Genomic DNA, 144,179 nt, shown 5'->3' on the forward strand with positions numbered 1-144,179 from the left:
AGCGGCGGACGTAGCTACATGCAAAGGTACGTACGTGCGTTGTCGGCGGTCGGCGGCGTCGGTAGCTTCAACAAACCGCTAGACAAAAAAAAAAAAAAACAAAAAAAAACGAATGCCGAACTCACATGGATAAATAACTTGAGCAAACTATTCAGAATCGGGCGGTAACTTGCGCCACCTATCGAGATTTCTAGCAGCGTGTTTTAAAAAAAAAGACGAGTCTGTTAACACCGCGAACGACCACGACTACACAGGAACCCTACATACATCGCAGGCGACACAGCTACACAGCACCGACATGTACACAAACACAACAACCGACACTACGCCCGACACTTCCTACTCGGTATCCATTTCTCCCCGCGGCGCATATAAGCTTGACATGTGCGGGTGGGCTCTTTGGTCGCTGACCATTACAGATTTATAGCAGAATACACAAAACACGGCGCAATGGACAGCCGTGTGTTAGAACTGTTTGCATTTAAAAAGTACGGAGGCAAAATCTATAATGTTCGTCCGTTGCAATAAATAACGATATCTTAACACTAAATCTTAAACCGGTGATGAAAAAGTTCAAATTTTTTGTTATTTTCTTGCTTGACCAGTGTTATGAGCAGTCCGACTATAGTCGGTTACAAGTCAAGAAGGTAGGAGAAGCTCCTCCCACAAGCGTGATGCGCCCGTTTCAAATCTCTCCGCAGTCGAAAGAAGAGTTCACTGGAAACGCTCCTTGTTCCGCTTCAATGGATTCCAACTTGTCTCCGATCCCACTTTTTAAGAAAGCGACCTTTGTATTCATTGGAGAAGGAACCGAGCCCCTAAAAGCAGCCTTTGTATCCATCGGAGGGGGAAGCTAATCCCCGAAAGCCGTATTTGTTTCCATCGGAGGGGGGAAACTCTTATCTCCCTCTCGTGGCTTCCACAATGCTAAGTCGAAGTCGAAAGATAAAGCAAATATGTACAAAAGGCAAGACTTTTCTCGCGCGTTGGCCGCGACGTCACGGAAACGATGGGACGCTATTGGATACGGAGGTGGCGGAGGGATATATGATTCCCTTTGAGGTGCATTTGCCGCTACCTTCTTAACCTGTAACCGACTATAGCTTGAATCAGATAGGAAAACAAATTATTGGGATTTTGTCATTACGTATACAATAATAAATGGAAATGATCCTTGCGCAAAGCATTTTTTATATATTTTTGTGAAGGACATCCGGACATCCGCCCAACACTTCACTTCCGCTAGTTGCAGCAGTTGCAGTACGGGAGCAGACGCCTTCACTTTTGGGGCGTTTTGATGCAGTTTGTTGTCGTATGTCGTGTCGGTGTCGAGAAGAGCGGTGGGGCTTGGGAGTTTGTGACCGGTGTTATTCGTGAACACTGGTGTGGGGCGCTGATGCGTCTTTTTTTCACACTGCCACCACCATGAACTTTGAAGATACACGGGCCCGTAGCAGTGCATTATGCTGAATCGCGAGCTCCTTCTCTGTTGACGTCGCTTTCCTGGTACCACTCGTGGATACTGCAAGCGTTTAAACAGTGTGCACCGTCTCGCCTACATCCCCGGTGACGTACTCGACATGTTGAAACTTATTGTTTCCGTCATTTTAGAGTACGCAAGGCAGTTATCTCGTTGGTCTGGTTTCGGTTATAAAAGCAAGGCAAAACGCTCGTAGTTCCCGCCCTCAGTACACGTTGGACATCTTCCACACTTTGACACCGGATAACTGAATGAACGAGGATTCACATTCACTTCCGAGGTTACTCTCGCCGCTTCCTCACCGCTGAGCAGCAGGATGAGCTGGCGACGGATGAAAGGCTTGAGCATCAACAGCCCAAGCGCACTCGGTGCCGATGCGGGCGACGCGGGTTTCTGTCAACCGGGAGGCCAGCACAAACCGTGACCATTCCAGCTCTTCGTCATGACACGGTGTTGCAGAGAGCAGGGTAAAATACAGCTACACGGATCACCGAAGCAAACGACTGCTATCTTAAATCTTGGCTTGTGATTGCGCCTTTGTAGTAGATCATCTTATTCGTTTTGCTGGAGAGACGCAAACGACGGGCATAACAAAATCGCTTGCATATTCCGCATATCTCACAAAAGCATTTACCCTGTCACCTTGCGAAAAGCGCGAAACACGGAGTCCGCACCGTCCTAAGCTTCCCGTTTTTTACCTGCTTTAGAACAGTTTGTACCTGCTAGTAGATATGCCTACTGAAACTGAAACAGGGCAGTGCCAGAGAGAAAGAGACAAAGTTGAGAAAGTTTGCTCGCTCTCCAATTTCTCAACTCTCAAGTGATTGTACCATAATAAATGCACCAACGCTTCTTCCAAAATAAAGAAAGAGCACTACGTTCACAACATAAAAAATGGTCTCAGTACATGCATCTGTGGGCAGGTAGGAAACCTTGCCCTAATTTATTCACGCCGCATGATTGGCGCAACAAACTCGTTGCAGGACCGAATCATCTACTCGAGCGGTGTGCGTCGCTATGCAAACGCAGTCCAACACGAAGCATAAAAAACGGCAGATTTAAGACAAGAATCCGGAGTCCATTATTCAATTAAAACGACGTAATTTTGTTGAAAACGCCCGCTGCTTCTTACTCACGGTATGTGTCGGGATATGTTCACAGTTTGAAACGGAACGAAGGAAGATTTACTTTTAAAACCGCTCGCTGCGTCCTCCCGGACCAGCTGGACCGGACCAGCTGACGACGACGGGACTGTACCCGTTGAACCTCCACCCCGCAACAAACAATTTGCGCTCCGTGTTAAAAGCGTGGTTCAAACAGACCCGGAATACAAAGCACCGCACCACACACGACGAATGTTTCAGCTCTTTTTCGCATCGCAGGGTTGCACCAAACAGAACGAGATCGCCGAAGTCAACGCCGCGCTGTCGTGAACCTTGGCTTGTGGTTGCGAACTCGTGGACCCTGTGACTCCCTTCGCTTTCAAAGCACACACGACGATTACGAATGCTACTTTCCGTCTTCCAGGAACATCACAGGGGCACTTCTCCGGTCACGCCTTCACTATGTGCTCGCAAACTCCGAAGCTCTATGCGAAGCTTCTCGCGTCCCGTCTAACCAAAACAGTAGCGGCGCCATGCGTACTTGCCAGATTTTCTCCGGTCAAACAAAGACAACTAAAGCCAACCGGCGTTTGCTTCCAGCGTACATCGGCGTTGCGCTTGCGCCGTGGCCAGATCGCTTGCAGTTGAAGGTCGAAGCAAAAACGAAACCAACTGCAATGTCACGTGTTCACATCGAGGACACGGTTTTTATATCCATTTTAACTGTTTGGAACGAATAATTAGACCCATAACTTATATGTGGTGTCTAAGAAACTGTTATCAGGACCCCTAAACTAAATACAAACATGGGCGACATGAGGGAAGCCGCATTGCCATCGATCAGAAGATGGCGGCGACCACGGTAAGCGCGGGTTTCGCCAACGTCCTGCGACATGGCGCAATTGCTTTTGGTGCATATCTGTCTCCGAGACATGTTTCTTTCCGCGGATTTGTCTCGACGGTCCTTTCTAAGTGTGTCCCCAAGCATTCCGGTGCTCCGATAGCCGGCAATGCCGCAGTCGTCGCCGGGGGCGATGCGTGTTATCGAGGTCGGCTACACGGTTATGCGTGTATGACCGAACCAAAACACGTTTTTTACAACCTCGCATGATTTCTGAACGAATTATCCGTTACTCATCGTGTAAATTTATGGTAATTTGTGTAAATAGCGTGTTTTTCACCCCAAATATTCGCCAAATACACGGGACTTGCTAACAGTGTACGTCGTCGGGAACGTCGCGAGGGACGTCGAGTTATTTTTTATTTGTTACCCCAAGCATGTGGGAGCCGGCACCGCCGCGTTGTTTTGTTTTGTTTTCGAGAGTTGGTAGGTTAATTTTTATTTTTCTTAAACCTACCTCAGCCTTAAGGAAGGGGGAGTGTGGGAACCACGGTGTTCCCCGCATCCCTATCTAGGCCTAGCTCAGGCAGGCCGTAGGACGTCGCCACGTGGGGGCGCGTCCCGGATGCGAGGGCGAAGCCGTATTCCCTGGTGGGCGGCTTTCTCTCGTCCTTCTCGGGTGATTTGCCTAAGGCACACCCCTCGGGATCATGACTTGGACGCCTCCGCCCCTCCGGGGAGCTACCTACATCCGACCCACCCGGGGCGCGTCCATTCCCGCAGGCTATATAAGACGGCCCTAATCCAACGGGCGGGACTCTCGCTGGGGGAGGCTCTGCTCGACAGAGCCTTCATATCCTTGTCTGATCCTCCCCCTCCGTGATACTGTCAAAAGAGACAGCGCCGTCATATCCACCATTGTTGGCCTTCGGGCAAGCGTGTTGGCATTGCAGTCAATAAACACGTCTTTATCCGGACCCAAGGAACCTTCTGTGTTTTTAAGTGGCACCCCCAAAGAAGGGGATTCCCACAAGATTGATAACAAGCATTTATGGGAGCAAATAAACAAATAAAGTACTAAAAAGTTGAGGTCATAACGGGACCCAAACTGCGTTCTGTCCTTCAAACGGAACTATAGGAGTCCTCACCCGAGAAAAATAAAAATAAAACAATAATAACATATTTTATGTATTGTCTCTGTGTTCCAGCTTGTCCAGCTCGGATAGTTACCCTGCGTCGACAACACAGTCAGACCTACAACATGTCGGTTAACTATCCCCATTCCAGATCATCGGCATCCCTCCCCCTATGCCCCCCCCCCCCCCCCCCCCTCTCCTTCCCATGCGACAATGGCGTCAGTTCCGTCTCGCCGCAACCCCGGGCGGTGTAATGAACGCGCAACAACAGCCGGGAGGGATACGGCATGCCGTGCTGGAATCGGACGTACTCGTCTATAAAAGCGCTGCTCCGCCAACACCACGAGAAACATCCCCCACCCCCGAGGATCCGGACGGCGCGCGAACGGTGTCAAGGGGGTCAGAGCCAGCTGTCGTGGTTTTTGGCAGTGTCAGCGTTACAAGCAACGACGTAGCGCGTTTGATTTTCAGTTGCGTCCTCACGTACTCATTATAACCAGGAGTAACAAGCAAATAGAGTAATTTCGTACTATATTACGGAATTGTCTATGAAATTACGTTACTCGTTCATGCTTATTAAAATTAGTCACGCTTTCGGTCCCTTTAAAGTTTCAACGCGCTATCGGGACCTCGCTTAATTCTACAAATTCCATAACCGAAGGATACGAATATTGTGAAGTCGCACTGTAAGCATTTAAGTGCCCTCAAGGTTCGCTACCCCGGCTCATGGCTGCCGAATTCCGAAATCCAAAGTAACGTAAAAACAAAATCCGTTAGTTCTTGAAAGTGACGGTAACGATATGTTGTGACGTTTGCAGGACGGTAACGAATCTCAGTAAGGCGTTAATTTTTGGTGAGCTAATCAGTAACGAACGGTTCTTTGGGCGTCGTAGCCAGCAGTCGTTTAGGCGCTGGCCGTTTCGCCGAAACAGCGGAACAGCGGCGGCGATCCCGACCGCGTCGACCGCCGCCTGCCTCGCTCTCGCCGTCGGCACAGTCACTCGGCGGAGCTCAGCTGCGGCGGAAGGGAGGACGCCGCTCGTCCGCCGCCGAAGGATACCCACCCTCTCGTTCGGCGGCCCCCGCACCGACGGCACCGACGTGCGGACGACCGGGTTCTCCGCACGCCTCCTGCGGGAACACGGCATCGGGCCGCAGTGAGCGTCCGAACATGAGTTCACTCTCTCTATCCGCGCTTGCCGCTTCGAATTCCACCTAACCCGGCGCGGGAGGGGGCGCTTTGTAGCCTGCCGAAGGAGGCGCCTTAGTGACATTTTATCCATTTTCGGCCGTTTGCAAACTTTTCCGACAAGAGAGAAACGAAGGAGCGTACTGCTTTCAGACAACGTAGTGAATTTGGCGCCTCCCCTGCTCGGTCTCGTGTAGTCTCTCCTTGTGTAAGTTCTTATAATGTCTGCGTGTATAGTTTGATGCATTATTCACTGTGTGTAGATTTCGTAATTGTAGTTCATATCTGGTACATCTAATATATTTCTTTAGTTTGCAGTAGGCGCTCCCAGACAACAGGAACGAATTCTTCACTTCATGAAATAAACATTGAAATACAGAATGTTCGAGGTGGAACGACAAATTTGGCGGCAGTCAAGAACGGCTCCGGCTCTTCCCTTCTTTTCTGAACTTTTTCGAGAAGTCAATTTTGGAGGAATGCTCATGACTCTGGTCTCACCGTACGTCATTTTCCCGGACAGTTATTGAAAGAAGTAACTATGTATCGCTCACTCGTTGCCTGCCGATATAGTAAAGATACCACATCACTGTCATATGTCACGTTTTTTGTTTTTTTTTTAATTTTTATTAACAGTTATTTGCATGGATTATCAAACACTCGGGATATCATACTTGGACGACTCGTGTATAGAAAATATGTCGTTAATATCGTAAAAAAAAAAAAAAAAAACCACGTGAGTTGTTTGTAATTTTCCTCATTTCAGCTTCACTCAGTACCAAACGCACAAATGTCAACCTAGCTAAAGGACGAGCCCGGTAATTGGTTCGACTTGATGCTCGTTAATCCTTTTAATAATGAGGCCATCCACTGCGATACGATATTCATTGTAATCGCTGGTCCTTGTCTATAGACTGAGTTATACGTTGCGTACGCAGCCCAGACGTTCCTTACCGGAGTTCGACTTAGTAGACGCAGAAACCAGCAACTCCTCGCCTACCGGCTGCACCGACGTAACACACGGCCAGAACACGCCGCCCTTGTTCGCCGGGCACGGCGGATCCGCCCTTGAAAAGGGGTTTGCTCGCCCCTGTCCCCGAGCCCGCCCTAAGTGAAGTACGGATCCACCCTCGAGTGTGTTTGTTTTGCTGACCCCCGGATACGCTAAGCCGGAGAGGAAGAACCGCTGGTAACGACGTTGCTCTTCGGCGTCTCTTTACAGCTTGGACCGGCGGCGTGCTTCCCCGCTTGCACCTCGCTGCTGCTCGGTCCTGCTACTTTCGACTTTCGCTTTCTCTTTTTTTATCGCTGGGGGCAAAATTGGTTTTAAGGTTCCTTGCTTTCACGTTTCCGCGACTTACGTTGTTGGTGCTGGGTTCTTGCAGATTACACGAGCGACACCCGATGTATTCGAAGTCGAAACATAATTCATTTGATCGTATTCTATGAAGGGGAAAGAAATGTTTCCACCCTAACAAAAACCGAAACAAAGGCAGGATGCAATGTTTTTGTTTTTGTTTTATAAGTCTCTTTTGTTTCGCATGTCGCACGATAAGCATTAGTTAGTAGAACTCTCGTTTCCCTTCTCAGTCAAAGGTCACTCTCAAAATGCAGCTACCCTAGTGTAGAAAAGTAGGCAGCCCTAGGGTGACCACCTTCCTGCTAGCGAAATGCGGGACACGCGGGGCAAGGGGTGGGGGGAGGAGGAGTAGGGGGGGGAGGAAGTTTGTTAACACGCACACCACGAACCGAGGCTCTGGAAAAACAGATTTAATACCCAGTGCTGTTTATACACCTGCAAACTGTATATCACCAATTAAGTTCAAACAATTTTCACTCCCAGTGTTATATTTTTAGTGCTAAATTTGCTATTACATGTGTCGAAGTTGAAAGCATGAAAATCGACTGCAGCAGAAATCGATGCATCAGTTGCAAATAAGAAACAGCAAATCTTTTTCGGGTGATTATTTCCTGTCAACGCTTACTTTTATCAACATGGTCCTACACAAATTTTGAACATTATGTTCTTTTCGACCTTTGTGACTTGCAGGCTTTTTGCCTTGTGTGGCTATCTTCACTAAAAATAAATTCCACAACAACCCCTTCGCATTGACACAGCGATATGAAAATAATTACAGTATTTTATATTTAAACTTTTGGCGAGCAATTTTCTCTTACAATATTTTGCCACCAAGGGGAGAGGCACAACGGCGGATGCGCGTCGGTTCTCTTGCAAGAGCGACGGTCCCTTCCCGCAATGCTTGTATAAAAGATAGCGTACCATTGCGATTAACACGATTACCAGCAACCTCCGCGCTTCCCCGTGCCCCGCTGTTCGGCAGCCCCATGAGTTGCAGAGTGAATTTTATGACAGTGTGAAATGCGGGACATTTTGAAGATTCGGGAATTTCTCGCGGGACACGGGACACGAGCCCTCAATGCGGGACAGTCCCGCGAGTCGCGGGACGGGTGGTCACCCTAGGCAGCCCATCTTCGGGCACTTAACGAAGAGGAAGAAATAGTAAAACCGGACCAAATTAATATTACTAGAGACTATCTGAATGTAGAAGTTTTATCGCGGGGTACATTGTTGTCGGAAGAAAACATTCTTCTTCTTTTTCTCTCCATTTAATTTGACGTTCTCCTCAAAAATTATTGAACTGTCTAGTGTTCCCAACATCTCGCTTTCGGTAATTAAATAAATTAAAAAAAAAGCCGAGTGCATATGGCTGATCTTGTAAGTAAAAAAAGTGCGCGGATGAAAGCAAAATGCAACTGGAATTCGATTTTTTTTTTTTTTTCTTAATGGTGCCGCGGTATGCTCTTGATTCGCGGAGTCGGTCGACAGCCAATGAATGTCAAGGGCAACTGCTCGGCGCCGCTTAGCTATGCTTCCGATAAGCTCCGTGTTCCCTGTGTCGTGCTTTATTGATTACAACCGTTTCTGATGAGAGCCACTCCAGATACACAGGGCCGAGAAACGGGCGAGTACAGGTTTTTTTTTTTTTTTTTTTTAGGTTTTAGAGCGGAAATGTTGTCCTTTAGATATTTTTCAGAAACTCTAGAAGTACCCGACAAATCCCTTCAGCAGAAGGGCCAGGCGAGAAATCGCCTCCCTCACAGAGAGAACGACAGACCATCTGTGGAGACTCACTTTGTGGCATCTCCGTAAGAACAGACCAAGGGAAGAACAGGCGTTGAATAACCCCGTATGCACAATAGGAGACATCCATATACCAAACGCAGTACAGCAAGTTCTCAGTCTGGGCCCTAAGTTTCCGGTGGAACCTAAGAAGACGGCACCGGAGTTACTTTCCCTTGTGAGGGAAGTCTCGAGACGAGCTCCGGAGACCGAAATGGATCGCTGCACCTCTGAAGGTGTAGACATGCTTATGCGGTACAAACCACCATCTACTCCTCTGCCCATCAAGAGAGTAGGAAGGTACCTGAAAGAGAATTCATTATATCTTCTGCCCGCTGACAAAGAAGGAGGTTTTGTCCTCATGCATACGGACACGTTTGGAGAAAAAGCATTACCAGCAGTCGAATCCGTTTTCAGCAAGCACTCTGAGATCTCCCTGAAAAAAGTTAAAAGGGAAGCAAAACAATTTTGTCACTTGAACGATTTAAAACAACTCTGCTCCTACATCAATCGCAGTAAAAATCTGAGTCTAGAATTATTTTTCAGCGCCAGAACTCAGAAAGCGGATTGCCTCCTCCGTGTTATCGTTTCTGAAAGGGTAACATGGCAAAAGTCTGTTGCCTTATTTCTGCGAACACGGCTAAACTTACTTAACATTGATGATCCATACCTGATCCGCAGCTCCTATGAAGTTTTCAACTTTTTAGAAGAGCATTGCGACCAAGACCTAAAGGTGTTCTCCATCGACATTAAGGATCTGTACTATTCCTTGCCCCACGACCGCCTCCTAAGGTACTTAGAGGACAGCATAGACACCTTCGGTGCTATTGCCTTTCAAAATGCGTCGGGCTTATCCCAAAGCAAGTTTTTGACCTGGATTAACATCTGCCTCAAGTCGACCCTTGCTACCGGGGATTGCCAACCATACCTACAGAAGAGAGGTGTCTGCATCGGGTCCTGCATTGCCTCTGTCCTTAGCGATCTTTATCTAGCGCACAACAACAGGAAGCTTAAATAATCATTAGACACCTCCGAAGTTATAAAGGTGTTCCGGTACGTCGACGATTATTTAATTGTTCAGGCTTCCGACGATCGCAACTTCACCAGCATGGTTGCTGACGTACTCGACAGTTTTAAATTGTGCATGAGTCCTTCGGAAATCACCCATAAACTTCCAAACGAGCGCTCTTTAAGATTCCTGGATCTCCGACTTTTCATGTTACTTTACCATTTATGCTAGTCGCATCAGCCCAGGGAAAAAAATCCGCTCTTACCATTCAACTCGGCCCATTCAAAACTTGTTGAAAGAAGCATCGTGCGGTTATGCCTCAAAAACTCACTCATAAAATCCTGCTCGCATTCCATTCCAACGAGCTTTGACGGGCAAGTCTCAAGATTAAAGCGCGCAGGATACCCAAACTCGTTATTGACATCAGTGGCCGAAAAGCTCATCAACGAAATCAGGCAAGACCTATGCACTCAACAAAAGCATAGAGACAAAACAAAAACTCACTCATGAAATCCTGCTCGCGTTCCATTCCAACGAGCTTTGACGGGCAAGTCTCAAGACTAAAGCGCGCAGGGTACCCAAACTCGTTATTGACATCAGTGGCCGAAAAGCTCATCAACGAAATCAGGCAAGACCTATGCACTCAACAAAAGCAAAGAGACAAAAAACAAAAACTCACTCATGAAATCCTGCTCGCATTCCATTCCAACGAGCTTTGACGGGCAAGTCTCAAGACTAAAGCGCGCAGGATACCCAAACTCGTTATTGAGATCAGTGGCCGAAAAGCTCATCAACGAAATCAGGCAAGACCTATGCACTCAACAAAAGCAAAGAGACAAAACAAAAACTCACTCATGAAATCCTGCTCGCATTCCTTTCCAACGAGCTTTGACGGGCAAGCCTCAAGACTAAAGCGCGCAGGATACCCAAACTCGTTATTGACATCAGTGGCCAAAAAGCTCATCAACGAAATCAGGCAAGACCTATGCACTCAACAAAAGCAAAGAGACAAAACAAAAACTCACTCATAAAATCCTGCTCGCATTCCATTCCAACGAGCTTTGACGGGCAAGTCTCAAGACTAAAGCGCGCAGGATACCCAAACTCGTTATTGACATCAGTGGCCGAAAAGCTCATCAACGAAATCAGGCAAGACCTATGCACTCAACAAAAGCAAAGAGACAAAACGAAAACTCACTCATGAAATCCTGCTCGCATTTCATTCCAACGAGCTTTGACGGGCAAGTCTCAAGACTAAAGCGCGCAGGATACCCAAACTCGTTATTGACATTAGTGGCCGAAAAGCTCAACAACGAAATCAGGCAAGACCTATGCACTCAACAAAAGCAAAGAGACAAAACAAAGAAGCCCATCATTGTGCCATATATTCATAATTTTTCTCAGGGACTGAAGAAAATAGCTCACCGAGTAAAATTGGAAGTCATCTTCTCAGCTCCTAACAAACTTCACAGCTTATGCAAGAAGGCAAATACTCCACGATTTACAACTGTTGGCTGCAAACAGAAGCACAAGAACACCTTTGTCCCTTGTACAGAGCATGTGGTGTACTCCTTTCCCCTCTCTTGCGGAAAACTCTACATAGGTCAGACCGGAAGGTGTCTTAACGATCGCCTTCGTGAGCATAACAACACATTCACCAACAAAAGCTCCGGTCATCTAGGCATTTACTGTCGAGACTGTGGCTGCTCAGTGCTGCTGAGTAACTGCGGCGTGCTTGGCAAGCACCACAACCAGCTCACAAGAGAAATTATCGAGGCAGAGAACATTGCGAAACATAACGGCAGATGTGTTAGTACTCCGTCTTTAACCTTGTCACAAAAAGAATTAGACTACCTAGCCTTAAATTAATTTCAATTTAGTTCACTATTTAGCATAATATCGAAAGAAAAGAAAAAAGACCAGTTATTCTCCCTGGCCCTTGCGTATAGTACAAATAGAAGAAGAAGAGAAAGTGTAAATATACAGAGAGTTGTCAGTCAGCGCTGAGTAAAGGCCTGTTCACACATGCAGCGGAGCGCTACAAGCATAGCGCTGACCTCGCGCTAAGCACGTGCCGACGGGAGCGTTCACCAGCTTTGTATCGCACCGTCAAAACTGTTGCTCAGGCCAGACGATAAGTACCTGACGGCACGTGAGCAGTGCTACGTCAGCGCTTCGCTGCATGTGAGAACCGGCCTTAAGTGTCTCTTTCTTTTGTGTGTATGTTGGCTTGAGTGACTGTTTTCCGGATGCGCTGTTCCCCCTGTACATCACGAGCAACCAACTCGCCCCAACCTCTGTGCTAACGTTTTTCTTCTATTTCACCGACGGTTTTTTATAGTCAAGCTTTTCCAACAAAACCCAAAAATAACAATAAAAAAAAAAGAACTTTGTAAAGGAATTTTTGGGAAACGTTGAACTGAGAGCCAATGCTTCGCTGATTCGCTGAGAGATTTAGGTTTTTTGAGCTTTTGAGTATAGTTCCGAATAGCTCCGCTGAAATTATTCTGCCGTCAAAAGTTACCTCTAGGAATATTTTTCGGCAGTGTGCAGACAGGACAGCTTGTAATAACAAACGAGCCGCGTTTTCTGTTTATCATTCTAACAAAAGAAGTAAACATACCAGTAGTCACCATCCCTGCTGGTTTTCTGCGAGGTGTTCCTCTGTACATTTAGCTTAGTGGGCAAAAGTTGATGTAATCGAGCAAAATAGAATTCAAAAACTATTTCCGGTGATGTGTCTGCGTTAATTGTGCAATAGGATAGAGGCCAAATACGAGGTAATTATGGTGAACAAACATTAAAGCAACAATTAATACAACTTTTAAAAATGCATCGACAAATTACCGACATAGCAACTAAATCAAAATCTGCAGATATATTTAAAAAAAGAATAAGGGATTATATTTTCGAGCATATATAAAATATTGTGTAGAAATGCTGCTAGACATTTCATTGCGTTAGAAATATACAAATTTCTTGTAGTAATTGTGTTATGTTCTGGTGTTTCATTTGTATATATACTGTGTGTTCCTTGTAGGCGCTGCGCCGCTCTTAAACTTGGATGGTGTACGGGACCTGGGTCAGGTGTTTTAATACGCCTTTTGTCCCTGCCACCCCGAAATGAAATGACAAATAAATAAAAAAAAAAAAAAACTGTGTTCAGCAAGGTTTGTATGAAAATTGTAGCCAGCTGTCTTGTTCATGCCTGAGAAAAGTTTTGTACCTTTAATGCTTATTAACACTCTGCACGCGGAGTCACCAAAGTCCGCCAAATTTTGCAAGCCACACATCATCCGCCAAGCATAGCGGTTTTCACGTGATTGGAGAAAGTGTAACGTACGTTGCGTTATTTCGCTACATCAGGGAGTTGTAGTAGATCGTTTTTCTCCTCCGCTACGGTATCCCCGAAGGAAACGCCGCAGCTCCGCAGGCGCGCCGCCAGCCTTCTCTGCATAGTTCAAGGTCTCGGGGCGGATTACGGAGCGCTATCCGGGTGCTTAGCGGGCTGCGGGAACGGTCTACTACAATTCCCTATTATCCGGGTGCAGACCGAAGGGGGGGGGGGGGGGGGAGCCCCAAAAACGTATTCGAAATAATAATACGTAAATACAAAACATGAGTTTAACGCGCTGCCAAGGCTGACTCCTGAAATTATATTACGATGTACATTATCCGACATTATGATCTGAAACGCCCGATCTCGACGTTCGCTACGCCTACCGTTCCCCCGACAAGCATCCGCTATCGCTGAAACTATCAAAAAGTTCAAAGACCTAATTGCTTCGTCTTCCAAATCCATTTTAAACAAACGTTTTTTTGTTTTTTTTTGTTTTTTTACAAACTGGCAGGGAAATTGAAGGAACATTGAGGGTTGTTTCAGATCATATCGTTCGCGGTAGGACGCATGCTTTCCGGGTTAAAGTTCAAATCACCGCTCATATTTCAGAATTACCAAAAACTCGCGGGTACGGAGTCATCAGACACAACACATTTTTCTAAACTCGGAAAGAAGAGTTTGTATTGTAGGAATTTTCTTTTAGGGGCGTGGAGGGGCAGGGGAGGGGGAGCAAAAGAGTGTGCGACCAAGTCTCGTAATAATAGCAGCAGCAAGAAACTGTGCAAAGGTCAATGTGAAGTTGAGCGATGGCGGCGAAGCCCCCGTTCTTTCGGCACCCCACCGCTTGCCCTCTCTCCCGGCGCTTCGGTGCTCGAAATAACAAATGGAGGGTGGGGACGTGTATAAAAGGAAGCGGTGACGAAGCACGGGGGCTCTTCGGGGTGTCGGGACTGTCAGGGAACACTTTTAAAGCTCTGCTCGGGATATCAATTAGTCTTCACGGCCGCAGGAAGGAGGAGAGCTCGCGTGCCTAGGGTTAGGTGCACGGCTGGAGAATTTCAACAAGTGTCCGTGGAACCTAAAGTGCCTTGCGAAGACTGGGATGATGCTTAGAAATAAAGTGTTTGATTGGGGACCAGTACAGGCTGTTTATTAGTGCATATTAGTGTTCGATTTGAGTTAAGCTATGATTTGTTATGCTTAACCTATTTCACTGAACGCCAAGCAAATTATGCATCGCAAAAAAAAAAAAAAAAAAAAAAAAGACCAGTATTGAAGATTATGTTTCGCCACCGCCAAGGTTGCGTGGTAAGGAGGTGCATAGCGCTTGGGAGAATGAAGTGGTTGAAAAGATTTGGAAAGCCATATTTTTAATCGGTAGAGACAGTGCCAGTTTTAATCTTAGTTTCGAGGGGAATTACGGATATCTTTAAACAAATTAGTTAAGAAAAAAACATTATGACAGGGTACACGTTTTTTTACCACGTTTCAAAAAAAAAAATCATCACCGGTTTTAAAACTTTTTTCTTGCTAAATTTAGCGGGGAAATTGACGTCACGTGACTTCAACATCATTTCAGTTTTTCCGCAAAATTTAGCGCGAAAAATGACGTCACATGTCTTCGTTCACGTCACCTATGAACAAATTGAGTTTCTTCTCTGGATTTAGCGGGAAAATCTAACAAGAGTAAGAAAGGAGGATGAAAGAAGGAGGAAAGGAGGAGGAGGGGCATATCCTCCCCTTTGTACCCTCCCCTCCCGTCCTCCTCCTCAAGAGCTGCTCTTACATTTCGCATTACTGAAATTTGTAAACGTCTTTCATTTTTTATTTACCGTTCGTTTGTCATTGGGTGCATTCTATGTGCATTTTTATTGTATGTAAATCCACGAACATTCAAGCATGATTTATACAAGACTGAACGGCAGAAAAGAAAAAAAAAACTAGCTCTTCTGTTAAATCACAGCGCTGAGCTTGATTTCTACCTTTAACTCTGTTCGGCAGCTACGTAATGTTCTGTTACAAACAAGGCAGAACTCAAATGCGAAAGAAAAAGTAAATAAAGCTTTTAAAATATATAAAAAGGTCGGACTGTTTTGGTTCCAATAGAGCAGGAAGTACATTACTAAAATGTGGTTTACTAAACCATGCATTACGTTCAGACTTGGACGTTCTTCAACTACTCTACTCGAACTACTGTAGTTTAACTACTTTTCCGAGTAACTTGGTAACTTTCAATTACAACTTTTTGGGGTGTATTTAGTAGTTTAATTTAAGTACGTGTTTCAGGTAACTTCCACTCAAATTACTAACTAATTTCGAAATCTAGTGCTAATTTTGCTCATCCCAAAACTTTGAGCTCAAGCGCAGATTACGGCTCTGCGCTTGAGCGATTAGAAAACGTCTATTTGAGATAATGAGGGACGAGAGAGGTATGTCCGTTGTAAAATCGTCTCGGAATGGCGGGTCGGTTGGTGGCGTCTCAATGGCGCACGTCCCTCGTTGGACAGCATCGGACTGCTTCGGAATAACAAGCAGGGACGTCTGGCTCGGTAGACCGGTCTTGAGTGTCCCTTTTCTTCCGGTGTGAACGAACCCCGCGCGGACCAGCGCGGAGCGAAGTCGTCTCGTCCTTTTTATTCGTCATCGATCCGAGTCGTCTGACGCCCCGGGGAAGACCTGGCAGGTGTTGCACATTCACGCGTACGACCAACACCGCCTAGAAGACAAGGCCTGCGCATGACGTCATCGTTAGTGGATCTCCGACCTGGCCCACTGTGGCAAGCAAGTCGAAGCTCGGCGAGAGACGCCGCAACGCGCCAGGCGCGTTCTTCATTGCCGCTTTGCCGCGTGCTAGCGTCGCCTTCGTTATGAGACAGCGGAGAGTTTCAGACTCACCTATGCGCAGTGCGCATAGGTGAGTCTAAAACTCGCATACACGCAGTGCGCATATTTAAGTCGGTTAATGATAAATTTCTAGTAAAAGCGCACCCTTTGAATCCGGCTTTGCGGTTACGCTTGGGGGGAAAGGCGCAGGCCCTGTCTTCCAAGTGGTGTTGGTACCGCACCACTTTTTGTTTGGTTGTTTGTGTCACTATTGGCATTGCAGAGTTTATTGCGGTCACTTGCAAGTCTAAAATCAACTAAGCACCAATGAGCTCTGTTTATGCTGACATTTGAATAACTTGAGTCGCATCTGTCAGAAACGACAGAAGCGACGGAAGTTGTAATGCTAGTGAATAATGCTAGCCACTGTTCACTTTATCTTAATATATAAACAAAAAAGTAACGTGTTTCTCCTAATATTCAGTGAAGGGATTTAATTAGGCCATTTAGTCATTATTTGGATGTCTAATCCGTTCTATTAATTTTTGAAATGCCAACGTCCTTTAGTTTATAACGAGCTTCTTTGGCAGGGCAGCTTCCCAACACTGCAAGATGATCGATCACTTCCTTGTAAGCCAGGCGACTCACACCGCCTTGTTGCCTTCGCGGTCGCAGATCTTATTACATTCCTTTTTTGTAGCTAAGCTCACTGTGATGTGTAGGCTGCAAGCCGTCTGACACAGAGCAGATATTCTTGCATTCTTCGACTGATGTCACTCGCTGCGAGCTGTGCGTACAATGTGTGCTCAGATCGAGGGGCTTATTGCTGACAGTTCATTGGTTCGACCAGCTCAGTTATAAACTAATAAACTAATATGAGTCGTTAAGGGACTAAATATTAATTTCGTTACAATAAAATAGCCCCAACTGCAACAGTAAGATAACAAGATTTTTGGAGGAATTTGTACGTTCCCTCACTTCTATATCTAAAAAAAAATAAAGTGACGATATATACAGGAGGTGATTTATCTAAAAATAATCATGTTGCAAAACTGAATGCTTTGTCAGATATCGCAGCACGCATCGACGTCATTAGATTGCATAACCTTCACTTAGCGAGTAGAACTCGGTCATATATAGAACCATTTGTAAAACGAGTGTAAATACGTGTACTTCGTAACTACGTGTACTTTGTAGCTAATTTCATAACAGGTCAAGTAACTGCAATGGTATGGTATTTACTTTCTAAAAGTAACTTTTCCAGGTCTGCAGGCCCGCACATAGCCTCCGCTTCAATGTCAGGTGTAAGGACGAGGGCACTCGGCATGCATATCAGGGCGTCTCACCGACGTGACGCGCTTCTCGAGGATCTCACGCACTCTCCCGGTCAGGCCGCCACGCATTTCAAAGAGGGGTCCCTAAAGCCGAGGCTTCTTGCTTTGTCAAGAACTCGTTACCGAGATGACGCACAATTCGGTCTCAATTGCGGTGACTCGCGATAAAGAAAATAACAAATGTGCTTGGCTACCGTAGGGCCGCATGCACGATCTCAAGTTCCTGACGTGAGGCCACTGCGGTGTCGCTGCGGTCGGCACTGCGCATGCGCAGACGCTTTTTCTTGGGCAAGGCTGGTTTCTGCGGAGGCGCAGTGTCCCCACCTGGTGTGGGCAAGCTCCGTCTTGTTTGCTGACAGTTTCGAGGAAGGAAGAAGAGGGTGCGACATAGCGGCTCAAGCCAGCCAGACGAGAAAACTCTGAGTGAAGCCAGAAGTAAAAGTGAGAATGCACCACCAGGGGTGACCAAAAAAGCACATAAATGCTGTTGGCGCCACATCAGCTATCCTTTCCGCCCAATGGCGTCTTTTGGTTTTGGCCATCGTTGCGGGCGTGCCTCTTCAAACCGGAAGTCTCCCTCTGCTTCACTTCTGGTAGCGTCATGTCGTTTCCAGAAGCTTCCAAACTTCACAGCTAAGGGGTCACTGACACGACACCCCAACATTTTTTTTTTTCAGGCGATTTAATATGGTGTCGGAAGATGACCCTATCAATATTTTGCTACAGCGCCACGTATAGTTCTTAAGAAGTAAAGAAAGAAACGCAACTGCTTGAAACCGAAACTGGACTGGGAAGGAAGAAGAAATGTAACGGAGGAGAGAGCTGCCGGATCTCACGTGGCTACACCCGACCGTGTTTTCTTTTTTTTTCTTCCTTCGCTTTCCCGGCCGTGCGAGGCAGTTGAAAAATTCGCACGTCGCAACAAAAAATGTTTGTGCGTTTTCCAAGCTCTCATACCAGTTCATGTTCGTAAGATGAGGGATTCTTGAGACAAGAGAAGGGACGACGACTCGGCGTCGTCTTCGCGCGAATCAACTCGGTGGTCGGGCGTGTCGTACGGAAATACATCCTAAGTGTTCTGATTGGTAAACGATTTCTCAATCAAAGATAGACAGGTTCGCCAGTATCGCGAACAACAGTTCTGAAGTAGAGTTGACACGCCCGTCGTCCACCGCCCTCGCTTCGTCCACCTCGTTAAGCCGTCCATCATGCGACTCTAGACTCTCGCGGTACGACGCCATGTTGAGGATTACGCAGGGAATGCACAGGGTGCTTCCGGTTGTATGTGCGACTTTCTATATTACTCAACGTATTTTCAGCATTTTAGACAAGCAATGGGTATCATATTTGTTTTAAAATTTTCTTTTAATATTGGGTGTGTGCCTTCGATGACCCACGAATTTGATTATGTTTGGTGCGTGGTGCGTGTGTCTACTACACCATAGAAAACTGCACGTGGCCACGTGCTGTTTTCTATGGGGGAGTGAGCGCGACTAAAAGCGGCCAGGGTCTCTAGTCTGGACACTTTGACTTCGAGGAAATCGATCGCCGTGTTTGGACGGCGCCAAAGTCAAGCGCTGCGCTGGCCGATCCTGGCCGCCAGATTCCTCACCGACTCTTTCGCCAAGGGTCCAGGTTAGTGCCCCAGTTCTCCATGGGTGGTTTTGGGGCGGAAAGAAAGCGAACTTCCAGCCGCCAATTGTGTTTAAGGTAGTTGGGCTCTCATATCTCATGTACAAATAGAAATCTTGGCGAACATGTATACCCTGTCAATAGGGACCGTGTTTCCCCCTCCGCTAACCCTCCACAACGAAGAAACCGCCACTACGCTGGCGTGCCGATGGCCTCGACTGTAGAGTTCCGGGTATCGGAGGGGCGTAGCGGAGGGGGAACCACGGTCTACTAAAACTTCCTAATGTCCCTTTAGCAGCGTGTTGCTCTCTATACAATACCAATACTTACCGGAACTGAAACGCCTTGTCGGTTCAGTTACGTAGGTTTCTGAACATAGTGGTGAACAGTTTCTGCCATTTGCCCTCTTCGCTGGCGTATAAGCGATCTTCGCTGGCGTATAAGCGATTTTGTGCGTCTTTTTTTGTGTGTTTCAAAATTTTGCGGATATGGCAAGCGCTCTCGCCGACGACCGAACTCAAGCGCCAGGATAGGGGACGTCTTTGGAGCAGCAATTAAACACTAGATTACTCTGCTTCCTTTTTTCTTAAGGTTTGCGTTGTGTTGCACACGCATATGCTTGACTGCGAAGAGAGCGTTCAGGCTACGCAGGGTCATTCAATTCGAGGTTTTATCTTTGACCACTGCGCCTCGCCTAAACACGCATATTCCGTTGAGGTTGAAAGAAATGCACTTCGCCCTTGAAGCGTGGCCGCTCAGGGTGCGGGCTAATGATGTAAATAAAATATTCTTCTCTCGATAAAACACGAAAATTCAACCTGGCAAAAAAATTAAAAAAACAAAAAGATTTGGTGGGTGTGTTCTGTTTTCCTGGGTTCCGAAAATGCATCCGACGTCGACGCTCCCGAGCAGTTTTTCCGTCCTTCCTCTCCGCTTCCGTACCGCCAGCTTGGCGCCTCTAGCACATGTGGTAACCTTAGTATACCACCGCTTCTCATGCTCTCCAAATCTTTCTAAAATTTACTTATTTAGCGGTTTTCGAGCACGCTCAGCAAGTTGGTGGTTAGAACCAAATATTTACTTTCCCTAACTAACACGTTAATTAACGTGTATTAGTAATTATCCGACCTATCATGACAATTATCCTCCTACATTATGCCTTCTTGGCTGTGTAACTAACATGCAAAGACCGGAGTAATGCAGCCTTCGGAGCTTTGTTTAAACAAAATAATTAAATACTAGGAACAAACATACCTATATCAACTCTCGGTGTACCGAGTGTATTGCGGTGAAGCATACGCTCGGGAACTTGTGGGAGCGAACCAGCTTCGACTATGTACTTTCGAGGTTTGGTTGGTCGCGGAGCTTTAAAGTGTGAACTTATTGAAAGAGCCTAATAAGCATGTACACGCAAATTAGACGCTCTGCAGAAGTGCGCAGCATTTAATCTGACCACGAATCGGACATGAGCCGTGCGTCTGCCTTCGCCGAGCACTCTGATCAAATCTCACGCATCGTCCCCTGGAAATGGCGACGGCCAATGTGGCTTGATGGGGTTCTGAAAAGGCCCCACCGGCTGAAGACTACCGTGGCGGTTAATTCGTCAGTTCGTTCCGTTCGACAATCTCATTATAAAAGCCACGAAGAAGCCGACAATGAGCGCTCACTCCACAAAGCCCCGGCACGACCCGCCGGCCGTCTGCAAGGCGTGAGTATTCAGACGCTCGCCGGTCGCTGTCCTTATCGGGACACCGCGGAGTCGAATGGAGAGAGACCCGTATCTCGCGCAGAGACTCTCCCCTTCTTTCCGGCCGTGCGTGTCGGGCTCCTTCTCTTTCCTAACCGAGGATCACGCGTGCTCGATGCGGCGGCGATAAGCTTTATTGGCGTCCGTACCCGCTCTCAGTGGGTGGGGGGTCGGCCGACGTTTACGGAGGTCGACGGTTCTCCACCCAGGGGGACGGCGACAGGTGTTCGGCGTTTCCGAACCATTGAGCAAGAGCATTCGCTCGATCGGAAGGGCGAAGCGAAAGCTGGCTTATTAGAGTGTTTTAGTAGATCGTTCAGTCACTCCCGCTGTGCTATCCGCTAGCCGCTACGACCTCCGCTATATGTAGCGTAGCGGAACTACCATTTTAAGTTTTAGTAGAACGTTCGCAACCCGCTACGGATTACAACGTTACGAGAGCTAACGCAACGCCACTAGCGGCTCTTTCGGACACTAGGGCTCGCGTAAAACAGATTTGTAAAGCAATCCTTCGCAATTGTTTTTATTAACGTCGTTATCTTAATAAAATATTGTTTTTTTTTATTGAATAACGTGCTAATCGTTGCTTATTTTGTAAGTAGGGGACTATTATGTTTGTAATTGAATACAACTGTCGGCCAAGCTGTCCAAGCCAATCCGATATGAGTCAAGTGCCAAAGCCACCGAGAAAAATCTTCAAAAATAAAGGACAACCACTGTAGCTCATCTGTTGCGTCGTTGTTCACCGAAAATGAAGCGCCACAGAAATCCCTCATATCCGCCTGCTCGCTCCGCTTCCTTAAGGCCCTGTCACACTGAGGCAACACGACGGCAACAACAACACAACACGTTGTCCAACAGTCGGGCAACTTGTTGCTCGCTCCCCGTGTTGTCCGACAAACCTGTCACATCGGGGCAACAGCAGCACAACATGGACGACAACTAAAATGTTGCCTCGGTATGACAGCTTTCGGCAACAAAAACAGCAGCAACTTGTGTTGGGCAACGCATGTTGCCCTGATCGCTGGCTGTGCGAATTTCGGGCCGGCAACACGGCAACATATATATATATCTCGAGGCAGAGAGACTCGAGATATTACTTTAATATTTAAGTATGCGTTTTCTCAACTCCCAACTGTTTCAACCATATCGATATCGCTATTCGAACTTGCTTGCCGCACTGCCGCTCTTTGCTACGAAGTCATTCTTCAAGATGCCGTCGCCGTCAAGCACCACGTCCTCCGAGGAATCGGAGATCATCGCAATGATCGAAGAAAGAAGATTCTTGTGGGACGTGAAGGATAAATGTTATCATCGTCGCGACGTGAAGGAAAGAGCCTACAGTGACATTGCCCAAGCGATGGGAACCAAGTTCACGGGTATGTACAAAAGAAATAATCCCACGTGCATTCACAATGTCACATTGCGCCCGTATTTTCACGTCTTTAAAGCGTACATTCAACGTAACGGTGCTTGCGACCGAGATGATACGATATTGCATTCTATTATTTAGAGTATCGCACATCGTGTGCTACTGTACTGGACTATGTGCGTGCGTGCGCGCCCGCAAGCGGGGAGGCGGTTTTGGTCGCCTCCCCGCCTGCAAGCGCGTTGCCTTCTCGGCAGACTTCTCTATTTGCGAAACTCGCCTCATGAAATACTGATATCCTCTGCTACTCTGTAGTTGTTTTTTTTTTTTTTCTTCTAGCAAATTAGTGTTTTTGCTAAAAAGAGCCGACAGCAGTATTCTACAGGTTACTCACATGTTGATAGTTCGGAGCGCATGAAGCTCATTTATAAATGACAGGCTTGATTGTACTCATAGATCTGTTTAATGTATAAAGGCTTTCGTTTTATGCAGGGGAGGCAATCAAGAGCCGCTTCTCAAACCTGCGCTCCCAATTCAATAGAGAACATAAAAAAGTGAAGTGCTCCGAGAAATCCGGGACAGGCACCGAGGATGTCTACGTCCCAAGATGGGTTCATTACAGGGAGATGCTCTTCCTGCAGAGTGCATGCCCCCAGCACGGCAGCGAGTCGAATATGGCTCCCCCAGGTGTAAGTAATATACAAGAGCAGCATTTAGTCACATGTTTATTTGTACATAGAGAACCTCTTTGTTCAGGTACTTCCATGGTTGAGAATGATTGCTCGTCGTTTCAATGGTCACAAATGCAGAACTTAAGGCTTTACCGTAAAAATTTTAAAATCCTAGAAACCACATCTTCAAATCAGACAGTGCTCACACACTACGCACCCATTTCATGAAAAGTACAATGAGATAAAAGGCATTCTTCACTTATTTGCTTGAAATAGCAGTGCTGGGAAAGAAATATTTCACTAAAAAATTGAGCACTATATCCAAACTGCCAAAAATATGTGCAAAGTGTCTACATACTACAGCAACTATCGGAGGATGTAATTCCAGGTTTATATTACTTTTCAGACCAAAGCTTTGCACTATGGAATTGCAGGTGCTAATGTGCAGCAGAAAAATTTGTAGCACAATTAGAATTTTCTTAATTAACATGTATGGGTGTAGAACGTAATGCATGTCAAGAGTTTCGCTAGGCACTATACGTCATCAACCCCGACCAATAAACACCTTGAATAGCATGCGGCACTGGGTCATAAGCCCTTTTTAAAAGCCAAAAATTGATTGCCAGTACTTTTTTTTTTGCTTTCTGTTTTTTTTTTCTTATCTAAAAAAACATTCAACAACAAATAGCTTTCAATGCATGTGAAGAAACCTATTAGGGTCAAGAAACTGCTCTATGCATTCTGTACATTCATTTTCTACAAGCAAAAACATTGTCTCATTAATGTGATCGTTTTTCCACATTCACAGGCAGAATCAGAATCTCCACCAGAAGATGACGACAGCCCTTGGGGGCACCTGGAGGGCAGTGAGCCGGTCGATCCCTTAAGTCTGGACCTGGAGGATGAGGCCAGCAGCCAAGGGACAAGTCAGGGGACCAGCCAAAGGACCAGTCAGGGTGGCACTACCGGTAGCCCCCGTGGATCCTGCAATGAAGGGACGAGCACCAGAGGGGGTGATCATCAAAGCCGGGCCCCAAAAAGAAAGCAGCCCGAGGACTGCATGGCCGAGAAGAAACTGCTGCTGGAAACAGCTGTGCAGACATTAAATAAGACTTTGGCGTGTCGATCGCCCACGCACTCCGTCATGTGCCACAAGGCCCTCACAGGCAGATGGCAGGCTTGCTGGCATATGAGGCTGTTGTAAAGTACAACCTCAACCTCAACACTAGCCCAGAAATTGTACAGGTGGCACCTGAATAAATAAAGGTACCGTGGGCTGGAGCCTGTTCCTTGATACGAAAGTTGCTGCCATATTATGCTTGTATGTTGCCTCAAATTGGCTATTGAAAAAGGTCTCTGCTTCCTTGCATATTGCTGTTTGCTTGTCCCACACATCTTGTAGCTTTGGTCATTACTAAATTGCCTACTAGATTTACAAATTCAGTTGGGCTGAGAAATGGAAACCTCTTAATACAGGCATTTCCCATCAGGCAGCACAAATCAACAATGTACAAATACAGACTGCTAGGCCTATGGCCAGAGGATGCAAGCTGGGGCTACAGTTGCATGGTGCTTGCAAATTATGTATTGCATGCACTGCTGCAGCTCAGATCTTAAACTTTCTGCATAACTTGCAGAAAGCAGATGGCATCTATTAGCCACTGCATCAATTAGTCAACAGTCGTATCTTAGCCTTATTTTAAACTTGTAGTCAACATGAGGGCTCTCTTTATTACAAGTATTTTACTGTGAGGTATGGTGACCTTGAGCTAATGAGACACTGCATGCTAAGTCGCAGGTGCACAGGCAGTACAATTTTGGGGATTCTATGAAAGGCAGCTCGACGATCAAGCCAGTTATTGACTAAATAATGTAAATAAATGTGGATAAGCTTCGCCTCTACATACTGATGGTCCGAACCAAGCCACACCAGACTTCACCCACTACGCTGCCGTGGATTCGCGGTCCCTCAGCGAGTGAAGCTTCACGCCCATATTACGAGATTCTGAGATGACAGTGGCTCTCCCGGGAACCCGACGGTATTGGGGGCCATGACTATGGGCAAGAAGTTTCCCCGAGTTCTGGTCGTCAGCAACAACTGCGGCTCGCACTCGGATCGAAATGTGGGTCAGACACTTTGAAGTCCCACAAATGATCACTACTGAAAAAGGATATCAATTTTAATCAACACTGTTAAAAACTAGTCACTGGGCCTGGGAAAGTAGCGCCCATTGCTTTACCACCTGCTAGCCGGACATAAACAACTACCAACATACAGACGACAAAACCTCTCAAGGTGATTGGCTCATCGCTGTCGGTTGCCATGGTGATCGCCATTTTGAACCCTTTCAAAGCTTCGAAGGGGTCGTTAAAACCAGTCGCACCAAGATCGCTACGAACCATCATCATTCTGAAAGCGTTCCTTGGCCAATATGAGCTTCTTTGGCACTGTGCATGCAATAAACTTATCGCTCATGCTTATTTCCCTAAATCTCGTACAATTATGTTTCTCTTACATGTTTCAAGACAGTAAAATTATTTTTAAATGCCCCTAAGCACTGACGGGGCGTGTGATGCCGTACATCTCCGTATCACCATCACACGGAACAGCAAATAGTAGTTCGATGGGTCTACCCTTAATGACAAGACGGATGCAGGTAAGCTGCTGATTTGCACCCACGTTCACAAACCCAGTACCAAGAAAATTTCCCATGGAATACCACAAAGAAATGACAGTGTGCAATGGCATTGCCTGTGCATACTAGTATCCAACCTATGAATACCCGTGCGCAGGGGCATTTACCTCCTCTACACAATTTTTCACCACAAACCCCCCCACCACCCCCCTCCCGAATACCTAGATCGGGTATAACAGGTGTCATCCAAGTGTGTTATTTATGGGCTCCTACAAATATTGTGTGCAACCCTCATAGAGTAATAAAAGCATGCAAACTGTTTTTAATTAGTACCTTAGGCAACCATCCGCCACTGCCAGCTGACTTGTCCCTCGTTGACAAAGTACCTTGTGTAGAGCTCCCGCACTGCTTTGGCGTCGTCGCTGCTGTTACTGCCTCCTCTTCGAAACTGCCTCATGGCTCCAGCAGGAGTCACGCCCTCTCTCCATGAGCCGTTTCTTACAGTTCCTGCAGGCCATGGAAATAGCATTGTTGAACCACACACATTTATGATGAGTTTCACTACTGTAAGCATCCTTATCAAACTCAGTTACTAGCAATCTTTCTGAACCCTTTCCATTCACCACATCTTTGAAAGCTTTGAGACAAACAGGTACATGAGAGAAAGGTTATTGCAGATTGCTCATGCCGCAGACACATCCTGCCAAAATAAACATAGGTTGATGGAGACCAGATAGCAATCCTCTGCTGTGTGCTATTATCTCGGCAGGACAACAACAGGACTGTGCTCCAAATCTCACCTAGCTCGGCTGTCTGCTATGTCAGCGGGTAACGCTAACCGACAATAAAAGTAAAATACAACTTGATTATGAAATCTTTGGATCAATTACTGGATTCGATTCCTTCTCAATTAGCTTCGCATTCAGCAGAAAGCTAACATAGCAGCCGAGCCCAGTTCTCACACTTTTCTGTCCTTTCTAAATTTCTTCTGCCTCACCTTGACTCTGTTATAATCCATTACGCCTCTATGGTTGCCGATCGACACTCAGGAATAAAAAGGCATCTTATGACTGCTGTAAAATACCGGGCAAGCACCCACTTTCGTACAAGCGCCCACTAGTAACATTTCCAAAACTTGTGGGAGCCGAGGGTGAAAGACGAGGCAGAGAGCACGTGACAGGAGGTCGGCGGAGAAGTCACGAGCTGGCGCGAAGCGGTCCACCAGCGAGGTCTGGAGCAAGACCGGTGGAAACGGCGAGCCCTGGCCATATGACCTGGGCTACGACGATCCCGGGGTGGTTCCGCAGCGAGACTCGGGCATTGATAGCCCGGGACAGCCAGCCTACGCAGCGCTGGCGTGGGAAAAGCGATCCGCAGGCCTGGACACGGACCCCGACTGCGAGCTCTGATCGACGGGCGACAACAAGGGTCGGCGGGCCCGGACTACCGGCTCTCGACGACGGGCAACCGGGAGGTACAGTAAACCCAATCGCTGTCTTCTCGTCACTCCCTGGGTGACGGGCAGAACGCATACCGATCGGGCGGGATTATTAGTTGAGGGATCTCCATAAAGAAACCCACAAACTTCAGACTTTTGCAAATCATATGTTAAGCACCCACCCCTCCAAAGCGCCGGCATCAGCAGAAATATTCACCCCCTCCGCAGCAGCTATGAGATTGCATTTAGGATATAACATTGGCTCAAAACTGTGGGGATTCCTGTGATCTCCCTTCCCCGATGGCTGCGATAACGGCCGCGGGTCGGAACACTCGGCCTCCTTCGCCGTGAGCTCCGACCTGTCCGTGAAGCGTAGGAGAGCCGCCTGGCTTGGGGGGCTCTCCTCCTCACTCTCTCCCGGGGACCTTTTCTGTCCCCCCGCTCGGATGCGGATCACTGCTGACAGGCGAGGAGTTTCGCCTCTTGTTTTCCCGCTTTCGGGAAAGAGACTCGTCCGGGTGACCGCGAAAGAGATGAGACGTGTGTCGGCGACTTCTCCGGCGCTTCCCCGGTCTTGGCTCTCCTGAACCCCGCGTCTGGCCAGGTAAGGACTTTTTCTTACCTTGCCGGCGCGGGGGGCATTTTGGATGGGGACATAGTAGTTCATTTTAAGAGTGTTCTAATAAATGCTCTTGGACTCTGTCCTTACTCTGGTACGTGTGTCTTCTCTTCCGCTATATTCGAGAGAGTGAGACACGGTAGACGATCATTGGCACCGACGGAGGTAATTAATCGAACCGACCCACGGTAATGTGGCCCTAAACGTTTGTTTATATTGCCGCGGAGATGTGGGGACCGCGGGCTACTAGGTTCGACGTCTCCTTTGAGATATCGCCGCTGCTAAGACAACCCTTTGGTTACTGTATCGGTACCTGTGTTAGTTGGTAGCTAGCAAAAATCCCACAAAACATACTCACCAGAGAGGATATTCTCAGCATCCAGGCTGTCCGGTGGGGTGTAGAGCTGCCGTGTGGTCCTCCTGGCTCGCAGAAAGTTGTGAAGAGCCACTGTGGCCAGGACAATGTCGATGGCTCGGTTTGGATTGTGGCGTAGAGGAGATCTGAAGATCTGCCAGCGATTGGCAAGCACGCCAAAGGCATTCTCTGATGTGCGTCGTGCACGTGACAGCCTGAAAGAAATTATAAGGTTATTATGAGGTTATTATTTAGGGTTGTGCGAATATTAAAATCTTTCGAATATCAAAGCGAATAATGCCACATTCAGTTCACACCTTGAATAGAATATGACTATTCGGCAACTTCAAATGTTTTCAAAGAATTTCAAAGCTAAAAATAGATATGCGAGCCCCGAAAAAAAAAAAAAAAATTGAGATGCTCCAACGCAATGCACTGGCATAAAGTGGTGAAGCTTGACATATTCGCGAGCGCGCCGGTGCAAACCATTAAAGCTTGGCGCGCCCCTGCGCAGCAGAAGTCTTATGGCATGGAGGCGCGTGATAATCGTAAGTTAAGTTTTCACAAAAAACTATCTTTTTAGTATCATGGCGGTGACGAGAGTTTCTCTAAATAAACTAATAATATTCGAATACTGCGACAGTTTTGCATGGGCTTTTAGCTCACATGTAACTGATTCTTATTCTTGCAACCGTGCCCCTATGGTTCCAAAATCTCGGTGAATTTAAGAGCAACAGGTCTACATTATACCTTTTGCCCATTGTTTTTCTGATGGCCTGGAAAAGCACATTGAGGAAGTCTTTGATAGCCAACCCTTCTTTCAGTGTATATTATTCAAGTTCTATATCTGTACCTGCTATTTTGTCCGGTTCCCTAGTGGTGATTACAATTGATAATTTCTATGGAAATTGTGCACTTTGCTTCGAAATTATTTGCTTTGATTTAAAATTATTCATACAAATTTACTATTCGCTTTGTATCCGCTTTGAAGTAAAAAGTCACTTCGCACATGCCTATTATTATTGATCCAAGTAGTGTGTTGGAGTCCTCCCTTTAATTTATGAGATTACTTATGGAGCTTGCCCAAGATGTATAGTTTAGAAACTTGATAATGCCATTCAGGCATGTGCAGGGTTGCACTTACATTAAAGACAATGTCATATGCACGATACTTCTTGTTCATGCATGTGACTTCATGTCTTGATGCAATCATTTCCTCGAACATATCATGCCACCTTTGTATGTTGTTGTCTGACCCTGCACAAGCCTTCGTCAACCAAAGAATCTGCACACTTCATTTGTTTGCTTATGCTTGCAGATACTGAATGCTTCTAGAGCAATCCGAGTAAGGCTTTAAGTGCATGCACAACAGTAAGCTTAACTATATTTAGGCCTGTCAGTAACACAAATACTACACAAAGCAACAAATATATTGAATATAATGCATGACTATTCAGGACTTTATTGTAGTTTCATGCTCCAGAGGCCTACATGGTGCGAGCCTAGGCCTCATTTTGTTGATGGGTTCAACATAAAGATTGTACTTACCTGTAGTTGAAGAGCCGCTTGTCTGTGGTCAAATCAGACACGGGGTATGGCCTCATCAGGTAGGGTTTGAGGCCAAAGCCCTCATCCCCTACGATGACGTAGGGCGCCACCTCTCTCGACCGCGGAAGCAGCTCTGCCTGAGGAAGCATGGGCGGCTGCCTCTCCAGCGCCTCTTTGAGTCTGCAGGCTCCCCAGATGCCACTGTCATTCATTCGGCCGTTGCGGCCAACATCCACAAAGATGAAGTTCAGGTCCGCATCTACCAATGCCATTAGCACAATGCTAAAAAAGCCTTTGTAGTTGCGGAACTGTGCGCCAGATTGATGAGGTGGCACAAGGGCGATGTGCTTTCCATCCAATGCTCCCACGCAGTGAGGGAACTGCCAGAGGTCCTGGTACCCCTGTGCGACAGCCTTCCACTCAGCAGGGCTGCTGGGTACCTGCAATAATAGGTAATTTGTGCTTGCGTTTATTACAGCTGCTCATGTGTTGCACCAGCCTGGGCATAAAGGCCTGATTGCAAATTTAAACTTCAGTGCCATGCGTTCATTACAAAAAAGCAGATGCAGAATGCTCTTCAGACAGGTAAAAGCACTGAAAATAGACAAAGACAGATGAAGGAAACAACACAAAGCACACTCTCAACTAAAGTTTACTTGTAAAAAAACATGAATGTATACACCAGGGGTAGGCAACCGGTGGCTTGCAATGCAGTTTTATGCAGCCTGCAACTCAAAATCGACCACCACACAAAAAAAAACTAAAAAGAAAAACAGTACAGTTTCATACTTTTAATTGAAAGAGGTGAGCCACAACAGGAGCTTTCATTCTAATTGGGTGTAACATTCTAATATTGTATGATTAAAAGGGAATAGGAGGAAGTCACAAAAGTATTTCTCACGTCGAATATAGTTTGAATATAGCTCCCCCTCAGATTTCAGCTCAACAATTGCAAGTACCACTGGTTACATATGTGCTCTGGTCGTCAGACTGGTGGTGACTTTGGACTAAGGCTTGCTTTATACACGAACTCAACTCTGTTACGTCACTCCGCGGTGGTGGTGCGTTGGGCGCACTTCCGGTCTGGGTCGGTGGGCAGAAGTCAACGTGCGAGACATGCATTCCTGTTTTCTTTTGGAAGAAACCAGACAAAAAATCTGCCTTCTCGTCAGAACGTCGCGACAAGGGCTGTACCAAAAGAGTTTGGAAAGGTGTGAAGACCAGTTTTCATGTATTTCTGCATGCCCCGTTCGTCCGAGAACGTGGATAGTAGCTGTGAAAAGGGTAAACCAGACGCTGTCGAACTACGATTGCTCGTGGGAGTAACAGTTTGGGTTGAATTCACAGATATATATGGTCGCCAGATGTATTTGTTATGTTCCAAAATGAACGATGGAAAACCGCCAAATTGTCCTGACCACCCGCAGGTTCAGTGCGTCTTCAAAGTCAAATGGTAGCCTGATCGTTCGAACAGTCGTCGGCTCTTTCAAACTTGTCTGCTTTTTGTCGTCTACTCGTTCAAACAAAAGTGGCCCGTAAACCAAACTTTGACCCGGTGACTGCGATAAGAAGTAATCGCAGGCTTCAAAATACCTTTAAGTAGGCTCGGTGTAAACAGTAGATACAAAATGTTGATCATTGGTACCAGTGGCCATCACCGACTTGTTACGCCTGATTCACTCTCTCTGTTCCCGCTTCCGATTTTCATTATCGATGTCGATCATCGCCGCTACCATCTACACTTTTGCAGCAAGAGTGACGTCGCGACCGAAAATAGCTAGAAGAATCTCATCACGGTTTTAGCATCCATTCTGCGGCGTTCACGTAAATGAATTGCCGCACATCAAATTATTTACGCAAAGTTTAGCGGCGTACAAGCCTCGATAATCTCGTTGAGGTGACTAAAGTGGTAAAACATTGGCATGAGGACGTAGAATCGACAACTCCAACTCGAAAAAGAGTATGCAGACGCCGACAACGTGACATTCCAATGGTCTGTTGACGCGGGATGCGGTGCTTCAAACTGTCGTCCGCTCTTTCAATCTTGTTTGCTTTTTGTCGTCTGCTCGTTCGAACGACAGCGGCCCGTAAACCAAACGTTGACCTGCTAATAGATCCTTTGCAAAATGTACAGCGCCACGACAGCAGAGAAGTTCGGGAACCCTCAGTACAGATCACGCGCTTTCTCACAGCACCTCTGCGAGCTACCGCCAGCAGCTGTTGCAGCCGCCATCCGCTGAGTTGTACAACGTTGGCAGCGTACCGTATCTGTGGCAGCGTAAAGGAATCTCGACAGGTGAACTTATTTGAATATGTTTTTCGTCGTAACTTACATTCATGTATTGAAGTCTCACGGAGTCTACTTATTTTTCACCGCAACCGTGGCAGTTTTGGACCAGGTTCGACAAAGCATTGGTGCAGCAGACAACAGAGCCGGTACAAAAAAAAGGGATGAGAAAAAAGTTGTTGCCGTGGTAACCTGCGCCTGCTTGGGTAGGCCACGTGGCAGCGAGAGGGGCATACCGAGGACTCCCATTATTCGCCAAGCGGTGCGCGCAGGCTTTTGGGATTTTTGCAAAAGGTCTATTGCGATGAGAGGTAAGTGCAGGCCTCGAAACACTTTCAAGTTTGAAGGTTGGTTGGGTTAAGTAGGCTCAGTGTAAACAGTAGATACAAGGAGATGTTGATCATTGTTACCAGTGGCCATCACTGACTTGTAATGCCTGATTCTACTTGCGATTTTCAGTATCGACATCCACCATCTCAGCTACGGTCTATGCTTTTGCAGCCCGAGCGACGTTGCGATTGAGAATAGCGAGCGGAATCTCATCGTGGGGGTCAGGCTTTAGCGCCCATTCTGCGGCCTCCACGTGAAATGAATTGCCGCATGTCACATTTACGCGAAGTTTTGCAGGGTATCGAGCTTCGTTAATTATGCCGAAGCCTCTCAAGTAGTCAGACATTGTTAGGAGGACGTAGAATCATTAATTCCAACGCGAAAAAGAGCACAAGGACTCACACCGACGCCGACATAATCACATTTCAATGGTTTGTGTATTGGCGATGGCAAGCTTCCTGCCCACCCTCCATCGCCCATGCGCAACGCTCCTATTTGTAGACATGAGTTGGTCTATAGGACAGAATTTAGTGCAGTGCAGGTGCTCAAGTCCACATTGCATTGGGTGCAGAGTGGGCATGTACAAATTACCACACCATGGCTTGATATTAGCATGCACATGTGAGTGTTCATCTGAGCTTAACCATATTTCCATACAGATCAATCTTTGAATGCTTCAGATGAAGATAAGTGAAATCGGCACACTTAAAATATCTACAGTACTAAAAAATGGTAAAATGCAATTTTGAATAAAATCACTTTTAGATAAAAGTGTCGAGCATGATCTGTTAAAGTTTTGCATACCTTCAAGAAGTCGTCCTTCAGGGCACTGTAAATCGCCGGGCAGACCTCTGCCACAATTGTTGAGACGGTGTTGTGCGCCCTACGAAACTGGAATTGCAGCGACATCTGGCTGTCCTCTGAAAATAGACAGAAGATATAATGAACAGATTAATGATATACGTCTATAAATGTGACGGCCTTCATTTATGTGGACTGCAAAAAACTGGAAGCTGCTCAGGTGAAATCAACGACCTTCGCACCAACCAGGGTAGGGGGATCGGTGGCCGAGTGAGCTAAACCGCACACCCAGCTCGACGCGCGTGGAGCGAAAGCTCGCGCTGCAGAACCCAGGGATCTTGGGTTCGAGCCCCACCCCTGCCCCTTTTCGATCTGGATGAGCATCGTACCGGCGTGCGGTCGTGTATCACTACTGCGTGGTGCACGTTAAAGACCCCAGGCTAGCGGTTGTACTGCACTGGCTAAGTTGCTCATCTACATCGAGTGACTCGTCGCAACTTTAAATGGCAGACCAACTACACGCTGTATAAATATCCCCACAGCCCCCCCCCCCCCCCCCCCCCCCACCAACCAGGGTAAAGCAGGATTCGCCTGTATGTCGGCTTTGAAAGTGAGTATTTCAAACCTATCAAAAGTTTGCATCTTTAGAAGAGCCTTAGCCATGTAGATGTGAGCAAACGTTCAATAAAGTCTATCGTAGTTCATGTTCCACCGGCCACATTGTGCGACTATGCTTCATTTCACCCCATGACATGCTAGAAGCCGAAGCTATGGGCCACCAGAACAAATAACGAGTCAGTTAAAAACCATATGGTGTATTGGTCCGATGTGCGTATCTCAGCAATATGCCACGTGGAGTTTAATTGGCTCATAAGTGGTCCTGACGACCCGTAGCTTTGGCTATTAGTACATCATAAAAAATGAAGCATAGTTCCCAATTGTTGGACTACACCTCCCAAAAATAGAGAAAGGCGGCGATAGACAATTTATTAAACACACTCAGCAATGGAGTAGGCAAAATAAATTTACACCACTTCAAACAACAGTTTTCATTCTACAGCTTCACAAGACATGCAAACATTTGTTGCCACGCTTTTAGCGCGCGCTTCGTTCCCTCGCGCTTCGGCATTTCATCAGCTTCGAGAAGTATGGACAGTCAAGGAAAGAACACATGTTGGAGATGGAGCGTCCGAAACACACATCCCGCGTCCCGCGCATTGCGTACTGTCAGAGAGTACTGTTTAAGCTACGTGCGAGCGAAACCGACGCTAAAAGCCCAAGCATTTCGTCCTGAACGACGGTCGCACTGCAGGAATGCACATGGTGACGTGTAAAAGGTAAATCTGGGGCTTTACATGCCAAACCAACGACGGGCATCTGGCACGTCCCAGAGAGGGACAGACGATTAATCGGGACCACCTGTGGATCTTTTTGACGTGCAACCGAAGTCTCGATTACATGGCGCCTTCTCCGCAATAAGCTTCGATCGTATTGCGGGCAGCTCGCCCGAGGATCTGAACTGCCAGCTGAGGATCGGCAATACTAATTCGCATACTCGGCATTCACGACCAGAGAGCGAAGCTCGCTTTTGTGCTTCTGCTACGCTCGCATGTAAAGTATGGCACACTGTGGAGGCGATGTAGCAACTGAACAGAGGTATATGAAGGGCCAAAACTTACCCGTGGCAAGGTAGCGCAAGGTGATGGCCAGTCGCTCTCCGGCCGGGACGCACAGTCGAAAGTTTGTGTCCTCCTTTTCTATCAAAGGTCGCACCCTTGAGAGCAGGTCTTCAAAGGATCCGGTGTCCATCCGGATCCAACGGCGATACGCTTCCGTATCTTCTAAAGCTAACTCTCGCATGAGGTTCTCATACGCACCTTGCTGGTGCACCCTTTGCAGCCATTTACTTGTCCATTTCGAACGTGGCTTCTTGCGCAGCGGCGCCTCATCGTCGGAGTCGATGGCGCACAAAAGCGCCACAGCAGCAGAGGCAGCGGTTGCTGTCACCTGCGCTCGCCGATCCATCGTGCAACAATCGCGCAGCCGTCGGCACGTACTCGAGAGAAACGTAAATAACGATGGCGGAAAGCCTGGATGAGAGCACGACGAGATGAAGCGTGACCGGCGCGGCGGCGTCGAAGGCGTCACGTGACCAGTGCGAGCTCGTTCGCAGGAGAGGAGGCAGCCTCCCAACATGCTTTCTCGGTGTGACAGGTTGTTGCCTGACGGTCGGACAACAAGTCGCCGAACGTCGTTTCCGGGCGACGGCAACATGTTGCCCGACTGTTGTTGTTGCCTTGATGTGACAGGGTCGCCGGCAACACAACTTTCTCGTGTTGCCGGATAGAGTTGTCCAACTGTTGCCTCAGTGTGACAGGGCCTTTAGTCGGTTTTGTCTTCACGACAAAGCGGCCGAGCAGGGGGCTGCACCTTTCGCTCACAGCACCAAAAACTGCGAAGCTTTTTTTTTTTTTTTTTTTGTTCTCCTTTCCCTGGTTGCGTTTAGTATATCCGCCATGAATCGCTACCTGTTGCAGTCGTGGAACGGCTTTGTCGCGGGTACTTCTCGCAGCAGCAAGGTATAATCCACCCCTTAGAACCACGATCGCGAAACGCACAGACCGAGTAGACGCGGCGTGGCGGCCATCTTGAACAGCGTCCCTCGCTGGGTCGATCTCCCTCATCTCGCCAAGACTCGTTCTCGCGAGAGCCACGCTAGCACGCCGCGCTACGCCCCTCGCTATTTTCGCCCGCTAGCGCGCCTCCGCAGCTCCGCAATGTTTCCGCTAGCAGCGCGCATGCGCAGTAGCGTCGTCGCTCTAGCGTATAGCGTAGCGGGAGAGCCAAAACGATCTACTAAAACTCTCTATTGTCTTGTTTTTGGGACAGCGCATTACGGCATTTTGGGAAGTCCCTTTTGGTTTCGGCGAAGGTTATAAAACCACAAAGACCGCTTGAAAAGCGCGCTGAAAGCGATTTTTGAATTTGGAAGTTAACGATGTGCCTTTATTGTTGCATCGAGTGTGCCCCCTTTTTGGTGAAACGGATACATTTCTGCCGGCCGTCAACGCCTCTTTGTTAACAGAAACAAATAAAACCAGGCCCAGTAAATACATAATTGACGTCCGAAATCGGCGAAAGTGCCAAAAAAAAAAAAATTATGTCTTTCTCCAGCTGTTTCATCCCAACCATACTACATCTCATGAACATCTGCATTGCAGCACTGCCGATAAAGGCACGGGGGCGAGCACGTACACTTTCGAAAATGTCTTTTATACGCGAGTTTTTTTGTTTTTTTATTTTTTGTACATGTAACACTCTACTGAGCCAGGCCCAAGCACCTTCGCGACCACTGTTCCTGCACCTCTGTCTGCATTGTAGACATTTATTAGATGGAGTATAGTTGAGTAAAGAAAACAAACCAAAACACGAGAACAGCTTTGTTTTAACGAATAACAATTCTCACATTCTAGTTTCGAATATCCTTGCCGCACGGCAAATTTCATGACGTTTTCATGGAATGACATTACGTTATCGGCGAATCAGCTCGCGATAATGATTACGCGCGTTTCGAGTTCATGGTTGTGCTGGAATGGCACGCACTGATTGGCTGATCACAGAAAGTCATTCGATGCGTTAACTATGCCGTCGAGCAGGGGTAGTGGATAGAGTAGTGAAAATTTCCTGCGTAATTATACGTTTCAGTTTTGTTTCATACCAAACCAAACGCTGGCACCTGTCCACGCTTAAACTGGTCACACCGACAAAAACCGCGCGGTTGCCGGTTAATGACAACCGAACCGCGGCAATCAGAATCGCGCCACTATTTTTGGCACAGTAGCCTCATGAAACTAACTGTCAAAATAATACTGAGCATATGCTCATACGCCCATTTCTTGCAAACACCAGCAATGAAACAACAGTAAAGCATATTCGGGAACCCGTTGCTCCGACTTGCGTGCGCTAAGCGTGCTTCGGAAAAGTTGTGCCCAGCACCAATATTGTTCTAAATTACGGCCTTCTGAAGCTCTCTTAGCGTTCCTCGTTCGCGTCCTTTTTGATAGGGTGCTGAGCGCGAATGCAATAAGACCGGTAACCGGGATGATGCCGATTATTGCCGTTCTAGTTACTTCGAGCGAGCCGGCCCAATTGCTATTCTCTCACCTGTGAAGGGGGAGAACAAACAAAAGTACAGCCGTGAACGTTCCAACGTTATTGCAGTAACATTATTGCGACGACGCAAGTTAAGGTTGCTCAGAAGATACCAAGTACACTCTATATCTACTGTTTATCTAGGGTTGCTTTTATCTACACAGTGTCAACAAGTTTTATCATTTATGCTCGCGGGGTATCGTCACGCAAGCGCGCAAGACTTATAAAGCCAAGTTAACTCGGAGTCCTGTCATGGTAATCGAATAATAAAGAATTAGAAAAAAGAACTCGTGTAAACATAATGATGCAAGTTGTACAGCCAGAAATATTGTGACCCTTGTTAAGCATATCGAGTAGTGTATAACATTATATTATAAAAATAATACATTATATCCGTATCTTGCGTGTTGTAATAAGTTTACTTCTAGAAGAAGTAATAAAACGGAAAGAGGACGACACATATTCCCTCCCGCCTGTGTCTCACCTTCTTTTTGTTTTCGTTGTTTCTGCTAGAAGTGACAACATTGTTTAATTTCCTTTGTTCGCGCGACCTCCACTGGTAATACCTTTTATATATCGTTAATGTAGTCGTTTACGGTTTTGGGAAAATGTGAGTACCTTAAGAAATTTTACTCTTCCTCAACTGAAATTCATTATGCAAACACGTTTCTTAATCGCAACCGGTCAGATTTCATTCGCTTCCCAGTAAATTACCGAATTCGCGGTGTGGTGCGCCGATGCATATTCCGGAGGCAGGAGTGGAGCGCCGGTCGGTTGGCGAAGGTGAAGAGATTTGCGGTCGCGAGTGCGGTTTCGTGCGTGACGAAGCACGCGTGAAGAATTTACTAAAACACACGTCCACTATCTGTGGCTCGCTGCATCTGCCCCTAGTGGCTGCAAGAAAACTCCGTCGAATATAGTAAATTTCCAAGCTGGTAGCTCAAAATTGTGTGCAAGGGGCTTGCCGAAATTACGTAGGATAAAAATAATAATAATAATAATAATAAAAAGTAACAAAAAGTTAAAAACAAGGATAAATAAAAAAAAATATGTATAGTAGTTAATAATAATAGAAAAAAAAACACGTAAACAGGTGATATAAAAATGCCTAACCACATCTGTTTCGACTTGTCATTTGTAAGATTGGTGCAGGGCCGGCGTTAGGGAATGCCGGCCCAGGACAAAAGTTAAGAAAACAAAAGGAGCTGAACCTAAAAATAATGTTTTATATTCATATAACGGTTTCAGAGGTAAAGCAGAAGTGTGTCCTGTTATTCTTCCAGTGAATAAATCGTGCACTCCTGGCGTACACATATCAGGCTCCGCACTTGATCCTCGGGAACAACGTTCTGTGGCAATGTGGTCGAAGATAAGGGAACGCTTGGCCTCGCCCACCTTACATACGCTGATTGCAGAACTGCGATGTTGGCTGTGCGCGCCCTTTCCTCCTGTTTTTCGGAAACGCCACAGAAAGGTGTACCTGAGTATATTATGCCTGTACTCCTATAAAAATAACCTATTTTCGCTCTTTTGAAAAAGAGAGCACACGGCGAAACCCGTTCTCGATCATCTGGGTTTCCAAATGGAAGTAGGTTGCTCTCGCTGCATGTTAGCTGCGCTTGGCACAATCAACATACCGTTAAGCAGATTTAGTTAGTATTTTGTAATCGTCTTAATGCGGCGTTGGACTATTCGTATTTCGTGGATCTGTCCTTGATACGGAACGACGCGTGCTTCAAAGGCCAACTCATCTACTCGATAATATTGAAAACTCTTCGAGAATCAGTAGCGTTTTCTTTCTAGCCATTATCGACGACTGGATTGCCGGTTGATGTCACCGAGCCATACGCCAATTGAAAAAGAAGCTTATATCATATTGTTAGAAGCACACACTAAAGTTGACACATATACCAGAACAATGCAGCGGCAGTGCGCAAAGTATTATCACGACTAACTTCTTTTACTTTTTGGCGAATTACTAATACGATGTTTTTAAACATCGCACCAAGCTTTAGTGGGTTCACATCGCGTTTCCACTAGAAGCTTATGAAATCAACTCGCGCGCATGGGTAGCTGCTTCTAAACCTGGTATCTCGCTTATTTTTGTTTATTTTTGTCAATGCGTGGCTCGCACTAGCATTAAAGCGCACCCCACCAAACTTCCTTGCAGCGATGTTCACATCACCTCTCGCAACTGAATTATCGTTCTTGACAGAGAAAAAGAAACGTTTGCACTTATGCTACATTTTTCATCAAAATCACGATGACCTAATCTAACATTTTTGTCGAGTATATGATGCTATCATCGGATGAAGGAAGAGTGCGCGTGGCTCGTAATTAAAGGGACCCTTCAAAGCGTTTCTGGCCGTTTTTTTTTTTTGTTTTTTTTTTTTTTAAATTTGCAGCGAGTTTACTCGGACTGGTCTGTGGGACTTGAGCAACCATTAAATATATAATAAAAAAAATCTGATGCATTTTGCGCAAAAGAGGCAAAATAAGTTAAAAATTTTGAGCACATTTTCTATCGCTGATGACGTCCTTGGTTTGAACCACTGGAGAATTGAAACGACAACAGCGTGCAACGACGATGCGCGATCTTCCTAATTCTTGGAATTAACATCCAGTTACGGAGATGTGACGCCCCACTCACTTATACTGGCGTTCTAAGCAACAAGTTGAGTGAGGGTCACGCGCTTGAAAGGATCACTGGCGCCTATTCAGCCAGCCCTACCCATAGAACTTTACGTCGTCTATATCCGCTAGACCAATGTCGTCGCTGAACGCTCCTGTTTGACGCTGATAGGCACGCCCTTTGAAGCAGCATTTGGTTTTCTTTCTTACCTCCAGAAGATATCCGGCGCGCGCTGCAATATTTCGGGAAACACACTGCGGGCGGTGTTTGACAAAGTTTACGTTTCTATGAATTCGAGCATAGCGCATCAAATCATCAAGCAGGGACCAATCGCACGCAGCCCGTTTTCCTACTTGTTCCTCTTCTACTCCTCTGCTACCAATAAAAATAGTCAAATGTCGATTCGATGCTCTGCAGTCGCAACCATGTAAATGCAGCCAAAGAGACTGCCAACCTATAGACCTCTTTCTCATAACCATACCAGCGCGCAACTGACGTACCCTCGACCCTTTGCATTATTGGATTGCCCGCTGACACAGGTATATGTAACCGCCAAGGGTATGGGCGAACATTTTAGAAACGGAGGTCGTGCGTGAGTTAGCTCCGAGTTCTTCTGTTTACCATGTTACAATCTCCGAAAATCTACGGTTGTCTGGAAATCGCTGTGTCGTCGTCTGGCGCGCAAGTAATTTTAATAAGCGTAGGGACAATCGCGAAAAGTGTGCGATGTGGCTGCGTTCTTATTCAGCTTTTCGTGTTCCTCAGTGGCCCTTGTTTGTGAAGTCGGTCGATTGAGAGCATGAATCGCGAGGGCGTTGTGTCAGACCCGTCGTCACGTTTATGCTCACATCTACTTGGTCTACGGCAAGAGGACCGATTCCAACTGCGTGGAGGTTTTCACTGCAAAGAATGCTATTACTCCACTGCACGGGAAAGGTATGAAACCGTCTACGTGCTACCCCTCAAGACGCAGTTATCGAATGCCTAGAGCTTATTTTCGTAAACTACATTATTCTGCCTCATATGTATACTTCATTGTAAAAACTCGACCAAAGCACCCAACAGTCTTCGTCCTGGTTCTTTCGAGAAAGCAAGGTTCTGGCCTGTCATTAGCCAGCTCGATTCAGCCGGCCAAGTTGCAGCCAAGTTATTGTAGCCCACCATAGCCAAGTCTGGTCAAGTGCCCCCCCCCCCCTTCTTCCTAGATAGCTGTGCTGCCAGAACAGGCCGGAATTTCAAGTTTTATGCCGCTAGACGGGCGCCGTCGGCACCGCAATTCTCAAAATGGCAGTCCCCTTAAAAAAAAAAAAAAGACAAAAGGTCTATATTGTTGATGTTAAAATAAATTTACGCACAAATAAAGCGGATCGCTGCGTGCGGATTTGCCCCTTATGTTTGTTCCTCCAATAGGGTACATCGCAGAAGCCATACAATTTCAATTGTGTCGCCAAAAATGTTTAAAAAAAATTAAAAAAGAATGTAGCAATTCGTATTTTACGCGACTGAATACAAAAACACGCTCGTTGAGTTTAGTGTCCCATCTGAACGGGCTTTGTGTGTGCTGCACTTCAAAAAATTATATTATTAGAAGGAACAAGCCGCTCGAACTAAAAACAAAAAAGGAACCGTCTAGTTACCGTCAAATGCCCACAATTAGAAATTACTGCTCAGTCTGCGTCCAATTTTCTTGCAGGACACGTGCGGACCTATCATCGCCATTTACGGAAAGAGAACAGCAAATGATGAGGCGCTGAGAGCTTTCTAGCTCAGAAATGCAATACGCGTTGGGATCTAATAGCTAAGGGTACCTTGAGATTGGCAGACGTCTTTCCGTAAATGGCCGTGATTTTCTGTTCCTCTGCTCTGCTGTACAATTGAAGCGCTGCCGGGCCTTGTTCACAAAAATGCTCGAACGATTTGCGATAGATGAAGGTTACTGGGAAACTTTTCAGTACTTTTGTTTCTATTCCGAGAGACCTACTCGCCTTATTGTACCTAAAATGAAACATAATTGAAAGAAATCTGGCTTCTAATTCAAGAACTTTGTCTGAAGCGTACATTTAAAGAAGAAAGCAATTCTTTAAAGGAGTAGGGTAGCGATGAATTCAACGTCTTGATGCCTAAAATTTGATTTACCCAGGGAGAAACAAAGGCCCGAGCGTTTGCACATTTGTATTCGTTTCTGCAAAGATAATGTAGAATCATATAATATTGGGTTTTTATACGAATGCCGCCAAGAAAAGCGTACGTTTCGAAGAAAACGGATTAAGCGATTTTCACGAGAAGGGCGCTCTCGTCAGTATGGGCGCGCCGACCAAGCGATCGAGAGCGCGCACTCCTAATGAGATTCTTTTCAAACTTGTGCTGCAACGGTCGAGGGGACGATCATGTGGAGTGGTTTGTGCCAAACCGTACTCTTGATAAGCGAGTTGCAGATGATACGCGGATGCCGAGGTTTCGAGGACTTTTTGTCGACTTGTTGGCCCTCCTAAGTGCGGACTGCGTCGGGGGACACTGCGCCTGCCCCCGGATGCTCCGAGGGCGACCAGGACCGGAAGTGGAACCCTCTCGCTTGTATGTAGTCCAGTCGCACGGCTAGAATTTCTACCCACTTAAGCCGATTGCGGGGCACTTAATAAATCGCGAACCTCTCTCGCAGACCATCAATAAGAGGAGAAGAAGAAGAAAAAAAAAAATAAGAGGCCCGCATGCTTTGCGGGCGGGTGTCTTCGGGGCTCGACATTGCTTGAGGGTAATGTTCCGCTCGTCCTAACTGCATCTTCGAGTGGAAAAATTAGCCAACCGAGTGCTGCCTCTCAATGGATCGACGAGAACCAAGTTTAATTTCCGTTTGATTTTATTAGATGTTATTTGGGCGGGAGTGTATGCGGGCAATGTTCTTTCTCCGTTGCTTGGTCGGTAGCGTTTTGTTGATGAGGCTGTCTGACAGCGTCTTGTCTGCACTGGCCTTGCAGGTTAAGCAAGTTACTTCGAGTGATTTCATACTTTGTTTTGCGGGATACCGCCGGAGTATCCCGCACAACAGTAGCAATTGCTACGAGTCTAGATTAATGCATATTTGCTGGCACCCGACCCGATGTCGCCTGGCACAGAGAGCAGTGTACGTGAAGCGTTACAGCTCAAGCCCGAACCCCGTGAGCAATTTTTCACGGGCTTCGTCCGCTCCAGCGGCACCTCGCGTCGGCGCGCGTCGCACCGTGCCGACATCTGTCCCGGCAAAACATCGTGGTCGGCCCGCGCGTGGCATTGCTGTGGCTGTTCTCGAACGACGAACGCCAATGCTAACGCAAGCAAAGCGCGTAAAAAAGAAAAAAGAACACTATGTGTAGTTGGGCGTTTTCTGTAGCTCGGTACTTCTTCGGTAATAATGAAATTACTTTCTTAGTTCTTTATACTTCGGGAACAGGAAGAAGTAGCCAATTTAAGTTAGCTTTCAATCGAGTAATGTTGACGCTATATTTAGGTATTGTACTCTGAACAAACATGTGTAACACCAAGGCTGTTTTCACTCAAGCATCTGCCGTATTTGCGTCACAATACCGAAGCGCCGAAAAACAATAACAACAACAAAAAAAGCGTAGGCACAACAATAAAGATTACACCGCATATTTTGCTCAGCAGATTAGTTTTATCTGTTTGATCCTAGTTACTGTATTGACCTGGAGAACCAACAGATGTAGCTAGATTCCCTTCAGTTGACCTTTCAGCAATCTGTTTTCCTTTTTTTAACCGCTTCTCTATTTTCTAGTTTTATGTTGACCAATGCCTTTTACCCAATTTGCGAAAGAACGAGGAATTTAACATTTTACTTTTTAAGTGAGGTAATTTGTTTATTGAAACTGGGTAATAACCTACACTGCATACGTAGTTACTAGTACACCAAGCAGTAACTGAGAATACCTCGTTGTTTTTTGTGTTTTTGTGTGTGTGTGTGTGTGTGAAGCGCAGGTATCACGAGCTTAAGACGAGATGATAAGACGCTGCGATTCACGGATACAGAAAGCGAAAGAAAGGTTTTCGTGCGTTTTTTTTTTCTTCTCAACATTGCTGATAAAGCATTTTTTTTTTGTATCGCGTCCTCAATTTAGGTAAACCACGATTTTATTTAAATTTGCTGTGTTTTCTTGCCAACGCTTCTAATGTTAAACTCGCTGCAGCCCACCTGCGTTTTCAATTTTTTTTTTCAGGTGTTTTCTTTTTTTTTTTCTTATTTTAAAAGCCATGCATGTTGTGGTGAAGGACTGGGCTGATTAATTCAAAATTTTAAATACATTACTCGGTGAAGTTGCTAAAATAATGCCTCCAAGGTTTTTTCTTCGCCAAAACGTAGGCCAAACAACTTTTAACAACCAGAGCTACGCTGATTACTATTTTTCATTTTTCTTTTGGAAATAGCATACGCCTTCTTTCATTTTCTTTTTGCCGTCGCGCGCGTTTTCGATTCCGAGCGGGCGGAATTCCAATCTCCCCAGAAGGTGTCATTTGTAGTTTACCGAGGAAACCTGCCCGCGTTTTTCTCTACATTAACGCATTACCTCTTGCCATTAAGTTGTCACGGTTATGCATATCTAGTCAGGCGCGTAGAAAGTGGGACAGATCGGAATTAAGTTAGTGCTAATTAGCTCTCGGAGGTATTCACAGGGCGCCGTATCCATGAAAGTCGTTATCAGCGGGTGCTGGGAACTATGCCCATTTTTCGTCCACAAAGAACAACTAACTTGATTGGGAGGAATGCAGGGTTATGCGCGTTTAGCGAGCATTGCGACCCAATCATGATCCATGTTCTTGGCAGACAAAAAGCAGGAGCTAGTTTGGAGCCTGCGCTGCAAACAACGACTACCTATACGACGTCCTGTGTATAGCCCCTAAACAAACCTGCCCAATATCGGACCAGCTGCCATTGTTGTTTTAATGCTCTGCACGTAGCTTTTGCAGCGCCCATTTTCCATTGCGGAATTTGTCTTTTATCGCAAGAACGACTAGTCCGATGAGTTCAAGTGCGAGCTTTGTGTGCTGCACAGGGGGCCGGAGCTATACGGGTGGGCGGCCTGGCCGGTCGACCAGGGCGCTGTCAAAACGGGGGCGCCGCCGCGTCCATCCATTTTAATTCCGCTTTAGCTGTTGGATTTATTTTGGACACGGCTCGTTTTTCGAATGCGGCTCTCGTTTGGCAAAACGCTCGTGCTGGGTCACAACTCACATGTTTACGAACAACTCGATGTCGTACCTAGTAAATAGGGGCGTATAAAAAAAGGGGGGGGGGGGGGGAGGGCGCCACAGCCAGAGTTTGCCCAGGTGCCATGATGCGGTAGGGCCGGTACTGATTCCACAGCACAGTGATGTTCCGTTAGGTTACCGCTTTCCCTCGCTCGTGAGGAAGACCGAAGTCTAAAATTTAATTGAGATATGTAATTATTAGGCTTCCGGTTTCTTTAGTCAGAAAAGTTGACATATTTGTGCAAATTGGACTGACGGGGCACTTGAAACACTGACTAATGCCAGTTCACATTACTTCCTTTAGACAAATGGGCCACGATACAAAAATCATGTACTAAATATTTCTTAAAATTCTGATGAATATCACATGCCCCCTCTTTTCAATAATTCTGATCAAAGCCTTAGGTCAACTTTTAATGAAAAAAAAGTATCCAATGCTTCCTCATTAGTGGAGGGATGAGGCAGTACAACGGAAGCAGCAGGACATTGTAGAACCAGCAAAGTAATGACTAATATTCTAAAAGTCATAGTGTGACGTATAAAATGCGGCAACCAATGCACGAAGCTAACAAATGCTCACTCGATCGCCATGTATTATTTTACTCCCTTTTGCATTGCTGAAAGACTTCCATAGAAAGAACAAGTTTTGCAACTGAAATAACCACACACGGCTCAATAGCTTATCATGATGACTTTAACCCAAGACTGAGCAAAAAGAGAAAAATAATTTTACGGTGATGGAAAACAAAAAAACAGGGAGAGGCCCGTTTTCATAGAGACGTGTCTGACCCTGTTTCTTGTTCTACTACTGTAAAACGTTGTCCTCCTCCTACCCCAGTTTCGGGTTCAAGTCATCGTGATAAACTTCCACCAGCTCGCCTTTGCACTGACTGTGTCTAAATGGCTTCTCGTGTTCTAATTATATTAAATCAAATATTATTGGTGTAAAATGTTAACTAGCCTGATTTCTGCGTCATTCTTGCAAACTCGACCTTTTCTAAGAACAATCTTCTCAACTTCCGATATTGGCCACAACCAACCCACCGTTTTTTTTATAATCCCACGGTTTTACTACGTTTTGTATAACCAATTGCACACATGAGCGTCAGGAAATCGCTATCTTGGAGAGTGTGTGCGGTCGAATCGTTAAGCTGTGATGGAGGTGTCGCCTCCGGAAATCGCTGCTCCAGTATTCAGCTACATCGCGTAGACGCCCACGGATATTTGTGCACGTAGGAAGCGAAGGCCTCGGAACGAGGCTGAGGTAAAGATTACCCCGAAATCATTGCACAGAGCCGAGCAGAGGAAGGCTACGCTGTCTGCGCTGATTTTGAACCCGGTTAGCAAAATGAGCCACAGGCCTTATAATGGCGTGTTACGGGTAAAATATATATGCAGAATACAGAAAAATTATACCTCAGAAGCTAGCCCTCTAATTGCTTAGTTAATAGTATAGGTGCGACGTCCAACGATTGTGAGATATTATTCCCCATTGATATTAATTTTTGGCGTTGTTCGCTCGAGGCGATTAAGGTTCTACTTCTGAAGCTGAAGAAAGGGCTAAGCTAATTATCGGTTGGCTGGGTCTTGCGAAACGTGCGGTTCAACATTTTCAGAATTTTCTTTGACACGATTAAGAAACCCTTTACTTTGCACTGCTTATGTTTTTGACTATCGAAATACCGTGATTATATCAGTGTAATAATTCTGATCTTTCGGGTTTACTTTTCTTTCTAATGTATGACAGGAAGAAAGAAAGAAAAATGGGACTGAGTAATCTGCTCTTCACAACAGTACATGTGAAATGTTTGCATGCACAGCGCACTTGTACGTGCTTCGCATAACAACTTTTTATGCTGATGACATTACATGCGTATTGGTTACATTTTTAACGTCTATGCAGCCGTTGGAAAAGGCATGCGTCTCGTGAAGAGAACCACGTCAACAATTGTAAGTTCGAGACACACGCTCCTCAAGATAATTCATAGTGTGAACCCATAATGCCATTGCTAGTTACCAACTGCTTCTAAAAATCAACGATGAACGCTGATGAAGTGTCTATATGATCAAAGTACGGCTTTGGGGTTCCGTTACGTATCTGCTGTCTTTATAAAACTTCTTTGACATTTTGTCAAACCTATTTTTTTCGGAGTTGCCCCTTCAATAGATTGATCTCGTAATTTGCGCTGGGCCTTTTTAATTTAATTTTACTTCTGTGTAAATAATGATATACTGGTTTTGATCGTCGACGTGAGAACCTATAAAAATAAGCTTACTCGTTTTTCGTTCTAGATAAAAAAAAATTCTGTCGGCATAAAAAAAAGACACAAAGTTAGAGCGACAGGGCACTGTTGCAACCAGTCTCATAATGACTGATTTGTGAGCAACATCTTTCCCATCTTGACAGATATTTCTTTGGCAACCATATGTTCCCTTTGCTCGCTCTGGTTTCCACCCTATGCGGCGCAAAGGTTGCCCTGTATCAGGGGATGGCCTCTGCCGTGCCGTAATCAAGTCGAACATGACTGCCCGCATGACGCCGATTTCGGTGAGCGACTACGGCACTTCGACGCTCGTTTAGACCAGGACAATGCGACTGATCTCCGCCCTTCCGAAAATTCGCTCGATGGAAGCAACGATACATGGCTCGCAATGACATCATATCCGCTGTCATGCCACAGCACATGTTTCGCAGCAATGCATTTGTTTTTCTCAACAAGGACAAGTAGGAATGATCCAGAATGATCGTCAGTGCAGAGTGATGACGTCAAGGGCATGCCATGTATAGAAACTAAGGCAAGGGAATTCTACCCTATGGTGTTTCTTTTATATTCACGAGTTATAGTACTAAAATTTGCATCCCAAAGATTCTTGACAAAGAAAGGAAGAAAAACGAGTGCTCGATGATACGCTCCGCTTTTTGATAAACTATAACATTAGGGAGCTTTAGTAGATCGCTCTGATAACTCCGATAACGATACCTCATACTCGTCAGGCACCCTTTTCCATGCACCGTATTGCAGCGAAGAAAACTTGAATGGTTTCTCTTTCTACTTAATTGAATTGCTTTGATACAAATATATCTGTTTATTCGAAGAAGATTAGAAAAGCCCTTTTACAATACATTAGACAATCGGACAATAAACCTTTTGGGGAAGTAGTCCTATCTCTGGCGACTTCCCCTGGCGTCCTCCTCGATCACAAACTTCTAGCTGGTGGCCCGGCTACAACCCAACTTGACAAGCAAGCATACACACAGAGGCGGGCGAGTCGAACTCCTCCATGGCAGTAAGGGGTCACAAGTTTGTGAGTTAGCGGGCGGAAGACTCCACAGCCGGAGGAGTGTCGGACGTGCAGGTTTGCATTTAGAGGCAGAGTGACGATCAAAAGCTTAGCGGCTGCTTACATTGAGTTTAGCCACTGATATTCACTATAGTGGCTGGATGACGCATTGAGCACGCAGGTATGAAGCCACCGGAAGTGAGCAGCTTGTACGAGAAGTAAGCTCTTGACAGGCTATTTTACTCCTCCGAGTGCTGGATCAAACAGCGTTCAGGGCGCTGGATTTGGTTTTCTTTTGTCGTTCCAAAAAAAACATTTTTTTCTGTCTTTTTTTTTTTTTTTTTGCGAGTAACAACACATGCGGACCCGCGAAGTCTCCTGAGAAGCCATTCGATGTGAAAATTTTGAGGTTCTAGTTGATCAAGTGTGCGTGTATCCCACGCTCAAATGCCTTATTCTCAGGATTTAATTTACAATGGGAGTATTAAACCCAATTAAAGGCACAAAAAAGCATGGACCAAAATATGGACTGAATGTACTAGGAAACCCAGCAGACGCCCGACTTCCGGGACAAGCATCGAACTTCCGGTGGCTTCACTTGCGCCAGGCTGGGAAAGCAGCTATGCGCCATCCAGCCCCCAATGGTGGAGATCAGTGAGTTTAGCAGCAATCGGGGGCCATTTAGGCGACCAATCTTTTTCTTAGCACCAATGGAAGGGTTCGGATTACAAAGCAGACATGGACATCCCGAAATCAACAGCACACGCAAGGCAAAACACTATCGAACAAATTTCGCAAGAGTGGCATAAAAAATGCAAAAGACATTCGAAGCCAGGATCACAAGAGCAGTTATACACAGGACAAAACTAACTCCCCCCCCCCCCCCCCCCCCCCTCTCTAGGAGAGATCTCAAAACAAGGCATGTACATGACAAGACACCTCCGACGTGGAGCTCTAAAACAAGTGTACCGTTGCAGCGTTCACGTTCGTCGGTGGCTCTCGACTGTCACCTCCATGTTTGGCCTCCAGACTCCGGTAGGAATCATGCGCCGTGCCGTAGAGACGATCAGCATCGGCCAAAAAAAACCTCGGAATTCCGCGAAAAAAAAAAAAAAAAAAAAGACAGAGAAGTTAAATTAATCACGTGCACAAGCACGGCTACGGGATAGTATTATTATCGGGTATCGTTTTCGGAGGTACTGGAACAATCTACTAACTCCTTATTACTAAATTTTAATAATGAGTGATAAAAAAAGATACCGGTCAATCTTTGGGGGAATATCTTTGAAATACAAAATCAATAATTTAATTTAAGGATGAGAGATTGAGAGATTTGCTGATCGACCTTTCAGGCAGAAAACATTTACAACACTCCACTAGTGCCGAGCCAAATAACCTTGGACGCCTCTTATGTAAGCTTAAAAGCTTCAGGCACACATGCAGCCGCTTTAGCTGTCATAGATGCGGGGAACTTTGAGAGTATCTTCCTCTTCGTAGCGAAGGTCGTAATGTATGAGAAAGCAGTTGCTTGTGCGTCTGACTTGTATAACAAGATTACAGCGTGTACTTTATAGCGCGATGCTTAATTTATGTACCTGCCCTAAACGAACAGTTTTACTTCATCCTTCGCATCTCGCGATGCGCCTCCTATTCATCGCGGCAAGATTTACGGCGTCGCTCATTCATTTAGCGAAGACGGTACGGGGCGCAGCTTGGAGAAAAATTTGGAAGGTTTAGAAAACTGCCCCGGCTCGCCGAAGAGGGGTTCGATAAATCTTTACGACGTTTGGAACAAAGCCAGTATGACGTCTCAAACAAGCTGTCTTCTTGTCAGTAGAGACTGCATTCCTCGATATTTATGCCCGCGAAAGCGGCGTTTGACTGCCGTCAGCAAGGCCCCCGGGAAAAGTTAAAAAGGCAAGACAGTTTTCATTGCAAATAATAAAATGAGGCTGACGCGGTAGAACACGAACTTACTCGAGATATGGAAGGACGTGCGGGTGGAGGGATGGAAGTTTGAAAGACACATTTATGTTAATTTGTTTTCACAATCGTGAAACTCTTCTTTACGTGCAGTATACTTTTCCGCGATAAAATATAATACAAAAATAATTTGAACATATGATAGCGAATGAAGCTGGCGCGACAAAGATAAATAACACTTCAATCGTTCTTGAACTTTACAGGGAATGTGTTTGGGTACGTGTTCATTCTTGCTACGTTCGAACAGAATATTTGATAGGGCCTTACTGGAATTTTGTGTCGAAGTGGCAGACCATCGACACCAGATGATTCGAAAAAGTTTGAAGTTTCTTTGAATAAATTGCTAGGGGCGGATCCGAAGGTCAACCTTACTCTTTCCTTTCAGAAGCTCCTTGGTGTGCTCTATCACGCCATGCGATGAAAACACCAGCAGACGTATGCAGCAGACGTCACCATACCTTGTTGGAAGTTAAGAAAACCAGGGCAAGCTCCTCTTGCTATGCTCTTAACCCTTTCCCCCTTTAACAGAGCGAACGCCGGAGAGGAGTGTTGAGAGGAGGCGAGACGAGGCGAGGAGGGAATAGCCTCCTCTCCGGCGTTTGCTCCACTAAGTGCAAAGGGTGAAGGGCGTTGAAGGAGGAGCTTGTCACCGTCGACTAAATACGTCATTGACCAAAGTGATAGCGTAGCGGGAGGTACTGTAAGTACTCGGTATTTACCACCCGTGTCCCGAGCGCCTTAAGGCCAGAGCCGTTATTGTAGAGAGTGTGGTCATTAATTGGAAAGAATAAGGACACATCATTGACCGAAAATGTTTAAATGAGCTTGGGCACGTTAATTGATGGCTCTTCTGATCAACCACTTAGCCACGAATATTCCCCTAGTGGAAGCAATGAGCTTAACCTATGTTGTCCAATCATAATTTCTAGGTAAGGATGTAATCAAGTTTTTCATTTCAGCACGCTAGAGTGGAAGGTTGCGACCCTCTGTAACTGAAAGGGCAACGGAAGTGACGGTGTCGTCACGGCGACGTTCAGAAGGCACTCTATCTTTCTCTTGATTGCAGTCGCACCCGCGGCCAGGACCGAGTGGACGATAAGAACCGTGGACACTGCTCCGTGGGAGGTTTGACCCTAATGGAGACCGCGCAGCCTACGTTCGTATTATATTCCTAACGAGCGTGTTGGTACGAAGTACTAGATAACAGAAAGTATAAAACAGACAGTGTTTCGTCCTTTCTCTGTTTTATACTTTCTGTTGTCTAGTACCACGTTCGTAGTTTCGGCTCATGTTTCAGGAACCTTTCCTGGTTTTCTAAAGAAGGAAACTCGTGCTCTCTGCTTCTTGTAAATTTGCCTTTTTTCCAGTGACATCTCTAACTTTGACTTGCTTTAATTTGGGCCAACACCTGATGTGACGACAAAATCAATCGAAAACGTCAATGTGCTGGTATTTCTTGATAGAACGAGACCGACCATACTGTTGTTGCCCTGTTGCACAATTAGACTCAACGAGAATGGAAAACAGTATCTCTTCAACAATCGGAAAGAATAAACAAATTCGGGACGATAACAGACGCACACATACAACAGACGCATCTTACTCTTTGTTGTATGCGTCTGTTGTATGTGTGCGTCTGTTTTCATCCCGAATTCGTGCTTATTCTTTCTGATTGTTTAAGTATATTTCCCAACACGCTCGTTTTAATGTTAAGTATCTCTTCATACGACAGTTTTTGCTTTCCTGGCGATTTTTGGTAGTTCCTCCTGCTGAGAAAGAGTTGGTGCAGTCGAGCTGCGTCCTCGAGTAAGGAGCTCGCGCTTGTAGCGAAGTAGGGGTATTGCTGTATCGGTTAATTTCTGAGAAAGCGCTGAGTGAGAAGCAAATATTTATAGAATGCAATATTTAGTCCAAAAGATAATGAAGAAGTGAAAGATATGTGAACACATTATATGAGCGGTGCCTCTTACCGAGCGGAAATAAATCGACGATATGAACCTATGACTCCGGAGCATGTAGCACTTGAGACAGGGACGGGGCTCGCAGTCGCATCCCAGAAGGTCCCGGGCCGCGTGTTTTAGACCCCTGTACACACGTACATTTGATCTCGCAAATATCACGATGCCTTCGCTCTAGTCAAATGTAGTTCCAGGGCCACCTCATGAATAACGCAAGCGCTCACTCTTGTCGAGAGAGACCCCAAGAGCTCGGTTCTAAGCAAGCGCAAGTATGAAAACGGGCCCCCTTTAGAATGTGACTAACAAATCTTAGTGAAGGAGTAGGTCTAGTTTAGCCTGTGTTTAGTGGGTGGCTAGACTCAGCGCCGTGTCCGACTCCCATCACCGCCAATCGCTATCTTGAACGAAGCAAATATTGTCTCAGAACGCCAATTGATAACTCCAGTAGGAAATGTAGCAACACACCCTAAGAAATGCCTGCGCGTTTACTTACCGGCAAAATACTCGAAGAGCCAATCTCTGCCATCTACGAAATCAGCGCAACGGAGGATGAGGCGGAACATCCGTTTAGACATAATAATGAAGTCCGCGCTGTGGCATTACGCAATGCAAAGCGTCATGCTTGCATCTCGTAACGCCAGAGCGTATTCTACATTTTGAGCTCTAAGCAAATGTTCCGCCTCATCATTCGTTGAGCTGATTTCGTAGATCGCAGAGATTGGCTCTTCGAGCGTTTTGCGAGTAAGTTGACGCGTAGGAATTTCTTAGAGTGCTAATGTTCTGAATATCGCCTTGTCTAGAGGACAGAGCTGCCGCTAAAATGATCCCAACAGGTCACTGAACGACGAGAGAGGCCGCAATTCAAGAGTACTTCCATCTTCATTACGTCGCTTACAATCCGGCTTTCGTCATGTTGTCTTTCGATGTTCAATTTTCCTTTTAATCAGATCTGTATACAACAAAGCCCTATAGGTGTAAAGTTTACTTTTACTATAATTAATGTCGACGTTTTGCGCGATAAGCGTTTCGTTCACCCAGTGGCATTTCCTGAGTACACGCCTGTGTGACTTTATTTTCCAGTCACTTTCGCTTGTTACTCCTGAGCAATATCCCGCCTTGCGGCGATCAAGTTTGCTCCCAGGAATACTGCCAGTCCTAGTCGTTCGTTTCTCGCTGAGTAGTCACGCCTGGTGAATACGACTGCAGTTGTTGGTATCCATTATTTAATTCACACAACGAGAAAGTTGTTCAGCCATTCGTCATGCGGTCTCAGCGGCAAAACTTGTCTTGCCACGGAGACTGGTCGTTGGTGTATACTGTGCCATTTACCATTCTGTTTGGTTAAGCCAATTAAAAGAATACCGATGATTTTTGTTTGGAGAGCATTGAACGGAAGCGTACGCTCAGGGGCTTGTGAGAGCGCATGCAGAATTATATCTTAAATACTACATGAATATAATGCGCCCGGGACTAATCTATGCAATGAATCATACATGAATTAAATGGTACCTTAAAGTGTACTGTATCCGCAGTTTTACCCATCGAGTTTATTCGATAATCACCTTATACTCACAATGTCTCCGCTTTTCTTTCGGTTTAGGAATCTCACGCTCTTCCTGATCTTCCTTACGGCAATATTCCAAGCGCGAGCCTCAGAAACCGAGAACCTCGTTCCCAATCTCTGCAATCTCATCGATCAAACGCTATACTGCCGCTGTGACACAGACGATATCACCAATGACGCGACCGAAGTGACCTGCTACGTGGTGAAGGACATCGCCGAAGACGACATCGTCTTCAAGGCCCTCGCGAAGCAGCCGTCCATCGTCTCGATCGTGTTCAGTTCGCTCAGTGAGGACCACCACTTAAAGTTTGTTCCTTCCAACGTCCTGCCACATGCTCCGGTCTTGGAGCGTCTTAAGTTCTCCCAGACGGAGTTGGGTGTCTTGAGGACTCACGCCTTCTACAACCTGACAAAACTGGCCGTGCTGTCCCTCGACTCCAACGAGATCACGGAACTGGTGACGGACTGCATCTCGCATCTGCCTCGCCTCAAGAAGCTGCAACTGGCGGACAACAAGCTAAAGAAGATGCCCGCGGGAGCCCTGTCTCACCTACCGTCTCTGACGCACTTGTTCCTGGAGCGGAACAAGATGACGGTCATAGAGGACTTCGCCTTCGCGGGCCTGGGCAAGGTTAAAGAGCTAGACCTCAGCGACAACTCCATCGAGGTCCTCACCGAGCACATCTCCAAGGGCCTGTCGCGGGTCCTCAGGCTCGACATGTTTCGAAACAAGCTGAAGAGGCTGGAAGCCCGGGTCTTCGGCGGCTTGTCGTCCCTGGTGGAGCTTGACCTCAAGTACAACGAGATCTCCGAGGTGGATCCACTGGCCTTCGACCGTCTACCGCACCTCACCATCGTGTACCTCTCGTTCAACCGTCTGCGCGTCCTGCCGGCGCAAATGTTCATGGGAGCTCCCAACCTTGTGACCGTGGACCTGTCGCAGAACCAGCTGGTCACGCTTACCTGGAGGACTGTCCAGGACTTGAGGAAGATCGACACCGAGTCCTTCGACATGAGCCTCACTGGTCAGTGTTTTTGTTTTGTTTTGTTTCTGTTCCCGCGTACTCGAAGGAGCTTCTGCATAAATATTGCCCCATGGTATTTTCGCCACGTTCTTTCGAACACACTGCGCCGTCGCGCCCGTCGGCGCTACGAGGTAATGGGACCAATCGAGCAGCGTTAAAAGCGCAGGTCTCCAGGCCTTTTCTGTTTAACACGTACAAAAACGTGACGAACACTATGATGGTCGCTTTAGACGTTGTCTGATTGGTCCCATCAGCTTGTAGCGTCGGCTGCGTCTGGACGTAAGATGAAAGGAAGTATAGTAAGAAGCACGGAGGAGTGCGTCACTTATCTAGAAACTTTAAGTAGCCGAGAGCCATCAATCAAACGCTTAATATTGAATTATTTCCACCCAACAATAAAAGCAAGAAATGAAAAGAAGCAGAAGTCGTCATTTTGACTCGTCTTTGGTGCACTTTCATAGCAGCAGAGTGCATTAGCCTACAAATGTAGAAAACAAAACCAGTAAGCTAAGTGCAAATAAGCAATTGATGTAGCAAAATAATCTAATAAAAACTGCGTGAAACAATTTCTGTTCTTTGTTATTAAAAAGGCACGGCGTAAAACAATGTCGAATCAATAAAAAAATTGTGTGGAGCGTGGAACCATTAGCACCTAAAAACATGGCCTGCGCATGATGTCATTTTTAGGAAATCTTCCATCTGCCCCGAGCGGTAAACATGCTGAATATCAACTACAGCCACCGCAAGGCGGCAGACGGGTCCGCCTTTGTGTCGCAGCGTGCAAGCGTGCGCTCGTTGCGAGACGCTGCGAGACGCTCTGGCGGCGATGCTGATGCCAGGTTGGTGGCGCTGCATTGATCATGACGTTTTGGGGGGAAAGGCGCAGGACTCCTCTTTTATAGGTGGATAGGAAATTTGGTTCAACTCCCCAAGCAGAACGGCTTCTGGTCGCGCAGGGAGATCTAGGTACTATACTCCGCTCAACCCGAAGCTGAGACTGCAGTGGGAGGTACGTGCCCGCCGAACCAATCAGCCGCCTCCCTTTTATCCCTTGACCCGGCATTCTGCGCGTGGGTAAGGGCGGAAGCGTGATGACGCGACGAAGGAGAAGAGCATGACAGGTCTAAGGAGGACATAGCCTCCACCGCAGTCTCAGCTTTAAGTGTGAACGGAGTATAGTTCCCGTGCGTGCTTACGTCCTGGTAAATCTAGCGGCTGAACGTAAGTTTTGTCGTGATACATTTTCGCGGGGGGGGGGGGGGGGGGGCTTAAATATACACTCTACGTTATCTTCACACGCTGAACAAGTGGAACAACCATGGAAAGTGTTGGGAAAGACTTGACACACGCGGCTGTCGTGGTATTTTGAATCGGTTGCGTGGGAGCGGCCGAAAAACTTCCAGACTGCGCTTTCTCTTGGTACAACTTCCTGCTTCTACTACTTCTACTTCGCTCATACAGAGCGCCGGTACCGTTGCAACGAGTTCTGAAGCGTCTCCACGACACGCTTTTCGAAAGCGTGCGAGCAGTCTCGTGCGAAAGCGGTCCCTTAAGGCTGAACCGCATGTAAGTGATTTAGCGAGCGACGAGACGAGCGACTGCGGCGAGAGTCAGCGGCGAGTGACGGATATTTCTCACTGTCGCTCGTCGTGTCGTTTGGTGTTTCGATTTCTAGAAAACATCCTCATCGCCTTGGTCGCTTGCTCACGCCATCTTCATGCGGCTTGCCTTATCGCGCGACTGACCGAGCGACAGCGAAGTGGGTCGACGTCGCCTGTCTCGTCTCTCGGCAAACCGATTACATGCGGGTTATACTTAACACAGTGGTTTATAATGGAGTCAACAGCAACGTACATATAGAGAAGAACTGCTGCTGTCGATGACGACAATCATTTTCTAGAAGAGGGTGCATGTATGGCAGTCTTGCCGGCGCGTTGTGGGACGCCTGTGAAGGGAATTTCGCGGCGCCACACCTTAACGACTATTCGGAAATTATTCGAGAAGTATTCGAAACTTTCGAAAATTATTATTCGATTCGATTACCGAATCGAATAGGGTAATATTGGATTCGTTATTCGAAAATGGCGAATATTCGCACACCCCTCAAGATTACTGTTGCGGAAGCTGCCGCGGCAATGGCAGCACGTAAACTAAAATAAAAAAAAATAAAAAAATTATTTGGTTACATGTACGTCAAATGGGTTCCTCGTTTCTTTCCGCACAACAAAATTTAACGCAGACACTTACTTGATCACCGAAGAAGGAACGAGCTACAAGTAACGCGTTATGCTGACTCTCCCCGTGCCTTCCGAAGGGCAGACATGAATCATTGGGGTAGTGCGCACTCGGATAGGAATAGGTATGAAGTATTCCCCTATAAAACTTCGACGTGGCGCCACGCAAATCAACTTTGTGTACTCGGCTTAAACGGCGCCGTCAGCCGGCGATTAGCACGCCTTTTATGGCGCGTTCACACTGGAAGCGGATCCACGTTCGCGAAGCGGATCCGCGCGTTCTCAACCGCAAAGCGGCTAGGATCGAGCGGTTGGAGCGCGTTTTTGTCAACCGCTTCGGGACCGATTTCTCCCAACCGCTTTCACGAACCGCAAAGCGGCACCCAATCACAACGCGACGCTGACGTGACGTCAGTGACTTTCGAAACAAGATGGCACCTGTCGCTGGTGAGGCGTCCAAGGCAGTCCTAGCGCTGTAGTCTTAACTTTCGACAAATCAACGGAGAAACTTGATGTTCACGTCCGTCACTTGAATCCGCCGCGAAAAGAATTGACTCGTAATTTTAACGGGCTTCGCACCGGTGATTTGGTTCGGGTAAGAGTTTGTTTATTAATTCCCGTTGCCAGAGCCCAAGCTCGCTGCCTTGCTAATCTCTGCCTGTAGAACGTCGGAACTCGCCCCTGATCGACCGAAATGTAAGCTTTTCTATTCACTAGGATAGCCGCGTGAGCTATTGAAAGCTTTCGACACCGTGCATGATCACCAAGAAGGCCGATAGAGACGTCGTGAGCTTGATTGCGTAGCCAACGCACTACCACGGAGGGGGCAGGGTACCTGCGCTAGTTCGACCTGTAACGTTTACTACTAATAAAATAAATAAAGGGAACCTACTCAAGAAATAAAGTGTACGTACCAGACAATGCAGAGGTAATCTATACGGCGTTTATTTGAGCTTAATGTCAAACAAACAGTAGACTCGATCGACGAGCGAGTGACGAGAGGAGAGTCCGCCACCAACGAAGCCACGACCGGCTAGCACCGAACACATCACCCCGCACCACGGCCCCACCGCTCACAACTTCGAAAATGATAAGAGCGAACAACAACGAGGGGGGAAAACTGGCGCTCTATCCCGAAACCAAGGTCAGCTATTCATGTGGGAAGGGTCCACTTCGAAGAAAAGGTCGGGGGCATCCTGTTCTAAGTCAGCAATGTGCGCCTAGCTGGGCTTTGCTTGTGGGTGAAGTCGAGGAAATCACAGGCGAGTTTGGCGGGTCCATGCTTCTTTTTTCGCTGCCTGAACTCGTGATGCGTGCGAGCATCCCGGAGAAAAATATTCGGAGTGCCAAAATAGCAAAAGTTTGGCTTGGGATCTTGAATTAAAGTGGATTTTGGATTGTAAAACAGGGTTGCCAGACGCACGTCTCAAAGGATCACGCGTGATCGCCGAGAAACCGCCAACCGCCTCTCGGTGTGTCTGAACGGGCTCGATCGCGAACCGCATTAGCGACCGCCTTGCGAACGCGGATCCGCTTCCAGTGTGAATGAGAGAGCTCTAAAAAATGGCATTTGGTGTTTTACAAGAGAGGCTGAGAACAGCTTTGAAGGCGGATGTGCATCGCATTGCGAGTGACCTTCGACGCTCCTAAGGATGGGCTCGAATGAGCACAAAGCTCCCCAGTGAGCACATGGCTCCTAATCTCCCGAAGCGAGAGACGACGCGAACTTCGTTTTAGATTACCGCCGGGCCGGACAACTTTCCTTGTTTTTCTAGCTGAAATTAGAGAAGCGACGGCTACTCTCGTGGAATAGTGGCTTCCTGAACAAGAATCGGAAAATAAATATTAAGAGGAGTGTTACACTCACCTCGTCTTAACATGGACAAAGCGGAAAGGCTACAAGTGCGAGCTCCATGCATTGGAACGCGCCTCGGCTGCGCGAGCGCTCATGCAGCGGGAGCACCAGTCAAAGCTACTCTCTCGCACTTGTAGCCTTTGCAATCTCTCCATGTTCAGGTTAGGCGAAGGATAGAGCTTTTCCGATTTACAGCTATAGGTGTATGTTGGTATACACCAGTTCATGTTTCGCGCGCTATGCCAAAAGGGTGGCGCTGGCTCTAAAACAGTACATGGCCAGGTGCTTTGGTTTTCTGGAAGTGGGCTATACGTGGGCGTGGCTCTACACTTTCCGTCGACAAACGGGCTTATCTACAAAATATGATTTTGTGCAGATGAGTGATGAGGCTGTTTCCCAGTAAATGGGCACGTACTGTGAACGTGTACATAAAAGAGGGCAAGATAAATACAAGAGATTAAACAATGTGAACACCCAATATGAATGCCAAAGAACAATACGTTTGAAACTTCGTTAATATGCAGGAATGTTTTTTTTTTCTTTTAAATATCAAGAATGGATATTAGAATTAAACGAAATATTTGAATGTGCCCAGTCTAACTTGGATCTTTATTAAACAAACATGCGTGTCGAGGTCCTCTGTTTAGTTGACCTGAAAACATGATGTGTTCGATGTGTGGAGTTTTGTCTGTACATAAGAAAATAAAATCTTCGATTAATTTATAGGCACACATTTTTTCTCGGCGCGAGCACATTTGGTGGTCGTAATAATGCCCAAGAAGAGCTTAACGTACCATATTTGTTGTATATAAACCACAACCTGTGTACATATTTTCTAGTTTGTTAATTTAACAAATCACAGCCAGCATGTTTATAATTTAATATTTGCTCTCATAAAGTTTCACAAAGAGCGATAGTTTTAGTTTGAAGAAGGGTACACCGGAAGAGGCATTTCAAAACACGAATGTCCTTATCTCATAAATTTAATACTAATATTTATCTTCGTGCATGTCTACTCAAAGTTTTCGAAGCATTTACACATCAATGCTATATGAGAATATCGTCGCACACGTTTTGAGTAATAGCACATCTCACAGTTTTGAGTTATTTAAACCATTTGCCATTTCCATTTTGAGTTATTTAAACCAGCCATTTCCGACACCAGGTGAGCTTTTTTCCCTTATATTTTTTAACATAATTTTGTTTCTGATAGGATTTACCTGCATTCTACAAAAACATAATAGTCTATAAATACAATATTTGATTTCTAACAAGGAAACGTTTTTAGAGGACTCTCTTTCAATTCCCATCCGGGAAGCAAAATTTTATTCTTCGGAGGAATTAAACGCAGCAAGGGACATTTCCTGACTATTCTTTCCAGCAAATCCTGTGGAGCTTTCTTCGATATGAGAAGCATTTTCTTTTTTTTCTTGCTCCGACGGACGTGCTTGTTGTAATCAAATTCCTGACGTTTCTGAAGTTCCTGGAAGTGTTCGAGGAACTTGAAGCTCCCCCTCGTCTTCCGATTCTACCCAGTCTCGGACAATTGTGGCCCGACTGAAAATTGTGGACGATTGTGACCCGACAGCCCAAAGGAACACCAGGTCCCTTTCGGCTGCCGCTGCTATCGACGCCGTGTTTTTATTACGTTCATCTTCTTGCCCTTCTTTGGCATCCCCTATTCCCCTTCCCCAGCACAGAGAAACCGGTTAATGCAAACTGCATGGAGCGACCTCTGTCTTTCTAAATGAACCTCTTCTTCTTCTTCCCTCAAGTACGGGCGCGCCTTATTTATTCTTTCCGGTCGACACAGGCGAGTCCCAGGCCTTGTTTCGTTAATTCTTAGAGGCTCCGATGTACAAGGGGTGCGTGCCTCGTTATCAATTACGCGTCACACGTGAATAATTAATAGTAACGCGTTACTCCTTAATCGTTTTTCTTTTTTATGTGGCGAAGCAAGTATTTTGTTACCTCTCGTGAACAGCAGCGAGTAACATGTTTCCAAGGAAGCGAAACTATGCAGACAAGCTGATCAGGAAACACCATATCTAAACCTCTCCTTGTCCTTGTGCCAGGCTGCACGTCTAATTATTTAAGTTATGAGAACATATTTTAATTTTATTCTTCTTGACCGCTCAAAGGGCGTACAATAGTGTTAAATATGTTCTTTTTTTTTTTTTCGGAGAACGTTTACACATTATCGCCCTTGTCTATACCCCCCCCCCCCCCCTATTCGGGCAGTATTTGCGAGTCACTATACAGTAGCAGCTGGGGCACCGTTCAATATCAGACTCGAAAGCCACGGGTTGCTCAAGATGGGAGCGTTTATTCGATGGTCCCTATCTCTCTCTCGCTCTCTTTCTTCCTCTAGTAACCCCGAGTTGGAGAGAAAGATACAGTGCTCGCGTTGTTTAGGCGATGGCGACAGCGGGGCGAGGGCTGGGGCTCAGTGTTTGGAGGAGGATGTTGGAGGAGGATGTTGGAGGTTTGCTGGAGACGTTTATTCTAAGAAGCTTGTTTGGACAGAGTGGGGAGCACGGCTGGGAAAAGAAGCCAGACGAAGGTCAAGGACATTGTGAAGAGCGCACGATCGCCTACAACGACGAATTAATATTGGGGCTGAGCTTATGGCGAAACCGAAGTTCCCCGCTGGTAAAGTCTGAAATGCAAGTGTTGTTCTTATTGACCTCCCTCCCCCCCCCCCCCTCCCCCCATCCTATTTCAACAGATCCCCGTCCAATTAAATTACCTCGCTACTTGAGTGCAACGTTTTCATGAACCCCTCAGACATATCGGCGTTTTTCACATTAACTTATAGTTGTCGCCGTTAATTAGCAGATCTGAACACAGAGGGAGACGACGACATGGAGTCGGTAGCGGTGGAGTCATCTAAGAGAGACCGCATCCAAAAAGGGCCACTGCGCCTGGTTCTGTTGTATAACGTTGTATTAACTTAGACAGAATAAGGTTTTAGCAGATCAGTGTTCATTCCCGAACCTTAAGTTTTGGAGCTTTGGTATTTTCTTACAACTACAAAGGCTACATTCAGGTAAAGTTGAGCTATTGCCAATGATAACTATTTTTTTTTAGCTTCGGTATTTTATTTCAAGTTCTAGGGCTACGTACTCAGCTGAAGTTGGGCTATTGCTAATGATAGTTTATTATTTTAAAGAGAAAAACGCAGCTTTTTTTACGTCCTCATTTTACCTGAAAAAAATAATTAATTAAATACGAATCTGGGCTTTGCCTATAGATTTACCAGCGAGTGGCCTTACCCTCGCCCGCCAAACTTGCATAAACTTTAAAGGGACACTGACAGGGTACTTATGCATGCCGATGTTTTTGTATGAATATGACCTATGAGAGGGCCCAACTACCCAGAATGCAATTTGCAGCTCGAATTTCGTATTCTTGCCGTTACAAAGGCGCCTGCCGATAATTGTCCCGTTCCAGGCGCGCTCACTCGTTTTTCTATGGTCGCGTGCCGTTCAAACTAATGCGTGCCAAATATATTCAAAGCCGTGGGTCATCTAAGCACGCATTCAATATAAAAATATAAAAGATTATGAACCCCAGTTTTTGTGACTTCCACAAAACTGTGAAGACGTTGATCGAAAAAAAAATTGTTGCACAGATCACAGGAAGTACAAGACTACGTCATTCCCAATATGGCGACGTACCGCGGGCTGGACGACGCGATGGCGGCGCACGACAGACTAACGTTGCGATGGACGTGCGGCAGCTACTTCAGAACTGTCGCTCGTGGTACCGGCCAATCGACCATCAAGCGTAGAACATGGAGCATAAAGGATATAAGTGCGAAACTACCGTACGTCAAACGGTGCACGGAACTTCGTCGTCGTCGTCGTCTGCCTAACACGCCCGAGAAGCGGAGGAACGAGAGAATCTGGGACGGAGCGATAGCCACGTGACTTCCGGCAACTCTCACCTCCGAGCCTCCGTGCAGAGGTTTCGGTTTGAGTCTCGATCAGTTGAATGTTTTGGCTTTACTAAAATGTACGTGACATCTGTAGCAAAAGATTGATTGGGTAGTCTCCTGACACCTTATTCGATAGACCCTCGCACACAAACACAGCGACAAAACCAAAAGATGCATTTGCCACCTACTCTACACGGCCTTTGTCCCAACAAAAGAAACAAATTTGGGAAAACTTGCGTTTCTGCGTGAGCGTGTCCCATCTGATGTTCGAATTTCGAGGTTCGCCCGCTTTGTAGAACCTTCAAAACGTTCAAGAAACATTGGAGATGTTCAATTTGTTAGAAAGTGTTGCCCGACTTCAACGAAACATTTCTAATTGTGGGGGAATATTATTTACAGAATATCGTGTTTCAAGAATTTTAGCGAATTCTTCCCAACGTTTTCACAATATAGAAGTGGACATTTTAACACTTAATTATTTAGTGCGTTCGTGAAAATAACGCACCCTACCCCTCGACGTCAGCTAATTTACGCGCGTCCTAGCTGAACTTATGTCAAACTTTTAGCAGAACTTTGAATTAGAAAGTTGAAACATGTAAAACCTAGTCGAACCCCAACTTCTGCAGTTTCGCTACGTCCCTACTACAGCGCATGAAGCTACGCCGAGTTGACACCGAGCAGCCTGCTCATTTGGAATTGTTTTGCCCCAGGGGCCCGCCGGGTGGGTACCCTCCGGTTTGGACCTCTCTCCTTGGCCGTACCTCTGAGCCCGGTTCAAAGGGAGAAGGCGAATTCAAAGCTGCAGCCCTCGGCGCGTCTGGTCCATAAATTCGGGCCTCGGCCGCTCCGTTTGACGCAGCGCAGAAAGGCGGCCCCTGTGTTCTCTGGGAAGGCGCCGGTGAACCGCGTTCCTACAGCGAACAGCGTCTCTCCGTACGAATACTGCTCCGTAAATCAACACGCTTCGGGCAGCCCTGCCTCCATCCACACATTTCTGCAGAAAGTATCTCAGATCTCACTGCGGCAGAATAGTTACATGTATATTAAACCCCCTTCCGCCCCCCCCCCCCATTCCCCCCCCCCCCCTTCCCCCCCAAAAAATATATAAATATAGAGAAGAGAGAAGAGCTTACAATTTTTGCTACAGGTATACATAATAGAAAGCAATTGTTTATGGCTGAATGTTTATGTTTCCGCTCGAAATGACGTGCGCCAGACCCCCGGGGTTTCGGCGTATTTGCCACTTCCTCTGCGGGTGTTTAAGCGCCGAAGCACAGGTGGTCTTTCTTTCTCTCGTTCTCGTTTTTCAATCTTTCGTCCGAGATACCTTATTCGGCGGTCTCTCAAAGGGTCATCTTACTTCAGGCAAGCCGTCCGTGGTGATTCGAGTAAGCTTTTTCTCGTTTACACGGAAGCAATGTTTTTTTTTACTGCGGACGTTTCTGGTGTTGGCAATTGTGCGAAACAGGAAAGGTGGCTACGCCGACCATTACTTCCAGAAACCACACTGGAGAGTGTCTTGGGCCAGATGAAGCAACACTTAAAGGTAAGCTGAGAAAATTATTGAAAAAAAAAAAAAACGAAAAGGTGAATTGTTTTGTATTTTTATCCCGTGAATTTAAATATCACGGTCGTTTTACCCGAAGATGTAACTATATGCGAGAAACGACGAAAAGACTGTGACCTGTCGTTACGTCATAAAATGACCTCTCGGCCACCAAGAGCGTGTCGCTCGTGTGGGCAGCGCGTGCAACTGCAAGCTTGCCAGGTATATTTCGCCGCACTGACACCCGTGGCAACGTCTCTTTCTAACATTTCTGAAAATAGAAACAATGCGCGTGCATAGCTTTGATGTGCACTGAAGATGCGCCAGAGCGATGATTCCCGAAAATCCCTTTATGACTTCACGCTCCGGGGAAGAGGACCTTCTGCGGTACATTGGAAAGGATTTTCTGCAGCCCGCGTGCACCAAATTGGAAAACAATCCTGATATTCTTGACCCTGGAGGTCAAACGGAGACGATTTAAGTGTTTCTACTCAAATACAGAACCGCTTAAGCTTCCCTTTAAGCCTGATTCACATGGTGCGATTTTAGTTGCGATTTCGCAATTGCGACATCGCTCGTGCGGCAAAAAAAAAAAAAATTTGGGGGAAGTTCTGGTTTCCTAAGTTGCAGCTGCGAATTCGTAAGCCATATCGCACCGCTTCGTCTTTCCCCCCTTCGAAATGGTATTGGGCATGCCAACTCCGACGAGCCACCATGCTCGAGCGCCGGCTCGTCTTAACTCGGGAGAGCAGCCGGTGTCTGTGAAATCCGAGTACCGGTCGATCGACCGGTACTCGGATTTCACAGACACCGGCTGCTCTCCCGAGTTAAGAGGCTCTCTTATGCCGCCGACTCGACCGGCGGGTGTAATCGATCCCCACACAAAGAACCTCGAGCGAGCCAAAAAATACTGCCTCCGCGCATCGAAAGGCGTAAGGCCAAGGCTCCCAAGTGCGGATCTTTGCAAGAGTATGAGCCAAGTGAACGTCACTTGAGGTCTCCCTATTTGGTGGATAAAAGCGCGATCGGCGTTCGCGCCTTCCAGCCAAGTGCCCTGTCATCTATGTAAGCACGAAAACAGGCCATGAACCCGAGACCGCAGGTAATGTGTGGTCTGGGATGCAGCTTTGTGAAGATATAAAAATTAAGAATACAGTGATGCCTGGTTAATAAGATGCCTACCATCCCCTCCCCCTCCCTTCCTCCCAAAAAATCGTCCATAATGTGAGTTGTCCATATTGACGAGACAAAAATGCGTCCATTTTCACACAATATCCCCGAAAATGGTTTTCATATAGCGGGGCATTCATATTAACGGGATCCATATTAACGAGACATGACTGTAGTAACAATTATTATTACGACGAATTTCTTTGTTGCATAAAAATGAAGTTTGTGATAGTGGGCGCTTTCAATATCTCGAAAAGAACTTTTTCTACCACAACCTCCAAAACTCGGTGCCGCGAGTGGCACTGAATTTCGGCAAGTGGAGGCGGGACAACCCGCGTCTTCTCAGTGGCCTCTGTAATCAGTTTTGAGAATTTTTGTTTTGTAACAAAATTGAAGAAAAAAAACATTTTGTAAGTTTTGTGGCTAGCAAGCACTAACCAATGTTGGTTTCCGTGGTGCTGCGATCAATTTCAGGCATAAGAAAACGACAGTGTACGATTTTTTTTTGATAAAACAACCTGAAACCGCGAATTTCAATGAGCTCCCTCATAGTAGAATGGTCAAAAACAAACCCCGCTGTCAACCGTTTACAGGATGGACGTGGGTTGGCCAGAGTGCCAAAATATATTAGCACTTTTTAGAAATATAAGGAGTATTTTACGTCATCGTGATGAATTGTGTTCAGTTATTGATTCTTGTAGCGCTGAACTAGTAGTTTTATCCGAAACGTGGCTGTCATCGAATGTTCGGAATTGTGAATTATTTAGTTGTGATAAGTGTTGTACTGTCTAACGTTGTCATAAGGGTGCACGAAATGGAGCTGGCGTTTTATTGGCAGTTCCCGATAACATTGATTCTTTCTGTGTGCGTTTGAATACTGATTTAGAAATAGTTTGTTGTTGCTTGTGTTTGAATTTCCAAAAAGTTATCTTAGCCGTGTCTTATCGTCCGCCATCAGCTAATTCTTCTTTTCTTTCCAATCTTCATGATGTTTTGAACTCAATAACAGTGCGCTTTTCTTCATCTCCTATACTCCTTCTTGGTGATTTAAATTATCCTCAAATAAAATGGTCTCGCCCGCATATTTTCTCTAACCCTTTCTCATCAGATGCGGAAGATTTTATAAAGTTATGTCATGATTTCAGTTTTTCGCAGCTGGTGTTTTTTGCTACTCGAATCACTGCTGCAACTGCAAACGTATTACATCTCATTTTGTAAGCTTCACCTTAACTTATTTCTTCTTTTACTTTCATGCCGGCTTTCAGCGACCATTCGCTACTACATTTCTCACTCAATGTGACAGCCAAAACAGCACAGCGAACTCTTAAAAAAATGCGAGACTATAGTAGAGGTGACTTTGACTCTATTAACGGTGCCCTTGGCTTTTTTCTTAACGATTACGTAGATCACTTTTCTGACCGTTCTTTAGAATTAAATTGACATTGTTTAAGACGCAGGTTGAGCTCCTAACCAATAAACATATACGGCTACGTAACATCCCAATTGTTTCGAATTCCCTTTGGTTCAATAACACCCTAAAAAGACTTTCCAATAAAAAGAAGCGCGAATTTCGTGCGGCAAAGTTAACAAATTCCGAGGTTAAATGGCTGGAGTATCACCAGGCTGCCAATGCTTACAAAGGTGCAATCGCGGATGCAAAGTCAGTTTATTTTTCTATCACCCTGCCATCACTACTAACCAACAACGCCAAACAGTTCTGGAATGCGATTAAGGCAGTAAAAACACCACACTGTCTCTGTTTAGTTTATCAGGTGAACCTGTTTCCACCGATGACTGTGCAAATGTTTTAAATTCTACTTTTGTTTAATCATTTTCAAACTGTATTTTTTTAACTTTACCTCAACTTCAACAACGTGCTTTTCTGCCCATGTATCTCATCTTAATTCAAACAAGTGGAATTCTAAAGATAATTGAACAGTTAAAAATATCCTGCTCCGCGGGAGTTGACGGAATTAATTCTAAATTTTTGCTAAGCACAAAAGAGTATTCTTCGATAATACTGTCTAAATTATTTGAGCAGTCACGTTCTCTAGGCTGTTTACCTGACGATTGGAAAGTGGGTAAAGTGGTGCCCGTGCATAAAACCGGTGATCATAATTCTCCCCTCAATTACCGTCCCATTTCCATAACAAGCATTCCGTGTAAATTTCTTGAGCATATTATTTTTTCTCATCTCGTTCAACACCTAGAACCCAATTCAGTATTTGCTCCTGCACTACATGGCTTCCTTAGATCATTTTCGTGTGAAACTCAGCTACTCACCTTCACTCGTGACCTTCACCTTATTCTTGATCGTGATTCCCAGGTGGATTGCAATTTCCTTGATTTCGCTAAAGCTTTTGATAACGTTTCACATAATCTACTACTCCATAAACTTAGCAAACTTAACATTGATCAGGATGTACTTTCACGGATTTGTGCTTTCCTTAATAACCGATCTCAATTTGTGTCTGTGAATAATACTTCTTCAAGTCCAGCTCCCGTGACATCTGGCGTTTCTCGAGGCACAGTGTTAGGTCCCCTGCTCTTTTTTTTATCTTTATCAACGACTTACCTTCCTGCGTTTCGTCCTCTATTAGCTTATTTGCAGATGATTGCGTTCTTTACCGTGAATTAACTAACACCTCTGATGTTGCTATCCTTCAGTCTGACCTTGATTGGGTTTCTAATTGGTGTAAGAAATGGAACATGCAGCTCAACAGTAACAATTCTAAAGTAATGACTGTTTCTCGACTTAACTCGCACTTTTCTTTCTACTATCTGAACAGTGTTTTGTTGGAAGGTGTACCATCGTATAAGTACTTGGGGATCCATATTTCATCGAACTTGTCTTAGGAGCCTCATATTCGCTACATAACTAACAATGCTAACCGCATGCTTGGCTTCCTCAAACGTAATTTTCCATCTGTCCCTGTTTCTCTCAAGCCACTACTATACAAAACCCTTGCCCGCTCCAAATACGAATACGCCTCCTCTACATGGGATCCCGGTACTGACTTACTTGCAACAGCAGTCGAAGCTATTCAAAGTAGATCTGTTCGCTACATTCTGACTATCACCGTAGTGCAAGAGTAACGTCCATGAAAACGCTTTTAAACCTACCTAACCTTTCTTCACGTCGTGAGTTATCCCGTCTTTGTCTGTTTCATAAAATTTATCATCACAATTCTTCCTTGCATCAAAAGTTACTAACTTCTCCCTCATATGTCGCGCCACGCGTCGATCACCAACACAAAATCGGCCTACCTGTTTGTAAAACCACTACTTTTTATAATTCATTCATCCCGAAACAACAATCACGTGGAACCACCTTCCATCGTCAGTTGTGTTTGTAACAGATTCCATTATGCTTAAGCGTTGTTTAACCAATTCTCTAAGTTAAAGTTTCTTATGTTCGTGTTTCTATACTTAGGTTGTCATTTTGGTTTTTAGTGATTTTCCTTTTGTAACCCACCCCCCTCTGTAATGCCCTCGGGCCCTGAGGCTACAATAAATAAATAAATAAATATGCCGGAAGAGTGACCGCCGAATTCAGAAACTTTACTCAAACTACACTCAAACTGAAAGGCCCCTTCTTTTCCTCGAGGAAGGCGCGAGGGCCGGCGCTGGCCAATCGCGACGGCGGATCCGTCCTCGCGATTGGACAGCGCCGGCCCTCGCGCCTTCCTCGAGGAAGTGGAGGGGCCCTTCAGTTTGAGTGTAGTTTGAGTGAGGTTTCTGAATTCGGCGGTGAGTTTCGGTACTTTGGGAACCTATCTAGTGAATAGCGAAGATTCCACAAAAGGGAACGCTCTGAGCCTAGGTGTTGCGCACGCGCTCTCGTGGGGTGAAAGCTTCGTGCTAGACTATATATATCGGGCTTGTAGCATCGGCTTCGCTGGCACTTATCCTGAGACAGAAGTTATGGGAAATGGGTACAAGCTCATTAGAGTTTTTGCATACATCCTACGCAAAAGCTTTGCTAGGGGAGCTCGTGCCGTCACTTTGAGCAGGGACCGAGCCCGTACCCGTAGGGAAACGCTTTTGGCCCCTGGGGGCACAGTTCATACAAACTTTGCGAGTTGGCACAATTGCAGCACTGAAAATTACGAACACGCGTACCACGAATAAGGTTTCAGCGTACTCTTTTGTCTCGCCGACTCCGGCGGTCCGCGTCGACTATTGACAGCGCGCGACAAATCAATCTGCACGTTGCGTGCCAGGGACTTCCGAAGTAAACGCACGTTCACAATGAGCGCGCTACGGCGGATGCGGGGCAGGCCATCGGAGAACTCGCGCGCTCTCGACGTCACGCACTGTTACACACGCATTGATCGCGAACGACGAGAGAGACGCGTGCCAACGACGAGTTTGAACAGACGCTTCCTCGTGTCGGGGCTATCTCCCGAGCGATGAGCCAACATCAACGAGACCTGCGACGGTGGACGCTGCAGCTGGCGGCTGCGGACGCTGCTACCGCGTGCCTGCGAGCTGTTAGTTTCCGGGCAGCGGACCGCAGGAAAGGGGCCCGCTATTCATTGTCGCCGCTGTCGTCCCCCGTTCGGGGTTTTCAAGCGAGGCATGTCTCGCTCTCCCTTTGTTTCGAACAGCGGGTTCACGCCCCCGGTAGCGTATAAGCAAACCATATCCCGTACAGCGCCTGGCCACGCCCCCTTGTCACGTGACATGACGTCACTTCCGCCAAGGCAATTTGTCATGTCACGTGACCTGACGTCACTTCCGTTCCAAACCGAAACCAGTTGTTTTATTGGTTAGCGAATTGTCACGTGACATGACGTCACTCGCGCCGCTGTGGCAAGGTAAACATGGCGCCCGCCGCCGCCTGAAGCACGAATCGTACGCGGTCGATCATCGGTGCAGTCGCAGCTGAAGCCAGAAACGCTTGAGACGGGAAGCCTACGTGATCGACGCAGTCGCGGCTGAGACGCTGTGAACGCGGTGACGCGAGGGACTCAACACTTGGTGACGCAACTACGCGACGCCCGCAGTATGCGACGTCTCGCATCGTGCTTCTGCACAGGAGTGCGTAAAAGGCGCAAGTACTTCTCTTAGCGTTCTCAACTCGTCGCTTGATAAGAGCGAAGCAAGGTTACTACCAACGCCTACCGCTGGTTTCCGAAGTCGAGCCTTCGGTTTCCAACGTCGGGTCTCGATGTCGCCGCTATTCTTGCCGCGCAGGTTCGTCGCCGACGCGGCGAATGTGAACCATGTCATGCATGAACGCTTGCCTTTTTCGATACGAAAATATGCTCTGTCGTCACGAACGCTTACGCCGACCCACAAGCTGAATTTGAAGTATTGTCAGCATTTTTATTTCGCCTGTACGTTGTCATCGCATCACCGTTACTCGCGGCGACGCAGATCTTCGTGCTTGCCTTCTAGCGGTGCCGCGGCTCTCCCGACCCAAAATAAAAAAAGCTGCTCTACGCTCGAACCGCAAATTGGGGAAGTGGTAAAGAAATGAGCTTAGTACCGTCAGAAACACTCGTATGACGATAGGCATGCCCAGTGGAACTATGAAGAGAAAAAACAAGAGTGCATACTTTGAACTCGAAAAGTTTTTATTTCACCACATTAAATATATTGTTGCAATGCAGTGCTGGTTTCAAAGAATGCTATTTCCTCAGTCCCTTGCAAAATGGCAAGTTCACACTGAAAAGCAACAGTTTACGTGTACAAAAAGAAGTTCACAAATGGTAATAATAGTTTCTCTCGAGACCTAGGGTAAAGCAAACGGGCATGTCGCCTCAAACGCACATGAAAGCTGTAACTTTGGAAGCTACTACAGCTTTTTCATGTAAAAGCAGCTTCACACACTTGCAACAGCTTATGACCTGTGGCTGACCAGTCAGTCACAAGAGGCTAAAATCGGTTTGAAGTCATTCCCTTCGTAAGCAGTTTGCAGGTGAGTGAAACAGCCTTAAAGTGTGACACCTTTCGCTGTAAACACCAATTATAAACAATGAATAAACCTCTTCTGTTCTTACTTAAGTTGTACCATGTCGGAATTTTACATCACACTTGTGTGCCTGTGAAATTGTGTGCATGTGACAAAATGTGAAATTGAGCCCGAAACTGACACGGCTGCAAAATAATCAGTTTTAAGAACTCGTGTCGGATTCAAAATTGCACCCAAAAATCCTGGACACGGAGCAGACGCTTGATTGTGTCTGTTCGGATGAGCAGCTGTGTTTTTCCTTTCATTAATCCAGACAGTTCGAATGGATGTAACCTCTGCTTTTGTACATAACATGTGGATATGAGCATAAACAACAGGGGAGGCACCCAGCATTAGCATCAGAAGAATGAAAACAGGTTAGAGAGCAGCTGGACTTAATTCTACTTGTTGGCTGATGAGCTCGTGGACGACATGAAGCGTGGAGTCTTCTGCCGCGCATGTCAACCCTCTGTGTACGCCGCTCTTTCAATCTCTTTTTTTTTTTTTTTGTCTCCGCTTTTGAGGAGATTTGGGGCTAAGGACGTTGGCAACAGGTCACCGGTTCACACTCGACAAGTGCTTCCGGGGAGTCTGTGCCCAACTACATTGCCGTGCTGCGTCGTGTCGCTCAGCACTGCGAGTAGACACAATTTTCGTACAAGTTTTGTGACCGGTTAGTTTGTAGGGTGTGTGAGGAAGCCATTTAGCGACACCTTCTCGCCACACCAGATCTCGCTTTTTCTAGGGCTCAACAACTTGTGATTGCTGTGGAGTGTGCCACAAACGGAAAACCCCACATTTCCGGACTCCAGAGATGGCAGAGGTTCGCCACATGGACAAACACCACCTACACAAGGCATGAAACGGTTCATCAATGCCAAGCCACAGCACTGGCGCACGGAAGACATCTCCGAGTACAGCTAGAAAATGTTGCGCACGGTGCAAGTAGCTATAATTCTGAACACGCCATTTCTGTGGTGGAAAGGGACACATCATACATGCATGCCGTCAGTAGTTGGCCGAATCCCAGCACCAAGCTCTGGAAGTGGAATCCAGTCATCATCTGGATCATTGAACCAAGGCAGAAATCTTCGAAGTTCAAGTAAATGAAATCTTCATCTGCATAGATGGTGAGGCTTGGTCAACAATTGTTCTAAAGAGATAGTGTCGGCTTGGAACGGCAGCATAGACTTAAACCTAAACAGCTCTCCGGACGTATTCACAATGTAAGTTGGTGGTTCTGGGAAATATCAATTTTTCCATGCGGTTCAAGGGAAAGGAGCGTGAGCCATTGTTGCTGACCGTGAAAAGATGTGGAGCAAGCCTGCTTGAAAGAAACCGGTTTGAAGTATTCGATAAGCTACGTGATGCGTGAGCAACAGACCTTTCCAGAAACATGTGGTACCCCCAGCGTCTACTTTATGCACTGCGACGTCCAGATGTATGGCACGAGGAATTGTCCCAGAAGCGAAGACGGAGTTGATGTTTGTTTAACAGTTTGTGATTTCAGAACACGGAGGGGGCAGAGGGAGAGCAAAACAGAGGGTGTGATAACTTTTTTTTTACCACTCACTCAATTTTTAGCATTTTCTGAGCTCCTAATGATAAGAAAGACTGAATCGTGCTACTTCTACGATATACAAAGTGTTCGAGCCGGCACGAGCGTACATCCGAAGAGCCCCACGATTCCCCCGGTTGCAAGGTCTCTTGGGATTTTCCGGAAAGGTCTATTGCGCATTCAGAAAGGGAGAGAGGGGAGGGGTCCAAGAAGATGACAAAGTAAAACACTCTTTGTCGAGGCTTGAGAAAGGATGGTCTTGCTCTTGTCTACCGCCTAACACAACACAAAGCACTACTATTTAAGGTGTCCTTCAATTAGCCGAGCCACTCCCACAGACTCAAGGACTGCCAAAAGAATTTCCAAGGGTCTTCGAGTAAGGACTTGGCGGACCCACATACATTCACACTAAATCTAAACTTCAAACCCAAGTACCACAAGCCTCGACTTGTTCCTTTGGCCCATGAGTCAAAGGAGTAGTACACCATCACGCAACTCGTGCAACAAGGAATTTTGCCTTGGTGCGGAAATCTGCATGGGCTACGCCAGTTGTACCTGTGGGGAAGTCAAACGGCGTGATATGGCTATGTGAATGTTATAAACGCATCATTAATCCAGTCTTGAAACAGAAGTCGTACCCACTGCCAACAGCACAGCAAATGTTGACTCAACTAGTAGCATAGTCCTTTATTACGCTTTTGGTCACAAAACTTCTCTGCAACGCCATAGAAGGGCTTGGTATGCGACTACGTGTGACACTGGGGTTGACAAGGAGCCTGAAAGATGCAAATCTAGCCAGCACCACTGGGAACTGGGCTATTGTAGTTCCGAACCCACTCTGAATGAGCCACCTTTAGATCACGGTGATGCATCAATGCACTGAGAGCATTTCTGACAAGTCTAAGTGTCTTTGGCTCTGTACGCTGAGTCAACTGATCAAACTTTAAAACCTTGATTGCAGGTGCTATTTGTAAACAGTGTGATGGCCGCGTCCCACTAGAGCGACAAACAGCAACAAACGACAGCGACACACGACAACGAACGACAGACTACACCGACAGACAGCCTGTTTGTCGGAGTCCGCCGTCCCACCTGGGCGGACACGACGCAGAACACGGGGGCAAGGAAACTTGTTTCCTAGTGGGACTGGAGTTGTCAACAAAACACTTCAAAATACAAAGACAAACAAAGTCTGGTGATGCGGTTTTCGTGTTTTGCTCTTTGAGCATAAAACGCGCCGACAAACACGGTGAAAGGCGCGACGATTACTTTATTTCTTGATTAAATCTTCAGCTTCTCATCGTTTGCTGTTGGCGACTTTCCGTAAACAGTGCTGACAATCGACACCAAACTTTTTCCAAACTAGAAATACCTGAATCGTTCCTTTTGTGGGCCGTTCGAGGCATTCTAGGTGAGCGCCACGGAGTTTCACGCTGATTTTGAGGATGTTTATAACTTTATATTCGAATGATCGAGGGAAAGCGCTCCTTTGTGGAGAATACGGCATCCCGATTATCACAGAACGTGATGACAAGTCTCTTGTCTGCCGGAGTGGCTTGCCGCGGAACGTCGTGTCCTACTTTGTGGTAAGCGGTCTTACTTTGGTCGGTCCTCGCACATGGGTGTATCCGTCCTGATGCAAGGGCGTAGACTTCGGCGTCTTGAAGCACCACCTTGCACACCAAGTTTTCACGAGCAAAACCAGCCAGAGCAAATTCGCTTTTGCAACACGACCGCCCGGCACCAGCCAGCAAGCCTCGCCCGTGACTACTACATGCAACCGAGGGACCGGAACTGCGGGGCCGGGAACGAGGAGTGGCAGTGGCCACCAAGGGCTTCTCGTTCCGGGAGGAAGGGTAGAAGGGTGGGAAGGGAGAAAACAAAAGGCATAAACGGGCGAGGAGGATAGGTTTGTCTCCGAGAGATGTTCCTCAGTGGGACTGCTTGCTGCACTTCAAGTCCAACGACAGACAAGAACTCGTCCGTCGTCAATCGTTTGTCGGCGATTGTCGGCGACACAGAACTTTGTGGTGTCGTCGGACAAAAACCGGTGTTTGTCGCTCTAGTGGGACGAGGCTATGAATGTTATATTTGGCGGCAACACTTATAAGAACACCGTGCAGAGTCCAAGTAACGTCGCTCTCACGGTCCCCCTCGCTCGGATCAAGTATTGTCAGCGCCAGGAAGCCACGAACATAGATCAGACTCTCTCAACAAACGTCGCAGCATCCTGTTCACTGCACCGTCCTTTTAACAAAAATTCATCAATGAAACGCATTTGATCGCAGTATGCGTTCAATTAACGACGGGGAAGTTTCTGGACCCCCGAGGATGGACGACTCGGCTCATCACGGATGAATTATAAAGCTTTCTCCTGGTAAAAACTGAAGTTAGTAGTTGGAATGCCTCGAATCCTACTTCGAGGCTAAGAACATCACAAGCTCCGCAAAGTAGCAAGCCGTCTTCCTGGCGTTCTGCATGAATAAACCTATGACACCGTACAAGCCCTGCTTGCACCGAAAAAGCTTTCAGATCGAGGTTGAGTTTGAGATCATCAAGCGCCTCAATGAACACCACGACCCCAAGCCAGCGAAAGTGCAGAGTTGGTTCAAATTCCATCAACGGAACAAATCAAACTACGACGGGCTCCGTTCTCGAGTACGTGGCCGCACTTCCTCCGCGATTATCAACTTTTCAAGGTTAGCATCATCAAAGGTCGCGGTGAGCTGTCGACACAAAAGACAGTTTGCCACGGTGCTGACGGCGAGTGTAGCAGTGGAGGGGGACAGGTTTTGTTCACTTCCGCATATCACGCATCAGTTCCGTTAGCCACCACGGCAACTGCAGATTGGCAAATATTTTCTTTTCTTTGCGACTACGCACCGGAATAGCGGTTTTTCGAGGCAAAGTGACACGTTTTTGGTCACTTGAGCTTGGGTAAAAAATATAAAAAATACAAACTGCCAATTCTTTCAACACTAAAATCGTTGCATCACCCCTTTGACGTGCATCACGCAGTAGTGATACATGACTGCGTGCCACTATGATGTTCATCCACATTGAAGCAAGGAGGGACGGCGATTGAACCTCGAATTCCTGGATTCTGCAGTCCAAGCTTCCTGCTTCATGTGCTCCGAGCTGTGGTGCACTAACACGCTCGGCCACCGATCCCCTCAGCAGTGCCATTGAAGGGTTATGCGCCTCGGTCCAGCCCCACGAGCTGACCGCTCGACCAATGTCAGCGACCTTAGTGTAGCTGCATCAGTGTTGGCAACCGTTCTTCGTAAAGCAGTCCTTGTTAAGGAGATGAACAGCTTCACTCTGGTTAGTCTAAAACGTTGAAACGTGCCACCTGTGAGAAGAGTGTGGGTTTCCACGGTAAGGTTTTCCTAGTGTGCCACTGCGAAAAGCCCTCTTTGTGTCGCGACTTGGCTCAGGTTGCCTTTCCGGTTGAACCTTTTTGGTGTATGTTACTTGTACCCTAAGATTTCTTAGCTGACGCGGGAGTCTGCTAGCCTCAAATGCATTATGCACTTATTATAAAGTCGCATTCACTTAAGACCTGACTGCTTCTTCCAACACATTTCAAATCAGAGACTTGGGTTGCCAAAGGCATGGTAGCGCTTTTTTGGACGAGGACAAAAGAAAGAAAGACGAGACAGACACGAGCGCTGACTGCAACTATTTAATCAACATGGAAATGAGGCATATATACATGCTTCGATCCTATCGATCAACCAACCCCAGGCCTAGCCGCCACTTGCATGAACTGCGCCTCCTTATCGAAAAGGTCGATTGATGCAACGCTGACACACCCCAGCCCTGCCCTTTTTATTTTGTCTGCTTCGATAATCTCCCTAACAGTTCTATTTTTATGTTTAGCGAGTATGGAGCATGAGTCAAACAAAGGTTTGCACCCGCAGTCATGGCAATGCATTGAAAGGTGGCCATCCCGATAGTTTTTGATGTTTAGACTATGTTCTCGGAGCCTATCGTTCAGGCATCTCCCAGTCTGACCTACATATTTCTTACCGCATGTTAAGGGAATCTGATATACCACACCCTCAACACAAACGACAAACGACAAATCCGTTTGTCGTTTGTGTTGAGGGTGTGGTATATCAGATTTCCTTAACATGCGGTAAGAAATATGTAGGTCAGACTGGGAGATGCCTGAACGATAGGCTCCAAGAAGATAGTCTAAACATCAAAAACTATCGGGATGGCCACCTTTCAATGCATTGCCATGACTGCGAGTGCAAACCTTTGTTTGACTCATGCTCCGTACTCGCTAAACATAAAAATAGAACTGTTAGAGAGATTATCGAAGCAGACGAAATAAAAAGGGCAGCGCTGGGGTGTGTCAGCGTTGCATCTATCGACCTTTTCGATAAGGAGGTGCAGTTCATGCAAGTGGCGGCTAGGCCTGGGGTTGGTTGATCGATAGGATCGAAGCATGTATATATGCCTCATTTGCATGTTGATTAAATAGTTGCAGTCAGCGCTCGTGTCTGTCTTGTCTTTCTTTCTTTTGTCCTCATCCAAAAAAGCGCTACCATGCCTTTGGCAACCCAAGACCAATACCAACTAGCGCAACATACAGCTTTGACAAATCAGAGACATGTGAAAGAGGGTTGTCCACTTACGCATACTAAGGTTAAATGAGTTTCGCTTGAAAGGACGGTGAAGCGAACTGGAATCTGCGACGTTCGTTGAGAAAGTCTGATCTATTTCCAAAGGTCATCCATCCACCAGGAGCGTGACAATAATCCACGACGGGTCCCCTTCACCGACGCTGCTCATTGCAGAGGTCTCCATGCGTCTCGCCTTTACCGTCAACCGACGGGTACGACTTGACGAGCATTCCTTTGACTTTTCGTTGATCTCTTTGCTTGAAACACGCTCTTCCAAGTGTCCCTTGTGGAAAAATTTGCATGCATCTTTAGCGAGCTTGCATTTATCAGGTGAACGCATACCTGCGCAAAGGATACAGGATTTCTTTGATGATCTCGCCCCCTTACTTGTGGTTGCAGTGGAACTGGGCACATTACCTTGTTTCCGCATCTGGAATTGCTGGCTGGCGGCCGACTCTGTTTTCAATGCGAGAGTGTTGGCGCAGTCTAAAGTGATGTTCCGTTCCACTAGCAAACGTTGAAGGTGGGAATCCTTGATGCCACAAATTAATCGGTCCCTCATCATCACTTCGAGCGGTAGCACAGCGGAGAATTCTCTCGCTCGGGCTTGCGGGACCTGTCGAGTCTTTTGTGGTGAACTGGCATTTGACACAAGCATGGCTGTGGTGGCCGTTCCAGAGAGGGTGTGGTCGTTGTGGCCGTCACTGTACCGAAGTTGCAGTCGGCAGTGATTTTTTGCAGTGCGACCACATCCTCGGAGACGGAGCCCATCGTAGTTTGATTCGTACCGTTGATGGAATTTGAACCGACTGAGCACTTTCGCTGGCTTGGGGTCGTGGTGCTCATTGAGGCGCTTGATGATCTCAAGCTCGACCTCCGAAGCTTTTTGTGCGCGGGCAGGGCTCGTACGGTGTCGTAGGATTATTCATGCAGAACACCAGGAAGACGGCTTGCATCTTTGCGGAGCTTGTGATGTTCTTAGCCTTGAAGTAGGATTCGAGGCATTCCAACTACAAACTTCAGTTTTCACCAGGAGAAAGCTTTATAATTCATCCGTGATGAGCGGAGCCGTCCATCCTCAGGGGTCCAGAAACTTCCTCGTCGTTAATTGAACGCAAACTGGGGTTAAATGCGTTTCATTGATGAATTTTGGTTAAAAGGACGGTACTATCAGAGCATTGACGCATCACTGTGATCTAAAGGTGGTTCATTCAGAGTGGGTTCGGAACTACAATAGCACGTCCTGGATGCCCATTTCCGAGTGGTGCTGGCTAGATTGACAGCTTTCAGGCTCCTTGTCAATTCCAGTGCCACACGTAGTCGCACACCAAGCCCTCCTATAGCGTTACGGAGAAGTTTTGTGACCAGAAGCGTAATAAAGGACTATGCTACAAGTTAACATTTGCTGTGCTGTTGGCAGTGGGTACGACTTCTGTTTCAAGACTGGATTAATGATGCGTTTATGACATGCACATAGCCATATCACGCCGTGTGACTTCCCCACGGGTACAACCGGAGTAGTCCATGTAGATTTCCGCACCGGGGGCAAAATTCCTTGTTGCACGAGTTGCGTGATGGTGTACTACACCTTTGGCTCATGGGCCAAAGGAACAAGTCGACGCTTGTGGTACTTGGGTTTAAGTTTAGATTTAGTGTGAAAGTATGTGGGTCTGCCAAGTCCTTACTCGAAGACCCTTGGAAATTTTTTGGCAGTCCTTGAGTCTGTGGGAGTGGCTCGGCTAATTGAAGGACACCTTAAATAGTAGTGCTTTGTGTTGTGTTAGGCGGTAGACAAGAGCAAGACCGTCCTTTCTCAAGCCTCGACAAAGAGTGTTTCAATTTGTCATCTTCTTGGACCCCCCCTCTCTCTCTCTCTCTCCCCTTCTGAATGCGCAATAGACCTTTCCGCAAAAGACCTTGCAAAGAAGGGAATTGTGGGGCTCTTCGGATGTATGCTCGTGCCGGCTCGAATGCTTTGTATATCGTAGTAGTAGCACGATTCTCTCTTTCTTATCATTAGGAGCTCAGAACATGCTAAAAATTGAGTGAGTGGTAAAAAAAGTGGTCATCACACCCTCTGTTTTGCTCTCCCTCTGCCACGTCTTCGCTTCTTGGACAATTCCTCGTACCATACATCTGGACGTCGCAGTGCATAAAGTAGACGCTGGGGGCATCACATATTTCCAGAAAGGTCTGTTGCCCACGCATGACGTAGCTTATCGAATACTTCAAACCGGTTTCCTTCAAGCAGCCTTGCTCCACGTCTTTTCACGGTCAGCAATGGTGGCTCACGCTCCTTTCCCTTGAACCGCGTGGAAAAATTGACACTTCCCAGAACCACCAACTTACATTGTGGATACGTTCGGAGAGCAGTTTAGGTTTAAGTCTCTGCTGCCGTTCCAAGCCGACACTATCTCTTTAGAACAATTGTTGACCAAGCCTCACCATCTATGCAGATAAAAATTCCATTTACTTGAACTTCGACGATTTCTACCTTGGTTCAAAGATCCCAGATGATGATTGGATTCCACTACCGGAGCGTGGTGCTTGGATTTGGCCAACTACTGACGGCACGCATGTATGATGAGTCTCTTTCCACCACAGAAATGGCGTGTTTAAAATGATAGCTACTTGCATTGTGCGCAACATTTTCTAGCTATACTCAAAGATGTCTTCCCTGCGCCAGGGCTGCGGCTTGGCATTGATGAACCGTTTCATGCCTTGTGTAGGTGGTGTTTGTCCATGTGGCGAACCTCTGCCGTCTCTGGAGCCCGGAAATGTGGGGTTTTCCGTTTGTCGCACACTCCGCAGCAATCGCAAGTTGTTGAGCTCAACAACTTGCGATTGCTGCGGAGTGTGCGACAAACGGAAAACCCCACATTTCCCTAGCGAAAGCGAGATCTGGTGTGGCGAGAAGGTGTCGCTAAATGGCTTCCTCACACACCCTACAAACTAACCGGTCACAAAACTTGTACGAAAATTATGTCTACTCGCAGTGCTGAGCGACACGACGCAGCACGGCAATGTAGTTGGGCACAGACTCCCCGGAAGCACTTGTCGAGTGTGAACCGGTGACCTGTTGCCAACGTCCTTAGCCCCAAATCTCCTCAAAAGCGGAGACAAAAAAAAAAAAAAAGAGATTGAAAGAGGGGCGTACACAGAGGGTTGACATGCGCGGCAGAAGACTCCACGCTTCATGTCGTCCACGAGCTCATCAGCCAACAAGTAGAATTAAGTCCAGCTGCTCTCTAACCTGTTTTCATTCTTCTGATGCTAATGCTGGGTGCCTCCCCTGTTGTTTATGCTCATATCCACATGTTATGTACAAAAGCAGAGGTTACATCCATTCGAACTGTCTGGATTAATGAAAGGAAAAACACAGCTGCTCATCCGAACAGACACAATCAAACGTCTGCTCCGTGTCCAGGATTTTTGGGTGCAATTTTGAATCCGACACGAGTTCTTAAAACTGATTATTTTGCAGCCGTGTCAGTTTCGGGCTCAATTTCACATTTTGTCACATGCACACAATTTCACAGGCACACAAGTGTGATGTAAAATTCCGACATGGTACAACTTAAGTAAGAACAGAAGAGGTTTATTCATTGTTTACAATTGGTGTTTACAGCGAAAGGTGTCACACTTTAAGGCTGTTTCACTCACCTGCAAACTGCTTACGAAGGGAATGACTTCAAACCGATTTTAGCCTCTTGTGACTGACTGGTCAGCCACAGGTCATAAGCTGTTGCAAATGTGTGAAGCTGCTTTTACATGAAAAAGCTGTAGTAGCTTCCAAAGTTACAGCTTTCATGTGCGTTTGAGGCGACATGCCCGTTTGCTTTACCCTAGGTCTCGAGAGAAACTATTATTACCATTTGTGAACTTCTTTTTGTACACGTAAACTGTTGCTTTTCAGTGTGAACTTGCCATTTTGCAAGGGACTGAGGAAATAGCATTCTTTGAAACCAGCACTGCATTGCAACAATATATTTAATGTGGTGAAATAAAAACTTTTCGAGTTCAAAGTATGCACTCTTGTTTTTTCTCTTCATAGTTCCACTGGGCATGCCTATCGTCATACGAGTGTTTCTGACGATACTAAGCTAATTTCTTTACCACTTCCCCAATTTGCGGTTCGAGCGTAGAGCAGCTTTTTTTATTTTGGGTCGGGAGAGCCGCGGCACCGCTAGAAGGCAAGCACGAAGATCTGCGTCGCCGCGAGTAACGGTGATGCGATGACAACGTACAGGCGAAATAAAAATGCTGACAATACTTCAAATTCAGCTTGTGGGTCGGCGTAAGCGTTCGTGACGACAGAGCATATTTTCGTATCGAAAAAGGCAAGCGTTCATGCATGACATGGTTCACATTCGCCGCGTCGGCGACGAACCTGCGCGGCAAGAATAGCGGCGACATCGAGACCCGACGTTGGAAACCGAAGGCTCGACTTCGGAAACCAGCGGTAGGCGTTGGTAGTAACCTTGCTTCGCTCTTATCAAGCGACGAGTTGAGAACGCTAAGAGAAGTACTTGCGCCTTTTACGCACTCCTGTGCAGAAGCACGATGCGAGACGTCGCATACTGCGGGCGTCGCGTAGTTGCGTCACCAAGTGTTGAGTCCCTCGCGTCACCGCGTTCACAGCGTCTCAGCCGCGACTGCGTCGATCACGTAGGCTTCCCGTCTCAAGCGTCTCTGGCTTCAGCCGCGACTGCACCGATGATCGACCGCGTACGATTCGTGCTTCAGGCGGCGGCGGGCGCCATGTTTACCTTGCCACAGCGGCGCGAGTGACATCATGTCACGTGACAATTCGCTAACCAATAAAACAACTGGTTTCGGTTTGGAACGGAAGTGACGTCAGGTCACGTGACATGACAAATTGCCTTGGCGGAAGTGACGTCATGTCACGTGACAAGGGGGCGTGGCCAGGTGCTGTACGGGATATGGTTTGCTTATACGCCCCCCGGTACGGAGAGCAGCCTGTCGTGTCCGCGCTGGATATTCCCACCCAGTCTGTAGTTGCACACGGTTGGGATAGTTTTTTTGTTTGTTTTTTTCGGCCCCGGGGGGTAACGGGGGCGTGTTTTTGGCAGGGTGGAGAATAAGGATCAATATGGTTTAAATCGTGAATTAATTTGTGGTTTTAATCAGGCCGTTTTTACACCGATGATCCACATCAAACCTTTCCTGCCCAAATATTCCCCAAGATATATTTATTTCCTGTTTTGCCTACCGTCTGACGCTTTATATGTTCATTTGCTTATTTAAATCAAATAATCATCGAACAAAATATATTTATAGCGGGCTGAAAATGAGCAAAGGGGGGCGCTCTTCTGTGCAAATGGGAGCGTTAATAGAAATCTCCCTCTACCTTCTGTTTACTTCTTCAGATACATAATGTCCCACGGGAAGAAAATCAGAAAGCGAAAAGAAGAAACAAATATCAGGAAATAATGTCATATGGCAAGAAAATCTGAACACGACAAAGACAAACAAACAAAGAAAGCTTGCAATTAGAAATATCACGCTGCATAGCGGGGTTTACATAAAAAAAACAAAAAAAAACAAAGCAGTTGCTTACTTTGAGTGTACCTTTATACGGCATTTTTGTTTTTCTTCCGTATTTTTTTCAGTGATCGGACAGATTAGTAAATTGATCAGTATGCCAAGTTTAATAGTGCATCTATTGAGAAAAAAACTAATTTTTTAGCTAGCGCTTTATATAAAAATAAGCTAATATTAATCAAAATAATCTGATTAGATAAAATATGTACGATTTAAATAAAACAAATCTATTTTAACAAATTTTAAAATTGATTTTTTTTTTACTTTGTACGTTTTTAGAAAAGGCACGGTGTTTGGTGGACACGTGATTGCAGAATTGTCTCCGGACATGTCTGAAGCATCGTAGAAGCCCGTTTGCTTCATAGATGCTAGCAACACGTCTGCGGGCAGTTTCTGTATGACCCATTTGACCGTCATAGGAGTAACACGATTTCTGGCGACTGCGGGTGGGGCGGTCTGGGCTTTTTGTTTCTCCCAAGTTTGCCAGTTGAGTTGGTCCACTAATACGGGCTGGGATGAACATCTTGAACTTTTTTGAAACGATCAGTATGTGGAACAAATGAATGGGCCTATACTATAGTGACGCTCGGCAGTCCCTGAAGGGGAACGCAGTCACAGGGAAACAAGCGCAAACTTGTCATTTCCTCCTACCGAGGAAAGGCAAGTCGAGATGACACGGGCGGCGTCGGGAGCGGTCAGACACGTAACCGATTCGTGTTCACGGATCGCGCGCAGAAATTAGTCATGGCGACGTCAATGTCGTCGTCGAGGCTGACGTATGGCAGTTTGCCGAGAGAATACAAAATTGTATGGAAAATCGCTGGGTACGAGAAACGTTATAGGATCACGTGACACCAGGTCACGTGACGTCAATTTCCCCGCGAAATTTAGTGGGAAAACCGAACTGGTGTGCAGGTCTGCGACATCCCATAATGCAACACTGAGCGCGTTGCATTATTCCACTCATCTCTATTGTAGTTGGCTGGATCACGGACCTCGGCTTCGGCACCTGGGGCCGAGTGTCGCCACCGGCGGCCATTGATTGACACCAGCCAATGCATGGGACTCTATGGGAAGAACGAGAAAAAGTGACGTTTTCCCCTGTTTCTAAGCTGTTGTTGGCACTGAAACGTTTTGTATGATTTTCGATAAGCTTGTCAAATAGCTTGCGTACAAACATTAAAGCTGACAGCCCCTCGCAGTTCTTATAAATAAATATTTTGTGGTCGAGAGTGACTCCGCTGTAGTGCAGCTCAATGAGGCGAGAGTTACCTAGAGTCACCGCGGAGTCGGTGGCGGTTTCGTTGAGTTGGGTTTAGCAGGCGACAAGCTCGAAGGCTTTGCTAAGCGGAATTAGCTCACTCCCGGAAAGCCGCTGTCGAGATGGAACTTCTTTGTCATTCATCAACTTCTGGGCTTCCCCGAGAACGGTCTCATGGACGGCAAGTTCCTCTGCTTGGTCGTCTTCGCAACAAAAGGCCCGGTAATAATATAGCCGAGTTGCTCGTGAAATCATGCGGTAAAGCTTCAAAATATTTCCAGACCTCACGTCTCCTATACGTTTTCTTTTCTTTTCTTCTTTTCTCGTGCATGTGTTTATTTGGAGTGTCGCGGTCATAGCACGCCTCTGGCGTTCTTACCTGCTGTGCTGATTTGAGGAGTTACGACCCTTCGTCGTGCCCATGGGCCTAAGGTATGCTGCTCCCTGTAAAACATCAGGGTGCAGTGCGATCGAATCGGTATTTGTCAAACGTTCGAACGACGATTAAAAAAATCAAACGTACCGGAGCACCTACGGCTGAGCTGGCAAGCTTGCTCTGATATTCCTGGGTCGCGTGCTCGCACCAGATGCACGTCACATCCTCACGTCACACCCGGGGGTCTGTCACGGGGACGTGACGGTTTCTTTGCTCTTGTGCGTGTTAGTTTCGGCCGGGAAAACCCCAAGAGTTTTGACTTTACAGGGTGCTTTCCGAGCGCCGATCCGGGCGCAAACTCGTTTTGTATAAATAAACCAATCGAAACGAGCGCAATACAACTGTTCATTAAGGTGTCTTTGGGTGGTGTATTTAGCACACTTAATTTTGAGAATGGCACGCCATGAAGAAAAAAACGTGAAGTTTCTTTTAGATGAGTTTCCGAAAACATGTCCAGCAGATCCGACTGTGTGTGGTGCCATCTTTGTCTAGCGGCGTCAACCAGTCGGTTTTTGCCGTCTTCCTCCCGGTGCATAGAAAAGAAGAAAAAAATATATTATAGGCCTAATTTTTTTCCTAGTAAAGAGCCCTCATAAAACTAGTATCATGAATGCACGGCCTATGAAAAACTCTGCAAAAATTTTCAATGCCCTCTGTTGATTGCTTTATTTACACGAATATTTTTACGCCTGCACAGCGCTCAAGCACCCTGCAGATGCAACTTTTTTCTGTCGGTTACAGCGTCCCCCAAAGCTGAATTTTACTTCGTGCCTGCAGCTCGAAGCGTAGGTGGCCTCTTGGCTTTGTTGTCGTGTGTTCTGTTTGGTAAGAAGCTAAAAGAGTTCGGGGAAGCTGTCGACCCGTCGGCGGCCTCCCTTGATCCGACGTCTCGAGTCCGATGCAGTTACGCGTTGGTGACACGCTCCAACAGCGAGGCGCATCCGCGCACTGCGGTCTTTTGATGTGACACTCGACACATTCTGGCGAATGTCCAGGCGGCCGCCGACGCCAGTAAAGTCGAGCGGATCGAGTCACTTCCATGTCGCAGTTACCTATCGTGTTTCGGTGGCGCATTCTGGGCGTTTACGTTCGCGACGTCACGACCTGGGGCAGGTTCTGATTTCCGTCGATGGAAGCAAAATGAATCCAAATAAGGACATCATGGAAAGCGTTTGACCAATCTCGAATGCCGATCACACTGTCAACTTTGGTCGCGTGCGTCACCAATATGGAGTATTTACTTAGTATTCACTGGCGGAAGTCGCGTTACACTCGGAGGACATTGGACTGGCTTTCTTGGCTCGTAGCATCGTCTGCAGGGTATCGCAAGGTGAAAGGGAGCGTAGCCCAGTCTAGTGAAGCAACATGTTGTCGCCATGTTCGCGTTTCAACCCATTGACCCGGTAACATTTTGGATATGCGATGCACGCTTCGAGAGATATTCCTCAGCAATCGGTCAACTTGTACCTTTGCTTTGCTGCAATTCTGTCACGTTGTGATAACAGCCGCATAAGACGAACGACAAGAATAACGGTTGGCGGATGTGAAAAGGGCTCGAAATGAAAAGGTATAGCGATCAGTTCGTGCTTGCGTTATAGAAAATAACTAACTTTCCTGTCGACTAGTTTAAGAAAAATGTATTCTAAAAAAAAACGTGCAATACAAGACGATTCTTGATGATCGCAGTTCTCAAATAAAAGGCGAGATTTTTTTAGAACCCCAAGTGGATTTAGCGAGTGAAATTTTGACATAACTCACGTAAAGCCGGAGGGAAGCACTAAAAAGGTAGACACGGTCTCGGAGGTCTTATTTATATGGCAGCGACTGCCGAAGTGCCCGTTAGAATTTCTAAGCAATGGCCGCACGGCCGAGCGCCACGCGAAAGTTTTGTTTGCGACTTCCCATCATACAAAAGACAGTCTGCAAACAGGAGTCACCGCAATATCCGTAGTTCGAATGCCGAGTGCCAAGTTATCCTCGAACTCATTGGTATGCGGCATTCGAAGCACGGATCTGGCAGCGACTCGCTGTCGAATCTTTATGCAGACTGTCGAATCTGTATGCAGACCCCGGGGCGGTCGCACGGCTCATACATTATAAAAAAGACAGGGTTTTCGCTGCAGTCATGATGACATAATTATCTGCGAACACGCCTCATTATTACGATTCGGACATGTGTGCCGACAGTCCGAATCGTGACCGTCATAATCAATGTGACCGTCATAGTAAAAGGAATGCCTCCGGCAATTTCGTCACTCTGTTTTTTTGTATTAGAATGCGGAGCGCAGGCTTGTCTGCTCCTTGCACAGGGGTTGTGACGATATCGGAACGCCGAGCTCTTATTGGCTGATTGAAAAAAAAAAATTGTGGGTAGCCTCAAGGCATCTAGCATTTAGGTGTACCCACTATCCTTTCAATCTAAGCCAATCAGAGCTCGGCGTCGTTGTGACGTCACCGCCCCTCCTGCTCAAAAAGCAGACGAAACACTGCAGATTGTCTTTTGTATTAGAATTGCCTTGACTATGAAATTATTGCAGTTCACTCCGCTCCAGGGTTCACCCTTTCAACGCTGGAAGTTGAAGTGCACGGTTGACCAAGATTTCACACTTAGTTTCTCCCGTGTGACAGCACCCCCGAACAAACCGAAAATAAGAGTGCTGTGGCCACGTGCCCCTCCCCACGTTCCGCGTCCAAGAAGTTTCCCCGCGGGAAAGCCAGGCCCGCGGTTCGCAGGCGAACGTGGACTGTTTATTCTCCTTCCCAGGAATAGACGGCGCAGTCCCTTCCCATTTTATGCCTCTCAAGCTCCCACGTTAAATTTGGAGAGCCGCCGGACATCCACTCGCGCCTTTCGATGTGGACAGTCCTGACTCTGGAAATGGGATTCCTAGCGCCAGAAACACAACTTACAATTCGCACTTTCCCGCGACGTAGTTTCCAATCTCGAAAGTCGAGGCAACTACTCGCAAGGTCTTGTCGCGACAAGTGTGTCAAAGCAACGCACTTGTCTGTTTTTTATCTGCCGGAGGGGCTGGTCGTCTGCGGTACCTAGGAGAGCATGCATGAACGTGGTGTCGTCTGCGAAGAATTCTTTGCAGACGAAATGCCGTTCCGGCAGACATTCTAATCATTTCACGAAACATTTTCATGGCTCTTTCATTCCTAGCACCTTACTAACCTTTTTGTGGAACGATGAACTGCGGGCCCTGGAGTGTTAAATGACGTTTTTGGATGGCTGCTCTTGAGTGTGCGATTGGGTGTGATTCGGGTTGGGCGATAATGTGTGTATATATAGGTGTCGAGGCTGCCATTAAATGGATTGTCCGGTCGAAACCGGAAGTACTTAAGTTTTTGCGCTCCTTACGTCGAGGGAGCCTTCATATGGACAAACAACATTTTTATTTTGATATATGATCTCCCGTTATTAACTAAACCTTTCATGAGCGTATGTACGAAACTGCACCCCGAATTTCGCCAGTGTCAATGGCTGACAACCGTAGGTGCTGCGTGACGTCACAAAACGCAAAGGTTTGTCGGATGGTCGGGATAACAAGCGTTGGTCGATGGATGTCTTGTATTTTGTTTCGAATTATATAGCCTCCTAGGCAAGTGGTTCTCAAATGGGGGTCCGCGAAGGCCTTCTAGGGGTCCGCGAAGCCCTGCCTCTTCAGTCAAGCCCGGCAATTAAAGTTGTCTTTTTTTAGGTCGAAAAGAAATGTTTCAGTTTTCGGGCGAGTTTCTTCGTGTTAACGTCAATAAGAGAGGTCTACTTCACACTAGCCCTTAGTTATATCCATTTATTAATTAAATGATTATTATATTTGACCTATACCTTTTCTCTCCTCTCACCACGAACGGGGTCCTCCATCATCTCCGCCGATCCACGAGGTGTCCGCGAAACATCGATAGTTGAGAACCACTGTCCTAGGCTGTACTCTACTGAAATAAGGGGGGATCGGTGGCCGAGTGGTCTAGCGCACACCAGCTCGGAGCACGTGGAGCGAAAGCTCGCGCTGCAGAACCCAGGGATCCTGGGTTCGAGCCCCACCCCTGCCCGTTTCGATCTGGATGAGCATCGTACCGGCGTGCGGTCGTGTATCACTACTGCGTGGTGCACGTTAAAGACCCCAGGCTAGCGGCTGTACCGCACTGGCTAAATTTCTCATCTACAGCTGGGAGACTCGTCGCCCCTGTGAGGCAGACCAAGTTCTAGGCTGTATAAACACACAAACAACCCAATTATTATTATTATTCTACTGAAATAAGGTTCTTTTATTGCAGTTCCCAAGCGTATGCAAAAAAGTCACGCCTTTTAGCGGGATATTGCTCGAAAACAGTCATAATGTTTCGAGCAGACGTATGCCGTTTCGCGCAAACACAACTGCGACGGCCACCGATCGAATCAGGAGCGCTTGCAAAGCAAAGGATGCAGATTTCGCCTCTGAAGCGGCAACTACACGAAGCGATATCTGGGTACACGTATCGGCGGATCCACTGGATCGGTGATGAGACTGCGGGTCTTTCCCTCAGAGGCGATGACAGCGGGTCGAAGGCAACCGGTGAATCGTTCAAATGCATGTCGTCACTTGACTTGTGCGTGCTCGGTGAATCGTAGCCACGCTCTAATTGCACATACGGGTCAAACAGAATTTGGCTGCACGCGTGCTAAATACAACTTCTGGTGCTGTTTTCAGGTGGTCTAGCTGTTGGTTTCGGTTTCGCTGCATAAAGAAATTGATTGATCCGATCTGGGCGAGGAGTGGATGGACGTAGTTCAATATCGTTGGCACAGCATCACACCTCAGCTTACGAGCCTTCTGCCCGCTGAACACAGCTCGTAGCTCTCTTCTGTGAGATGATTGCTGCATAAGCGGGATCTCGACCTTGATGGAAACCCAGTCCCTACGCACGGCGACAATCCATTTTGCTCGTCACTGCACGTCTCGCGGAAAAGTGTGCAACGTCATGTCTTGGCTCGCATGTGCTGCCCGGTGGTTGTGGCACCCAACCGCGCAGCAAAAATCTCACCCAACCACGAAACAAGTCGAGCACAACAACAAAAACGAAGCACGCCGAGGCGTCCACTTGCAGGTAAACGACGAGACAGAAATGCTCGCGTTGTGTTGTGTGACGTCAGAGCTCCAATGTTGCCACCGAAAACAGCGTTTACGCTAGAGTGCGATTGGAGCAGTATAAATTCAATTACTCATGCAGAGGTGCATATAAAATTTAGATATTGCACGTACGATGCGTCTCGAGGCGAGGACAACGATATTTAATTGTTTTCTCGAATGCAAAACTTGGCCGGACAATCCCTTTAAATACACAACAGTTGAGAGTAAAGGCCTGTCCGGTCGTCTGTGTATCTTCCTTGTCCCTGTTTCTTTCGCGCTTTCAACCTTTATTCCTGTAATGTATTTTTAGGCATCTAGATGAATATTTACTTAAGAATCATTACCAGCGCATAAATTTTGAAATCAATCAAAGTTTAACAAAATATCGATACGGGTAATAAGTTTATAATATAAAAATATGAATTGAGAAAAGTTGTTCTCACTACGAAAATCGAAAACTAGCATTAATATGGAAATTTCGGCCAGTTGGTACATGATCGTAGACCGGCGCCGAAAAACATAAGGACAAGAAGAAGCGCCAATGTTTCTTTCTTCTTGTCCTGCCGTTGTTCGGCGCCTGTCCACAATCCAAAACTCAAAACAAGCGACGAAAGTTTTTTTTTTCTTTTTTTAGGCGATGGCTATTTTGATAACGATGTCAGTTTTTCACACGCTGAAAAGAAAAGAGATTGAGGTCTTTGTGTAAAATCCATTTTAGTATTACGTCGTATTTTTGGGGGAATGGCGTTTACCGGGGCCCGCAATTAGTATCAATAATAATAAAGTTAAGGTACCCTCACACGTAGCTTTTCAAGCTCCAATATAATATGTTCTTATGGTCTAATTTCAAACGGGCGAGGAGCTATGGCAATCCAATGTTGGTAAATTATCAACACGGGTGCCAAATGTATCATTTTCGATTAAGGTTTAAATTAAAAAAAAAGTGCAACACCAACTAAAATATTCTGTCTAGTACGACAAATCCATGTCAAGACATTAATTGTGGGTAAAGTGCTTAGGGCTATCAAAGTCACGATCTTTTATAATCGGTAAAGGTTACAAATTCGACACCAGTTATTTTGGAACAAATGTGCCGAGAAAAGTGATTCCGTAATTTTTCAAATTGCAAAATTTTCCAAAACAGCTTTTTTTAATTATTTTTGCACGCAATCGTTTTGCCAATCTCAGCCTTTCGGTTACGGAGGAACGCCTACCCGCTTGCAGGTACGTTCACTCCGGCACCTTTCACTGACGTTGGAAAACCACCGGGACCGTATGGTACAAATCCCATACGGGCTGCGACATTACATTGGCACAGGGAAGAGTGCTGTTTGCATTCAGAACTCGCTGTTGGCGAGCCATGATCGCGAGCTGTTCCGCCGTGCCCGCTGAGCAGGGAGGTTATGCAAGATGGCGGGATGTTGGGGCGAGGACATCGCCGCCTGCTGCGATTGGTCAGCGGCGTGGCGCTGACCAATCGCAGCAGCCGGCAGTGTCCCGGTCCCTTTGTCTCGCCGTATTTTATAGCTCCCCCCCCCCCTCCCCTCTTTCCTTCAAAGAGACCCGGGGAACCCCCGTTAGAGAGCTTCTCGTTTCTGCCACGAGAGGGCGAGCAACGAGCTGGAGACGCAAATATACTTGAAGAGAATATTCTAAGCATTACTTATTCTTTACTTATTCTTAGTTATTCCAAGTATCCCCCCCCCCCCAAAAAAAAAAAAAGAAACAAAACAAAACAAAAAATACAGAAACTCTTGTAAGGTTTTTCAAATCCACATATGAAGCGCAAATTAAACTGTATCCACATTGAGAAGAGCAAATCCATAGCTCCTGAATTTGCAATCTGGAAGAAAAAAGACGGCACCTCTCTGATTACTTTGGGGGATGTCGTATGTCGGCCGTGTTTATGGTCTCAAACACGACCCGGATGAACAAGAAGTAAGTAGGTTCTTTCTTATGAGTTACATTTAATCTCCTTTCTTGATGGCGCATTGTTCGGCCTCCAGGATCATTCCGGAGCCGCCGGATTTGATCGCTGATCCGGGCAGAAAACAATGGAAAGCAAAAAAGGCGTTTCCTATCGGAGGCCTACATTGAACCGAAGAGGGAAAGTAATATTTCTTCATAAACTCAGCAAATCCTTGGTCTTGCTTATAATACCTTTCAAACACGGTTTCCGCGGACCGCAGAAAGGTCAAGATTGGCAAAGCAGAAGAGAAATTGCCTTCTTTTTTTTTCTTTTCTATTCGGTGCTTTTTGTTTTGTCTACACCCTCAAAAATCTCCGTTTGTCTACTCCACCGAAAAAGACACGGAACACTTTTCCTGGCTTTTCGATTAATCGGATCAGCTAACGAGAAAGGAGATAAGTATCATGGTATGAAATCAGTGTTGTCTCGGTGGCAGAAAGAGATAGGTGCTTCGTTTGCTTCTGTACCTTGGAGACTTTGTCTTGTCCCCGCCAGAAGGACTGCCAACAAATGTACGATGTTTTTCAGTCGCGAATAGTCCAAGAACCACCGTCGCCTGATCTTCGACAAATTTTCTGAAGCTAGATTTGGAAATCCTCCTGAAGAGGCCATTTGACCGGTTGGACTCGCATGGTGCGAGGCCCGCTGCTGAACGTGTTGTAGTTTCCCGAGTTAGGGGAACTGCTGTTGTGTAGAGAACATCTCCCGCTAATTAATAATTTCCAGACATTAATTTAGGCTTCCCTCTCGTTTTACTCATTCCCAACCTTCTCGTCTACCTGTTTTATTTATTTATTATTTTGCTCTGGTATTGCCACTTCCCAATGTCTTCTCTCTTTCTAACTTAATGCCTCCATTTTCTTTTTGGAAAGCACCCGCTACTGAGACTGCATGCTGCTGGCAGGGGCGCAATACGGTCCGCTATCCTCATTGGCGAAACCACTCGCCCTTTTCATTAGCAGAGCGGATTAAAGAAAAATCGATGGCTGACGTTCGGCGTGCATCTTGAGGCAATATACATACAGGAGCTTCTGCGAGCAGGGAATCCATGTACGCTGTACTTCTTCCGAATCAATGTTGAAAGGGTAATGACGCCAGATTATTGTTTTACTTCATTAAGCCTCTAGGGCAGCTTAATGTATTCCTAGGCATCATCTAGGCACGCCGTACAGTGAGAACACTAGCCGGCTTTTCTCTAAAGCCACGGGCACACTGTTCATAGTTCCTACAATACATAGAGTGTGCAAACACCGTCTGAGGGGTGTCTTATATGCGACTTCCCTGTTAGATTGTACGCACAAAGCCTGCAATGTTCAAAGTATGCATGGAGCAACATGCTTGGAAGCTGCTTGAGGCGTGCCCGCAGATAATGTTTGTCATCATGTCTGCAGGGAAGAACGTGTGACCGCGGCTTAAAAGGCACACAACTAAGTCTCTTAGCAAAACAGTTTGTCCATTATGATGCTTCCTGCAGGAGGTTTATTTTCAAAGTCTTACCAGTGTCTGCTGCCTTCGAGGTTTGTTTGCACTTCTCAGAACATTTATTGCGTGGAAGCTGATGATGTATCTCGTGATAGTTTTGAAGGACGTTTGACCTTCCGGACATTCTTGATTGAATGTTCCGCGTGTAACCAAGAAGAATGGTACGAACGCTTCACGCATAGGCTTGCTTAGCCACTGTATTTTGGGTGACGTGAAATGTGCGTAATTTCTGAGACCTTATAGTTTTTATGTTTTTCGTTGACTATAGGTCTTTCACACCAAGTGTAGCCGTTTTCAAGCACCTCCTTTCCCAACATGTTATAATTTCGGAGACTATGAACTCTAGGTGACCTAATTTATTTCAGTCAATATCCTTTTCTCGGATGTCGGAACAATACATAGCTACTTGACGTTCTAGGACCACCCGCGTCAGTTATACAAAACTTATTTACACTTAATATAATTTGTTTGCAACGGTGATTCGCCAATGGATCCTTTTTGAACCATGGTTAAAAAGCGCTAAAAAGACGAACACAAGAGAAGACAAACAAGGGCGCTACTAAAAAATGTATTCGAAAAAAGAAGATAGGAGCACTCATATATATATGTATATGTTGACACGCCTATCGTCACTCGGGCTACACATGCGCAGGGATAAAGTACGCCTCGCAGGCCCTACAGTTCGTGGGCAAAGGTGTCCCATCACTTATATTCGATTGTTATGCACACGCCCTCAAACGGTCATTGGTGCACTTCCCGTTTGCCCAACGTAAAATTTTCCACACGTTAGAGGTATTTCATACGCGACCCCGTGACGCATTCGATATACGGTCTGACATGCTTCGTACCACATGCTCGCTCGTTTTTGCTTTCACTAGCCATTCGAGGACAAATTTGGCCGAGTTTCTTGGGAGCTAAAAACACGAGAGGCACTCCATGCCTCTTCGCGACCCTCTTGAGGTTATGCGACATTTTGTATACGTAAGGTACGACATCAGGACTCATGTCGCTCCGTGCCGACTGCGTCACGTTCCGGGTTGTGCGGTTTTTTTACTTTCTGTAGGATGGCTCCTGCCACGTTCATCAAGACCGTATCAGGGAAGCCCGCTCATCCACGCCCTGTAAGGTCTGCAAATGTGAGCCACGCTTCGGTGACAACAAGATTGTAGGTAAAAGCAAGAATCAAACAGCAGGCGGCAAGGGGCGTACTTTATCAGGAAGAGGGGGCCCCAACACGTCAACTACACGTCGATTGCATTTTGTGATGCCGAGATACTTCCTTTTTATATATATACATTTATGTAAACTGGTTGAATGGCGTGTATCCTGGCGCATGCATAGCCAAGGGGACGATAGGTTTATTAACATATATATATACATATATTTATATATATATGTATGTACTTCTATCGTTGTTTTAGAACGCAGCTCTTAGGCGCCCTTTTGCGGCTTAAGCGGCGTCGGAGTCGCCGTCGGCGTGACCGCGCGGTGCATTATGGTTAAATTTCCCCGCTAAATCTAGCGGAAAAATTTCTCCGCTAAATCTAGCGGAAAATTTTCTCTGGTGGGTCACGTCACGTGACCCCCCCCCCCCCCCCCCCCCGAGAACACGTGATCCTCAGTAACTTTCCCTACTCCTCCTCAAGAGCTGCGCCCTAATTCGGCGTTACAGGGAGTTGTAAACGGCTTTCATATTTTTTTTTTTTTTAAATACAGTTGTGAGTAGCGCCGTTGATTACTTCTTATTTGTGTTCGTCTTTTTAGGGCTTTCAACCGTGGTTGAAAAAAATCATCCGCAACTAGCCCAACAAGTACTTTTACAATAAATCCTTTGTTTTTATTCTCCTTAAATGTGCATGCAACCCATGATGCTGGCGGGACATAAAAATTGGGACGTTATAAAAATCATAAGCTCAGTCAGGCAGTTTGTCAGTTACACAGTTAATCCGCCGATTAGTCAATCAAGTCAATCAATCGCTCGATAAACGGTTCTCGTTTTCCTCCAGGCAACAAGTTCAGCTGCGACTGCGGCCTCGTGTGGATGCTGCACCTGGAGAACGCCACCAGGAACGACAAGCTCCGGCGCGAGCTGAGGCACGTCAAGTGCGACTTCCAAGCCAGTGGCAACCTGAGCAGCAGCAAGGTGTCCCGACTCAGCGCCAGTCAGCTGGACTGCCCCGCCGACTACGCCAGGCCAGAGTTCCGCGGCGCCGCCGCCATCACCCACTCCACCACCCGAAAGGCTTCGGCCCGGCCGCCACCGACAGCCGCCGCGAAGGGAAACAAGGAAGCCGCAGGCGTGTCCGGTAACAGGATTAACGACGCGGCCTCTCCAGATCCTGACATCGATGCCGACGAGAAGAACAAAGACGGCGACGAGCATGATGCGCAGCTGACGAAGAACGACATCGAGGTCGTCTTGAATCAGCGAAAGGGCGCGGATGTGCTGGCGTCATCGTCCAGGGGGCAGCAGCAGCACAGGGGCAACGGGGCTGCTACCGGTCGGCTGACGGACGCCGGATAGTGCCTGGTCAGCCTCCTCTGGTCCTGTATGGCGGCGGCCGCCATGTCTACGTGTAGGTGATCGCGCAGTGCGACGACTGCAGGCGGGGACAGGGTGGTACTGGTCGGTTCTTGTGGTCGGTCCTGGTACGAAGGATCATCCCGCAAGGACTGGTCGTCAATCTGTGATTATGAACCGCTGTGGCGTGTCGCTCGGTTGTGTACTTTATGTTGTTTTTTTTAGAGCGCAGCTCTTAGGGGCCCGTTCCCGGCTTGAGCGGCGTCGGCGTCGGCGTAACCAAGGTCACCCCAAGGTCATCCCAAGGTCACCCCAAGGCCACGTGACCCCCCGAGGTCACGTGACCCCTCCTTCGAGGTCACGTGACCCCTTCCTTCGAGGTCACGTGACCCCCCCCCCCCGAAGTCACGTGACCCCCCAAGTCACGTGATCCCCCCCAAGGGTCACGTGACCCCCCGAGGTCACGTGACCTTCCCGATGACGTCATCGTCACTGATGACGTCACCGGCATCCGCATCGTCATCATCATCATCACTGATGACGTCACCAGTGACGTCACTGATGACGTCCCCGGCATCCGCATCGTCATCGCCATCATCACTGATGACGTCATCAGTGACGTCACTGATGACGTCACTGACATCCGCATCGTCATCGTCATCATCGCTGATGACGTCATCAGTGACGTCGCTGATGGCATCATCGGCATCGTCACGTGACCCCCCAAGGTCACGTGACCCCCCCAGGTCACTTGACCCCCCCCCCCCCCCAGTACCCTTCCCTCCTCCTCCTCAAGAGCTGCGCTCTAATTCGGTGTTACAGGGAGTTGTAAACGGCTTCCACTTTTTTTGCAGGGAAATTAAGTGTGCGTCGTGCTTTTATTGTTGAGTGTCGAAAATCCCGATAAATTGCAGGGTTGAGGCGACTTTGTTTCGTTATTAGCTGTAGCGTAGTTCACGTGACTTGGTATCGGCAAAGCAAAAGCCTCGTTTTCTTATGTCTGAGTGAAGTTGAGGCATGCGCCCTTCTCACTGTTCATTCGTTATTGTTTGATATGACTGTGTCAGTCTTAACTCTACGACTTGAACTTACTACGCTCTCAAAAGCACCGGCATGTATACTGCCTTCCAAGACGCGCGGCAGGAACACCAATAGAATAGAAGGTTAAAAAAGCGCGAACAAACGGGGACAACGAAGAAACAGCGATGACAGGACAGGCGCAGGAGAAGCGCCTGTCCGGTCCTCCGTTTGTCTTCATTGTCCCCGTTTGTTCGCGCTTTTTTAACCTTTTATTCAGTAATGGACCAACTAGCCCAAACCCAAGTTTTAAAGGAACACCAATCATTGGCCTTTTTTAAAAGTATAGCAAATGAGAAGGGCTAATCGGATAGCACTCAATGGCTGTGCAGTGGCACTGGTAAAAATAGGCGTCAGGCCCTTTCGCCATTGAGCCTGATTATGAATCGCAGCATGATACCGATATCCTTCTAATTAGCTATACGAACTAAAAAAATAATAATAATTGATTTTGGAAGTGCAAAGTAGGCCAGTACAAATGCAGGGACGGCGGAGAGTATAATTTTAATGACTGCCAAAACTCGTGTTCGTCTTTTTTATGAAGTGTACGAGCAAAGGTACTCTTGAGTGGGTGAGTTTGTTTTGGTTCTAAAGAAACCAAGTTCTCCGAGTAATCGTTATATGTTCCAAACGCCAAAACCCATGGTTTTGGCGTTTGGAACGTGTACGTCTTAATAAGACCACATATATCTAATCATAATAAGGAACGTGTACGTCTTAATAAGACCACACATACCCGCATATATCTTGATTCTCTGCATAAAGGGGGAAATCAGTAACGCTTTGCGAGAAGCCGGACTCTTTTTTTACTACGGTTCTTGAGGTGAAAACGGGTACAGGTAGTATTGGTTCAGTTCTAATGAGAATGAAGGTGAGTCCTATCCTAACTTTGGCCGGGCCGATACACTGCAAATTCCATCGTGCTCGAGCCCGTGTAGGATCCCGACGACCCGATCTTGCTAAATGTAAAAATAGATGTGAGTGTGACTTTGGGTCAACTGTCTATACCATCTTTAAACATATAAAAAAGCTGCAGAAAAGCATGAACTTTTGACGCGTATTCATTCGGCGACTAACGTGCCGCGGATCATTACGTTTCATAGAAAGCTTGTTCTGACAACGTGCTTACATCATACGCCCTGATGAAACACCTTAGCGTATCCAGTTCTTCAGTACACTCTAAAAAAAAAAGGTGTCCAGGGAGAGTAAGTGCCCTAACTTACTCTCCTTTAACTCTCTCTGCATGGAAGTTACTCTTTCCCGACCGCTTCTTTCGATGATACTCTCCCTTAACCCTCCCTCGACCTCGAGAGTAACTGTAATTTCTCCTCGCGATATCACGGGCTGTCGATAGATGGCGCCACTATGGGTTCGGCGCAAGTTCGACGCAGTTCGGCGCAGGTATTTTTTTCGTTTTCTCGGAGAAACCTTTTTTTCCTATCCGCTCTTCTTTTTTTCTTGTTTTTTCTTCTTTTTTTTTTTGGGGGGGGGGGGGGGGGAGATGGGCAAGGATGTTTTAATAAATGAATTGGTACATCCTGCCTTGACGGGTTTATATTTCAGTATTTATTAACTTAACTATTACCTGCGGCAGGAAGATCATTGGAGCGGGGGACACTCCTTTATCCAAGCAATAGGCAATTAATGTTTTTGCTACACAGATATATTAAACAATAAACATGTAGATCAGTGTGTAAACGGGTGTATGAGCGGATGCTGACGCGCGTGTGCGATTATGTTTCGTTACATAAGTGCCTAGGGTTGTTATGTAGCCCAGGGATGTTTTTGGGGCATTGTTATATTTTTGGGGTGTCGTTTCAAGTTACTGCTGAGCCCGACCTCACTGATCGTAGGAACAGGTATATGTATAAAATAAAGTATTTTTTCCACATTCGCATTAAAAGCAAGCAAAGAGGAAAACCTCCCTCCGTGACAGAAGAGGTCGGCTTCGCGCGGTCTATTGCATACGCCACGTGACGACCATTTCATAAAGCGTCGCCCTAAACACGGCGTTCGTTTCGAAGCCATGTATAGGTTCAAAAAACCTATACATGGCGGCAAGCCAGGTTTATGGTACGTGACACTAGGGGCTCCCTTATTTTCACCGCCGTGGAGAAAATAAACGACGGAGCCAGAGCGTTTGGAAAAGTTGTTAGCGATGATTTCCAAATTTGTTATGCGGTCTTTGTTTTGAGTCATTAAATAAACTTGGCTTGACTACTACATTTTTTTTCAATATTTACATTTTACTTTCCGAAGCGAGGGAGTCGATTAGTCTTCTGCTCTGTTCAAGAAAAGCTCTGGGGGGTTAAACCTTTAACTCTGCACAGTTAGCTACATCCTTTAACTGTTTTAACCTCACTCTCCGAAGCTCCCTTGACAGGAAATGTTTTCGATATAAGAGAACATTCAAGATCGCTGCTCTTTTCCGCTGTTCATCAAACAGTTCCTAATGTACAGCGGAAGCACCGTGTAGCATTCCGGATATCGATATTTGTGGTACGGATCTCACTGGCTTTAAATATAGATACATTAGTGTGTATTACAGAAGTCTTATTTCGCTGTCCAACAGAGCCACATGTAAACTGCCATTGACGGGTTCACCTTACGTTCAGTTGATTCTACACAGCAAGCGATAGCTCAATTATTTGGGGGAGAACGTAGACTGCTCTATGTCGCCCTACGATATGTTAAAAAGTATGCCAAGCTTCTTATGTTCAATGTCCCCGAGCTACGAAACACGGACGACAGAAGCTCAGTTAAAATGAATGAGCGAAAATGTCTATATGTTCTGTAACTAGCGGTAGCTTCCTCCATCTAGCATGGCCTTTGAAAAAGCCTGTGTCTAGAGTGCCGTGGTACTCTTGCCAAGCGTTCAAGTGCCCACGTCCGATGGCACTCTAAGCACGCATTGGAGTGCCGTCCGAATGCCCTAAATGGGCTGTAAAGAAGACGTGGGTCAGCGCGTCCCGAGAAGCATAGCCTGCCGCATCCGTGAGCTAAAGAAATCCGATTCACAAAAAATTTTTAGGACCCAGAGGAAATTGGAGAGTAAATAAGTTTAGAGGAATTTAGAAGATAAATAAATCTGTCTTTTAGAGACAGCCAAATTTACTTATAAGCTTGGTCTTGGTACCAATCCAGCCAGCTGAAAGTCATGATGTGGAAAGATTGTGAACTTTAATTTGGTCTCCTGTGTTTGTTAGTTACCGAATCGACAACAAACCAGCACCGACCAACCAGCCCTTTTACGACGCAAATATTTTCACGAAAAAACTTAAAAAAAAAAACTTCGAAAAAACAAATAAATAAGCACAAAAAAGATGGTGTGGAATGGGCATGCTGCGGACACTAAAATTCGTTAATATTTTTCTCTTATTTTTTTTTTTTTTTTTGTATGGAGCATTAGTGCAAGCTGGGTGCAAGGTGCGCAAGGAACGAGCGAGGCGCCCGTTGAGTCCGGATTCCCTGGATTACCGCCTTCGGAAGCACACGCTGTCCTCAGTTGCCACACAAAGCCTTTAGTCATGGATCGGGGACTTTACCCCCGTAAGCTGACAGCGCGGTGGAAACTACGTGCTTGTTAGACCGTTTGACTGTCAGTCTCGCACCACGTGGTCACCCCTTCTCCGCATACACACGCGAGGCGAGCGAAATCAAGCGATAGGAGTCAGGCCACTGAATGGTTGGCTAACGCTTAGCTTCACCGCATTGTCAACTTAGAGATGAACGAAATAAGAGCTCACCTATACAATCAATTTCCGGCCTGTTATCGCCTGACATCACTTTCTGCGCGCGAAACCTCCAACCTTGAAAGCAACAAGATCGTTTTGCCCACGAGCAAGCTTCCCGGAACTTTAGAACGGATGCCTTGCGAACGATGGGGCCTAGGAAGAGTAGCGCTGCCATATTTTTTTTTTTTTTTTTTAATTCTGTTTTTGATTTTACGAACGGTTTCGGAATATATGACCGAATACCGTTTTGGCATCTCCACAGAACAAAGATTTAGTGACACTTTGAATGTGTCATTGATAGTAGGTATTCCATGCGCAATTATGCATAAATATATAGGACAACGATAATTTATTTGTTATGTTTGTGAACACGGAAAATACATAAATGAATTAATTAATATATTTATGAAAGTATCTGTTTCACATTTTTTCTCAAGAAGGTCTTTCTCGCGCGCTTCATGGATAACAACACAATCATTTAAGTACTGACGTGTGCACTTATATGGCAGAATTTTTTTTTTATTTTTATACAAAAGAACTTTACGTTAATTTACCTTAATTACTTTTCTCGATTAAATTTTCCCTATAATAAGGGACGTGCTTAAATGCATATATGCTTCTGTGCAACCCTGCTGTCATTGCTGCCAAAAAAGCAAACATCTTTTTGATAGGACAGGTCAGGAGTGCTTATATTATAAATTTGAAATAAACATCCGTGCCAAAATCACCGGTGCATTTCCAATGAGAGGGGCCGCCATCCCGTGCTCGCCTGGCGTATAAATGATCAGTGACTCGTCATTCGTAATCTATAGATAGTATTTCGGATGAAAACATTATTTCAAAACAAATGAAGGCGAAATTACAGTCGATGTGCCATAGTGAATCGTTAATTAAACAAGAGTCCCACCTACACCAAATCTATGACGTCGCGCTTAGGCGGTGGCGCAGCCTGTTGAACGGAGCATGGCCGAACGCTTCACACTTCGGAAAATGGGTACATGCAGCGCGTCGTGCGCGGAGCTCTTGTGTGCAAACGCGTGCTTGTTTACACGCAATGAGTTGGTGTACACTCGATTCAAAGGTCAAACTGTTCGTGAGAGATTATTCGGCGTGAGGTCGGTCTGCCTTTCAAGATTTGCGACACTGGTTCACGCTGTACATGAGACACGCGTAGCTATACTCTGTTTCATACTTAGCGTGCAACGCTGTGAAAGCTACTGGCGCGAGCGCGTGGCTTCATCTATGGTTTTGTTTGAGCGAGAACGCGTGCAAATGATCAACGAGATCAAGCCCCACGCTCGCGCCAGTAGCTCCGACAACGTTGCACGCTAAGTATGAAACAGAGTATAGTGCAGCACGACCGCTAACCTGAGGTCGTTAACGTGCATCACGCGCTATACTTAGTTTCACCTCCGAATGAACCGCAGATGCTGTTTTAGTGCTTGTGCACCCGCGAGCGCTCGTGTGCCCGCCGAGGCGTCATCCAAAACAATTAGCTCGCGCTTTTAGCACGTGTGACCAACAATGGTCCATGCTGAGTTGAGACGAAGTATTCCTGGTGTTCATAGCACGTTCTACAGAATGAGCTTGCGCTCCTCGTGCTCCTAGCTCCAACCAGTCAGCGACACGCGCGGGCTCGCGGTTAAACCTCCCTTTGAAACAAAAATTTCTAGCGCAAGCGGTCATTCCGCGAAAACACCTCTGAAGGCTGCACTTTCGTGCCGGTAGCCTTCGCTGTTTAAGGACAAGCCTCGGGCACGTGCAGCATTCGCGCGGAAATATATGTTGGTGGTGTTGTAGTATTTTGAAGTGCAGGAGAAAAGCTGGAAGCCACCCGCATCTATTTCACAAGCAGAGTGCTCGCGAAAGTAGCGTAAGTGCTTTTAACGTAAGCTACCACTTTTAGAAACAGATTGTAATTGTGTGAATAATCTTCATTCTTTTTTTCCCAAAAAATTGATTTGTGATAGGAGTGATCTCCGAGAATACGGGTCACCAGTGATACCTGTATAGTGCCATATTGGCGTGATATTTGAGTGCTGTGCTCTTGATGGATCGTGTTCCTTCTTATTATTCCTGTTTTTTTTTTTTTTTTTTCTTTTTGCAATTTGAGAACTGGACTTTTATGTAGTCGGACGCTGTGTTTCTCTACCTGTGACAATTTGATAGTTTATGTACGAAATTAATCCCTAAAATAATGCCCTCTGCACACCGTAGGTATTTTATAAATAAATAGAACAAATAAATATCCGCGGGAAGGGTGCGCTAATAACTGATTGAATAATTTTCGATTAGTCTTTCATAGGTTGGCACTTTACGACAGTTAATCATTCAAATATTAAGCTGAGATCTGTTTTTGTAGTGAAGGCAACGTGGAAACCGTTCGCGAGTTTTAGAGATTCGAAGAGTTATCGCTGTAAAACGCCAAACACTATCCAATGTACTTTTTTTTTTTTTTTCGGACATGTTGGTTTGAATATATTTACTGTGGCGGATGCTTTCAACGCGTGAGCTCTTGTTTAGTGGGGGCATTCCTTCAGTAGTGCACCCGCTCTCTCTTGCCTCGGTATTACGCAAATCATATGATTAATAACCCCTCCAACTAGCAATCCGGAAAATGGGTTTTATCGACGTGTTTTATCCGCTATGGCAATCAGTTTGTTGGAGGATGCTTCATCGACAAAATCGTCTCGTCGGCACCCTGTGCTGTCCCATCGACGGTTTCATCAAAACGAGCGTTGTATCGTTTCATAACATAGCTTGCTTTGTGGTAGCATTTATGGGCGAGCCCTGCGCACTTCACGCGTCCGTAACGGTCCGCCGGTCGGTCGTTTGTAACCATACAACAGATTGGAGCCACCACGTAACCACAGTGGAAATAGCGCTCCATATAATAGTCACAAGGTCACGTGACTATAATCCATGCGGGCGATGTAAACATCCTCACTGATGAATCCATGAATCCCGAACAAGAGCTCTGCCGGACAAAAGCTTTTATGACCCGTACTAAACCTCAGCACATGTTTTCCAGAGACCCGGATAAAAGTACATCATTTTACGACTACACATGAGCAAAGGGTGCATGAAGAATTTTTTTTATTTCATTGCCGATCTTGATATGGGGACCGTATGTTTGTTCCTGGGGGCCGAAAACTGCGATCAGAAATGTCTCGATATGGGCTCATCGGGGCCGCCAAATGGGGCTGCCGATGTCCGCGTCAATGCCTCGCAGTTCTGTCGCGGCCAAATGCATGGGACCTTTCGCTCCAGATTATTATGTTGACTCTATGACCTCGAGAGAAAAGCTTCGTGCTCTAACTACGGGTTTATAGACTCCATTTCGTGTCCAGTGAAGAACCCCGGTGCGATTGACAGGACAAGAACATATTCTGAAACGTGGTTATACAAGGACGGCTCTATGATTTTACGGCACTACTGCTGCCACAATAACACGCCGAATGCCTCCAACATGGCACCAAGGCACTGATAGCAGACGATAACGTTGTTTTTGATTCAGAGTTTAGCCGAAAATAACGCCAACTGCAAAACGCAAAAAAAAAAAAAAAAAAAAAAAAACGAGCACAAAGAAGTATGAGTGCACACTCGGAGCGCTACTGGCTACTGAATTTTATTTGGAAAACACGAACATATATACACACATTATTATACCTCACCCCAAATGAATCTGATTTTCTTGTTTGATGAAACGAGTGACGACGCACTGATGCAACCGTCATCCTTCTTTACACTGATTTTGAATGCCTCGAAAATTTTACCCTCTGTTTTCGGTACCTACTTGCCCGGAATAGGTATTTTATCTAGCAAAAAATCATACGAACGCTTATCACAGTGGACTGCCAAGTTCCACAAGGGAGACCGCTTTACAGAAAGTTCATGCCCTGTGTACGATCTGGTGGTGCACGAAAGCACCCAATGTCAAAAGCCCGTGCCAAATGCCCCACGACTGACACCTCACCCTTTAGCCCCGCCTTTAAAGGGCTAGCTTGATCAGAAGCCCATGACGCGAATCCCGAGATCACATGGCCGGGTCCTCACCGTGACGGCGGAGCATTCTGCTTTTAATTAAGAGACAGCAAGTGTGCACGCGAGCGTGTGTAACGTAATCATGCCGTCATTTGTAGACCCTCAACGTATTAGCTTAAGACATGGAACTATGCTGGTTGAAGCTCGTACAGGGATTCTGCCCGTACGATCGCCCACATGTGGTTGGTATTTTAGACTACCGATCTGGCGCAATCCACATGTTTGCGTGCATGTTTTTTTTTTTTTTTGTGCGCATGTTTTGCTGTTTTGTTTATTTTTGAGCTTCGCTGGTGCTCCAAGGCAACGCGAAAGTGACTGACGATTTTCTTGAAAATCATATTGCCTCTTTTTTATTCGTTGGGAGACATTTGATTTATCATTCTCTTTTTAATGTTGACATTAGGCTTCAGGCTGAGTTCGGAGCGCCGTGTCTGCAAGATTCCTTTTGTCTTCTTGCTAGAGCTGTCATGTCTAAGCAATCTCTACCACATTGGTTTTTTGGATATCCGGCAAGCAGATACCAGCAGAGACAAACGAAAGAATTCGAGCGCCCTTCCCCCGCACGGCGTGGGGGGGGGGGGGGGGGGGGGGGGGGGGGGTGAAGGAAGGCGCACGCACCGACGGCCTCGAAGCCGGAATGCTTACAAGGTCGCTCGGCCTGGTGCAAGACCTCTATCTTTCCCTGGGAAAGGGCGAGAGAGGGTGATGAGAGGACAGTTCCCCACCCGTTTTCCCCACACTGCCCTACACCATCACCAATATCTCCAAATCTCTTTGTAAGCGGACTCGGCGTCCTTGAGGCGGAACTCCCTTCATTCCTGATAGTGCCGGGCGAGCTAAGCGCCCACCGGACCAGTTACCACCTGCCCCGCTCTCTGCGTGTGGTTACAGGAGGGAGCGTGATCACGTGATTATGGAGAGACGTGCGATTAGTTCACCGGGCACCCCTTAGCTTCCTCTACACTTTCAGCTTAGGAGTGACGGAGCCCAACCCGCAAGACACACACGCTGTAAAAAAAAAAAAAAAAAAAAAAAAAAAAAAAAGAAGAGAAGAAGGCGTTGAAGCGGCGCGCAGCTAAACGCCGTCGAGGCGAGATCTCTTTGCTCTGGCGGCATTTCGCCATCGGAGCGGCGGAGGGAGACGAAAGCCGGTGCACTCAGCTCGCGGACGAACACGTCCGTCACGTGATGTTTACTGGCCGCGCCGTCGACACCACTGCGTGCGCTCGCTCGCGCGGGAACCACCACAGGCGGTCCGGATGACAGCTCTTCCATGACTTCGCTGTTGCCGCTATCACCTGTCACCATTCAACCGCACTTAAAAGGTAAGTAGATCATTTTCGCATGCGCCTTTTAGAGGTAATCGAAGTGCAGAAGGAATGAAAGACGCGTAACTTAACGCGATAGGGCGTGTTGTGTCAGGAAACGCGCTCAACCTTGTTGCTTCCGCTTTCCCCACTCAGTCGCACGAGGTCAACGCTTCCTCGCATCAGACTCGACTCGATTGACGTGTGCAGGACAAGGGCTCATTGCCATGGGAGTTTGGTTTGTTCTGGTTTCTTCCGAACACTTCCTGTTCGTACCTTTTCGCTTTCCGGCGCCGTAAGAAGAACAGAAGAAATCAAAAACACTGAACCGCGCTCGTTGAATAATTATAATGGGCGCTCTCGCGTGCTGAAATTTAAGAGAGCATGTCATCTTTTCTTTAGTCTATATATATATGTATATATATATAAAAAAAAAAAAAAAAGTTCTTGTCTTAGGCAGTGGTGTGTTCGTTTCACATCGCGCATCCCCGCTCCGCGAGTGCAACCACCGGACGGCCATGTTACAAGTCGAAAAATTGCCTATTTGGAGCGTTGCGGATGCTGGCGGCAGCGTGCTGAAGATACGTGTTCTACTCGTTCGTCGGTATTCGCCGAAGAAGTTATTTACAACCCTGTGTAAGCCGTGAGACTTGCCGTTGAGAACACGTGAAAAGTTTTACGGAAGCGCAGTGCCGAAGGGAAAAGACGCAACTCGTCGAGATCAAGTTAACCGCGGCGTGATCAAAGCTTCCTTGGCACGCCGAAGCGCTGCGTCTCTCTGCCTTCGCGCGCTTGGATACCGATCAAGAATCGGCGCCGCGGCAAAGTTTTGAAGGTGTGTCGCGCGTACATGTCATTGCATCATATATCGGGCACGGAGTTCTGGGTCGTCCAGCTGTTCCGGCGAGTTGCTATGAATAAAGGGGGAAAACAATATGGGGACGGTTGCTCTTATGCACTATTAACCAAGTTCCATATCTGCTCTAATGAATCACATGGCAGCACAAATAGAGCAACGCTGCGGAGCAAGTTTGGTTTTTGAAGGCAAACCTACAAGACGGCGAGAATTAAAATTTTTGGAGTGCGACCCATACGGTCGTGTGCAGTCCCTTGGCCAATCCCAATTAGGCGAGTCGCGCTCAAACGTCAAGTGCAATAAAGTAGGTTTATAATGAGTCAGCACTGATCATTATAAACCTACTGAGGAGCTGTTGTGCACAATATTCTGTAAACCGTCTAACGACGAAAAAAAGACGTGTTGAGTGCGACACAATTTGTGCGAACAAGTGATCGCTGGTTTTTCCAGTTTTTCTCTTTGAAACCAAGGGATGTCATCCAAGTTATTATTGCTACGGAAAGAGCTCATATAATGTAAGCAAAAACATTTTGTGTTCGCTAATACTATTTGGAAGTAAAATGTGCCGATGTCGTGATGTGTACCTTCCTCTCCTCGTTCGTTGCCACTGGACACTGGATCAAGCTCTTTCTGGACCGCTAGTGCCGGAAGTTACAAATACAGCCGTCAGAGTAAAGTAAAACGCTGCTCCAGAAGCACATATGGCTTCATGTACATTGCACTCGCAAAGCACATTTACACATTGATTCCTGATAGTTATCTGAGCATGGGAAGGCACAGAGACACAGCACTTTTCTGGGCCAGGGAAGCTTTGATCATGCCGCTAGACCGGTGAAACTTGCTTTCGACCAGTTATGCCTTTTTCCTGTGGCACTCTGCTGCCGTAAAAATGTCCACGTTCTCTCAACGGCAAGTTTCACGGCTTACACAGGGTTTTAAAGAACTTCTTTGGCAAATGACGACAAACAAGTAGAAAACGTCTTCAGCTCGCTGCCGCCAGCCTCCGCCACATTCCAAAAACAATTTTTTGACGTGCAAGATGGTTGTTCGGTGGCCGCACTCGCGCTGCAGCGAGGAAGTGGGAATGCGTGATCCGGCAATTGTCATAGAGACCAGTGGTTCGTTCGTTTCGCGGTAGGCCTACCGAGGCGAACGACGACCGTGCTTGCATAACGTACCGCAGGATGGCGCCACCGACATCATTAGATGCTGGCTGGAAGCAGACGAAGACGTGCCACCTGCTTTTGCCACTATGATTTATTAAATACTTTCAGCGGATATGATATGTTACCGCTCGATAATAAATAGGACTGAGGTACACGAACCACTTCTGTCCCACGGTGAGCTGAGCAAGCACTCTGCCATAGACGGAAATAATTTTGTCCTTTCATGAAATTAAGGAACCCCAAGTTACTCGCTTACATTTCTCTACGTAAAAGCAACCATTAAAATATGTGCTTGAGCGAAAAGTAGCCACTTTCCGAGAAAAGTTTTCAACTTTTACTTTTCCTTTATGGCTGCTTCCCTTTGGCTAAAACGATTATTGATGCCTTGCATGGGAGGAAGTGAGGTGTCAATCATTGTTTCAGTGGCCCCAATTACTTGAGGAACACTCGTACGATTCTTCCTCGCTGTATTTGCATTTTAAAGGGATGCTGAACCGAAATCTAGATTCCACAAAACACGGTGGCAAAAGCGTGCAACGGGATGCTACAAACACCAAAACATCACCCTTATAGCGATATCTCGACCATATTTTCTAAAAAAGGAGGTGCATTTGACAGATATGTTGACGTCTTGTTTCTCCGAGAAGAGTCGAGAAGGAAAGGGAACGGTCTCGCGTCTTCCCCGCCTCGCCGCCTTGATAGGGCGAAGCGAAGAGAGGAGAAAACCAGATACGTTGACGCCACGTCCCTCGTCGGCCTCGTTCAACCTTGACCTCTTTTTCCAAAAATACGGCCGTCAATTCAAAATATCGCCTTACGAGTAGTCTCGTAGGGATTCTAGCGTCCCACCTAGAGCTCCTGCATTGTTTTCTGAAATCCAAATTTCGGTTCACCATCCCTTTAAGGAAAAATGCATGTTGCAACGTGTGGTTTATTCGCTCTGTTGAAATAGTTTTATTGCCCCGCAGTTGTCGAAGACTGAACTGATTTAGTAAATGGATCGAGATTTAAAGGCGTTTTGCGTTTTTACTTTCTATCCCCTTCTATTACAACACTTCCAACAACAATCTTTTTGCTGCAAATATTTGTCTGTGTTTAATCACAGTTAAAATAGTTTTTATGGCACTTTGAGGAACTGCGGGGTTTTCTATAGTACTTGCATCGCTTTTTACAAGGTGATGAACCGGAACCACCTGCTCCAAAAGCTGAATTCAGAAGGGGGGGGGGGGGGGGGGGTCGGGGGTCACACTACCACAGCCATGATGGAGCACTCACACATATTTTTGTTGCAGACTATACTTCTGAGCATCGCCAGCAATGACAGGGCCCATGTGCTGGACGGACCATGGGACGCCACTGAACCGATCATTTTCGAGCCAACCACGGGAAACAGCGGCTCCCAAAACCCGTCCTGGTGGATTTCAAGTTAGGAGCATTAGGAGCCTGCCAACATTGGTCGTCAACTGCGATGCCTCTACAAAAGCCGTTATCCCATGCCGGTCATTCGGGGCACGCTACCACAGCCGTGATGGAGCACTCAAACATCTTTTTGCTGCAGGTTGGTTATTTGAAAACTTCAGCTTGCTGTCATTCTCGCAACTAATGTCTGCCAGTGCTATTGTGGCCCAGTGATTGCCAAATTTAACATAGCTCTCTCGAAATTTTCTGACAATTATGTTGTAAATTTTTTTTTTTTAAATTGTACAGTTAATGACAACTAGTTACTTTCCAAACAGAAGTTGGTAGAATTTATTCTTGCCTTTGTTCTATGCTTTCGTATTTGGTTAGACAGCACTAAACCCCGGTACAAGGAAGATTTTGAAAACTAGGGCAACAGAAAGAAAAGACTATTAAAGATAGCCAAAAACTCGAATGTCGAGGCAGCCTGGACCAAATATAACTCTTGGGCCAAACTCTGTATCGAACGTATGCATTTCTTCGAAGACAAATTTTATAACTGTGACCTGCCTTTAATATTATAGAATAACCAAAAAACGTTTTGGAAACTTATTTTCTCATATCAGTCATCCTGTTCAATACTCTTGATGAACAATGATGGCAGTGTTATTTCGGACGCTGTATGTCCTACGGTTTTGAGCAATTGCTTTTAGTCTACTTTTACTGATGGAGATAGTTCCTTCTTACCTTTTGTACCAGATGTCGATTTTAGGTATATGAACACTATTTCTATAACACCGTCTGAAATTGCGATATTGATGATAACCTCAAAATTTTCAGCTTGGCTGGTGTCGACTCAATTAATACAAAAATTCTAAAAAATACCAAGGGTGTAACCAGCAAAATATTGTCACCAAAAATAGGTGATGAGGCAAAGTAAAAATGAACGTTTAATGGGGCGAACTTTGCCCAAATTAGAGGGAAATAACAGCACGTCGGAGGCGTCGAGTGTCTTCAATGCAACAGGGTCGAGCACAAGCGATAACTGGTTGCATAAGGCCACGCGGGGCTTCTTTTATAGCACTTTCCTTTCTAGAACATTCTGTACTCGAACATTCCGTACTAAAATATAGAATTAACCACGGCCTTCTCAAATTTTCCAGAAGCATCGTCTTAGGAGTAAATAAAAACATCTGCCGGTCCCAAAATTCAAACCCGGGACCTCTGCATGACAGTCAGGCGCGGTGCCCACTGGGCTACCCCTAAGCATGCCGTAATATGCAGTCTACTTTTCCAGCATTCGTCCACTGGTTGCATCCCACACGAGCGGAAGGTTGGGAAGGTCGTTCCAATCTACAAAAGTGTCGACCGTCACTCTGCGGGAAACTACCGTCTTATATCATTAACCAGCGTTGTATGCAATTGTTAGAACCCAATATTTTCTCATGTAGTATCGCTTTTGGAATCTACTGACAACTTTTTCTACCAAGATCAGTACAGGTTTCGTAAAAGATATTCATGCTAGAGGCAGTTGCCGGAGTTCACCCATGATATTCTTGTTAATATGAACACTAACTCCCAAATATGATGCCATATTTTTTTATTACTCTAAGGCTTTCGATCATGTATCTCTCTGTCATTTAATATCAAAACTTTCCTCACTGAATCTTGATTCTCCCACTTTATCATGGATTAAAAATTTTCTTTGTGAAAAACAGCTCAAAAGGGAAAAGGACAAAAAGGAAGGACTACATAGGATAAGTGCTGAATAATAACTGATTTTTCATTGGAATGTGTAGATGGCACTATGTTCGCACGGGCATAGGGCGCACCATGGATTTTGCACTTCTTTCTTCTTCATTGCACACTCCACATGCTAACCAAGATCCAGAAAATGAATCTCACTGTTCGTTGGAGTCAGTGAAGGTTGGCTCACTCAAGATGGTCTGTTTTTTATTATGTAATAGGTTTCCTTCATTTCCTTATACATTTGGTCTTGGTGTTTAAACAATACAATGGTGTTGGAGAACTGCGGTTTGCACCCGCAATCACGACAGTGCACCGCTAAATACTAGTATTAGGTCCCTTGCAATGAGCTTTGGTGTTCTCAGAGTTCGATGTTCAGGCATCGCCCGGTCACCCAGGTATCCTGGTCACCAGATAGAAATCAGAAACGTTAAAAGATATATTTTTGTAATTATTGGAACTTTAAATATTCTGAAATGTTTTCTGTATGTCCAGTAACCTATGGGGCTGTCATGTAATGAATACTCTTACTTGCCTAATTTCTGTGTCCTGGCCCCTTTCAAGTAATTTCATTTAGGTTTACAGCTTTCTTGAATCACACTGGCACCTGCAGTGCACTTACGTGTAACTCATAGTTTGCAGGTATCGGGTGGTTTAGTTCGTCATTGCATTCTGTTCAGAACCTAACCACATTCCACATTTTTTTGTTTTTCTTTGTTTTCGAGGTTCTATAGTTGTTCATATAGACTTGATTGCTGTGCAAGTTACGAACATTGCCTTCCACTTGAAAGCTGGACGTAACCCACTAATTATTTTTCAAGAAAAAAGATACGAACATGTTTTACTCAGTGCTGCATCTTGTGTGCACTTGCTTGAAATTTCTTACTAACACGGTGTTCAAACACCTATCTCTGAGAGGTGCACTTGGCAGTAACCTCTGAAATTAACTTGTGACAGCAGGCTTGATGAAACTCATTGAATGTGGAAATTTCATTTTGGAAGGTATTTTTCGAACTTGCCTTGTTAAAGTGGTTTCATAGCATAAGTCACAAGTTGGTTTCTCTGCTTAGTGCCTGCCAGAATGAATCTGAGTTACCTGCACTGCGCTTATGTATAACTCATAGTTTGCTGAAATCGGGAGGTTTAGTTTGTCATTGCATTCTGTTCAGAACCTAATCACATTCCACTTTTTTTTTCCAGGTCCTGTAGTTTTCCGTATGGACTTGATTGCTCTGGAAGTTAGAGATTACCTTCCACATAAAAGCTGGACATGGCCCACTAATTTTTTCCCAAGAATAAAGGTATGAACAGGTTTTACTCCGTATTGCATCTTATGTGCACTTGCTTGAAATTTCTTACTAACATAGTGTGTAATTATCTCTGAGAGACACAGTTGGCAGTAACTTTTGAAACTAACTCGTGACAGCATGCTTGAAGAAACTCATTGATTGCAGCAATTTTGTCTTCGAAGGCATTTTCGGACTTCCCTTGTTAGTTCGTAGCATAAGTCTCAAGTTGGTTTTGCTGTCTAGTTCTCGCGAGGAGTTAAGCTGAGGCTCTTGCAATGCGCTTACGTGTAACTCATAGTTTGCAGAAATTGGGAAATTTATTCTGTCATCGCACTCTGTTAATAATCTAATCACATTCCATATTTTCTGTCTTGCTTTTCCAGGATCTGTAGTTCTTCATATGGACTTTATTGCTCTGAAAATCAGAGATTGCCTTCTACATGAAAGCTGGAAATGGCCCACTAATTATTTCTTGAGAAAAAAAGGTATGAACATGTTTTACCTAGTACTGTATCTTGTGTGCACTTGCTTCAAATTTCTAACTGTTTAAGCACCTGCTAACTGCTGGGATGTGCAGTTGGCGTTAACTCTTGAAAGTAACTTGGGCCCACAACCTAATCACATTTTATGGGCGCTAGATATTTAATTTGAATTGTTCCGGCATCAAAAATTAGTTGGCGTGTTCTCCGTAACTTGCGGCATTAGAAAACTGCAACTCTCAATCACTGAGCTGCATGTCAGGCGTGACAACGGGAATCATTCACACATTAAAAATTAGCTGCCGTGTTGTCCACACCTTGCAGCAACGGCTAGAGCCTGTTGAACTGCTAGCTGCAATGATCTAATAAAACGGACGTCTCAGTGAGCAATAATTATATTAGTAAAATGCCATATTTATTGTTCACTGAGGCGTCCATTTTGTTAAGTCACTGCAGCTAGCAGTTCAACAGGCTCTGGCCGTTGCTCCAAGGTGTGAACAACACGCCAGCTAATTTAAACGATTCCCGCCGTCGCAAGTTACGGAAAACACGGCAGCTAATTTTTGATGCCGGAACAATTCCCGTATCCGTGCATCACGTGCGGTACAGTGACTGAGAGTTACAGTTTTCTGCCATGCTTCTACGGGTCAAGTTACGGGGAAAACCGTAGGGCCTCATTACTCTCATGCACGTAAGACATAGTTAATGCTGTGACCATGATGGAAGACAACGGTAATTGTACCGGCATCAAAAATTAGCTGGCAATTTCTATTCATTTGACGGAATTTGTTTTTACAGTGAATGTACTTTTTGTCAGGATCCGATGAGCTTGGATTGTGTCTAACTCTGGACCGGGAATCTGACAAGTCCAGCGTGTAATCCACGGCGAAAGGCCCTGTACAGCGCTATTTGTAAGTGCTTTTTATTCTAATAGTTCATGAAAGATGTTATGATTGGTTACTTTTGTGTTCGAAGTCATGTTTATTTCATTTTTGCTGTTAAAATATGGCTGTCTTCTTGGCGGTAGATGTCTGCTGTAGTAAAGTCCTCCCAGTAGGTCCAAAGCCGAATGCCACAGAGCGTTGAGTTAGTCCTTATTTGCCAAGATTCGGCTTGTTGGGTGCGAGTGGAGTGTCAGTTACGTCACTGCGATATGTGAATGTATTTGCCAGTAATTGTCTTTAGTCGACGATTTCTTTTTATATGACTGATTTATTTTAAATTCTTGATTCATTCAAATGTCATGTTCTTTCCTATAACAGGGTATTTATTCGACTTAATTTAGTAGTACATTTGACGCTAGTGAGCTGAAGAGGAAGGCCAGCGGTTTGATTTTTAACTTGTAAATGATATGGAGGCAATATGGGTACATTTATGACTACATATTTCTGTGCCGCAAATACCGTAAGCCTTAAAACATTTTTTTGTTTGTTTTCAAATCAACATAAAAATATAGGTGTGAACTTAAATGGCGAGGTTGTAATTATCAGTTCTTAAAAACCGGTAAAAGGAAAAAAAATGTTTGTTTTTTTTTAAATCTGGTTGGGGCACGCGTGTCAAAGAAAATTGAAGTGAAAAAAATTTTTTATTTTAGAGAAATATTGATGGCGCGAGGTGCCTTGCAACTAAGTCAATAGTCACCTCGTTTCAACTGCTTTTCTCTTGGCATTCGGGCGTGTGGAGGAGAGGTGGATCGGCTTCGCCTTCACGTTGAGGTGGAAAGAGCAAATGACCATGCTGCGATGTCATGGACTTTGCCCGCATAATTTCAAATCAATCTTTTGCCGTCAATATTGCTCTAAAAATTTTTATTTTTTTTTCGCATAAAATTTATTTTTTGACACGCGTGTCCCAACCAAACTGCATAAAATATATATATATATTTTTTTTTCAAAGCCTCTTCAAGGTTAGATGAAGGGTTAAGGGTCACTATGATGTTGCAAGGTTAGGCCTAAGCAATTTATGATTCACCTTCCTACTATTTGAAAAAAAGAAAAAAAGAGCTCTAAATTCAACCTTGCAATGCAATGCATTCAGAGTGGTGCAACCAGTTCATTCACATGCAACGAGAAATTTAGAGCCCACATCTATTGTGCAGCTAGCTGCATGATGAAGTGGCACACATGAACAGCTTGCTGACTATCTAGTAGTGTCGGTTGTGGCGGAGCTTAGGCATGCCACGATGCATTCTTTGTTTTGACATGTGGCACATTTATCAATTATTTTAACTCTTGCGAATCAAAACCTGTGTGTTCTTGGGTTGGGGTACTTTTATATATATATATTTAGAATTTGTGCATTTTAGTATGTATAATTTTTTTTTTTTTAAGGTTAAAATGTACTTTATGGCAAATTAGCTCCTTGTAGAGTTGAAATTACTTTCCCCAAACTCTCCCCAAACTGAGATGTTACATGCATTCGCTAGCTTTTTTTTTTTTGTAAAGTTGTAAAATAAATTATAATATACGGCAGTCAGCACCACAATAGATTGTTCACACTAACTAATCTATAAAAACTTGAACGAGTCTACTTGGACAAATCCAGATGTTAAGAAATTGCATTCATCCTACCCTTCGGGAAAGTCTGTATAAATATAGAGCTATGTCTTTTACCACTGTGGGCAGAGGCCAGCTGAATTGCTACCGTTTGGAAGGTGGAGGGGTGATGTGCAGGGAAGCTAAACCCTGTCCCCCTCTCCCATATTGTTTGCTATAATTGTTTCAAATGTCAGGAAAAAGGGGGGGGGGGGGCAACTGCCCCCTCCCCTTGCACCCTTGTCCCGATGCCACTGGCAGGGGGTGCTAGCTTGGGGATGCCATAAATAAATGCAACCACTTACGGCTGCCATTGCATACAAAGGAAAAAATAGAGAGAGAGGGAGAGAGATGTGGATTATTTTTCTTTTAGGTGTTCATGTCAGAAGGGGTACTAATGGTTTTGGATGGTTGCGGCTGAGTGAGCTAGCCATGAGTGCTGCCTAAGTGTTCGGTTCGGACTCTTGTTCAATCGGCAAAAATGCAAGTCCCAGCCAACTATTCAAGTATATTCTATGAATGGCTCCTGGGATTTTCGAAAATGATCTATTGTCTTGCAAATGAGTGCACTGGTATTAACTAAGGGCACTTAGCAAGCTTACTCTTTTTTAATATTTCTGACTTTACATTTATGCATTCATTCTTCACAGGAGGAGTGGCACGACGGATCGACCTGCCCGGTGATGCGCAGTGATGAAGAGGACTCAAGTGCCATAACTCTGGTGTCGGAGGACCACTTCTTTGAGGTGACGGATATTGTGGCTCGTGCTGTGCTCGTTCTTGCACTGCACTGGGTCCACGACATATCTTACCGTCAAAAAGCAAGCCGGTCACTCGCAGTGATTGGGCACTTCATTGGTTTGAAGTACAAGATAAGGTCCGTCCTGGCTTTGGATCTGATATCAAAGTTAGAAACTTTTAGCCACAGGGAATTTAGGTGCCAGTTTTGGTTTTTTTGCCATGTGCTGAAATTAAAGTCTTGGTTTATTAAGCTTTTTTCTACTGTTTTTATTCTTTCCATGCTGACTTTTCATGAAGACCTGTAGCCTCTGTACAGGCTCATTATCTATGTGCCGTTCCACATTTCCTATGCAACCATCTTGTAAACATGTACATAGCCGATTTTAGATTTTAGGGCTACTGTTCATTGCAAAATACTTGAGTTGTCCCTAGTTGTATGCAACAACTCCTGCAATAAGGCCAAAAGCATTCCACATTACATTGAAATCAAGAGAGGTATTGACATTCATAAAATAATTGCAAAAAGAAAAGTACAGTGGTCGCACTTTAACTGGCTAGAAATGCTGATTGCCAGTAGTTTTTTTTTCTTTTTTACTTTTTATTAACAAACAGCCAAATTTACACTTCTGTTCTTCTAATTTTCTTTTCAGGCGTTTCTGTTACTTTTTACTGGGTGAACTTGCACTCAACAACACAACAAAAACAACATATAAGAGTATAATTGAGTGCAGTTTGTGGGACCCCTTCCTGAAAAGTGTGTTTAATTCTTTTATACAGAGTTTAGGCACACGGGGGTGTACTTTACACAATTCTTTGTGGAGAGTAATTGACTCTATTAAAGAGTTAAGCACTCTTCGAAAAGGGGTCACACAAACTGCTCAAGTGTGCTGTTATTTGACATTAACTCTCGCTAGAGAGCATACTTAACTCTTTAGTATGAAGTGTAGGCAACACTTCTAATGGAGTTTTATTTACTCTCCTCAAAATGGTCATCACAACTCTTCCTAGAGAGCATGCTTAATTCTTTAATACAGAGTTTAAGCAACACTTCTAATGGAGTTGTTACTCTGCACAAACAAGTGAAATCAACTCCTCCTGGAGAGTTTTTTTAACTCTTTACACAGAGTTTAGACAACACTTTTAATGGAGTTCTCATTACTCTACACAAAAAAGTGAAATCAACTCTTCAGGGAGAGTATGTCTAACTCTTCAGTACAGAGTTTAGGCCACACTTCTAATGGAGCTGTAGTTACTCTACACGATGGAGTGAAGGTAACCCTTCCTGGTGAGTACGCGTAACTCTTGAATACAGAGTTGAAGTTACTCTACATGAAGGAGTGAAGGTAACTCTGCTTGGAGAGCCTCCTTAACTCGTTAACAAGGAGTTTAGGCAATACTTTTGGTAGAGTTATAGTCACTCTACACAAAGGAGTGATATTAATTCTCGTCAAAGAGTTTAGACAACACTTTTTATGGAGTTATAGTTACTCTACACAAAGGAGTGAAATTAACTCTCACACTTACACATCGAAAGAGTAGTGCTGACTCTGGCAAAAGTATTGGCATGACTCTTTATAGAAGAGTTAAGTGAACACTCGCATGGCAGAGTTAAACTGACTCTCGTCGTTGAAGAGTAACCGTTACTCTCAATAGAGAGTGTGGTTTGCGACAACCCAGATACTCTCCAAAAAGAGTCGAGTCGACACTTGTCGACTCCTTTTTTTTTTAGAGTGTACACGAGGGCGGCCAGTTTTTAGCTTAGCTCAGATGATAAGGCTAGTCTTAAAAATGCGATGAGTGCACTGCACAAAGACATTGAACATCGAAGTGCACTGCACGTCTTCCTTGCGCAAGTCGAAGCTTTTACGCCTAGTCGTATGTTACGCGATATCATTCTTTCAAGAACTCCCTCTCGGTGTGCATTATTTTTTTTAGCAAAAATAAAACTAGAAATTAAAAGTCGGGTCAAAGTTATCGAACCAGGCAGGGTCGTTCCTCAAAATTCCGGTGCAGTCAACTTTTAGGTAAAAGTCGACAACACCCTTTCAATGTAATTTAGGCTCGACTGTAATACTCCATCTTCCTCTTTAAGATAAGCCCAGGCAAAAGAAGGGCGATCGTAATTAGAGAATATTGAAGCTACAAGGGTATACGCGCAATTTGTACGCCCATTATCGAAGCACGTTTGCTGTCATGTAAACTGAAATCAAACTTTGTCGCAATTTATGTACGTTTAATTTACTTACGGCACTTTTTTGAAACCGCAATCCCGTGGAGCATATTTACGATTTTAATTTCTGCTTATCCATCCTCCGCGAGAGCCGCAAGCACTACATTCTTATAAGTACCTGCAAGTGTACTGCACAGCGGTGCAACCCTGACACTAATCATTGGGTTTATTTTTACTCGTTCAGACTGTGAGGAACGAGATGTTTATTATGCTCCAATTGTAAAACAATTGCAATAAAAAGAGGTTAACTTTTTTTTAATACTGAGACGGTTTGACCATTCAAAGGCGCATCACGCTAGTACTTTCATTGGGTGAACTGATTAAAACATGAGCAGTAATGAATGTTTTAAGTACACCTCCAGACAGTACACACTGATGGGAACTCTTGACAGTGTAGCTACTAAATTTATGTAAAATTATTGGTGTGGTTCTTCCTGACCTTTTTTCCGGAGATATTGTGACACCGAGTTAGGACTCAACAAAATTATTAAGAAAAAACAAAAAAAAAACATAGCACTTCTCACTTTAATCAGTCACTGAAAGAAAACGTACCACGGCATCCTGATTTTGGATGGCATGCGGCACTCCAAGAATCCAAACAAGGTTGTCGCGAAAGAGAACACTCGGAAAGGACGCACTCGCGCAGCACATGGCGCTCTTAATCCTGTCTAAACTCTGACTGCAATTCTAATCGCGTTTAATAACCTGTCCCAGCTGTACGGGTGGGCTTAAAACTCCCGAAGCTGACGGCGCTTAAAGGCGGTTTATTTTTCCCAGTGGAATTTATCACCATTGCTTTGAGTGTTTTCGTGTTCTGTCAGCGACCGCTGGAAAAGTGCTGTCCTTCAAAAAAATATTTTTTTGGACTGTCTTCAGCAGTGTTTTAATACACACTTTGTTTTGTGAGGGTTATTACTTCAACTCTTACTGAAGACTTTTCACAAGACTGTAATGTTTGGGCATGCCTTATTGCTCGAATTGCTTTCCTGGCTTAATTAAAGCATAAGAACGGGCCCTCGCCGCTCTGTGTCATTCCTTGTAATTTTCACGAACACATTTTGTGCAAAGCTAGGCGGCTTTCAGACATTCTTCCTCGCACTGTCGCACTACCGATTGGTACCAGCACGGCGATTGAAATAATAAACATTCAAATTTAGGCCCTACTAGCTAAGTGCATCCCCACTACAAAACATTTTCAACCAGTGTATTGCTCAAGAACTACTTCTAAAATACACAAACACAACAATACAGAGCTTAGAAAAGAGATAGTATTCATTGGCAGCTATCTCGTTAGTTGCAAAAAAATAGAAATATGAAATTACAACTGAGCAGATTCTGGAAGATTGAATTCTGCGGAATAAATAATAAATAAATTAATGATGTTACGAATGAATGACCAAAGCAAAATGTTTTACCCCAGAGGCATGTTCCATTATTAATTTCTTTTTAAAAAAGAGGGAAGAGTCCTAAACCTTTTTTATCTCAAAAGAGAAAAAGAGAGCACATGAATACTGATTTACAAGACAGATGGTCGCATGTGAAAATATCTTGGTCGTTTGGTCGGTTAGAGCAGTTCAAAATACACTATATACTTGTTATTTTGGACGAGAAGGCTTTTATTCAATCTCTAATGTATATTTTTGCCATTAGTTTTTTTTTTTTTTTCGCTGAAGTTTTGTCGTCGACCTCTACTATGTACTTCAGTGAGACTACCTCAGTTATGGAACTCCCGCGGAGGGTGCACTACCCTCACTGCTTTCAGTCTGCCTTCCGTCGTTTAAAGCGCCATCTTGATTTTCGCTTCAAAACTATGTGTTCGATGGATGGATGGATGGATGAATGGTGGCTGTTCCTTTTGAACCACGCGCTGACTTGTGCCACCTAGTAGGTGAAACGCCATCCTGGTGCTGTTCTTCAAAACAGATGTGTTTTATAGAATACACTGCACTTACCGTAGCACCCGTCGTCCTAAAACGGCGGCATATCGACCAACTGGAGGCCAGCCATAGTGGAACAGGGTGGGGGTACAACTATGGGGGGCTCAACTGAGCAGTAGCATGTAAATGTCACGTGATACCCGGAATGTGACGATGGCGGGTTTGCTTAAATCGCGTTCGCAATAGCGGCACGGCGTGATGTCTGACTTTCGAAGGCAGCAAAGTGGTTCTGTCTCCGGTGAAACAACGTACGCGTCCGAAAGGGGTACGTTGTTTCACCGGTGAGCGATTTGGCGAGCGACGAGACAAGCGACGGTGACCAGCTTCGCTACCGTTCAGTCACGCGACGAGGCAAGCCGCATGAAAGCAACGGGAGCAAGCGACCAAGGCGATGAGCGACGTTTTCTAGAAATCCAAAAACCGAGCGCCGCGACGAGCGACAGTGAGGAATTTCCGTCGCTCGTCGCTGACTCTCGCCGCTGACGCCGTCGCTCGTATGGTCGCTCGCTAAATCGCTTACATGCTCTTCAGCCCTAAGTTTCCATCTCAGTCCCCGAGAAAAACAAGTGGTAAAGTAGAGATGATATTAACAGGACAAAAAGGCGTAGTGGAGAACGATGGTGTGCTCGAACCACTGATCAGATGCTTTTTCGACGAGTCGTTTTGCATTTTGTACTATGTTTTGCTTTCGGCTGTGTCTGTTTCGTCCTCCGTACGCATTCCATTGCGGAACTCAGCGCCAACGATAATCGAACTTTCCTTTTCCCCCGCTCCTGAATTGCTTTCTTCGTGTCGTCCATGTCACCTGTCGCGCTGCAAAGTTGAAAGAATAAACAACCTTCTTTATGCTATCCAAAAGGAAAGGACGCTCCTGTGTCTGTTCAGCTGTTCAGCAAATCGGGTCCCGAGGATGCCACGTTAGAGCAAGTCTGGCCTTTTTTTACGATGCAGTAGCTGTAACACAGTGCTGTAATCGAAAAAAACAAACAAATTATGCAGGATGTTTTACTATTTCGCCGATGTAGACGCCATTGGGATATTTTGTTTTCTTGCAATAAGTGGAGCGTCGCTTAGTCTTTCTGCTTAGTACAGCAAGTATTAATTATTCTCAATGGCTAGTGACCAGTAGGGAGAAGTATCATGTAACGTCGAAAAATAGTGGCTGTGACCCTAGGGTAGGTTCTGTTTGATTGACAGCATACATTATAACTGGACCACAATAGAGCTTTCTTCACACGCAGGTCATACATAAAAAATCCAGCATAGCCTCTCTTTTTAGTTATATTTCCTTTGCGTTCATGACATAACATCTACATCTGTGCAATGTCTCAAATGGCTGCGATAGAAGCATTAGATGTCCTCGAAATTACGTGTTAATTTTAATGTACAATCGTTCAAAGAAAAAAATTAAAAAAAAACGAGTCGTTGATAAAGATAATTTTACAGGATGATTTCCACTGGAAACTTGCCCATGTTTCCTTTTTACCTAATTTTAATTGTGCAAAATGGCGTGTTTCGTTTTTTTCTTTTTTTTTCTAATTTCAAGTTGGGCTTTTGATTGGCGTGCCTCTTCGGAACGCAACATTTCTTCTTGCTTTAACTTTCTAAAGACTCATCGTAAATCAGATTTGGTACGATGGGAGGATTCACTTTTTGACTGTAATTACTGAAATAATAAACGTGGTGCTGCTGATGATTTTATTAAGCTTTGTAAAGTTCAGGATGTGTATAAAAGCAAATGAATGCAAAACTTCCCCTGCTTTATTTTTTTTTTAAGAAGCAAAATTGGGTTAGATTTGTAAGTTTATCTTGAGGGAGGAAACCAGGATAACAATATTGCCATTGATTGATCTTCAAGGAAGTGTGACCAGTAATTTTGTTTTTTGTTGGACCGTGAAATAAAGTTTAAAAGAGGATGTGAATCCGTCATTAGTAAGCTAAAAAAAAGTCTTCATGGTGCTTTGACAATAAAGAAAAGAAGACAAAAAGAGTAAAATGACTGTTTAGTTAGCAGCTGCGGAGCCTGGAATGAAGACCTTCCAGATGCAGAACTTGTAATCGTCCGTGACGAATGCAAAACCATGTTATAGAAACAGAAAAGACAAAATTAAAAGTTACTAGCGAGACAGCGAGGCTGAACGAAAGCCCATTGAGCTCTGAGAAGCGCCAGCTCGTGGGGAAAGTCGGAAGAGCACTTTGGGGTTGTGCTCCGGGCATCCGCTAGATGGCGAAACCAAAACTTCTCGCCGCGAATGGGCGGTTACGGAAATGAGCGAAACTCAGCTAATCTAGAAACGTTGAGTCGCAAGCGCCTCCTTCTTGCAACGCCGCACCGCGGCGAAATCGTGGGTCTCGAAGCCGGGTAACGCAGTGTCGGCATGACGCATGTGCAGACGCTTCACACAAATCTTGTTTTTGCGCACGCGCAGTCCCCACCTGCTGCGGACAAACGCAGACTTCGTGTCTGCTCGTACTGGACACTCTAAAAAAAAAAAAGATGTAAAAGGGTGTATCGTTACACCCTTTGTCCCATATAATACACCCCAAAAACTTCATTTCGACGTACTGAGCCCTATAGACGAACAGACGGCCCCAAATTTTACGACGGGCTTGATAACGGTGCGACATAACTTAATAAATAGCCAAAGTACGTATCAAAGACCACAGAAAGAAAACACCCAGTTTTTACAGTAGGGCCAGGAAAGGACCGATTACTTTTTTTTGTTTTCAGTAAAACGTAGATTAGCGGTTTTAATAAGTTGTACCACACGGCTATCAATCCCCTCGTTAAGTTTGGGGCCGTCTCTTCGACTGTAGGGCGCTGTACGTCGAATTGAAGTTTTCGGGTGTATTATATGGGACAAAGGGTGTAACTTTACACCATTTCACACCCTTTTTCCTTGATAGTGTATAATCGCAACTAAGCGCTCATGGCTCCCGCTAATATCTAGATACAGGCAATGCGTTACTTGTGACGCGGCACGTACAAGTCTGGTCTCGTCCTCCATACCCTCGGTCGTTTTTGGATGTATATTTTCCTACGGCGCGCTCAAAACACCCATCATAGGCCATCGTTTAACCATTTGAACCAATAAGATGGGCGATCGGTATCGTGATCCAGTGGCTATGCGGTTTCAATGGCAAAAGGAGCGAACGCCACGTTGCCACTGCCACTGCACGACGATGGAACGCGCATACCGTGCGCTGGTCTCATCGGTTTAACTGGTTAAACAAAGACCCGTGATTGATGTTTCGAGCTCACCGCGGAGAACTAAACATACAGGAAAGTCGGAGACTGTAGACTCTCAATATATTCTGCATGCCTATTCGCATACGATGCAGACGGGTCATTGACCAGTGGCCTTATTTTAACCAATGTAACCAGTGGAATCGGTTAGACGTTTCTGCGACCAAAAACACTTCGAGCCCTTTGGGCTGCTGATGATCATCGATTTTTACAAATTGTTACCATGCACTAAATATTCACCCCTGAGTATGGCGACAAAATATCTCATCAAAAGAATCATTATCTTAAGAGAAAACACATTGTGAAGTTTCCGCGTAAACCTCCGAATTGCTGACTGCCGCTCAACTGGGAACAATGAGCAGGGGTGCTCGTGGCGTCAAATGTTGTATCTGAGAGCAGGGTGATTTCAGATAAGATCAAACAGGGGGTGGCTGGTCGACCTTTTAAATTTGCTTCATAATTTTATATGTTATTTCCCGATGTCTAAAATAAACAAAATCAGACGTATTTTCACCAAGAAAAAAAATTGTCGGACGCAAAAAATCGTACATCACGTAGAGGTGGAATGTCGCATATGCTCGCATAGCCGGAGGGGGCAACTTTGGTGATTAATAACTAAAGTTATACTTCTTAGGCGAGTTTCATAATGTTTTAGCGCAATCTATGTGTACTTAGCAATACGAAAAAAAGATATTGTTATTCTTTAGTATGTTTTAAAAATAAATAAAAAAATATCAATTTCGGCTCCTTGACCGTCTTTCCTCCAACTTTGCAGGCCTGTATCTTAAGAAATAATTTAGCCAGAAACGTCGTATTTTAAGTAAATGCACTACTTATCAATGGAAGTAGATTCACTAAAATTCAAATTTATTTAAGCGCGGGTTGGGGAGATTTTGGCAAGCAAACACGAGAAAAGCACCAAAATAAAAATATTTTAAGGGCGATTAAAAAAAAAAAAATCCCGTTCTCGATTTTTTTTTTAAACTCTGACCAGTCATTCTACTCGATTTGGGGGTTAATATCAATTAAAAAGATGTTGCATTATATTGATGGTGTAATAGATACAGCACCTCTACCGAGCCCCTTCCGCGAAGCTCGGCACGGTGTACCCCTGTGGTGCGACGCAGTTATTGCGACTTCTTACTTTGAGAGAAAAGTATTTTTTTATTCATTTGAGTATATAAATTAATAGTTTGTCACATCTTTGTCACATTAGAATAAATTGAGCATTAAATATAATAAATTACACATCATATACAACACAGTTCTGCCTTCATAGGTTTCAAAATTGACAGATTTTGACGCAAACATTTTCTGACGGTATGCACTTAGAGTTTCTTCCAAGGGGACCCGACAGTCCGTGCCACTTCCAGGTCACAGGTCGAAGCTTCTGATGTTTTGCATAGCCACACAGGCAACGACTGAATACCAGGAAAGACGCGCATTCCCACCCACTCTTCATTTTTGCGTTCACGGAATTCAACAGCCTCGTCTTCGTCCAAAATTGTGAAATTCACTCCTTTTAGTTTTTGGGAAAGACTGCTCACCAAGCGTTTTGCAGACTGTATGGCCTTTCCTGGGAGCTGTCTCAAGTTGTGAAGCCTTGCTTGGTGTTTGACGAGTCCTCCAAGTCCGTCACACGCGTTTTTTTCCGTGCCCAGTGGCCATTGGGCCTTGGGAAAACATTTTTTTTTTTTTTAGAATTCATGAAGTTGGAAGTGATTCTTGAAGTGACTGGCGGCACCGTCTCTTACATAAGTCAAATGAGAGTACACAGCAAGGTTGTCATCGATACACTCTCTCACTTTTTGTACTGCCAGACAGGCATGAGTGGAGTCACGATGCAAGTCGTCACTGATGACGGAAAAAGTGTATGTCGACTTTCTAGTCGTCACCACACACGTAAATATTGAGACCTGTTTTTTTTTTTCAGTGGTACGCTTGAATCTCATCAAGAAGGATAACAGTTCAGTTTTCAGCAAAGTCGAAGTGGAAGACAATGCTGCCACGCTGCGCGCACTGCTTTTCTTCATAGATGGCTTTGCCTTGCGTCTGTCTGATATGGCTGTGAATGATCCACCTTGAGACCGACACACGAAGCTGTTCCAGAAAAGTGACCGGATCTAAAGTCTTTTTCACGAGCTCGCCTGACTCCTATGCTGCTAAAACTATCTCTTCATCCTCGGAAATGTTAAGTTTTTTTAGTGTAAGAGACTGGCCTTTGGGACAATGGTCACATTCGCCTAAAAGGCACTGACGCGATGGCGGGTTGCAGATAAATGTCGAGTTCAATTCCGCTGCGTCAAGTTGTGAGCCAGCAGCTCACAACTTGACGCGCCTTGACGCAACTTGAAGAGAGGCGACACAGAGGTTATAGTTTGCGCAGAACACACAAACGCATGCTTCTTGCTGGGGATTGCATTTAACCCATCGGGTCGCAGGGAGTAACACTTCGTCAATCCGATGCCGGAGTTGGGATGGTCACTTTTATATACAAGAAACGCTTCTCTGATTGACCGTGTCATAAAACAATTCGGTTTGAGCGTTTTCTGGCCATCGAGCACAACGGAAATGACGTCCTTCTGATTGGGACTCTGCCTAGAACACTCTAACTCGTCTTTCATGTAGTAGCCGCTGCAGATATGTTTTCAAGGCTCACGTTACACCTTGTATAGGGATCGGGCACATACCACACGCTGTGGTCCTCCCTCAGCTTCCGGGACCTATTAATGATGTAGATCCATGCCTCTGGGATGATTTTCTTGACTTAATTTCTTGTCAAGGTTGATGGCAGGAGGGTCAGCAATTGACAGCGTTCCCGGGGAGAGGCTGTGGTCGTAAAGGCGCGGCGAATGTTGTCCGCCCACTCGGTGCATGTGGAGCACTTTTGCTCCAACGACCCCGATGCCACGTTTTCATATATATATATATATATATATATATATATATATATATATATATATATATATATATATATATATTTATTTATTTATTTATTTATTTTTCTCTCTTTTTACAATATAACAAGTTGCAATCATTGCGGCGCAACACTGGGACACCCCGCGCCGAGCTTCGAATAAGGGGCTCGGTAGAGGAGCTGTATCCATTGCACCATCAGTATGATGCAACATGTTTTTAATGAATATTAACCGCTAGATAGAGTTGAATGACTGGGTAGAAATAAAAAAAAGAACGTTTTTTTTGTTTTTTTTAAATTTGCACTTAAAATATTTTTATTTTGGTGCTTGTCTCGTGTTTGCTTGCCAAAATAATCATTTTTTTTTTATTTCGGACATCGTTAAATAACATATACAATTATGAAGCAAATTAAAAAGGTCGACCAGCCACCCTCTTTTCGATCGTATCTGAAATCACCCTGTATATGTTGTGTAATTTATTCTATATAATGCGCAATTTATTATAACGTGCAAAAGATGTGAAAAACTATTACTTGCTATACTCGAATAACAAAAAAAAAAAAATCTTTCTCTCAAAATAAGAAGTCGCAATAACTGCGTCGCACCACGGGGGCACACCGTGCCGAGCTTCGCGGAAGGGGCTCGGTAGAGGTGCTGTATCTATTACACCATTAATATAATGCAACATGTTTTAATCTATAGTAACCCCCAAATAGAGCAGAATGACTGGTAAGAGTTTGAAAAAAAATCGAGAACGGGATTTTTTTTTTTTTAAATCGCCCTTAAAATATTTTTATTTTGGTGCTTGTCTCGTGTTTGCTTGCCAAAATCTCCCCAACCCGCGCTTAAATAGATTTGAATTTTAGTGAATGTACTTCCATTTATAAGTGGTGTATTTACTTAAAATATGACGTTTCTCACTGAATTATTTCCAAAGATACAGGTCTGCAAATTTGGAGGAAAAACGGTCAAGGAGCCGAAATTGATGTTTTTTATTTATTTTTTAAAACATACTAAAAAATAACAACATTTTTTTTGTATAGCTAAGTACATATAGATTGTACTAAAACAATATTAAACTCACCTAGCAAGTATAACTTTAGTTATTAATCACCAAATTTGCCCCCTCCGGCTTTGCAGGCAAATGCCACTTTCCACCTCTACGTGATCTTCGATTTTTTGCGTTTGACAATTTTTTTTCTGGGTGAAAATAATTCTGATTTTGTTTATTTTGGGCATCGGGAAACAACATATAAAATTATAAAGCAAATTAAAAAGGTCGAGCAGCCACCCCCTGTTCGATGTTATCTGAAATCACCCAGCAGACGGCGCTCCAGCCTCCGCGGCGATGTTCGTTGTAGTGAGAGTTGCGGCCAAAGTGTGCGTTTTTTTTTTTTTTGTTTTTTTTTTTGTTTTTTTTTGTTCGGATTGGGTTTGGTTTAGGCTATTGGCGGCATGCGATGAAGGCTGGGGAGAATCAGTAAAGCTGCTGCATTTCTTCAGCTACATCTCATCGGTTTCGTACCGACTCTGCGACGGAAGTGTTTTCAGCAGTTCGACGCGAATGCTGGCCTCTAGCGTTCGCGTCGTGCTAGAAAGCAGTTCGCACTGTGCTAGCAAACCAAACCGTGTATCAGGCACGCAGCCAGGATTTTGTTTTTTTGGGGGGGGGGGGGGGGCACCCACGACAAAATACTGTATGAGGCGGAGGGGGGAGAGGAGGTCCCAGCAAAATGGAAGATTTCGGGGGGGGGGGGGGGGCGGGCCCCATGAGCCCCCCCTCCCCTGGCTATGTGCCTTCCTTGTTTACCGTTCTGCTTCTGAAGCGACATATAGGTCCACATGTCGACGGGTCGCGAATGCAGCCGCCATGGGTGGTTCTCTCGGAGGCGATGCCGGCGGATTGAATGCGAACGGGTACTCTTCTTATAATATTTGCTTGCCGTTGCTTGACACAGACAAGCTCAAAGAATCGTAGTCAATCATTTCCCATGTACGATCGCGACGGCCTTTTCACTGCTTCTGACGCTGGGCGAAAAAGGCACAAGCTGCCCATGTGTTGATGTTTATACACCCGACGTCACAAGAGTCGGCGGACCAGACAAGTTGCAGTTTAGCTTCGGTTTCGGTTTTATTGTATTTATATGATTAAATTTTTTTTAAACGTTTTGGGGATTTTTTTTTCCCGCTCTATGCTCAGTTTTTTGCGCTCCTTCAGAAAATATGTTTAGTTGAAAACGTTCAAATTGACAGCGGATGTCCATGATATCCATCAATTTGCTGAATTGAAAAAATTATAACCACAGAATGGTGTTTCGAATGCCTCACTGTGCGAAACATACTTAGGGGCTTCTGAGACTGTGAAGTTTTCATGAAGTATAAAAATCAAGCACATCGTAATTAAAACAAATTACCGGCGCTGTTTAATAATTTTTCTGCTAAATTTAGCGAAGCTGACTTCACGTTATCAAGCCGTGGTGTCACGTGACCCAAGGTCACATGACCTGGTCACGTGACCTGATTTCACGTAAACAATGATGGCACGTCATCTTATTTTACGTGAAATCAGGTCACGTGCCATCATTTTTTATGCTACACTTAGCGGGGAGATCGGCGCCACAATTTCCATGCCACGACGTCACGTGATCTGACGTCACTGACGTGTTCACGAGACGTGCCGTCACGGTGTCAAGCCGTGATGTCACGTGATAAACTGACGTCGCGCGACGTCAAGTTCTTCGCTACATTTAGTTTAGAAAAAATTGTGAGAAGCGGCAGAGGCTTTATTTCGATGCTTTGAGCAGGCCCTGCTTGAGACGTCTAAAATAGAGCCTCTGCTGATGCTCACAATTTTTTCTTCGTCTGATACTCTCTTGGTTGAAAATTTCTTTTAACACTTTGGATCTAAATTTAGCGGAGATGAGCACTGACAGACAGACGGACGAACCGACAAGTTTCTGAGGTTGGGGAGTTTCGTTAAAATACATTCCATGTTGTAAAAATTGCTGAAAATTTTAATAAATAACCAACTTAAAAAAAAAAAAACGGCGTTAACAAGATGCTTCCTGCTTAGAAGAAGACGAGGAGGAATAAATCGTTCTTTCTAGTCTCGCTCCAAGTGACTGACGCTTCTTCGATACATGGTGTCAGAAGCGGGATTTTTATAGTACAACGAACGCCGATATGGAACATCTGCCCCCTCCTGAGTGCCTAGTGCTTTCTGAAGGCGCCGCAGAGAATTGGAAGAAGTTCGGGATACCCCGAGCCCATCTTGACGGATGTGGCAGAAGATATATTAATGCATGAAACAATACAAGACCGAAGCAAAGAGAAGAGGAGCCAACGAGCCATAGTGCCGTACATCCATTCCATATCACATAACTTGAAAAAGGTAGCCAACAGGTTTGATGTCAGGGTGGTGCTTTCTGCACCTGACAAGTTGAAAAGGCTGTGCCCGAAAATCAATTCCCAACACGACAAACACGACAAATGCTATGTCATGCATGTTAATATGTTTGTGAACTGCCTTAGAGGCGTAGTATACGAGATTTTATTCTCGTGTGGGAATGTGTACGTGGGTCAAACTGGCCGGTGTGTGAACATGAGATTGCGAGAGCATGCACTGTCTCTTAAGTCTTCACCGGCGGGACATCTTGCTCTACACGTACGAGATTGCAAATGTACTCCTATATTCCATCGAACAAAAATTCTAGAGAAGTTCAGTGATCAACGAACAAGAGAAATTTATGACGCGCAAGTCATAGCAGCTAAAGGGGATACATGCATCAGTGCACCGTCGGTAGCCTTATCGGCGAAGGAATGGCACTACTTACAATATTTTGTGTGAGAACTTTGTTTAACTGGATTAATTTTCAGAGTCCCCTTCTCCCTTTTTCTTTCATTTCATTAGAGTAGGTTTTCGTTTAAAGTTTTTGTGTAATTTTTTTTTTTTTAATTTTTACCGTACTTTTTTTTATTTCTTAATTTTGAAGTCAAAAAGAATTATTGCTTTCTTTCGTTTTGGTTAGTCTTCTTTTTCATTTTGTATATGTCCTTGCACTTCTGCTTTATCTTCCTTTTATTCTTCACTAAATATCAGTTGCGAGTCAGCGCCTGTCCGTGTCTGTGTCTTCTACTTGTCCTCGTCTTTAGCGCTACTTTTAAATTCGTAATGCATAACCAACTAGCCCGTCACATGATCCTTGTACAGAGGAACCTTACTTTGGAATTGGCCATCGAGTTCTGCAAAGCCGCGGAGTTAGCGGCTGCCCAGAATCGCACCCTCGAGGGCGAAGCAAAGATTCACCTGGTCAGCAACTCGTCAGTAGCACCAGGACGAGCCCCTCAAGACAAATAACGGCGTCAGTGTGGCTACTGTGGAAAGAGCCATGAACCAAGGAAGTGCCCTGCCTGGGGCAAAACGTGCACGGCTTGCAAGAAAACAATTACTTCTCATCTTGCTGCCGAAGCAAAAGAAACGTCCACGACGTGCGAGCACCGACAGCAGAGGAGCTGGAGCAGACACTTGAAGACTCAGAGGACGACTTCCAGATACTGGCAATACAAATTGGTCAGGTCTCAAAAAAAAACAAGATTGGATTGAGACCGGTAATCTAGCCGGCCACCCGACAAACATACAAGTCGATACCGGAGCACAGGCAAACGGTCTGCCGCATTCTTATTTCCGCAAGATTGGGAGAGTAATCGACTTGGAGCCGTCAAAAACCGTGCTGAATAATTACGAGGACAATCCTATACAGCACTTCGGTACAGTCAGGTTGCCTCTACGTGTTCAAGGCAAAGAGGAGAGAGTACCATTCTTCGTAGTGAAGAATGGAAGACAAGTTCTGCTTGGCCTGGAGTCATGCGAGCTTTTCGGACTTATTGCCAAGGTACATCAAGTGGCCTCTTCCACTAATCAGGACTCCGTAAGTGAGTGTCCTACTCTGTTTCAAGGATTAGGATGCACGCGCCGCCCATACAGTCTGGTTCTCAAAGACGACGCTCGACCCGTCGCTATGGCTCCTAGAAGGGTACCGCATGCGCTTCGAGGCCCACAACGGAAGGAGTTGGCCCGCATGGAATCGGAAGGAGTCATCGCAAAATGGACGAGGCGTCGGACTGGGTGAGTCCGATAGCAATCATTAAAAAGAAGGATGGGCGATTAAGAGTTCGCTTTGACCCGCGGCACATTAACCGCAGTTTAAAACGAGAATACTACGAAATTCCACGCCGGGAAGAAACAGAAGCAGAGCTAGCGGGAGCTATAGTGTTCAGCAAACTGGATGCGAATAGCGGTTTTCATCAAGTACCGTTGGATGAAGAAACTTCTCAGATATGCACGTTCAGCACCCCGTTTGGGCGGTATCGATTCCTCCGTCTGCCGTTCGGGATTGCGTCCGCTACCGAGGTCTTCCAGAAAGCGATGAGCGAGGTATTCGAAGGCCTGCCAGGTATACGTGTCTATATAGATGACGTGTAAGTCTGAGGCACATCAAAAGATCAACATGACGAACGTCTACGTGCCGTATTAAATGCAGCGAGAAACGCCGGACTAACGCTCAGCAAAGAAAAATGCATCTTTGCTAGAGATGAGGTTCTATTTCTTGGAGACCGTATCAGCAAGAACGGGATAAGACCAGATGAAGGTTTAATTAACGGCGTAGCCAGCATGCTCGCCCCTCAAGCAAGCAGGAAGTTCAGAGGTTTCTTGGTGTGCTAAACTACTTTGGGAAATTTTTGCCGCAACTTTCAAGAAAAACGGAGGCACTGAGGGATTTGATAAAAAAAGAAAACGCATTCTGTGGCTGGCCGTTCATGACAAGGAGTGGAATAATTTGATTGAAATGCTCCCGTCAGCCCCAGTCCTTGCGATATTTGACCCATTCAAACCAATAAAGAAATCAGCTAACGCGTCGAGTTTTGCCATCGGTGCTGCACTATCTCGACTGCATAACCAGGATTGGCGTCCCGTGGCATATGCGTCACGGGTGCTGTCGAAGGCCGAAGCGAATTATGCAGAAATTGAAAAAGGGACTCTTGCTGTAACTTCTGCTTGCGAGCGATTTCGGGAGTTAATGGCGGGCTATCCCGTGCTTGTCGAAACGGACCAGAGGCCGCTCCTAGCAATAGCAAAAAAGAGCTTCAGTGAAAAGCCTCCGCGACTTCAGAGATATTTTCTCAGGCTGTTGCAATTTGATGTCAAGTTTGAGTATGTTCCTGGAAAGCAGCTGCTCTTAGCAGATGCTCTGTCACGAATGTAAGTTCCGAACACAGAGAAGGCGGAAGCTTAAAGTGATGACATCGCCATCCACGCCACCAGTGTGCTCACAAGCCTTGTCAGCGACAACATGAAGGCCCAGTCAGCGTCGGCTACCTGGAACGACCAAGAACTAAGGCAACTCATAAGAGCCATAGATGAAGGAAATGCAGGTTTGGAGAGCTTGCACCGCTTTCCTCGGAACTTACGTGCATCGACGGTGTGCTACTGCGAGGCAGCAGGGTGGTGATACCAAAAAGTCTCCGTAAAGAGATGTTGCACTGACTGCATGAAGGGCATTTAGGATTAAACAAAAGCCTGGCGCGAGTAAGCCTATTAATGCACTGACCCCAAATGAACGTGGACATCAAGGCACTAGTCAGCCAATGTTTCACATGTTGTCATTTTGTTTATAGGCAACCATCGGAACTCTTAATGCTTAAACGAGTCCCGGACCAACTCTGGCAGCGAATCGGTGTAGACCTTTTCGAGTACGGCAGCAAACATTATCTGGTGGCGTACTACGTGCCTACTCAAACTACCCAGAAGTTGAGTTTCTGCGGCTAAGAACCTGCCGAATTGTAGTGGATAAGCTACCCGCTATGTTCGCACTAATGGAATACCTATAGAAGTTTGCACCGACGGTGGACCACAGTTTACGTCTCACGAATATGCATCGTTCAGAACTAAATGTGACATCATCCACACCATTTCCAGCCAAAGGTTCCCGCAGTCCAGCGGGTTGGCGGAAAAGGGAGTCCAGGTCGTCAAGCGACTACTAAAGAAAACTCAGCACTCGAACGAGGACTTCTGGGTTGGACTACTTAACTACCGGACTACACCCTTGGAAGATGGACGCACTCCCAGTGAGCTTCTGATTGGAAGGAAGCTACGTGAAAGGCTGCCAGATTTTACCGCAGCCACGACTTCCACAATGCGGAAACATGCACAAACCTTTAAGACAAATCACCATCTTGCTCCGCTGCGTCCTGGATACGTCCTCCGGATCCGCGATGACAGTTCTTGGTGTCGCAAGACCAGGGTTGAGCGTTGTGTGGCTCCTCGTTCGTACAGAGTGTGCACCGAGGACGGGCAACATTACCCAAGGAACAGAAGACACCTCAGCAAAACCGCTGAACCGTTCGAGCCACGCGAAACTTCCGTCGAGGATGAGTGCCGCGAGAAACAGTACAAGAGAGCTCCAGCAGCCCCTTACGAAGCACAACACCAAAGCCCACTCACTGCTACTGTCCGAGAACCGACCATGTTGCTACTGCTTCACCAAGTCTGTCCCTGACGAAGCAGCGGCAACTCCTCCGTCAAGCAGTGGTGCCGCCCCCGCTCAGCTTCTGGCCCAGCCGTTACCTACACCAGCAGAAGCGGGTTACCCAACCCAATGTCTGCACAGAACCATGCGACAGCGGAGGGCACCAAGCAGATTACACTACGACCACAACTTCATACAACGAACATAGAACTTGACTTTTGTTGTAGGGGGTTACGTTATGGTCAGCTTGATCATCAGGGAAGGGAAGATCTACCGGTAAGGGGCCTCTAACAAGATACTCCCTGCTTAGAAGACCAGGAGGAATAAAGCGTTCTTTCTAGTCTCGCTCCAAGTGACTGACGCTTCTTCGATACAGAAGACAAAGCCTATGACTTTCCCCCTCATACGTCATCACTAGTGGTTTGGCGCAGCGCCGCCTCGCTCGCGTCAGCGTCGCCGCTAGCGCGACGCAGCAGCGTCTCACCACGACCGTAACTCCGATACGTGGCGACGCAAGGACGGACGCGTCTGCCGCTTAGCGGCGTCTCTGGTCGAGATTCACTGTTTGTCGCTTGGGGGCGGGTCGGGGACACGCTCATAATGACGTCACGAGCAGGCCTTGTTCTCCCTAAGCGACGTAGGCAAGGCCCCCCAATTAGGGCGGTGTCAACGATCCCCTCCACCTGTGCACCGCGATTCCTCACCAGCGTCCACTCTTGCCGAGCTGTGCGCTCCGAGAAGCGGCCAGATACGCGCACCGTAATGGTCGAATTTCCCACCGGACGCGACCATCGTGTCTGCAAACAATGTGCGTCCCATCCATCATCGCGCTCTTCCGGAAGGCAGCGCCGGTCCTCACCAAGTTTATGAAAGGGGCGTGTACAGGTTCCGGCCTTCCAGCTAGGTCTCGTGCACCGCCTAGACAACCTTTCGACCGTCAGAAGAAAAAAAAGGAAACTAAACTTGTTTGCTTTTTAATAATAAAAGCGAAGTTGAAGTCCGTCAATTCTCCTCTAACTACTTCAAAATGGCACGCTTCGACGTCTACACCGAAGACCGGACGCATCTCATGCATTTTTAATTAAAATTGCTCTCCCCCCACTACCCTCCTTCCCCAACGTTTGGCCATTTGCAGTGGCAAAAATACGTATGAGGTTTTCCAATATTTACGGTCGGTATTTTATTCAAGCAGAAAAAAAAATAGAAGGAGGAAGATAGAAAATCAAAAATCAAAAATCCTTTTTCAGTCAATATGCTCATCTAAGGTGTTCTAGCGTTGTCATTAACATTGAGTGGATGCTTGGTTTACTGTTTTAATCCATCTTCGCAGTTATTTTATGAAAGAGGAAAGCGAAAAAAGCACTCTAAACATGGACTACCGCTATATTTTTGTAGTATTAGATTAAAAAATAAAGTAACATTAAATTGATTCCCCCGGAAATACTTTTCAACAGATTCTCAATTAAGCGAATGCCGAAAAAAAACCAGATCGGACCTTTTTCGGGTTGTTTTTGTTTACTTCATACCGCAAATGGAGAAGGTGTGCACGACGTACATTGAAGTCGCATGGAGTACATCAAGTACAGCCAGACAATGCATTACGGCTGCACCAATAGACCGATCTCACCAAGCGATCGGCGCATGCGTGACGCCGCCATAGCTGTAGTTCGTAGGAGGCAGACGCCGTTTTACGAGACAGCTCATGTCGCCTCGTGCCCTGCTCGCGCAGAGCTCCAGCAGGGTTGTCGCGCGTGCAGAAAGACTACAGCTCCCACGATGCATGTCGGCATCGGTGGCGTACTCAAACTAGCTGTGAGATCGGTGTATTGAGCGAAACCGTTGCTATCAGAAAGCTGACGACACACGAAAAGAAAATCCTTTCCGCACAAGGTCAGTTCCTCCAATTTTCAACAGAATTCCCAGTCCCAGAAAATTTGTCCGTCCGGCCGTCGTTGCATCGCACGCAAAATGGAGAATGATGACCCGTAACCTAGATAGCAATTTACTCTCAACGCTAAATTTAGCGGGGGAATGCACGTGACGTGGCCTAAACACAATTCCAGTTTTCCCGGTAAATTTAGCGGGAACAGTGCGCGAAACGACTGTTTAATGACTTGTCAACGCGTTTAAACGATGCCTCCCTAAAAGGGCCAGGAAACGATGTTGAGTCTCCTTCCTCTTTAGCTTTCCTTCTCAACTCAAAAGCGGAATAAGAAATCACGCGGTCATGAAGTGCTTGGGCAACGTTACGATGAGTGAAAGCTTCCATCGTGCTTTTTAAGCACACCATGGAACTTACCATTCGCAAGTGATGAGAAGTGAGTGCCGTCTCACGGCACTCAGTGGCCACAAACGCGAATCCAAATGTTCGTCGACGGATTGATCGTTAACGAGCGCATACCCCCGAGTTAAGCAATGTTCGTGTCCAATACGTGAGCTGGGTTGGGCTGACGTGCTTTGGGTACTGCGGATATATCACGGTGAAAAGTCGGAAAGCTTTCGAAAGAAAGGAGGTGCGAAATAGTGGGCTATATCTTTTTAACTTTCGCACCGAATATCAGTCCTCTTACTCTCTGCCCTCTTCCTTTTGACCAACTAAACGATATGCGATTACTAACATTCCACTCTAAAATTATTTAGCTTAGCCCACAATTCATTTCCTGAACCTTTTTAAGTACTGCCTTTTATTCATTTAACGACTTTGGAGATAAAGCTAGAATACGAGGCTTTTTAATCGTACGCTATATTTTTTTTCAACAATGCAAGAAACGGGAACGGAGAGGCAAAACCGGTCAACACAGGAAAAGCGCTGACTCGTAAGTGGAAGTTTATTACTTGAAATATATAAAAATAAAAAAGCTATAGAAACACATTTTTAAATAATGTGACTGACGTCCCGCTTATGCGTAGCTCGTCCACACTGATAATCTATGTAGGGCTCCAAAAACCTCCCTCAAAACTCTGTCTGGGCGAGCTATGTATAAGTAAGACGTCAATTATATGTAGAATTTTTGCGTTCCAAGATGCACTGATGTGACTGGGTAATGTAGGGACGCATATAGCGGCGAGATGTTTTGGTGGCGCCCTCCTATGGTTCCCCCTTGTGACGTCATTACCTTGCGAACAACAAGTTCGATGGTGTATGTAAATAGCATGGTGGAAGCCTGAAATCATTGTGCTCTCAAAGCAACACTCAATTACTCAATTTCTAAGTGAGAGATACAAAAAGGAAATAAACTGTTCCTCTCGACCTGCACCACCTGACGGTATAACAGGTTTGATCCAATATAATATAAAAAATGAGGGCCGTAATGACCGAACGTTTCTTTAGTCCTTAAAGCCAATTAAAAAGAAAAACAGGGAGACAGCAACACTGCCAATACCGTCGAAATTAAAGTTCTTTCATTCCTCTTATTTCCGTCGATGGTATACCCTTTCCGAAGTCATAGTCAGCTTTTGGGCCAATCGTGGAAGGCCGACCACAGCGACGCTTTCGGTCGCGCACGTCGCCAATACTGTGTTTTTATAGCTCTTCCGAGTCAGCGCTAGTCCTGTGTTGATCGTTTGCTCCCCGTTCGTGCTTTCTGCGTTGGGGGATCGTTGGCCGAGTGGGCTAGCGCGCACCAGCTCGGAGCACGTAGAGAGAAAGCTCGCGCTACAGAACCCAGGGATCCTGGGCTCAATCCCCACCCCTGCCCGTTTCGATCTGGATGAGCATCGTACCGGCGTGCGGTCGTGTATCACTACTGCGTGAAGCACGTTAAAGACCCCAGGCTAGCGGTTGTACTGCACTGGCTAAATTGCTGATCTACAGCTGGGAGACTCATCGCCCGTCGAGGCAGGCCAAGTTCTAGGCTGTATAAACATAAGCACAACCCGAATTTTGCTTTTTGCGCTGTTTAATCCAGATCATGTATAACAAATCCAATCTAGCCCGGGTCTCGACCTCATTAAAATTTATTCCCACCAGTCGCTTTGTATACGACTTTAACGTTCCTTAAATCCCGTCTGAAACACATTTTAAACGCAACGTTTCATTCTTGATTTACTGAGATACGTCAAACGACCGCTGCGCCGACTCCGCGTTACATTAAATCAATCCCATTGCAACAGGTACACACAGCACTGTCGCCGAGTTCAGTAGTGCTTCGCTGTCGGAGTCGGGAAGAAAACCGCGCCAACTACGATGCCCAAAGAATTAAAAGAAAAAAGAAAGCTGCATCCAGGCAGCACTTATTTTTCGCGCAAGTTTGACGAGAGTAACCTGTTTCGGGAATGGTCGACAGGCAGAAAGCAAGTGCATTCCATACCATAATATAAATAGTTAGACGACGAAGCACACAAAGATAAACTAACACCTGGCGCGCAGAGACATCCGCAAAAAGTGAGCAGTGCTGTGCTACTCCACAGTTCATAGATAAGATATATAAACTATTCCCTCTAAAAATGTCCATGTCTCGCTCGTGTTGGCAAGCCCGTGAAACTTCAACCTTGGCAAAGCTATTCTAACGCGCAAGCTGCACGTGCTTGCACTTATGGGGCACCAGCTGGGGCGTCATGCTTGTAATTGTCTATAGACTGGAAAATACGGTGCTTACTAGAGGATCATAGAAATCAAAATAATTGTTTGTCTAAAAATACAAAACTGATCTAAATTGTACGTTAATAACATATCACTGGAGATCAGGGTTGTGACGCTACCTGAATTATTTACAAACGTAACTAAAGCCTATGTTGCTGCGAGCTATCTTCAGGTGCTTTTTGAGATAACCATGAGGTGGAAACGGAAACACTGCACTAACGGTGGCTCATGCTGGGATCACACAGGATCAGGACAAGTCTCCTCAAATGCCGAAAATTCCGGTTGTAGTCTCACGTCATGAAACACATGTACATTTCCGCGTTGCACAAGAACATTCTGCTAAAATGTACTTACACAAAGAGGGTAGGATAGCGCCTGTGCATAAAAATCAAAACTGCTTTGCTTGCCCATTTGCGATCAGGGCAGCCGCGGCCACTGATACCCAGAGCCGCCGAAATGTGCACTCCGTTTGGCAACTGAAACCAACTTGACGCAACCAAAACAAGAAGAGCGACAGGAGGGGCGTTTTTTTACCTTCAAGCTTCGAATCTCTGGAAGAAATCTTCAAAGTTATTTTTTGTCAGTCAATCTGACACGTTTCGAGCATCAAGCGATCGGGCTCCAACGGTTTCAATGATCGAACCGCTTCCCTTTCTTCCACTTTGAACGTAATTTCTACCAAATATTTCTGCGTTTCAAACTTCAACCCCTTCAAATGCTTCAGCTGGTTCAACTTGAAAGCGTTTCTCGATGACGTCATCCTTTTCTTTTTAGAAGTATTTGATTCTTTAGCCGCAGTTGGTTATAATTTACAAATAAAAATTAATAACCAAAAAAGAAGGCGTAACCATGTTTCTGACAACGATTCTTGGGCGAGTGTTGGGTCGAATCAAGTCGAGAAACCGGAGTGTGAGTGTTGTCCGCTGTCACGTGGTCACATCTGGCCAACGTCGCCCTGTCGCTCCTCTCGCCCCTCTCGGTTATTCGATTGCTCCGAGCAACCAAGCGCGAAGGTTATGAAGAACCTTCTCTAACGAAAAAGTTATTCATCGCCGAGTCGCCTTTCTAACGTTCTTAACCGTTCTTAACGAGCTGAAAGAGTTCTTGGGGCGTCGAAGAACCTTTCAAGAACGCATTTATTTTAGAATAAAGTTTTCTTCACAATCCTTTCGACGGCTACACTTTTAAGTTACAACTTCTTGTATTTAGGTGACCATATAAATGTTTTGTTGGTTCAGTTGTTTTGTTCATAGGTACGCCTTGGTTTGGTATTTCTACGTCGTAATTCTCTAAAAATCTAGGCAAAACCTCTTATTTCTTCATTTTCCTCGGTGTGGCAAAAATGTGTGCAACACGTTACTAGTAACGAGTTACTCCTACCTATTTACTTTTTTGGTGAGGGGTAATGCATTTAGTTACTTTTTAGAAAAGGAAAGAGTAACGTACTTAGTTACTTTTAAGGTCAAGTAGCGAGTAACGGCATTTCTTTACTTTTGAGGAGTAACGTGTAGAACAACGTTTAAACAGCCTCTTTTTAATTCTAACCTGAGTATGCGTCTCTTGCGACAAAGGCACATGGACAAGCTGGAAAACAGCTAAACATTAGGATAGTATAGCAACGCTTATTGCTGACTACGTCAGTTGAACTCTACAGCTGGGAATGTCCTTCACCCAGAGAACACAGTAAGGTACGTTGGTTGAACCTTTCTAAAATCGTGTACAGACCGTATGTAAACCCGGAGTTGCCAACACGGGAAGGCAGAGATACATTGTGACCTTGGAGCTTCAGAAGCAGAGAGAACAAAAGAGAGAGGGAAGTCCCAGATTCACCAGCTCTTGCTTAAGCACACCACTGCAGTTCCTTCAAACGCGTCAGTAGAACGACTCTTCAGCGTCGCCGGAAATGTATTGTCAAGGATGCCGGGAAATATAACCGATGAAAACTTTGAAAGGCAGTAACTTCTTAAGTGCAACGACTACTGAAAAGAAAACAATGAATTATGAAACAAAAGCAGTTGTGTACATGGCCGTCAAAGTAGTGAGTAAAGTAAATGATTCTTTTTCAACTAACGTAACGCGTTATTTTTGAGAATAGGTAAGGAGCAACATATATAGTTTCTTTGAGCTAGTAACGAGTAACGTTATTTGGTTACTTTTTTTTTTTTTTTGGGGGGGGGGGGGCGGCTAACGTGTACATGTCTGGGTGTGGAATGTAGGAAGCCATGAAGTGGATTCTTCCTCTGCCGTTAACGTGCGATCGTATAAATGCACAATTAGGTATGGAAAAAATCTTGGCTTCTGTTTCAATTCCCCGGCGGACGAACCGAAACACGAGCCAATCTAAAAAATAAAAAAAAATGACGTGATAAAATTATCAGAGGGAGCTCATCGCTTAAAAAGGAGAGGTCTACTATGGCAGTAAAAACGAAACTTAAAAAAATAAAAAGGAAAAGTATCTGCAGTTACACAAAAACGTAAAAGAAAAAACGGTGAAAAAACGTGAAAACTAATTTATGACAATGAAAACTCACCAAAAGCAGCTCCGATTAAGTTTGAATAATGACGCCCGTAATTATCCATCTCACTCGCCGTTGGCCGGGTGTTCGTAAAACTGAAAGAGAAAGAAACGAAGGAAGAAGAAGAAAGCGAGGCGGAATTCATTACGACCGCTGCTGCACTGTGGCCGACTCGGCGCCCTGGCGACAGTTGTGAATACTAACGACGCGTCGCTTGTGCAACACATTTGTTTCCCCACTCGCGCCAAGTAAGTAGAAGAAAGACAGTGGGCAGATGACAACCGTCCACCGTGGCCACGGTGACCGTGGCCTAATGGCGCGGCGAGGCTTGTGTTTTTCGGACGAGCGGACGCGGGGTGGCCTAACACGGGAGGACGGAGTCACCAATTAGCGCCCGCGCGAATGCCCCCGCGCCGTCCCATGTACACGCACGAACAAACGAAACAAAACGACACCAGGAGGAGCGCGCGCAGTATGCGAATCACCGAAACCCGCGATTACTTGTTCCACATCACAAGAGCGCTTCGTTTCGCTCGCTTTGCTTTTGATGGTTCTTGGCAACGGAGCTGTTTTGTTTTGATGTGATGTTCTTCGATATATTAAACGACGACGGAACCGCCAACCACGACTACAACGGAAGGAAACGATCGGTGCAGCCGTGCTACTACCAATCCCCTTTGTTGTAGCAAGTAGTCTGTATCACGGTGCGAAAGTCCTCCTAATAAATAAATAAACAAATAAATATATCAGACAGTTCATAGACATCTTATAGACATTTAACGACACTTTCAGCTTCCTATTCAGTCTTGTCGTATCCAGTTTTTAATAGATTTTGTACAGACTTCATTTAAACTGAAGTCTACAAAGAGCAAATGATAGAAATGCTAAGGTTTTCTATCGCCTCGTCTCCAATAAATTTTCTGTCACTCTATGCCTATAGAATTGCTATACACTGGACTAGATAGAATAATATTGTGCAGTGCGGAGAAGCCACATCGCACGCAGGTGGAACCTCCTTGCGGAGGCTTTTTTCCGACTGTTAAAAATAATTATAGCTTCCTGAAATGTTTTATAGTTAGAGCTACAGTTCACCAAAGCTTAAAAAGAACATTTCGTATAAATCATTAGGAAAGAAAAAAGAAAAAAAGGATTACACTGGTCTTCGTTCTGAGTTTTGGGGAGGCCCTCATTTAAATAATTGCATTTCAAGTGTAGGAAATATGAGGTGGTGGAGTAGTCAAAATACTGGATGCTAGAGTTATCAGTGCTCCGTGGCGCCTGTATTTGTAACGTCTGTGTACGGGCAAGCAACAAGTGGAGATGTCGATGGATGTCTGAAAAAAATGGATGGAAATTATTACTTGTTTTTCGCTAGAAAAACTGGCCAATTATCATAGAAATGACATACAAAGTTGTTAGAATTCTTGTTTTCTATGCAATATCTATCCAATCTCTGTGCACCACGTTCTATAGAAAGTCCAGACAAAAAAGCGACTAAAAAGCTATAAACAGTGGACAGAAAAGTGGATACAATTTCTTTACAATATCTATAGCCTCTATACATTATTCTCTACAGAAATCCTCTAGAGAGTGAATAAATATTTTTTGTGAGGGCCGCCACTGGCGCCGCCGGTGGTCACTGCTTGACATCAGACATCACGCAAGCCAATGGAAAGAACACCGACAGGTCAGGGTATTGAGTATAGTGCAGAATGCTGGACAACGAATATTTTGTTAGTTATCGGCTATTATACCTGATATAATATATCTTTTCTATTATACCTAGTATTGTACCTGTTATATTAGACCTGTTAATCGAGAAACTTTATAGAAACATTAATAAAATTAATGTGTCAGAGACATAAAGGCGGTACCGGCTTAACCTTCACTTGAGTTTCAAACAAAGCCTTGCAAGAAATCCGTTGGCCAAGAGAGTATCGGTGCTTGATTGTGTTTTCACAACGCAGCTCAAGCACGTGGAGCGAAAGGCCGTGCTGCAGAACCAGCGATGCTAGGTTCAATATACACCCCTGCCTACTTTGATCTGGATAAGAATCACACCGGCGTGCTTTCGTGTATCACAACTGCGCGGTTCTTGTTAAATTCGTTAGGACAGTAACGGTTCTGCACTGGGTAAATATCTCACTGCTTGCGGACGCGTTCTTTAACGCATTATTTTGGTTATTTATTTCGAATGTTTTATATGAGGAAGACAAGAGCGCGTGGTCTGTAGAATTACATTTCCAGCATTTTCCTTGGTGCTTGGGTCTAAAGCGGAGACACCAGACGCCAATCAGGGCACTTCACGCTGTCTAAATGACTTTGCTCGGCACAAGCGATTGAAACGATACGAATGTTCCCAGTTGCATTTTGCGCCGCATGGTGAGATAATCATGACTGTTCGGTTGTAGAAATTACTCTATCTGAAGTTTAAAGGAAATAATGCAGGCAAAACTACCAAACCTTGTGATCACATTGTGATCACCTGTCACTAATCTGCAAAACCAGACTAACTTGCTTTCATATACAATGTCTTCAATTCAAACAAGCGGTGCAATAAGTAGGGCTGGGCGTCGATTAAAACTTTTAACCAGGTTCTGCGCTTTAATCGATTCATTAATCGATTCATCGGTCTCTTGCATTTTCATTATAATACGTAAGAACTTGTCTTGTATCTTTTTTTAACATGTGACAAGCGGCGCAATATACAATTCTGTTTAGAGTAAACCTCGAGGTGTAGTTTAGAACTGTTAAAAAGCCCCCACACTCACGGAATATTACTTCAGCTGCATGATGCAAAGAGGTTCGTTGATATTCTCCTGCAAAAGCGACTTCCCTTTATTGTTCACAATTATCTCTGCTGCGCTAAACGAACACTCGAACGGCGTTGAAGTGGAGGAGAGACGTGTAAGCTTCGGGAATTGTCTGGAGTTACAAATCTAGCCCC

The 144,179-nt window shown here is 45.7% G+C and overlaps 1 pseudogene; it reads left to right on the forward strand.

The window, feature by feature from the left end:
* The first annotated feature begins 4,847 nt into the window (after window positions 1-4,847).
* On the forward strand, window positions 4,848-95,968 carry LOC121836445 (annotated as a pseudogene).
* The last annotated feature ends 48,211 nt before the right edge of the window (window positions 95,969-144,179 follow it).

The sequence above is a fragment of the Ixodes scapularis genome, unplaced genomic scaffold, assembly GCF_016920785.2.
Source record: "Ixodes scapularis isolate PalLabHiFi unplaced genomic scaffold, ASM1692078v2 PGA_scaffold0__279_contigs__length_252992795, whole genome shotgun sequence".
NCBI lineage: Eukaryota > Metazoa > Arthropoda > Arachnida > Ixodida > Ixodidae > Ixodes > Ixodes scapularis.